Here is a 144,179-nt window from a genome sequence, read left to right on the forward strand (position 1 = left end):
TTCCATTATAAATTATCTGGTCAATGGCACACTCCCCACGAAAAGGTTGGAGTCTAGAAAACTCCAAATGAAGGCAGCATGCTACTACATATGGAACGACATTCTCATACGAAGATCCTACACTAGTCCACATCTCTGCTGCCTAGCGCCTCCTGACAACCTAAAGGTCCTAAGTTCAATCCATGAAAATGTATGTAGAAATCACTCCAAAGGCCGATCTTTAGCATAAAAGGCTCTTAAAGCAAGCTACTTCTGGCCTACTATGCATCAAGACATAAAGAATTTAGTACAAAAGTATGACCACTGCCAACACTACAAACTGATACCAGCACTGCCTGTCAGCAAACTACACCCACAGACGAGTCCTTGGCCATTAATGCGGTGGGTGATTGACTTGGTGGGGCCAATGTCGTTGTTAATGGGGACAAAGGCATAATGATCGTGGCAACCGATTACTTCACCAAATGGATAAAAGCAAAGCCCATGACAATAACGACTCAGACAAACATAGAACACTTCATATGGAGGAACATCATTTGCCAATTTGGCATCCCTTAATCCATCGTTAACAGCCTGTAATTCGTAGGCAAAGATTTCGTGAAGTTCTTCCAAAAATATGGCATCAAGCAGCACACGTTCATGCCAATGTATTCTTAAGGTAATGGGCAGGCCGAAGCATCCAACAAGAAGATTCTCGATTGCCTCAAGAAATCCCCTTCCGACAAGAAGGGAAAGTAGCCAGACGAACTCCCCGGATGTCTATGGGTGTGTCGCATAACTAAACGACGAGTAACCAGTGAGACTCTTTTTTCTTTAGCATTTGGTTCTGAAGCAATCATTCTTCCTACTGTCATCGTGCCAAGTGTTAGCACTTTACTACCAACCATCGAGCAAAATGAAAATGAGATGGCCACAAATCTAGATCTAGCAGAGAAGAAACACGAGAATGTCATCACCCACATCGCAGCCTACCAGCAGCAGCTCCTCTCTAGCTACAACAAAGAGCCAAGATCTGGCAATTCCAACCCGATGATCTAGTCCTAAGAAAAGCCTTCATCACTGCCCGAAGAGATGGCTCCAAAAAGATGGATCCCATTTGGGAAGGTTCGTACAAGGTCAATAAAGTAGGCAGCAAAGGTAGCTACACCCTCGCCACCATAAACGACAAAGAGATCGAAAAATGGTCGAACAAATCTAAAGAAGTACCATGCTTGACCTCTTACTACATCAAAGCCTAAAGACTTAAGCAGCTCAACAAACACCACCTCGCGAGCCAATGATTATCCAGTTGTTATGTAGTTTCTACTTTAAAGCTAAGTTTTCGTTCGTTTCACTCATTTTTCAATGAGGAATTCAAAAGTAATTTACAACTTAGCTTGACTACATGCTTACAACAACTGATCACTTCTGCACTTCAAAAGAAGATCACGGCCTTCTTAGGGACTCAGCGCAAGAACTGCGCCCCCTAGGGACCAACCATACTCTCCAGTATAAGAGGGTAAACCAATTCCCCAACATTCACATAGGTCTGCTCTCCATTGCAGGAGGATAAATTTTGCACTCCGAATATCCAAACGTGGATGAGTCGAGCTGCCCTGGTATAATTAGGTGTATGATGGCTTGCACCCAAATTCCTAGAAGTAGCCACAACGGTCTTTTTCAAGGCTTAGTTAACGGAAGAATTTTGGGTCTCTTGGCCTAATCCGTGGGGATTTGGGCCTCAGAGACGGATGAGGCACATTATGTAGTATGCCCTATGGCCGGTTGACCTAGAACCCTAAAGCCGCTACTGAGTGCACTAAGGTAGCCTACGATTTTCAGAAAACTGCCTACGGCTTGCCCTTCGAGCAGTGAGCCGTGCTAAACTTATACAACCACATATTTTTGTAAGAGGTTAGACAAGTTAACGCACATATACGAGGCTTATTCACTGCCGACATGCTACGCAACCAAAAAGCTTCACCTCTGCCAAAGCGCAGGATGATCACTTAAGATCTATATTGATTCCTAAAGTGTTATGATACTTGCTATGCAACCCACGAAATTGGTTACATAAAATCAAGTAGTTCTCTCAAACCTTTGCTTACAAAATTCTATACAACTGCGTACTTTTGAAACTAGAGGTTGGCGAATTTCATATCCCAAAAATCTTTGGTACATTGTGATGCAAGCCACACAGTTTAAATGATTGAAGAAAGCCAAGGTTAACAGCCAAGTGGTCACGCTGACTTGTCTACTTCTATAAGTAAGGCGTCCGGCTGCCAACGTAATGGCTAACAACTTTGCAAAGTTCTACACCAACACTCACGGTTGCATAGGCTATGCGAGTTTGTCTACTTATAGAAAAGTAGCATGCCCGCCGTTGGTTTAAAAGCCAAAGGTTGGGCATGAACAAAAGAAGTAAAGATGAAGAAAAATAGAGGAAGTAAGTTTATTAAATTTTCTAGGCTAGAAAATTTGATAAACAACTAGCAAAGGCCTAAAGAGTTCAAGCAAAGCAAAAAAGCAAAAAGGAAAACAAAGAAAATCCTAAAGGCTACCTAGAAGACTACTCTGCTTCAACTTAGACATCCCACAACTACTCGGTTGCCACACCTTCAGTAGCGGCACCATCAGGGGCTTCACCCCCGGTTGTTCTAGCCTAGGCACCAACTTCTCCTACTACTTCACCAATGGAAGCCTCGAAAGTAAAAGCAAACAAGTCTTCCGGAGAAATAGAGAAGCTATCACCCTTTAACTACTCGTTTTCCTTAAGTAGACCAACACGGATGCGCTGCAACTCATCCAATTCCTTTTTTAGAATTTCGTTGATCTTCAGTGCATCTTGGAGTTCCAACATTTAGGATTCAAGCCTATCAATAACTTTCTTGAAATGGATCACTTGATTATAAGTAGCAATTAGCTATTCATCCTTCACGTAAGCAGCGGAATAAAGCTCAGAGATGGCACGCTCAAGATCTTGAATCTGAGGTATGTAACATCCAATCTCCTTCTCTACACTTTCATACTTAACTTGGATTGCGTCAAGCCTAGTCTTCAAATCAACGATCTCTTGGCGAGCAGTCTTAAGCTGCAGAGAAATGGGGGTAGAGATGTTAGACCCATTCAAAGTCACGAACACAGACTCCAACCTCTTGACCTTCTAGACTAAAGAATAAGCTCCAGCTGCCATAGTCTTTCCCACCCTCTTGGCAACCTTGGTATTCTCTTGGTCAATGAACATGGACTCGGCAGCTAGAATTGCCAGTTTCTGCATCATAGCAAGCAGAGCAGTCCTTCTATACTCCGTCGTATGCTTTGCAAAGGAACTTAGGCAGATAGCCCCTTTAACGCCATCAACAAGCTTGGCACATACATCCATGTCTTCAAGCAGATCTTGCTTCAAGAGCTCACAAATCTCAGCAGCCTTCCCAGAAACAGGCTTGGTAGATTTCTCACAACTGCCCATGCGAGCAATCTCCTCTTTCTCAGCAAGGGAATCAGTCTCAACAGCGAGGGGAGTGGTTTTTGGCATCACTCTAGCAGCAGAGTTCACCTTATGCTTATTTGGAGTACAACAGACACTAAGGGACATTTGGTGGATTGGTTAACAAGACTTACTAGTGATTTATCAAGAGAAAATTTTGATTTGTTACTTGTACTTATTTGGAGCATTTGCAAAGAACGGAACTTGTTTTTATGGAAGAGAAGGACGCTTGAAACGTTGGAGTTGGTTTGCATAGCATAAAGTTGGTTACAGGAATTCTAGCAATGGCATGGGAAGAACCAAACAGGTAGCAGCAATGAGCCAAAAAAATAGAAGAAACTGGAATTAAACTGGGTAAAATGTAACTTTGATGCGGCCTATGATGAACAACATAAGGTAGGTGACGTTGGGGTGGTGATTCGAAATGAGAATGGGGAGTTTATAGCAGCAATGGTGTCACATCACACTGCCATTCGCTCCCTGTTGCTTGCTGACATGATGGCAATAAGGGACGCGACTCTGTTTGTCAAGGAGTGGCAATTCCCCAGCTTTGGATCTTGAAGGTGATGCAATGCTTGTGATGGCATGACTAAAAAAATGAAGGAAGTGATGACACCTCACATTTTGGAAACATTATAAATGATGCGCGTTCAATTGTTCATTCATTGCCAAGTGGAAGGTTGAATTTAGTGGAAGGATGACAAACAAGGTGGCACACATGCTAGCATGTATGAGCTTGAGTTATGGTAACACTGTGGCTTGGTTTGAGGAACCCCTTGATGTAATTCTTGATCTTCTCTTTTTACCTTCGACCGGGTTGAAAACCTTGGCAAGATTTTTATCGAGGCCCTCTATTTGCACTCTATCCTCATTGATGTACGTATCCATTTGTTATTAATGAATATCGTACCTTTTCAAAAAAAAAATTGGGCTTATTATGTTACATCTCAACCATTAAAGGTGTACAAATCTAATTGTCTAAGACTTGTGATTTTTTTATGGTGCCATAGATCCGCCCCCTATAAATACATATACACAAAACATATATTTTTTTTTATCAAAATATATACACAACATATTGGATAATATAATTATTTTTAATCCTCCAAATTATGGGTTTTATTTAAAATCTCATTAATATAAACAATTATAAATACAAACTTCAATTTTTAATTTAGAAATATAATAACCTTCGTAAAGATACATTATTACATTAATGTCGGGGACTTCGATAAAAAATTGAAAATCAACAAGATTTCAGTCAAAGAATATTGATAACTAGGGAACACATCCAAAGTCTCCCTAAATAATATTTCCATTATGTATTTATGTAATAAGTTATAGTTTTTATTGGTCTCATTTTAGAGAAACATGGATCCACAATACTTGGCGCTCAAGGAATCTTATTTAAGAAATACAACAAACATTAAGAATGAACAAGTCAATGTATAATATTTTTTAACTACAACTTATTAAGTAATAACCACCCTAAAGTTATACTATTAATTTGATCCTAATTGTACAACTTTAAAAGGGTTTTAATATATACATATATAATCATGAATTTTTTTCAACGAAGTGTAAATAATTATCATACATTATACATTATTGCAGCCCCCTTAATTTAGGCATGTACTTAACTTTCATTCAAAGAAGTTCTGTTTTCCCATCAAAGAAGACAATGGGTTTTAATATATACATATATAATCATGAAATTTTTTCAACAAAGTGTAAATAATTATCACTACATTATACATAGGCACGTACCTAACTTTCATTCAAAGAAGTTAGGTTTTCCCAACAAAGAAGACAATAGGTTTTATTATATACATATATAAGCATGAAATGTTTTCAACAAAGTGTAAATAATTATCACTGGTAGCCCCCATAGTTTAGGCACGTAGCTAACTTTCATTCAAAGAAGTTCGGTTTTCCCATCAAAGAAGTCAATATGTAGACCGTAGCAGAATAAAGTAAAAAGAAGTTTGCAAGTTGCATTTTTGTCTAATTTCATCATACGGTTAACCCTACATTTCATCTAAAGCACACATTCGACCAATTGATGGAATTAGTTACCCATTTTTTTCTGGTTTTTTTTTTTTTCTTGTTTTTCCTTCATCTAGCTAATTTTTCTTGAATAAAAAAGCGTACGCTTCAAACTCAAAACAAAACCATAATCGCAAGTTGCATCTTTTCTCTAATTTGATCATACGGTTAACCCTATATTTCATTAATCACCTGCTAAAGCACAGCTGACAATTGATGGAATTTTGTTACTCGTTTTTCTTGTTTTTTCCTCATCTACCTAATTTTTCTTGAATAAAAAAGCATACGCATCAAACTCAGAACAAAACCATAATTATGGATAACATATATTCAAGGAACCTTGCCAAGAAAAATTTATGATTTAATCTATCCAATGTAGATATCGAAAATGTGGCATGTTGGTCGACATTCAAAGGGTGATGTATCATAAGTGAAAGTGATTAGCAAAAAGTACGAATAAATTAAAACCAAAGTCTAAGGTTAAATTAAACTAAGAGTGCGCAGTGTGGAAATGTATTCTTAGTATTATGCATGCAGGGTCAGAGCATAGTTAAAAGTGTAGCAGAATTACAGAATATTCTCACCCTGGATAGGATGGGTATTTATACAAATAACGGGAAATAACCTCCTACATTATCGGAAGTCGATGCCAGCAAGTGTCAGAAATCGTCATCTCCACTAGAGTACATCCACTAAGTCCTAGAGGGGTGCAAAACAGAAAATGTGAATGGCAAAAATAAAAGTTTTGTAAAATCTATTGTTTTTTGGGATAGCCTCTCATCGTAAAATCTCGTATTGTTTCCAAAATCATACTATGTAGTAAGTATGGAATCCAGGATACCAAAATAAACCACAATAATCTCAAGGATACAGGTACAGTGCAAATATCTCAACAATATAATATGTTATGCTCACCTAAACTATGCAAGCACATGAGTCATGCATAAAGAAGCTACATGTCGTAGGATCGTAGACCCATTGTTTGTCCTCTAAAGTTTTTGAGATAAGTATCTCCTATATGAGAAATCACTATAATAATCATTAATAATCAACAAATGAGGAAAAGACTCGAAAATTCCCTTGCTTGCTCATTTCGTTCGGGAGTTAAAGGTGTTTGAAATAGGACTCACGTGTTGCCATGCCCCGATACGAGCCGACACGCTCCACCACGCACCAACATGTGCCGCCACACGTAGACACCAGCACGCATGTGAGGGAGACCGAACGAAATATTTGGAAACCATCAAGGAACATTAGGAATATTCAGGTAATGGAATATTCAGGTAATTGACCAAAAAAAAATTAGGAATATTCAGGTAATGGAATATACCTTCAGTTTAACGCAATATGTTGAAGTCAATAGGAATATTATATCATTTGACAGAATATTTCGTCTTTCTCCTCTAACCGGTCACTAGAGTTGTCGTGTGCGGCCGTCATTCTGCTGAAACTTCATCGGGTTCTGGGGTTTTCCCTTGATTTCATCACAGAGTAAAAACAAGATATTTCTCAGCCACTTTTTACATACAATATGTCAAAACGAAGCTTTGAAGAGTAGGAAGTTGGGAGTTCAAAAGGTGGCCGGAGATGACTTGAAAGTCATGACCGTATATGGAATTCTTGGATTTCGTCAATTATGATGCAGATTCGAGCATGCTTAATTTTGAAGCTAATGATGATGGTGAGTAGATTTTTGGAGGTGCTCTCGCTTGACTCAACAAATTTAGGCCAAAAAATCATCAGTAAATCTTGCAACTCGCCCAAAAATGAAATCGTTATATTTTGTTCAAAAATCATTATTCTAAAGCTAATCGTCACATGAAAATGATCCAAAGGTTACTTGAGGTCGAAATAAGCCAAATGAGACCACCCTCATGGTCTACCGTCACCTACAACGTCAGAAACTTGCTAGAGAGGACGTACGTGAACTGGCTTCATGGCTTCTCGGGTTTGACTGTGAATTCGGGGAAATGGACGCTAGGGATATGTTTATGGCAAGTTGAAGATCACAATGGTGGTGGTTTGGTAGTGTGGGTTTGAAGAGATCCAAAAACAATAGTGGTATTACCGCCGCCTCACTGTGATTGCAGAATGAGAAGAAGAGAAAGGTTGGAGGCAAAGAGAAAGAAGGAAAAAAAGAGGGAGAAAAGTTTCTCTTAAGGTGTGTGTAGGACAAGTTCCCTTCAAGGTAAAAATGCTTTTAAAAGGTAAAAACCTTGATCATAAAACGTTGAATTCATTCACACAGTTTTCTCAAGATTCCTGTCTGGCAATACCCAAGTGTGGTACCATGATTTTTCAGGGTCGGAGTAAGGCTGATTCGAAAGCAATTACCTCATAAGTCCGGTCATGGACTCACTAGCTCCAAGTGAAGTTGCGTCTGACGGGGTAACAATACCACCATCACCCTATTCTAGGGCAATAAGCAGAGCCCTAGCAACTCCGCTGGATGACCATACTTGTTCCACAAGACACGCGATTAAATCCAAATATGGACACAATTAAATCCTTTAAGTCTTAGAATTCCTACAATCTAGAAATTAGCATACACCGCAAGTAATCATAATTCCGAAGGTGGTCCAATACCTATTATAAGATATCCTCTAAGATTCTCTCAGTTTAGAATAAGGATTCTATCCTGAAATGGTTTCTTCCCCACGGTATAAATCCACATGTCTATGGTTCATTTCTGGTAACGTAATCTAAACAATTGAATTTTCTTGCCCACTGCTTGAGTCTAAAATAGTTCACTAACTTGCTGTTGGAGAGCCTTTGGTGCGCACAGCCCCCTAGGTGCTAGACTTGTTTATGGTTGTTTATTGTTTTGCAGATAGTCGGGTGTGAATATTTCTGCCAGACTTGTCGGTGCGCGAATTTGGTTCCCAAATTGGTGCTTTCATTGAGAGTGAACTCCTATTCTTCTTGACCAAATCACTTTACTCTATGGAAACTCTCCCACGATAGTCACCCTACGGTCAAGCCACAAACCCAAATAATGAGGATGCCTCTTCCATGGATCAAGTCTGGAATGGTGTGCTAAAGATATATGTGTCATTGAAATATCTTTGAAAAAATTTACGATCCAGAGAGCTGACAAGACTTTCCAAGCTAGACAAAAGGTTGAAAAATATCAAAGATGTGGTCACTTGTTTTAAAAATCCATCTATCCAGGCACCCCCAAGGACCACCGGTCAAAGTTCAAGCATACTAACCCAAAAACTCGTCTTCAAGGGCATGGGTAAAATGATGGGCATCCTCAATAGGGTCAATTTTAGAAGAACTACTATCCAAACCTTTGATGAGACTCCACTCTACATTTTCTATAGGAATAATGCAACTTATGGTACAAGAAAAACCGTCAACATTTGATGACCTTCCATGTCATGGACTGCCCATCTCCTTATAACACTATCCTTGGTCGAGAATGGCTATATAACATAGGAAAAATTCCCTCGGCCAACTGCCTTTGCCCCACTATCCAGCCATAGTGATAAGCAATAGAAGATCGAATGCTACGAAAACTGAAGGTTTGATGATGGGAGGAAGAGCCCCTGCCAACGAAAGACAAGCCTGTAACAGACCTCTTTAAGTGGACTAAGTAAAACATCATCCGAACTATATGCGGTTTGATTCCTTTCCCAGGATATGTAGGTTGCCCATTCCAGACTCAATCATAACGCCGCCATCTGGGCAAAGATAAATCCATGGAGAACTATCTTCCAGCACCCTACCATAGGCTCATCGTTAAAAGTAATCCCTAATGTAATTTTTACATTATATCAGTTTTTTTCTTAGAACTACACCAGTGATTTGATTTTCCTCAGGATATGTAGGCAATCATTCCCAGATTCAATCACACCCTGTTGTCAACCAATCCTATTCTCGCCATAAATAAAGAGATTTTATTTGTCATGATTTCAATGATTGTTACTTTTTTCCTTTTTTTTTCGATGATGCAGGGAATACCCACACAGTTCAAGCAAGGCATATACTTTGAAAACTTCACACGAATGCAAGTCTAAAATTCAAAGCAACACTATCAGAAGAGTCTCTCTTAGCCCATTCTGTGTTAAACGGTTAGTACTTTGGCAAACTCAAACTTAATAAGTGCAGTTACGACTGGCGAGATACTGGCACATGGCACCCTAACCTGGAAGTTCAATGCTTCATTCGGCCTTTGGAAAGTATTTATAGCAAAGTTGTAGGTTATAACATTCAAACCTAAGCTTTACGTCATTCAAGGGAATAATCGAAAGGGCGATCCGGAAATCATCCGAAGGTGGTTCTTGACGTTGAGTACAACTACATCTATCTTGCATCAACATACTAAGTTAAGTATGCTTTGCAACATCACATGTTTGCAGGTCTGAAGGGGGTATCCAAACTAGGCAATCCCCATGAGGAATTTTATTTGAATGGAGCTTCGGTATGCATAAATGATTTGGCTAAACTTGTCAAGGTAGTCCGATTGAAAACGCTCATGTCCGACGACCAAGTCTCCAAAGAACTTAAGTTTAAGCTTCACTGGAGATGGACACGTAATTCAGGCAAGGATATACCCCTCTCCCTGGCACCACATTGCAGGCATTAATGTCCTTAGCCCAAGAACTGGGGCACGACATAGAACAATTGGCCTATTTTTACAAGTTGCCTTTAATTACGATTCGAAATTCTTGATCTGGTAAATGCGCTTCAATAAGTGAAGAGCACAAGTTTTCTAATGGGTTTGATGTTTAAATCCTGGTACTGGAGTAATGTGATACTCCGGATATCGATGAGAATAATGCTAAGTTGGCCTTAAATTATTTGTGTAAAACTGGATATATATATATATATATATATATAAACAATCGTACATGTAGCTAGTCAATAATCAAATAAATGAAACATTTTTATAATGCCTCCATTGGAAATTCATGGCTCTACCGCTGTGAACGACTTATTTTCATTATATATCCATAATCAAAACTGTTTAATCTTTCAATCTTTATTAAAAAAAATATTTAAATCAATTATCATTTTTCAAATTGGTGGTTTCTTCAATTTAACAAAGATTTTCCACAAAAGGACCAAAACGATTGACAAAAGACAATCTCAAGGACCACTTCTATTGTTTTCTAAACGAGTATGTAAATCTCGAGAACCATTTTGACTAAAAAGTGTAAATAAATTGTTCTTTTTAGTTACAAGTCTCTCATATCACTTGCTTTGAAATCCCTCTGCGAAAAATAAAATATCAACCTTTTTTGTTTGATTGGTCGGTTCGCTTGTCAACAACCAAAGTAGGGATAACACATGGTAACGGTATCTAACGCGCATACCTTCGGCCTTGCAATCTGCAGACCACGGGCAATGGTGGGTTTTCAGACAAAGTAAATGGAGAAAAAATGGTGACTTCCAACTACTAACTCCCCCATTTATATATGACGGCCATAACGCATGCCTACCAGTACTATTGTATAAAAAGATAACAACATACATGAAACAAGTTTTAACACGATAATTATACATCATCAATGCATTATTAAATTGAAACACTATATAGCGGTAAACTTATTCTATGAAAGTCCCTCTCCTTACCGGATATAATTGGATAGTGATTTATGCACCCTCCTTATGACTTTTTAAGCTCACTCTTTTTTAGCCGAAAGATTAAATAAATAAAAGAGTTAAAGCTACATAATTTATAAATAAGAGTAAAAACCTAAAAGAAATCACATAGCTCACTTCCAATTGTAAATAAAGCCTTATTTTTAGCTATCCCCGGTACACAAAATCACACTTTACTTGTACACTCTGTTATGTCCCATTTCATCAACTGGATTGAAGGAGAGTACATAATTTATGAATGCTAGCAACTTCGTCGTTTTGACCCTCTTGTATAACTTTCTCATTTCTCGCCCTCATCTTTCACATCACACAATGATCCAATTTTCTAAATCACCTTGTGGAACTTTTTCTTTTTCTTTTTTTTTTTTGGGACAACAAAATCACCTTGTGGAACTTAACTCGGCAAAAAACACTAAATCCGAAATCGTTGTCACCCAACAATTATCCAACAGATTTCAGTTAAACTGAAATTATGACAACCTTAAACAAAAAGCATATAATATTGGAAGTGAATAAGAAATTGCCAAAGAAGAGCATATAATATATAGAAGTGACATTAGAGGAGAGATTAATTAACCTACACAATTACCACTCAACACACAAAAACCGTACAATAAAAAGGACTAAATACACGTTAAACTTGAACAAAAATAATCCTTACTCGATATTCAAGCTTCACCACCGGCCAGCTTCAGTTCGTCTTTCCTTTCACTGCTAAAGTCGACTTTTAATAATAAGCCGACATCAACAAATCTTTGTAGGGAGATGGAAATTGCAGCATGTTTGAGACACAGTACAACCTCAAAGATACTACTCATAGAAGGGAAACTGGGCTCAAAACCTCAGATGCAGGTCGTTTTGCCTTACAGCATTCCATCTTGATTGTCCTAGCGCATTACTCAGCCACAACCATTTACAGAAGTTATCATCTCCACAGAAAGCCGGCAAATGAAGGCATCCTGCAAACAGTACCTAGGCAGGAGAAATATTTATACGGGAAGGAGATGGTGACCTCTCTTTTCTTTTACCTGTCACAAATGTGGTTTTATCACGGTGACTGGCAACAGGCTCCGATGTGCATGATCTTAGTAACTCATGGTGTTGGCAAATAACACCGTTCTGAGAAGATGCCAAATTCTGTGAGACTTCACCACAAGCTTTCGATACACTTGGCCGTGTAATACAGAGCCAGGTTCTTGCAGGCTCCTGACAGCTTTCATCTGCTATGGGCACATGCCATGATCCATTTTCGGATTCCTAAAACACATTTAAGGGGTCAGCTAATCACCAACACAGACTAAGAATTATGCACCAATCAGCCATGCTCTTTCTTCAAACATTTAAGGCAATCATCCACTCATGGAGATTATCATCATTTTATAGCGCAACTGAGATTTAATTTGAGACCATTTAAACCAAATGTTAAGCACTCAAAGTGGCCCAGAATAAAATGGCAAATCAAAACCGAGTTTACTGATTAAGGTGACAATTGAGGGGCAACTTATGGGTCGTAATCTATCTATAGCAAAGTTCAACAATGGTTTAAAAGGCGAAGACGAAGCCAAGGCATTTAATGGATAGCATTGCCTAGGCGATAGCCTCAAGGCGTATCGCCTCATGGTACCTAAAATTATTAGAATACTTAATATCTGTGTATATATATGTGCGCGCGCACGTGTGTGTAGTACAATACTTTGTAAAACAATTAAGCAAGCATGCCAAGCAATCAAATATTTAACAATAATTATTATTTCTCCAATTCACATAATACATTCATAATAACCTAATAGAATCTAAGTTAGAAACATAAAACTAGCATGATTTTTATAAAAACCCTGCCCAAAACAACGTCGTTTTGGGTTTGGGTTGTTTTTAAACAAAAAATTCGAACGCCCAGGTCGCCTAGGCGGCTGAGGCGATAGCCTAGGCGTTTAGGCTAGTCTATAGCTCACTACCACTTGGCAGAAGCGTTTTCTTCATAGCCCCACCCCAAAAACTGCCTAGGGGTTAGTCTTAAAGCTAGTTTTTTGAAACCCAACTTAATTCTGTTTAAACCAAGGTGCCAATTCATTAACATGCTGAAAGCTATATCCCTACTATCCAACTGCTGTTGAATAGATTACGACTAACTTTTACACACAAAAAAAAACTATTGCCCTCAAGCTTGAGCATAAGAGATGGTCATTGCATCAGCATGAGAGAGACTATAAACCTAGAAATGTGAAAATTAGAAGCCACATATTTAATGCAAGGTGAGCATCTTTATGTATGCAAGAAAAGCAGTAGCTGAAGGAATCACTCAAAATTGTACGGCATACTTTAGATTTTAGGTTTTGCCCGTACAAGTGTTTTTATCCTGATTGATTTATCTTAAATTTACAATCAATAAAATCTGGTGTATTTCATTACTCATTTATTTCCATAATCCTCAGTTTATTTTCCATTAATTTCCTATCTGAACAAGTATGGCAGTCCTATTTGGACCCCAAATTTCCAACAAAGCAATTTTCTGAAAGGGAAAATTTTAAAACGTCATATGAACTTATACGCCTTTTTTTAATTTGTCATATAAACTAAAATTTTAAGAGATTTGTCATATCAACTTTCCAAAATCATTAATTGGTCATCTCACCCTAACTCCATTAAGCTTTACATCCAAAAGAAGTTTTGTGCAAGACTTGGTTTCAAGGTTATTTCGAACTTTCTAACTCACCACAACCCTTCAAGATTATTTCGGACATTTCATCTCGCTTTTTTTAAGAACAGAATGGACAACGTTGAATTCTTAAAGCTTAGTTAAACTCCATGTTAGTGAGCCTAATGTACATTTTTAGGAGTTCACCATAAGTTTCTGAAACGAACATGACATTTTTTTTACTAGGCAAAATTTTTGGGTTCGTACCAAAGAAAAGTAGAGAACTTGTGAAATGAAGGTCAAATGATCGAAACCAATTTATTCCTTCACCTCCTAGTGTAAATATATCCTTGTATAAAATTTAAAAAAATAAAAAATAAATAAAAAAAAAACCTTATGAAAATGAGGTCAAAAGTTCAAAATAACCCTAAAGCAAGGCACGTGACTTATTTTGGATGGAAGACTTAACTTTGTTAGTGTGAGATGACAAATTGATTCTTTCGAACAATTTATATGACAAATCGCTTAAAATTATAGTTCATATGACAAAATGAAAAAGGTGCAAGTTCAAAAGAAATTTCAAAAAATAAAATTAAAAAAGTAAAAAAAAAAATCCCTTTTTAAAACTTTATAGTGCAATTTCCCCATCAAAACCTTTGAACAAAATTGAAATAAATAATAAGAGTAAACTACAGAATTGGTCCCTGAACTTTCATTAGAGTTTAGATTTTGTCCTTGATTAAAAATTCGTTAGTTTTCATCCTTGAATTAGAAGTCCGTTAATTTTCGTACTTGAATTTGACAAAATGTGGAGAATTGCTCCTTCCATCCTAGCTCTGTTAGATTTTCAGTTCTGGTACTTATGTGGCACCAAGACTTGAAATAAAAAATTAGTTTTATTAGAAAAATGGTATTAGAAAATTTTAAAAATATTTAAAAAGCTTCAAAATAAAATCATACACAGACCTCTATCTTAAACCACCCCCCCCCCAAAAAAAAAATTAAAAAAAAAAAAAAAAAAAAAAACCCTCTCTCCCCTTCCCTCCCACCAAATTCATGCGACCTCTCTCTGTCTCTCCCTAAAGGTATCTGGGGACCTGGGGTGGTTGTGGGTAAAACTTGGTTAATTTTCGTTTTCACTTTTCAGAATTTCTATAATAAAAAATATTATATTTTGACAGAAACTTTAACCAAAGGACCAATGCTCTACCTTAAACAAAATTAGGGACTAAAATAAACAGATTTTTAGTTCAGGGACCATAGTGAGATTTCAGGGACCAATTCTATAGTTTACTCACTGTTGCACAAGGACCAACATCACCACCTCTGGGTTTCTGCAACTTCTCTAGAAACCAGCAAAGGTGCCCTGCATCCTTTTTTTTTTTTTCTCAATTATTTGTGTTTGACAAAATATAAGATTTGGAACAAAATAAAACTAATGAAGGTTACCATTGTATTTTCAGTAACCAAAAGAACATTTTACAAATTAAGAGCTTCAAATAAAGCCATTCAATAAAAAATAGCCTATTAGCATAAACAATTAAGAAGTGTACTATACCAGATAAATCAGATAGACAAAGAAACCAAGATAGTCACAGTAAGGACAGCCTATCGGAAGTAACCAAAATGGGAAATTCAAAACGGTACCTGGATGACTGAAGAATATGGGGGCGGCATCTTAAGTTTCACATTGCCTTTGACAAAAGTGTATCGAACCTGAAACACAAGATGCAAGAGAACTTTTGGCATTAAAGATTCAATGAGTGAATAGATCAGTTTTACATTTTAAGCAAACCAAAAACCAATCAACTAGATTTGACAAACCATCTAACATAGCAAAAAACAAAGGGTAGTGGTATCCACACACCCATTTTTACTTCTCATACACCCAACTCAATTTTCGGCCGTCAGATCGAATGATTTGAAGAACAAGGGTGTGTGGGAGGTAAAAATGGGTATGTGAATATCAGTTTCCAAAACCAAATATGCAGAAACATCAGTTGGATTGATTACGTTTGACTTTATGCGCTTTTCTACATAAAGTTTAATACGCTTTTCTCTATGTTACATCAAGAAACAACAAATGCAATGTAATGACAGTGATTTTGCTTGTAAATCGTTAGAGGCTGATGGTAATGTAAAATTTGGGGAGCAGAAAACTCTTGACTTTGTGTTTGTCTTTGATTTATGCAAATCAAAGCGTGTGGCAGCTACACTGGCTAGAGAAGGAAACGGAAAGGAAGAAACATCTCAGCATACATGCAAGAATATAACTACTAATAACTGTAGCTCACCTATAAATTAGAAGAACCTGTCTCAAATGTGCTTGGAAAATATAGATATAAAAGCAGTGAGAAACAGATGATTGTGCACAGATAGGAATAGCAATCGAATCGTATCATTCTATGTTCCTATCGAGTATTAGTGATCCTGATCCCAATTATGACTCGTTCAATGAATCGTGTCAGATGACTTTGGCAGTACCTTTACACGGTATCGATAAGGCCAAAAACAACAGGCATTACAATACACATAGTTTGATATCATGCCAAACTATAAGGATTCTTCCATACCTGTTCTAAATAAGTAACTAAATAGAAAATATCTAATGATTTGTAGATGAGATTGTGCAAGAGAATGAGATAAAACATGAAAAGCCAATAAAGTTTGAGAGCATATGCAATAACATTTAGAAAGAAGTTGAGGTTGTCCTAGTACACGTACTTGGTGTCTCTCTTTCCACTTGAGAAAGAAGCTGCTTCCTAGGAGTTCAAAAATGTGATCTCGCATTTCATCGTTCGTAACAAGCAAGCATTTGAGTTTCACAGCAGCATAGAGCCAATACCTGATCCATAGCATAAAAGTCGTGATGTTTAAAATGATGAACACAACCACTATAGAAGAGAATGTGGCCACATAAATTTTTTTTTTTTTTTTTCTTTTTTTTTTTTGAGTGAGCACTGCAGAAGATTGCACTGTATGAGGAAACAATATATTTCTTCAACATAAATGCAGGAAACTGGTAATAACATTCAGTGAGTAGTGGATTGCAGGCTTATACCAATCATCATTGGAACCACTCGGTGTGGCATAAAGAATGCCTTTACCCATCCACTCCTCGACCAATTTTCTGTGGCAAGGATTTTCCACAAGTCCCCGGAAACGTCTATTATGCATGACAACAAGTGGCCATTTCCCTCCACTCCTATTGTACAATTCTTTTACAACAACGTCGAGCTGCTCTATTATAGAACATAAACATAGTGTCATGATTACATGTGCCTAAGGGGGCTACGAAACAACAGGAGACATAAGCAAAAGGAGAGAAACCATCATTTTGAGATGTACAACCTGAGTAAGACTGAATCCACCATCTGCGAAATTCTGCTGGTAAAGCCCAATATTAGCTCCATCCACTATAGCTTCATACTCAGCATGCTTGTCCAGCCAATCCTTCATTAAATTATTTGAGGGAATATGAATTAAATATGTTCACAAAGTAATTTTGCCCCGGAAAATTGAACACATAAAGTACATGGCTCAACAACTCTAATTCGACTCATAAATTTTTGGTTTCTGTCATTCCAAGACAAAACAGACATGGACAGATTAAACCAAGACAACCAAAAATGAAAGATCGCCACCCCAAAGATTATGCAGCAGCATATCCATGGAATCAGAGGTTTTGATTGTTCATTCCTTCTAATAGTTAGATATGCAATCAAAAGTTAAGCAAATGCATTTCAAAGCTCGTATTGTTATTCAAGCATCTTCATAATCCAGTAACGAAGTAAATGAACTCATGCTTTACACAACTTAACCCCAATATGACGGGAATATATGAAAAGATAAAGCTCTTTAATTTATGATTGTACTCATCAAAAAGACATAAATGCCTTGCATGATCATTGTATATATTTACAGGTGTATTAAATCTATGACTCTACCTCTAATAAGGAGTCAACCTAACAGACTCAAACTGTAAAGCATCTCAGTTCCTGCAAGTTCTATCATTAAAATCTCAACCCACAAAAGCCGAATCAAGAAAGCCCTTATACAAATAATGTGGGAAACCGGCATCAAACAATAACATTTTCATCAATGTCTAATGAATTTTAAACTCTGCTCTCAATTCCTCAAATTTGAATCCATGGAATCTATGACCTCATTACAAACAGCACCACCAACAATTAAACATCTGCATACACAATTATTAAAGTTCTAAATGAGACATTGAAAATTAAACAAATAGAAAGATTTTGGCTCACCTGGAACTCACTGAAATTCAACTTAACCTCCCTTTCCATTGCCAAAGCAGCAACCGACTGCGCAAACCTCTCGGTCGCCCCGCAATCAATGTCAACACAAACCAAACGCTCACCACAAGAGCTACATTGACTGCTGCTCAAATCCACAGTGGTTCTCCTAACATCCCAACCGCCCTTCCCAATCCACCCCTGCCCGTGCCACCCTCCTCCATTCCCCAAAACCAACTCTTTAACCCGACTCGAATCCCAATTCGCCTCACCCACCTCACAAGCCGCGCCGCCACAAAACCAATCCTCAATGTTCTTCACCGTTGATTCATTAACACACCTCCCGACATTCCTCAGCTTATGCAAGTACCCATAAACCCTCTCCCCATTTCCTGTCTCCGCGCTCACCTTCAATAACGCCGCAATCTCCGGCTCCTCCAGGCTCACCCCCACCATACCCATATGCTCCTCCACCTCATACGCCTTCTCCGCCTCCGATTTCTCGCAAAAGCAAAACAATGCTGGGTCATAACTCCGCAACTTCGGAAATATGTTATACTTCTCCATACCCTTCACCAGCCCAAACGCGTAATCCCCGTCGCCCTTGGCCGCAGCGAGCCTGGCCACGGCGGTGATGGTGGCCTCATTCGGAAGTATCCCGATGGACAACATGTGATCGAACATGCGGAAGCCATTTTCGGAAGCCAACTGCTTGAGAGAGGAGTCGGAGACGGAGTTTGAGCAGAGGTAGAGGAGGGTGTTGAAGTGGTGGTGGTTGAAGCGAGTGTTCTGAGAAAGGGCGGATTCGTAGAGGGAGATAGCGGCGGGGAGGTCTTTGTGCTTGGAGCAGAGAGTGAGGGAGGAGTGGAATTGGGTTTCTGGAGTTTGCTTCTTCCTGATCTTCTTCGGGGTCCCCATGGGCATGGGCATGGAGGAGTAGGGTTTTGGGGAAGACAAAAACCGGCGGTTTATGGTTCGGAATGTTATTTAAGTATGGGCTGGGCATAGAAAGAGCAAATAAGAACGTTGGACTTATGTGAAGAAGCTTGCTTTTTTTTTTTTTTTTTTTTTAACAAATGATATTATCTACCATAACCGATAGGCGGTGGCCTTAACCTCATAATTTCCTAATAATAATGTAGTCCAAATTTTCTTTTGACGAAAATCCAACCTAAAACCTCTCACTTACAAGTGAAAAAGAATATCCTATAATATAGTACTAAATGGTAAGAGCTTGCTTTTAAATGCTCAATTATAACTTGCTTTTTTGTATTTTTCTTTATTTGAAATATAAATTGATTTAAAATTGTGTTTAATTAAAATAATTTGAAAAAAAATCAAACTAAGTTTGTAGCAACTGCTTCTACGTGGGTTTGTTCTACTACTAGTTTGAATTTTAATTCAAACATACTATTTTACCATTTTGCATCTTTTAATTAAATTGTTTTCTTCAAGGATGAAATGTAAAGAGGGGCATTTTAGAGGTAATCACCAAATTAGGGTGTCAGCTTTATATATAGGGATTATGCGCGATAATTCTACAATAATTGAGTTTTTTAAGGGGGGTTATGTGAGAACTTTTAACACAGGTCGTCTAATTCGAGAGAGAGAGAGACAGACAGACAGACAAAGTATGAGACAGGAGCGGAGATGGCTAGTGATGGCGGTGGACATCGCTAGATAATGTAGTCCGCATTGTCTTCCGCCATCTTCTCCTTAATCACAAACCCACAAAATTACACTAACTCACTACTCCAAAGCCCAAAAGTTCAGTGATCTAGAATTTTTGTATCCAAATTCCACTGGAAATTGGTGCATTTTTCTTGTTGAAAAATAGAACGAAATGGAAAGAAAAAAAAAAGGTAGAGCCGTTCATATTTATGTTTTTTTTTTTTTTAGTGCATCAATATTTTTACACTAAGGAGAAGGAGGATTCGGTTAAGCCACACAATGGGCAGCTTAATTTGGTATCGAATTCGTCATCCACGAGATTCGAACTTAAGACCTCTCACTTCCAAGCAATTTGAATGCCATATTAACAATATCTAAACAAATATTAATGATAGGGAAATTTTATTTGAACCCATGTAACCTCTTTCTACACCCAACTTACTCTCTAAACTCATATTACTTTTAATCAAACTATTAATATCACTTTAAACCCAAATTTACTTCCTAAATTACTCTCATAAACCCACTTTAATATCTAAATTTATCTTTACACCCATTTAGAAAATAAAAACCTGAAATCAATATTCTAGAACTCGTTCAAGGTGTAAAGAGAGTAATATCTCTTACCTATTTGTCTCATACGTAATCTTTGCTGCATATTTGCCACTCTAATATACAAAGGCAAGGACCAAGTGGGTACTGGAAATGGTGCAGTACTCGTCACTCTGATATAAAATTAAGTTGAGTTTAAATAATTGTGTCATCTCGGTGCTAATGTTTGATCCTTGCTCCTACATTTGTCAAGTTCAAGCTTAATTAATTAGAGTTAGGTATAAATTATATTCAATGGTTAAGTTATATAAAATAGACAACATGCAGTTTAGAAATCATAAAAATAGCTTGTTGTGTGTCAATGTTTTAGTCAATTTTCTCATCTTACTTGCCCAGAAGATTAACTGCTTTCACAGAAACAAGTAGAAGGCTTTGGATAATATAAGCCAAGAAAATTACGTCTCTAGTGTAGGCTATAAATTGAACATTTATTGTTACGGACTTAAACTTAGATTTAGTTTTTGGGCAAGTGTAATAGAAAATGTGTTAATTTTGTTTCTAAATCCTAAAAAATTTGAAATCAAATGAAAAGAAACTTGCATAAATCAATTCATACTTTAGTTGGAGGATTCAAAACTTAGATTTAGTTTTTGGGCATAAATCAATTCATACTTTAGTTGGAGGATTCAAAACTTCAAAATCATCATCCATTGGTCAAGAAGAGCATATTTTTCTCTATGAGAGCGTTTTAAGGGTTTAGCTAGAATGAATGTATGATAAATATAGCGTGATAGTAAGTTTTGATGTGATTGTAGAGTTTGATTATTGAGTGGGTTTATTAATAAAATTTAATTTTATTGTTAATTTCATCTTGTATTTGATGGTAATTATGCAATAGGGTAGATGACACACCCTAACCCGAAGACTAGGACGTGCTGGCCGTCACGTGAGTGTGACGTAACCATAACGCAAGCGGAAACGATTTAATAATAAAATACGAGTCAACGAAAACCACTAATTGCAGTTATTTACAACCGAGCATTCTATGTGCATAAGAGTGTACTAAACACACATAAACAGAGCATAAGCATCTAGGTGCAGTCAAGTAGGAACATAACTAATTTACAACACCCTCGGGTGAATCCTACATTTATTTAGTCTGTCAGAACGCCGAAGCAGTCTCGTAGGCCACCAACGCCTCAACTATCAACTAGAACCTGGAGGGGCGAAAAACAGAAAACGTGAGTGGGCGAAAATAAAGCTTTTCCAAAACATTTCATAAATCCACATTTATAACCCCTTTTTGGAAAACCTGTATACTTTCCCAGAAAAATAGTATATAGCATATATATCTCAACTGTCTCAATCATCAAACTTATAACAGATTCAATAAAGAATGTACCATGCCAATTTCAACAGTGTAGTATGAATGCATTAACATAATATAATCAGGTAAAAGAAATAATCAATCGGAGGCCCTCTAATAGCCCTGAACGATTGAACCTAGAGCTCAACATCTATCAATCTCACTCTCTGCCGGAGTCACTCCGCGTGACCTGTCCGGCCTTCTGCACATAAGTCGGAACCACCTAATGTAGTCTGAACGACTCATGGTAATATTCGCTCTAGTGCTTCTCTCATCAATCATCTGTATACAATAACCTAAGGTCACCCACCAGTCATAATCTCACTAACACTCTACGACTGGCCCGTCGTACCCACTCCGCGTGGACTGTACGACCAGCATCTACTTGGATCCAAGGCGAGCGTGCGATGCGGTGAATACTATAAGCACTAAACCATGGTGCAGGATATGAGCTCAATATATCATCATCCTCAACATAACAGTAATTAAATACTTACCTGTGCGTCCACAGCACCATCATACATATATGCATCATACGACAGTTCATAATATCCATAACATTCTATGCATGGCAATCACATCATATTTCATTTCATTTCAATATATTTTTCATTTAAATTTGATTTCTGGGGAAATCGAGTATATAGGTATATATATATAGAAAGCAATGCCCACTCACTGGTATGTCGCCGGGTCGTAACCCCCTTGACGCCCCTGGATGTGCTCGTCCTCGTTATAAGTTCCACCTAGAAGTGAAATAACTTAAAACAATCATTTAACGCACAATTAACGCACCTAAACCAAACTAGGTAATAAATTCTTCATACGATGCTCAAATTGGGTATATGAATATACCACAGTGACCTACACAACCTCAGGATCATCCCCATATTTTTAAAATAATTTTTGGAGTCCTCACGCGCCCCCACGCGCCTGACGTGGCACGGACCTACGCGCGGCCCACGCGCAGCCACGTGCCAGGCACACTGACGGCACAGTGAACGGCGTTAGGGAATATTCCGTTAAATCCTAGCATTTTCCGTTAAATATCCAACGGTAACGGTAACGGCGTTGGCATATTCCGTCAGTTTTGACGGAATATTCCCTGTCTTCTCCGGCGAGTCGCCGGTCGCCGGCGACTGTTCGCCGGTTTCTGGAAAATTTTCAAATCCACTATTCTCCTTCGTTTTTCAACCAATTTCTTCGCATTTTATACCAAAATGAAGCATTTAACATGTACTAACACGTTGGAAGGGTTTTAAGGCCTAAAAACAACAAGATCAAACCTTTCAAAATTCTTCAATTTCGGCCAAACTCGAACCCGACGATCCCGACGTCCATTTTGTTCAAACGAGGCACTCCGAGCCTCCTTGGAACTTCCTAAGACTCGTGGTGATCTTTGTTTAACCTAAAACACAACCAAAATTAAGTTCGTGAACAGTGCCATTACACGGGGTGTTTTAAAACTAGGGTTCTCGAAATAGAACTTACCTAAAACTGGTATTCCCGTGCTCGTGAGGTCCTAAGGAGTGTCGTGGTGATCTTAGATCGGACGTTGGTGTAGGATTGTGATTGTTCTTGGTGTTTGTCCGAGAGCTTGAGAGAGTTCGAGAGTAAGAGAGAGAGAGTGATACTGAAATGAAGAAAGAGAGAGAGAGTGAAGGGAGATGAGAGAGAGACATCCCACGGGTTTTGGGGAGGGATTTAGGGGGTAGGACCCCACCCTAAGTCCAAACACAAATTAAATTAACACATACTAATATAATTCTAACCCTAGTTTAGGATCTTAGTGTAAAACAAATACCAAATTTACGCACCTTAATCCCGTTTAAGGGCGTTTTAGTAATTTCACGTCCTCGGTATTTAGTAACTCTGGGACGGGCTGTGACAATCTCCCCTCCTTATAGAATTTCGTCCCCGAAATTCCAATCACTAACCAGAACATCAAAAGTCATAGAATAACCTCGGATACATATCTCTCATCCGATCTTCTGTCTCCCAAGTAGCTTCTTCAGCTGAATGGTTTCTCCACAATACTTTCACCAAGCTCACGGTCTTATTCCTCAAGGTCTTATCTTTCCAATCCAGTATAGTCACTGGTTCCTCATCGTACGTCAAGTCCGGATTAATTTCCAATGGTTGAGGAGGAATCACATGTGAAGGATCTGACACATAATGCCGAAGCATCGAGACATGGAACACATTATGTACCTTAGACAACTCTGGAGGTAGCTCCAACCTGTAAGCAACTTCACCAATCCTCTCAGTGATCTCATAAGGTCCAATGTACCTGGGACTTAGCTTTCCTTTCTTTCCAAAGCGAACTACACCTCTCCAAGGCGATAATTTCAGAAAAACATAGTCGCCCACATTATACATTCTGTCCGTGGTATGTCGATCCGCTAGGCTCTTTTGTCTATCCTGGGCCACTTTCAGGTTAGATTTAATTACCTGAATATTCTGAGTAGTCTCATCCACAATCTCTGGCCCTTCAAGTATTCTTTCACCAACCTCTGACCAACATAATGGCGTACGGCAAGCTTTACCATAAAGTGCTTCAAATGGAGACATTCCAATACTCGAATGAAAACTATTATTATAGGCAAACTCCATCAAATCCAAACGATCATGCCAAGAATCACCAAATTGCATCACAGAGGATCTCAACATATCCTCGAGTGTCTGAATAGTTCTCTCTGACTGACCATCTGTCTGTGGATGATAAGCTGTACTGTAAAGCAATCTAGTACCCAAAGCTTCTTGAAAAGCTATCCAAAACTTAGAAGTAAATCTTGGATCTCGATCAGAAATAATATTCACTGGGACACCATGATACTTTACAACCTTCGATATGAATAACTGAGCCAACTTATTTAAAGAGTACTTCTCCCTTACTGGAATAAAATGTGCTGATTTGGTAAGTCGATCTACAACCACCCAAATGCCATCAAAACCATTTTGTGTACGTGGCAACTTATACACAAAATCCATCGTTATATTCTCCCATTTCCACTGGGGAACGGGAAGTGGTTGCAATCTCCCAAACGGCTTCTTTCTTTCAGCCTTAACCTGCTGGCAGACAATACACCTACTCACATACTCCGCAATCTCTCTCTTCATACCCGGCCAATAGTAGAATGGTCGAATGGTATGATACATTTTAGTTCCTCCTGGGTGCATAGCATAAGCCGAACAATGTGCTTCATCCAAGATTTCTTTCTTCAGTTCCTCATTATTAGGCACATACATCCTGTTCTCTTGCATAAGCATACCATCTGATCCTCGGATCTTGAGATCTTTCTTCTTCCCTTCATTTCTTAAATTGATCAATTCTTGAATTTCTTCATCCAACGATTGAGCTGCAAGCACCCGATCAATTAAAATTGGCTTGACTTGAAAATTGGCAAGAAAAGCTTCACTTTGCTCTTCCCATTCTAATTCTACTCCAGTAGATCTCAACTCTGCCAGAAGAGGAACACGACTGGTATACAAAGCATTAAGTCGCCCTTGAGGCTTCCTACTCAGAGCATCAGCTACCACATTTGCACGACCCGGATGGTACTCAATCGTGCAATCATAATCACTTAACAATTCCAACCATCTTCTCTGACGAAGATTAAGATCATGCTGAGTGAAAAGGTACTGAAGGCTTTTATGATCGGTAAAGATCTTACATTTCTCGCCATAGAGATAGTGTCTCCAAATCTTCAAAGCAAACACAATAGCTGCCAACTCAAGATCGTGAGTCGGATAGTTTCTTTCATGAGTCTTCAACTGCCTAGAAGCATAGGCAATCACTCTACTATGCTGCATCAAAACACAACCCAAACCATTCAAAGAAGCATCACTATAGATCTCGAAGTTACCATTATCATCAGGAAGTACTAACACAGGTGCATGAGTAAGGCAATACTTCAACTGCTGGAAACTTTGCTCACAACTTTCATCCCACTCAAACTTAACATCCTTCCTGGTTAACTTCGTTAATGGCAAAGCAATCATAGAAAAGTCTTGAACAAACCGTCTATAATAACCTGCCAAACCAAGAAAACTCCGCACCTCAGTGACCGTTCGAGGTTGTTCCCAATTTTCCACTGCTGCTATCTTTTGAGGATCCACTTGAATTCCCTGAGCTGATACCACATGTCCCAAAAATGCCACTTGATCCAGCCAAAATTCACATTTACTAAATTTGGCATATAATCGGTGTTCCCTCAATTTCCTTAACACCAAGTTAAGATGTCGAATATGGTCTGATTTCGACTTAGAATATACCAGGATGTCATCAATAAAAACAATAACAAACTTGTCAAGATATTCCTGGAATACTTCATTCATCAATCTCATGAAAGCTGCAGGAGCGTTCGTTAATCCAAATGGCATCACCAAAAACTCATAATGCCCATAACGAGTCCTGAAAGCTGTTTTATGAACATCCTCATCTTTAATCTTTAATTGATAATACCCAGACCTCAAATCGATCTTAGAAAACACACAGGCACCTTTGAGCTGATCAAACAAATCATCTATACGAGGCAAGGGATAACGGTTTTTAATCGTCACCCGATTCAATTGCCTGTAATCAATGCACAATCTCAAAGTTCCATCTTTCTTTCTTACAAACAACACTGGAGCTCCCCAAGGTGAAGAACTAGGCTGAATGAAACCTTTATCAATTAACTCTTGCAATTGAATTTTCAACTCTCTTAATTCCGCTGGTGCCATTCTATAAGGAGCCAAAGAGATAGGGTTCGTACCTGGAAGCAAATCAATCGAAAATTCCACATCTCTATCTGGAGGCAACCCAGGTAAATCATCTGGAAATACATCAGGATAGTGTCTGACTACTCCGACTTCCTCCACACTACCGGAATCAACATCATTCAAAACCACATGTGCCAAGTATCCCTGACAACCCTTGGATAACAATTTCTTCGCCCTTATGGCGGAAATAACACCATGCCTCACCCCACTTCTTTCACCCACAAAAGTAACCTCAGGTAGTCCAGGACGAAGAAAAGTAACTGATTTCCCGTAACAATCTATATGGGCGCGATTATAATGCAACCAATCCGCCCCTAAAATCACATCAAAATCCACGATGTCTAATGGGATAAGATTAGCAGGCATAATGACATTATCTACCATCACTGGACACCCAGAGTAAAAACTATCAACATAACATTTATCCCCTCTAGGCATAGCAAACTCTAAATCAAACCCTAGAGGTGAAGGATGAGGTTGCGTTATTTGAGCAAATGTATGAGAAATCACAGAGTGTGTAGCACCACAATCAATCAAGACTTTAGCAAAATGACCAAGAACATTCAACGTACCCATAATCAAGTCTGGATGGTTCTGAGCATCTTGTAGCGATATGTGGTTAACACGTCCCTGAGCTGGCTGTCGTCCTCCACGACCTCTGCCACTCTGGTTACCTCGTCCCTGATGAGTACGTCCTTGACCTGTCTGGGCAGGCGGCCTAAACGACCCTGTACTACTAGCAGCAACTCCGCTCTGTTGGGGCTGGCCCCCCTGATACCACTGAGATCCGCTAGCTGGCATAGACGGATATGAAGTATAACCTCCCTGATCCTGAGAATATCCACTCTGAAAATAAGGATCCTGGGAATAGTGATACTGTCCCGGAGCATAAGGAGCAGCATCACCCTGATAGTGATAAGCACCACCACGACCACCCTGGCCATAACTGCCTGAATTAAAGTTCTGTTGAGTCGGTGCTGATGTTGGCATAACAGGCTGCTGGGGCCTCTGCTGATTCTGGGGACAATACATAGCTCTATGTCCTGTCTGACCACATGTAAAGCATGCACCACTGCTTCTCCTACATTCCCCATGATGTCGGAAATTACAACGGCGACATAACGGAGGACCCGAACTACCAGTACCACCAAAGCCTCTCTGACCAGAAAATCTAGGTCCATTACCAAACCTACCACCTCCTCTCCTCGGACCTGTGGCACTAAATCCACCACTGGAAGAACTCGAACTCATTCCACTTTTCTTGAAATTCTGCGTCTGACGAGGTCCTGGAATGGAAACACCTTTACCTTTCTCATTTTTCTTCTGACCATTACCCTTATCCTCTTCATCCTCACTGTCCGGAAGATTATCAGAGTCTTCCATCCTGACCAGAATCTCAAAATACTCATGATAATCGGCACAGGGAAGTGCATTGGCAAACGTTCTGTACTTCTTCTTAGATCCTAGCTTGAAACGACGAAGCATTTCTGCTTGATTACCCGCTAAATCAGAATCATAACGGGATAAATCAGTAAACTTTCTGTAGTACTCATGTGCAGACATATTCCTCTGCTTCAGACTGGTGAATTCCTGTTTCTTGCGATCTATATATTCCGGAGGAACAAATCTCTTCATAAAATTTTCCTTAAATACCTCCCATTCGGCTGCCCTTTCAGGTGCCATGTGCCTCGACTGATTTATCCACCACGCAGCTGGCTCACGGCCCAAAAACCAGGTGGTGGTCTCCACCCATCTATTAGCTGGCAGGTTTCCCTGACTTTGCATCACTTGAAAGGTCTGCTCAATTCGATCCAACCACTTTTCTGCCCCTTCATAACCTTCATTTCCCTCAAAAGTTTCCAGTTTCAGATTATACATCGTCTCTACGGGCGTTCTCTGAGGAGGACGGATATTAGCCTGAAAAGCTTGAGCCATTGCTGCCCCTAACTGAGTTATATCGGGGAAATTAGGCTCAGCAGCACGGCGAGGATCTCTACGAGGCGGCATAATTCTGACAGAAAACATAACAAAATCAATAGAAGAACTCATTAGTTATACAGGACTGCAACCTATGCTCTGATACCAAACTGACACACCCTAACCCGAAGACTAGGACGTGCTGGCCGTCACGTGAGTGTGACGTAACCATAACGCAAGCGGAAACGATTTAATAATAAAATACGAGTCAACGAAAACCACTAATTGCAGTTATTTACAACCGAGCATTCTATGTGCATAAGAGTGTACTAAACACACATAAACAGAGCATAAGCATCTAGGTGCAGTCAAGTAGGAACATAACTAATTTACAACACCCTCGGGTGAATCCTACATTTATTTAGTCTGTCAGAACGCCGAAGCAGTCTCGTAGGCCACCAACGCCTCAACTATCAACTAGAACCTGGAGGGGCGAAAAACAGAAAACGTGAGTGGGCGAAAATAAAGCTTTTCCAAAACATTTCATAAATCCACATTTATAACCCCTTTTTGGAAAACCTGTATACTTTCCCAGAAAAATAGTATATAGCATATATATCTCAACTGTCTCAATCATCAAACTTATAACAGATTCAATAAAGAATGTACCATGCCAATTTCAACAGTGTAGTATGAATGCATTAACATAATATAATCAGGTAAAAGAAATAATCAATCGGAGGCCCTCTAATAGCCCTGAACGATTGAACCTAGAGCTCAACATCTATCAATCTCACTCTCTGCCGGAGTCACTCCGCGTGACCTGTCCGGCCTTCTGCACATAAGTCGGAACCACCTAATGTAGTCTGAACGACTCATGGTAATATTCGCTCTAGTGCTTCTCTCATCAATCATCTGTATACAATAACCTAAGGTCACCCACCAGTCATAATCTCACTAACACTCTACGACTGGCCCGTCGTACCCACTCCGCGTGGACTGTACGACCAGCATCTACTTGGATCCAAGGCGAGCGTGCGATGCGGTGAATACTATAAGCACTAAACCATGGTGCAGGATATGAGCTCAATATATCATCATCCTCAACATAACAGTAATTAAATACTTACCTGTGCGTCCACAGCACCATCATACATATATGCATCATACGACAGTTCATAATATCCATAACATTCTATGCATGGCAATCACATCATATTTCATTTCATTTCAATATATTTTTCATTTAAATTTGATTTCTGGGGAAATCGAGTATATAGGTATATATATATAGAAAGCAATGCCCACTCACTGGTATGTCGCCGGGTCGTAACCCCCTTGACGCCCCTGGATGTGCTCGTCCTCGTTATAAGTTCCACCTAGAAGTGAAATAACTTAAAACAATCATTTAACGCACAATTAACGCACCTAAACCAAACTAGGTAATAAATTCTTCATACGATGCTCAAATTGGGTATATGAATATACCACAGTGACCTACACAACCTCAGGATCATCCCCATATTTTTAAAATAATTTTTGGAGTCCTCACGCGCCCCCACGCGCCTGACGTGGCACGGACCTACGCGCGGCCCACGCGCAGCCACGTGCCAGGCACACTGACGGCACAGTGAACGGCGTTAGGGAATATTCCGTTAAATCCTAGCATTTTCCGTTAAATATCCAACGGTAACGGTAACGGCGTTGGCATATTCCGTCAGTTTTGACGGAATATTCCCTGTCTTCTCCGGCGAGTCGCCGGTCGCCGGCGACTGTTCGCCGGTTTCTGGAAAATTTTCAAATCCACTATTCTCCTTCGTTTTTCAACCAATTTCTTCGCATTTTATACCAAAATGAAGCATTTAACATGTACTAACACGTTGGAAGGGTTTTAAGGCCTAAAAACAACAAGATCAAACCTTTCAAAATTCTTCAATTTCGGCCAAACTCGAACCCGACGATCCCGACGTCCATTTTGTTCAAACGAGGCACTCCGAGCCTCCTTGGAACTTCCTAAGACTCGTGGTGATCTTTGTTTAACCTAAAACACAACCAAAATTAAGTTCGTGAACAGTGCCATTACACGGGGTGTTTTAAAACTAGGGTTCTCGAAATAGAACTTACCTAAAACTGGTATTCCCGTGCTCGTGAGGTCCTAAGGAGTGTCGTGGTGATCTTAGATCGGACGTTGGTGTAGGATTGTGATTGTTCTTGGTGTTTGTCCGAGAGCTTGAGAGAGTTCGAGAGTAAGAGAGAGAGAGTGATACTGAAATGAAGAAAGAGAGAGAGAGTGAAGGGAGATGAGAGAGAGACATCCCACGGGTTTTGGGGAGGGATTTAGGGGGTAGGACCCCACCCTAAGTCCAAACACAAATTAAATTAACACATACTAATATAATTCTAACCCTAGTTTAGGATCTTAGTGTAAAACAAATACCAAATTTACGCACCTTAATCCCGTTTAAGGGCGTTTTAGTAATTTCACGTCCTCGGTATTTAGTAACTCTGGGACGGGCTGTGACAATCTCCCCTCCTTATAGAATTTCGTCCCCGAAATTCCAATCACTAACCAGAACATCAAAAGTCATAGAATAACCTCGGATACATATCTCTCATCCGATCTTCTGTCTCCCAAGTAGCTTCTTCAGCTGAATGGTTTCTCCACAATACTTTCACCAAGCTCACGGTCTTATTCCTCAAGGTCTTATCTTTCCAATCCAGTATAGTCACTGGTTCCTCATCGTACGTCAAGTCCGGATTAATTTCCAATGGTTGAGGAGGAATCACATGTGAAGGATCTGACACATAATGCCGAAGCATCGAGACATGGAACACATTATGTACCTTAGACAACTCTGGAGGTAGCTCCAACCTGTAAGCAACTTCACCAATCCTCTCAGTGATCTCATAAGGTCCAATGTACCTGGGACTTAGCTTTCCTTTCTTTCCAAAGCGAACTACACCTCTCCAAGGCGATAATTTCAGAAAAACATAGTCGCCCACATTATACATTCTGTCCGTGGTATGTCGATCCGCTAGGCTCTTTTGTCTATCCTGGGCCACTTTCAGGTTAGATTTAATTACCTGAATATTCTGAGTAGTCTCATCCACAATCTCTGGCCCTTCAAGTATTCTTTCACCAACCTCTGACCAACATAATGGCGTACGGCAAGCTTTACCATAAAGTGCTTCAAATGGAGACATTCCAATACTCGAATGAAAACTATTATTATAGGCAAACTCCATCAAATCCAAACGATCATGCCAAGAATCACCAAATTGCATCACAGAGGATCTCAACATATCCTCGAGTGTCTGAATAGTTCTCTCTGACTGACCATCTGTCTGTGGATGATAAGCTGTACTGTAAAGCAATCTAGTACCCAAAGCTTCTTGAAAAGCTATCCAAAACTTAGAAGTAAATCTTGGATCTCGATCAGAAATAATATTCACTGGGACACCATGATACTTTACAACCTTCGATATGAATAACTGAGCCAACTTATTTAAAGAGTACTTCTCCCTTACTGGAATAAAATGTGCTGATTTGGTAAGTCGATCTACAACCACCCAAATGCCATCAAAACCATTTTGTGTACGTGGCAACTTATACACAAAATCCATCGTTATATTCTCCCATTTCCACTGGGGAACGGGAAGTGGTTGCAATCTCCCAAACGGCTTCTTTCTTTCAGCCTTAACCTGCTGGCAGACAATACACCTACTCACATACTCCGCAATCTCTCTCTTCATACCCGGCCAATAGTAGAATGGTCGAATGGTATGATACATTTTAGTTCCTCCTGGGTGCATAGCATAAGCCGAACAATGTGCTTCATCCAAGATTTCTTTCTTCAGTTCCTCATTATTAGGCACATACATCCTGTTCTCTTGCATAAGCATACCATCTGATCCTCGGATCTTGAGATCTTTCTTCTTCCCTTCATTTCTTAAATTGATCAATTCTTGAATTTCTTCATCCAACGATTGAGCTGCAAGCACCCGATCAATTAAAATTGGCTTGACTTGAAAATTGGCAAGAAAAGCTTCACTTTGCTCTTCCCATTCTAATTCTACTCCAGTAGATCTCAACTCTGCCAGAAGAGGAACACGACTGGTATACAAAGCATTAAGTCGCCCTTGAGGCTTCCTACTCAGAGCATCAGCTACCACATTTGCACGACCCGGATGGTACTCAATCGTGCAATCATAATCACTTAACAATTCCAACCATCTTCTCTGACGAAGATTAAGATCATGCTGAGTGAAAAGGTACTGAAGGCTTTTATGATCGGTAAAGATCTTACATTTCTCGCCATAGAGATAGTGTCTCCAAATCTTCAAAGCAAACACAATAGCTGCCAACTCAAGATCGTGAGTCGGATAGTTTCTTTCATGAGTCTTCAACTGCCTAGAAGCATAGGCAATCACTCTACTATGCTGCATCAAAACACAACCCAAACCATTCAAAGAAGCATCACTATAGATCTCGAAGTTACCATTATCATCAGGAAGTACTAACACAGGTGCATGAGTAAGGCAATACTTCAACTGCTGGAAACTTTGCTCACAACTTTCATCCCACTCAAACTTAACATCCTTCCTGGTTAACTTCGTTAATGGCAAAGCAATCATAGAAAAGTCTTGAACAAACCGTCTATAATAACCTGCCAAACCAAGAAAACTCCGCACCTCAGTGACCGTTCGAGGTTGTTCCCAATTTTCCACTGCTGCTATCTTTTGAGGATCCACTTGAATTCCCTGAGCTGATACCACATGTCCCAAAAATGCCACTTGATCCAGCCAAAATTCACATTTACTAAATTTGGCATATAATCGGTGTTCCCTCAATTTCCTTAACACCAAGTTAAGATGTCGAATATGGTCTGATTTCGACTTAGAATATACCAGGATGTCATCAATAAAAACAATAACAAACTTGTCAAGATATTCCTGGAATACTTCATTCATCAATCTCATGAAAGCTGCAGGAGCGTTCGTTAATCCAAATGGCATCACCAAAAACTCATAATGCCCATAACGAGTCCTGAAAGCTGTTTTATGAACATCCTCATCTTTAATCTTTAATTGATAATACCCAGACCTCAAATCGATCTTAGAAAACACACAGGCACCTTTGAGCTGATCAAACAAATCATCTATACGAGGCAAGGGATAACGGTTTTTAATCGTCACCCGATTCAATTGCCTGTAATCAATGCACAATCTCAAAGTTCCATCTTTCTTTCTTACAAACAACACTGGAGCTCCCCAAGGTGAAGAACTAGGCTGAATGAAACCTTTATCAATTAACTCTTGCAATTGAATTTTCAACTCTCTTAATTCCGCTGGTGCCATTCTATAAGGAGCCAAAGAGATAGGGTTCGTACCTGGAAGCAAATCAATCGAAAATTCCACATCTCTATCTGGAGGCAACCCAGGTAAATCATCTGGAAATACATCAGGATAGTGTCTGACTACTCCGACTTCCTCCACACTACCGGAATCAACATCATTCAAAACCACATGTGCCAAGTATCCCTGACAACCCTTGGATAACAATTTCTTCGCCCTTATGGCGGAAATAACACCATGCCTCACCCCACTTCTTTCACCCACAAAAGTAACCTCAGGTAGTCCAGGACGAAGAAAAGTAACTGATTTCCCGTAACAATCTATATGGGCGCGATTATAATGCAACCAATCCGCCCCTAAAATCACATCAAAATCCACGATGTCTAATGGGATAAGATTAGCAGGCATAATGACATTATCTACCATCACTGGACACCCAGAGTAAAAACTATCAACATAACATTTATCCCCTCTAGGCATAGCAAACTCTAAATCAAACCCTAGAGGTGAAGGATGAGGTTGCGTTATTTGAGCAAATGTATGAGAAATCACAGAGTGTGTAGCACCACAATCAATCAAGACTTTAGCAAAATGACCAAGAACATTCAACGTACCCATAATCAAGTCTGGATGGTTCTGAGCATCTTGTAGCGATATGTGGTTAACACGTCCCTGAGCTGGCTGTCGTCCTCCACGACCTCTGCCACTCTGGTTACCTCGTCCCTGATGAGTACGTCCTTGACCTGTCTGGGCAGGCGGCCTAAACGACCCTGTACTACTAGCAGCAACTCCGCTCTGTTGGGGCTGGCCCCCCTGATACCACTGAGATCCGCTAGCTGGCATAGACGGATATGAAGTATAACCTCCCTGATCCTGAGAATATCCACTCTGAAAATAAGGATCCTGGGAATAGTGATACTGTCCCGGAGCATAAGGAGCAGCATCACCCTGATAGTGATAAGCACCACCACGACCACCCTGGCCATAACTGCCTGAATTAAAGTTCTGTTGAGTCGGTGCTGATGTTGGCATAACAGGCTGCTGGGGCCTCTGCTGATTCTGGGGACAATACATAGCTCTATGTCCTGTCTGACCACATGTAAAGCATGCACCACTGCTTCTCCTACATTCCCCATGATGTCGGAAATTACAACGGCGACATAACGGAGGACCCGAACTACCAGTACCACCAAAGCCTCTCTGACCAGAAAATCTAGGTCCATTACCAAACCTACCACCTCCTCTCCTCGGACCTGTGGCACTAAATCCACCACTGGAAGAACTCGAACTCATTCCACTTTTCTTGAAATTCTGCGTCTGACGAGGTCCTGGAATGGAAACACCTTTACCTTTCTCATTTTTCTTCTGACCATTACCCTTATCCTCTTCATCCTCACTGTCCGGAAGATTATCAGAGTCTTCCATCCTGACCAGAATCTCAAAATACTCATGATAATCGGCACAGGGAAGTGCATTGGCAAACGTTCTGTACTTCTTCTTAGATCCTAGCTTGAAACGACGAAGCATTTCTGCTTGATTACCCGCTAAATCAGAATCATAACGGGATAAATCAGTAAACTTTCTGTAGTACTCATGTGCAGACATATTCCTCTGCTTCAGACTGGTGAATTCCTGTTTCTTGCGATCTATATATTCCGGAGGAACAAATCTCTTCATAAAATTTTCCTTAAATACCTCCCATTCGGCTGCCCTTTCAGGTGCCATGTGCCTCGACTGATTTATCCACCACGCAGCTGGCTCACGGCCCAAAAACCAGGTGGTGGTCTCCACCCATCTATTAGCTGGCAGGTTTCCCTGACTTTGCATCACTTGAAAGGTCTGCTCAATTCGATCCAACCACTTTTCTGCCCCTTCATAACCTTCATTTCCCTCAAAAGTTTCCAGTTTCAGATTATACATCGTCTCTACGGGCGTTCTCTGAGGAGGACGGATATTAGCCTGAAAAGCTTGAGCCATTGCTGCCCCTAACTGAGTTATATCGGGGAAATTAGGCTCAGCAGCACGGCGAGGATCTCTACGAGGCGGCATAATTCTGACAGAAAACATAACAAAATCAATAGAAGAACTCATTAGTTATACAGGACTGCAACCTATGCTCTGATACCAAACTGACACACCCTAACCCGAAGACTAGGACGTGCTGGCCGTCACGTGAGTGTGACGTAACCATAACGCAAGCGGAAACGATTTAATAATAAAATACGAGTCAACGAAAACCACTAATTGCAGTTATTTACAACCGAGCATTCTATGTGCATAAGAGTGTACTAAACACACATAAACAGAGCATAAGCATCTAGGTGCAGTCAAGTAGGAACATAACTAATTTACAACACCCTCGGGTGAATCCTACATTTATTTAGTCTGTCAGAACGCCGAAGCAGTCTCGTAGGCCACCAACGCCTCAACTATCAACTAGAACCTGGAGGGGCGAAAAACAGAAAACGTGAGTGGGCGAAAATAAAGCTTTTCCAAAACATTTCATAAATCCACATTTATAACCCCTTTTTGGAAAACCTGTATACTTTCCCAGAAAAATAGTATATAGCATATATATCTCAACTGTCTCAATCATCAAACTTATAACAGATTCAATAAAGAATGTACCATGCCAATTTCAACAGTGTAGTATGAATGCATTAACATAATATAATCAGGTAAAAGAAATAATCAATCGGAGGCCCTCTAATAGCCCTGAACGATTGAACCTAGAGCTCAACATCTATCAATCTCACTCTCTGCCGGAGTCACTCCGCGTGACCTGTCCGGCCTTCTGCACATAAGTCGGAACCACCTAATGTAGTCTGAACGACTCATGGTAATATTCGCTCTAGTGCTTCTCTCATCAATCATCTGTATACAATAACCTAAGGTCACCCACCAGTCATAATCTCACTAACACTCTACGACTGGCCCGTCGTACCCACTCCGCGTGGACTGTACGACCAGCATCTACTTGGATCCAAGGCGAGCGTGCGATGCGGTGAATACTATAAGCACTAAACCATGGTGCAGGATATGAGCTCAATATATCATCATCCTCAACATAACAGTAATTAAATACTTACCTGTGCGTCCACAGCACCATCATACATATATGCATCATACGACAGTTCATAATATCCATAACATTCTATGCATGGCAATCACATCATATTTCATTTCATTTCAATATATTTTTCATTTAAATTTGATTTCTGGGGAAATCGAGTATATAGGTATATATATATAGAAAGCAATGCCCACTCACTGGTATGTCGCCGGGTCGTAACCCCCTTGACGCCCCTGGATGTGCTCGTCCTCGTTATAAGTTCCACCTAGAAGTGAAATAACTTAAAACAATCATTTAACGCACAATTAACGCACCTAAACCAAACTAGGTAATAAATTCTTCATACGATGCTCAAATTGGGTATATGAATATACCACAGTGACCTACACAACCTCAGGATCATCCCCATATTTTTAAAATAATTTTTGGAGTCCTCACGCGCCCCCACGCGCCTGACGTGGCACGGACCTACGCGCGGCCCACGCGCAGCCACGTGCCAGGCACACTGACGGCACAGTGAACGGCGTTAGGGAATATTCCGTTAAATCCTAGCATTTTCCGTTAAATATCCAACGGTAACGGTAACGGCGTTGGCATATTCCGTCAGTTTTGACGGAATATTCCCTGTCTTCTCCGGCGAGTCGCCGGTCGCCGGCGACTGTTCGCCGGTTTCTGGAAAATTTTCAAATCCACTATTCTCCTTCGTTTTTCAACCAATTTCTTCGCATTTTATACCAAAATGAAGCATTTAACATGTACTAACACGTTGGAAGGGTTTTAAGGCCTAAAAACAACAAGATCAAACCTTTCAAAATTCTTCAATTTCGGCCAAACTCGAACCCGACGATCCCGACGTCCATTTTGTTCAAACGAGGCACTCCGAGCCTCCTTGGAACTTCCTAAGACTCGTGGTGATCTTTGTTTAACCTAAAACACAACCAAAATTAAGTTCGTGAACAGTGCCATTACACGGGGTGTTTTAAAACTAGGGTTCTCGAAATAGAACTTACCTAAAACTGGTATTCCCGTGCTCGTGAGGTCCTAAGGAGTGTCGTGGTGATCTTAGATCGGACGTTGGTGTAGGATTGTGATTGTTCTTGGTGTTTGTCCGAGAGCTTGAGAGAGTTCGAGAGTAAGAGAGAGAGAGTGATACTGAAATGAAGAAAGAGAGAGAGAGTGAAGGGAGATGAGAGAGAGACATCCCACGGGTTTTGGGGAGGGATTTAGGGGGTAGGACCCCACCCTAAGTCCAAACACAAATTAAATTAACACATACTAATATAATTCTAACCCTAGTTTAGGATCTTAGTGTAAAACAAATACCAAATTTACGCACCTTAATCCCGTTTAAGGGCGTTTTAGTAATTTCACGTCCTCGGTATTTAGTAACTCTGGGACGGGCTGTGACAGTAGAAAAGATAATTCACATTTAAAATTTAAGTTGGGTATATAAATAGGTTATATGGGTTTAAATAAAATTTTCTTTAATGATATTGATATTGTTAATATGGCATTCAAATCGCTGTGTATATCATAAATATTTGTTTAGATAATGTTAATATGGCATTCAAATTGCTCTGTTTATTGTAGTAGGTCATTTTCGACATGCTCATATTCATCCGATTTTAATCAATTGATACCAAAAACCCCGCAAAATGTAAATAGAAGCTCCCTTACATGAAAAAGGAATGCATTTTTTCTACACTTAGTGCATTTACATTTTTATTATCGTTTTCGTTCATCGATTTTGTCTTTACAGATCTTGGCACAGTCCCTCGCTTATCTCAATGTCCTATGTGGGTTTGTTCCAGTTTGAATTATAATTCAAACATACTATTTTACCTATTTGCCCCTTTTAATTAAATTGTTTTCTTCAGGGATGAAATGTAAAGAGAGGCATATTAGTGGTATTCATCAAAATAGGGTGTTCGCTTTATATATATAAATTATGCACGATAATTCTACAATGATTGAGTTTCTTAAGGGGTTATGTGCGAACTTTCAACATAGACCGTCTAGAAAGAAAGAGAGAGAGAGAGCACGAAGATGTCTAGCGAGGGTGGTGGACATTGCTGGAGAATACAGTCCGCATTCTCCTTCGCCATCTTCTCCTTATTCACAAACCCACAAAATTACCCATACTCACTACTCCAAAGCCCAAAAGCTCAGTAATCTAGAATTTTTGTATTCAAATTGAAGTTTCATGTAGATAATATCGTTTATTAAATTAGAGCGAAAACGCCAGGTAGAAAGCCCACTCATTATAGAAGCTCCCTTACATGAAAAAATAATGCATTTTTTTACACTTAGTGCATTTACATTTTTATTTCGTCCATTGTTTTTTGTGTTTGCGGGTCTTGGCACAGTTACTCACTTGTATTTTTTTAGTTTACTTTCATTTATTGTCAATAAATTTGGTGGAGGAGGGATGGACAAGGAGTTTCCGAGTGTCGCACACCTCTCTTGCCGAAAGGGCTAATTTTACCTAATCTTTCTTCATTTGAAAAGAAAAAAAAAATTACATTTCAAACTAGTTTTTTTATAAGAAAATAGAAAAAAAAAATATAGTTTGGATTGAAAACTGTCTGGCAATATAGCACCTCAATCAAATTTCAATCCACAATTTCCTAATTATGAGCATCATACTTTTTTTTTTGTCTATGAGCATCATACTTGCACGAGAGCTCTTTTTGAGGTCCGACATTCTCGTCAGTTCAGAATTTTAGGGTAGTAGAGTATCAGATACTCATTATTCCTCTTGCAAGTACTCATTATCTCTTATTCTGATGTTGATTGGGCTGGTTGTCTAGATACTTGGTGCTCAACTACTTGTTATCTTGTTTATTTGAGTTCTAATCTCATCTTCTGGTACTCCAAAAAGTAGCCTACTATTTCCCACTCCAATGCTGAATTTGAATATCTACCTTGATCATGCGTGTGCTGAAGCCACTTAGGTTTGCTTTCTTCTTCGTGAGCTTGGGCTTCGATTTCCTTCTTCTATTTTATTACATATTGTGATAGTTTGAGTATCACCTATCTTGCTGGTAATGAAGTCCATTATGCTTGCATACTTCACATCGAACTCGATTATGACTTTGTTCATGAAAAGGTTGCTATTGGTAGGCCTTACGTTTGTTATATTCCCTCTACTGACCAACCCGTTGATATTATCACTAAGGCCCTTCATCATCCTCATCATGGATTCCTTTGTTCCAAACTTGTCCGATCAGGCTCGTCCAATTTGCGAGATGTTAGATTATCCATAATTACTCTGTAATCATCTCCCTAATTGTAGCTTGTATTATAAAAATGTAATTACAATTGTAATTAGTGTAGGATTCCCACGTACATGGGTTAATATAGGCCTATATATTGTAATAGTTTTCATACATTACAAAGGGTCATAATTCTATACTATATTAGAAAGAGAAACAATTTTTGCACACCTTTATTTTTACGTTTGAAAACCCTTTTCCAATTATTAGATTGAAAATTAAAAAAACAAAAGCGAGAATCAAGGGAACGTGCAAATGTAAAAATGGTGCGTAGTTTGGATAAAAAAAAAAAAAAGTTTTAACGAAAAGTTTCCGGTACTGTTCACTTTAACGAAAAACCATATTTTTACACTAAAAGGTCAATCATGGTACTATTCACCTTACCTTTTATATTGTCCTTATTATTATAACTCAAAGTTTTCAAATCATTTTCATTAGTTTTTCTAAAAAAAAATGGTGCGTAGAATCATTCTACTATTAATAATATACTTACTTGGACCGAAAAAAAAAAGTGATATACTTACTATTTAGTTGTATCATTATTTGTACTATCTCTCTAATAGATGTAGGATTCACCCATGCATATAGATCTTATCTCTATTAGAAAAATTGTACAAATGATGGTACAAATAGATGGTAAAAATAATATTTTGAAAATAAAAATATAATTGCTGGAATATGCTTTCCTCAATAACGTACATACAATTCCAAACAACTTTGACCCAGTTATATCCCATTCTATCCCACACGCAGGTTTCTAAGACAATCTGCAAAGCACCAGCTATATCTCATGCAGTGGTCAGGTCGAATATGATAACCCGTAACAACAATTACGTACACAAAAACAGCATTCAGTTCACAACGTTAACCAGAAAACGAATATCTATCTATTATCTATCTATTATATATAAAGAGAATGGAAAAGGTGAATAATGATTTGGTGTCATCATGTTTCAACAAAAATATTTGGATAAAAATACCCCAAAAATAAAAAACTGCAAAGACATCCCAAAATAATGCATCAAATAAGGCAGGAGCATTTTCATCATTTTAATAGTATTTTTTTTAATAATTTACTTTTTTATGCTTTTTTTTAATTGTACCTCACAATAGACTAGTAATAATGTGATTCAATTTCTGTATTTTTAAACACGTTCAAAACATCTTAAGAGATGTGTAATGCCGATTATAAAAAAAGTTTTTCACACGTGGATAACAATGTGATTAAATATGTTGTCAAATGATTGTTTGTTTTTTTTTTAACAAATGATATTATCTATACTAAGGGGGAGGGGGTAGGCTTAGCCTCACAATTGGCTAGCAATAATGTGATTCAATCAGTTATTTATTAAATATTATTTTCTCTATTTTTAAACATGTTCAAAACATCTTAAGAGTCGCGTAATGCCAGTTATAAAAAAAAAGATCTTTCGCACACAGATAATAATGTGATTAAATTAATTGTCAAATGGTTTTTTTTTAATAAATGATATTATCTATACTAAGGGGGAAGGGGGTGGGTTTAGCCTCATAATAGGCTAGCAATTGGTTTATGTGAATTCAGCTGTTTTAATTGGTTTATGAGAGGTTTTTTCTAGTATGATATAAAATTATTCATTTACTTCAAATATTTGACTTTGCTTTTGTCAATTTACGCATATAAATACATTTAAAACATGTAAGTCGCGAGTAACACGTTGTAATTCAAAAACTGTCTTCTGCACGTGCGTAAGTGTGTGCATGAAGGCTAGTATATAAGAAAACTACTTCGTTGGCATAATTTTATTTTATTTTTATAAAAGCGATGTTGAAGAATGAGGTTTTGAACTCGATACCTAATCTAAAGAATATAATTAATCTTGCAATGGGAACAAATAACTCCTTAATTAGTATTAAACAAAAGTGATTACAAATGTGTTGAAAATCATGGATCAGGATCCTCTCCTAAACAGATGAAAAGGATCCTCCTGATCAGGCCCATCGGGCCGTTCAATTTTTATCCAACGACTATAATTATTATAATTTTTAGAGGGACCCTCTGTTTGTAGCCGTTGGATAAAAGTTGAACGGCCCGATGGACCTAGTCAGGAGGATCCTCTCCATCTGCTCAGGAGAGGATCCTGATCCGAAAATCATTATCCCTTTTTTTCCTCACGTACGCGTTGAACCAGCCACTCACGTATTTGATGATACGATTGTTGACAACAAGTTGATTTTGGGTGTCGGCATTTTGGGTGCAAACCTCTCGAACTAGCTTTAGTTTGATTAGCTGTCCAGGATGTGATAATCGATTTGGAGATAAGTTCACTTTCATGTGTTCAAAGTACCTATCTGGATGATGACGTGGTTCATGATCTGTGTGGGAATAATTCATTATTATATATTAATATGGTTTAACGAATCTGGATGATGATGTGGTTCATGATCTATGTGGGAATGATTCATTGGATTATATATAATATAGTTGAACCTATTCTGGATGATGACGTGGTTCATGATGTGTGTGGGAATGATTCATTTGCTTATAGTCTTCCTTCGGTTTCACATGAAGGAAAACGAAGTTCAAAAAAGATACATGATAAATAAATAAGTACATTCTTATCAATCTCATGTGCAATTCAAATACAGAGAAGTTAATGTATGGTGGAATAGAATGAAAATCAAGCAAAAGTCATCAATTTAGTAGCGAGAAATTTTTGAATACTTAAAATTTTATGTTTGATTTGGGCCCGACTTTTACAAAGATAATGACATCACGAGTCCATCTTTAACCTTACTATGACATATGGAGTTTTTCTGGTCTAATTCTATCGTTTACATTCCCTTATCGCCATTCTAAATTTTCTTGACACTCTTGATTTTTTTTTTTGTTGAATTTTTTTCATATTCAAACTTTCTAGGCCTAAGAGGCATTATATAAACCACCTTTACAATGTTAGAGTTTGTTATCTTTCTGTTGACTCTAAAAACAAGGCATTATATAAAAGCAAGCCGGGTAATTAAGAGTTAACTACGTCATTCTTGTGAATGTGGTCGTACCAACTCGTGACCGACCTATGAGTAGAATAGATGTGGTGGTGATAGTGTCGAATGTGCTGTTGACTTTTACACTTGAGCGACTACGGCTGAGGCGGAAACACCTCTCGACCTAGGATTCTAGAACCTAAAGACAAGGTTGCTTAATTCACTACGAAGTTCAAGCTCTTCTGCACGGGGGTTTGGTAGCTTCGATTATATTCGTGAGAAGTATAAGTGCGCCGAATCGGTATCAAGCTACACAAGCAAATATACGCAAGGGAAATGAGTGTATTTATGGTGAACATGGTTCAGCCGCCTGAATGTCGAACTATGAAGTGCATGTGGAGTACCCGATCATAGAACACCTCACTTCGTTAGGGGGCTAATGAAGTGACCTCTTTAGGTGAAAAGAATTGAAAATTCTTCATCGGCCGAAAATTGGATAGATAACCAACCAACCAGAAGTAGTGTTATTAACTTAAACTGAAGATGCTCCTAAATCTCTTGATTCTACCGCTACAATGCTACTAATCCAAACTAAAGATGTCATAGGTTGTCAACTAGTGTTGTACTTATCCAACTGAAAATTTATTGAATATTATAATATTTAATTTCAAAATATTGAATGGAAAAATTAATCTAGTGAAGTGTAGTGTCTGATGGAAACAATTGCATTATATTACTTATGTTTGGGATGTGTAATTTGGTGAGTGGTGTAGGTTATGCAAAGTTACATCTTTTCACCAAACAACACAATGTGGGTTCTATATAAACCGCACAAATTATGTTGCATATAATATAGAGAATCTTTCCTACGTGTGCCAGAGAAATAGGGTTTCCTTATTATGTTTCTCTCATTCTTCGTTTGTCAAATTTTGAGTCGTGTCTTGAGTGACAGATTATATAAATTCCGTCAAAGTCCGAAGATTGCGGTACTGCTTCAACTTCGGATTATAGATTGTTGAAGCATGGGAGACGGACGCCTACCGAACTACAAACACAAGAGTAGAGGTGAAATGCTGTCTTTAGGACATTACATTTATGCAAGCCTTAATCTTCAAGTTTGTCAGTTTTTCTTACTTTCTCTCTAAGGTTTAGCGTTATACTAATCTTGTACATAATCTATCACCCCCTTCAACATGAAGTTGCATTATGTGTGTTCAACACACAATGAAGCAAAAGTATTTGCGTGATCAAAATGCAAAATCAAAATTGAGTAACTGACGTGATAAATAATATATATGTATACGTTTTTCACTTCATTAAAAGCGTTTTTATCACAAATGGTTTCTGAGATTGATCAAACTCATCATTTTGGTACTTCACTTTCAAAATCAATCAATGTCGTCCCTGACATTCACTACAAGACATCAATTTGGTCCTTCCGTTAAGATTTCATCAACTATTCTACTAATTTGTATGTGGGACCCACAAATCCAATGAAATGGTGACACTTGGATTACACAAAATAACGGTTTTTTTCTCAAATGGTCCCTGACATTGATCCAACTTCTCATTTTGGTTCTTGAGTTTCAAGATTCGATAAGTTTGGTCCTTGACTTTCAGTACCGCACGTCAATTTAATCCTTCTGTTAAAATTTCATAATATTTTTTGTCCCACTAATCCAATCATATGGCGCCATGTGGATTAACTACAAGAAAATATTTTTTTGAAGATTTAAAACTAAAAGTAAAATAAGAAACTAAAAACCAAAACTAAAAGAAAATAAATCATCCTCTTGTTCATCAGGGTATGCTAAAAAGGAGTTTTTTTTTTATAGTTAATGCACGTGGAGCCATATGATTGGATTAGTGTGACCACATTAGCACACAAACGAAAAATATTAATGAAATTTTAAACGGAATGACTAAATTGATGTGCGGTAGTGAAAGTCAGGGACCAAATTTATCAATTTTTGAAACTTAGGGACCAAAATAAGGAGTCGGATCAATGTCAGGTAACATTCGTGATAAAACCTCATATTTTGTGTAATCCATGTGTAACTATTTCATTGGATTTGTGGGTCCCACATACAAACTAACAGAATAGTTGACAGAATCTTAAAGGAAGAACCAAATTGATGTTAGGTAGTGAATGTCAGGGACGACATTGATTGATGAGACACTTTGGATGTGATCCCTAGCTATCAATATTCTTTGATTGAAACTTTGTTAGTTTTTAGTTTTTGATTGAGGTCCCTGACATTAATGTAATAATGTAAGTTACTATATTTTTTTAATTAAAAATTAAAAATTGAAATTTGTAATTGTTTATATTAATGAGATTTTAAATAAAACCCATAATTTATGGGATTAAAATAATAAAATATAAATTATACTCTCTATTATATTGTGTGTGTGTGTGTGTGTGTGTGTATACATATATGTATGGGTACATTACCAAAATTAACAAAAAAAGTTATTGTACCAAAACATGGATACATTTTCAAATCAACGAAAAAGAATGTACCCATATAAGTTTAAACATGGATTAAAAAATTTGAATGGATTTTATATTAAAAAAAGGGTACATTTTACATATAACAAATTGATATATTTGAGAATGGGTACATTTAAGATTAAAAAAATTGAAAAATTATATGAATGGGTACATTTAAGATTAAAAAATTGAGAATCTTTTTATATATAAAAAAAACTAATAGGTACAAACTTAATTTAATTTAATTTTTTATTATTTTGGAAATGTTTGAATTGAAAATTAATTAGAAGTTTAATAGAGGTGTGAGTATTAAACCCTAAATTAATTACTAATAGTTATATTAAAAAATTATATAATAAACATGTAAATTCATTATCACATTAATGCTAAGGACTTGAATCAAAATTTGAGAACTAATAAGGTCTTAGTTAATGAACAGTAAAAACTAGGGACCGAATATTAATTTTTCCTTGATTGATTTTGAAAATGAGAGACCAAAATGATAAGTTTGATCAATTTAAGGGACCATTCGTAATAAAAACCCTAATTAAAATACAAAAAAAAAAAGAAAAGAAGAAGTTTTTCAATTGTGCAGCAATAATTGGTTACCTAGGGTTTGAATGGGCATTATCCTTTCTCATCAAACTTCTGCAATCCCGTGAAGATATCATTCTTCCTTAAATCTAATATGACAAGAAGTTACATCATGAGCTGCTAAGGCAATATAGGCATTGCTTGCTGCTTGCACATTCACATTTGTGGCTTACTTTGTATTTGGAAAGTCCATTACGAAATTTGATCGCATCTTCCAAGTTATTATAAGACACCGCGTCGACAACTTTATTTAAAGTGACGGTCTTAAAATCGTAATTTTTAAGTTCTTAGCGGAAAGTAATACAACATTTGTCGATGAAATAAAGAAAGGAAAACAAAAGAAAAAAGAAGAGCAAAAATAGAAAAACTAATTTTAAAACCGATCAATCCAAGTGTGTGTTGTGCAGACTTCATTTTTAAACAATTTTATTACGGCCATGCTTGAACCATTCTTAATTAGGACATGTGTCATTTGTATTGGCAATGTGTTTGTAGCATCAACAGAACGTGGTCCTCTCAAATGTGCTCTACAATTCCATGGCGTTTTAAGACATGAAGTAAATGTGCGCTCATATGCATGGACTTTCACATTTAAAACGTGGATAACATGTCTTAAGGCAAAACTATCAAACGACGTCGACAAAAATGACTGCGGGCCTGCGGCTTCCTCACGTACCTTATATCATGAAAGTAACATGACGCGGCAAGCTATCATATGATTTCTTTGTGTAGTTAGTCAATTTCATCGATTGTATGTAGCATACAAACATGTCAATATCTGTCTCTATCAGATTTTTTTTTTGTCAAAAGGCAAACTTTATTAAATTCTAATAGGAATATTTACATCTTCAGCAAAAATATTAAATAAAAATTCCAGACCAATAGCATCCCAACGGAAGGCATCTCCAAGTGAGGCAACGTATGAGGCAACAGTGTGAAAGAGTACAAACACTTGGACCTCTACACTCATTCACATCCAAACATCACTCTAAATTGCTCTCAAAAAAATAAAAATACTCTACATCTATCTGCCTCTCTAGCCCTTTAGCTAGTGGAAACAAGGGCAAGAGACATGACCGGCAGATATAGACTTGAATGGCTGGTTGTTCTCATGCGGATTAATAAGGAAAAGAAGAAGCCAACAAGCATAAGTTTACACTATGTATAAGACCAGCTACATACATAGGCAAGAAACAAAAGTAAACACACCTCACTTAGACCATCTCCAATCCTGACCTAAAATCTAAAAATATTTAGCCCAGAAAATTTAAGTTTTAGCCCAGAAACAGTTTTTCTACTCCAATCCTTTTAGCCTAAAATTTTAGCCCCAGATTATCAAAAAATGAATTAAGGCTATTTTTTTTAAATTAACTTTTTAAAAAAAAAAATTATATAGACTATCCTAAATTAATTTTATGAACATTTTAACCTAAAAATATTTAAATTTTGATAAATTTTGAAAAATCACTAAATCAATACATGAAAATCATGATAAACCACATAAACTTAAAAATATTTAAATTTCGATAAATTTTGAAAAATCACTAAATCAATACATGAAAATCATGATAAACCACATAAACTTAAAAAAAAAAAAATTATTCTAGCTGTTGGAAAAAAATATTTAAATTCCGATAAATTTTAAGATTATTCTTGCCATTGGATTTAAATTTGGACCGTTAGATCTTTTTTTTTTACCGTTATATTTGATTATATTCGATTTAAGCCGTTGGATTCAATACAACAACAACAACAACAACAAAGCCTTTTCCCACTAAGTGGGGTCGGCTATATGAATCCTAGAACGCCATTGCGCTCGGTTTTGTGTCATGTCCTCCGTTAGATCCAAGTACTCATGTCTTTTCTTAGGGTCTCTTCCAAAGTTTTCCTAGGTCTTCCTCTACCCCTTCGGCCCTGAACCTCTGTCCCGTAGTCACATTTTCTTTGCACATGTCCAAACCACCGGAACCGATTTTCTCTCATATTTCCTTCAATTTTGGCTACTCCTACTTTACCTCGGATATCCTCATTCCCAATCTCATCCTTTCTCGTGTGCCCATACATCCCACGAAGCATCCTCATCTCCGCTACACCCATTTTGTGTACGTGTTGATGCTTCACCACCCAACATTCTGTGCCATACAACATCGCTGGCCTTATTGCCGTCCTATAAAATTTTCCCTTGAGCTTCAGTGGCCTACGACGGTCACACAACACGCCGGATGCACTCTTACACTTCATCCATCCAGCTTGTATTCTATGGTTGAGATCTCCATCTAATTCTCCGTTCTCTTGCAAGATAGATCCTAGGTAGCGAAAACGGTCACTTTTTGTGATCTTCGCTAGATTGCTCCGGTCATTAGTGTGGATAAGTATATAAATGGATAGAGATAGGGAAGCAAACACAAGATGTACGTGGTTCACCCAGATTGGCTACGTCCACGGAATAGAGGAGTTCTCATTAATTGTGAAGGGTTTACACAAGTACATAGGTTTAAGCTCTCATTTAGTGAGTACAAGTGAATGATTTAGTACAAATGACATTAGAAAATATTGTGGGAGAATGATCTCGTAACCACGAAACTTCTAAGTACCGGAGTGTGGTATCGTCTTGACTTGCCTTATTTGTTTCATAGGTAGATGTGGCATCTTCTCTGGAAGTACTCTTCCTCCATCCAGGGGTGGTATCTGTAACTGGTGGAGATGCACAAGGTAATGTATCAATTTCACTTGAAGCTTACTTGTAGTTTCAGGCTTGGTTAAGCGCGATACAAACCATGTAGTAGGAGTCCCCCAAGTCGTCGAGCTAGGGGATCTGCTGAAAGAGGTGACAGACAAGGTAAACAATCAGAGCTTCGGCTGATTGTTCACCTTCTCCCTATCTTGCAGGCAGCATGAAGGATAAAGAGAAGAAAAATGAGAAGAGATGATATGGGATACTTTAGCTTTTGAAGAAGTAACTTTCCACAGGCTTATTCTTGAACTGGGCTGGAGGGTTTTCTGGTTTCCTCCAGAGTATAAGGCCGACTGAAGAATTTGAGGGTCAAAACAAGTCCATCAAATCTAGAGTACGTTCGACCTTGCTGATATGGGATACTTTTGCTTTTGACAGAGTAGTGGATGTATCGGCACGTGTGCTGTTACGCTTGTCTCCACATGCTTCCTTGTATCCTTCTCACTTGCCCTATCTGTTCCTCAGGCAGATGCGGTATCTTCCCTGGAAGCATAAGATGTTGAAGATGAGTACTCGAGAGCAATGCCAGGTAAGTAATCAGGTAAGGGGTTCCAGGCAGTCAGTTCCTGGCTGGAAGCTTGATTCCAAGTGCTGACTGATTGCTCTCTTTCTCCTTGTCTTGCAGGTAAGAACAAGGCCAAAGGAAAAGACAGGGAAAAAGCATGATATGGGATACTCTTGCTTTTAACCCTGATGATATGAGATATTCTTGCTCTAGTATAGCTTGTTTACATAGGTATTATCGGGGGGAAAGAAAGCTGAATATTTCGAAAGGCTTCGTTGAGAGTGCCCTCTCAGATAAAAGGAAGGGTTGAGCATTTTTGCAGGTCTGCCTGTCCGTTGGGGATGGAGGTCGACATATATAGGAGTCTTCCTAACATCAAGTAATAATGTTATTCCTTTACCCTGCTTGGTCATAGCACGGTAGTGGGAGCTGCCAGCTTCACATGTTTTAACTCTGTCAGAGCACTTTGAAAAAGTGGTCTGTGATATCTGGAAAGCTGATGTTGCGTGTGAAGATTACAGACAAGCTTTATCCAATGAGATCCAGCTCTTAAAGTTGGGAAAGTGGTGCCTCTTCGGTTTTCGAACAAGCAATCCTGTCGGGGATCTGGCTCTCGAGATTCGGAGAACGATGCCTCTTCGATTTTTGAGAAAGCAATCCTGCTGGGGGTCTGGCTCTCGAGATTCGGATAGCGGTGTCTCTTCGATTTTTGAGAAAGTAATCATGTTGGGAGTCTGGCTCTCGAGATTCGGAGGGCGGTGCCTCTTCAATTTTGGAGCAAGCAATCTTGTTGGGAGTGTTTTCTCAAATGTGAGTAAAGGTTGGGCATGTTTGCTAGTCTACCTTGCCACGAAGCACAGAGGTTGACACACAGGGACTTTCCAATTATCCAGCAGTGGTACTGTTCCTTTACCTTCTCTTTGATTTTTGAGAAAGTAATCATGTTGGGAGTCTGGCTCTCGAGATTTGGAGGGCGGTGCCACTTCGATTTTGGAGCAAGCAATCTTGTTGGGAGTGTTTTCTCGAATGTGAGTAAAGGTTGGGCATGTTTGCTAGTCTACCTTGCCACGAAGCACAGAGGTTGACACATCGGGACTTTCCAATTATCCAGCAGTGGTATTGTTCCTTTACCCTTGTGGGTAATAATATGGTAGCTAGACCTTCAAAATTTATATGTCTAAACTTTGTTAGTGTTGTTTCTTTGCTATTCTTTTACCCTTCTTGGTCAGAGCGATGTAGTGGGAGCTGCAAGCTTCACGTGTCTCAACTTTGTCAGAGAACTTTGGCAAAGTTATCTGTGGTACCCATGAGCTACTGTTGCGTGTGGGAAATGGGTGATTGAACAGTACGATTCATGTGCTTTCTACTTCGCCAGAAATCTTCGACAGAATGCCTATAATTTCCGCAAAGTTGAGTGTGCGTGTGACAGGTGCTGACAAGGCTGGAAAAGTAGGTGCCTCTTCGATTTCTGAGATCGGCCCTCGTGGTCTCTGAGCAGCCCAGCTTTTGAGAAAGCAAGCCTCTTCGATTTCTGAGATTGGCCTTCGTGGTCTTTGAGCAGCCCAGCTTTTGAGAAAGCAAACACCTCTTCGATTTCTGAGATCGACCCTCGTGGTCTCTGAGCAACCCAGCTTTTGAGAAAGCAAACGCCTCTTTGATTTCTGAGCAGGCGCCTCTTCGATTTCTGAAGCTTCGTCGAGTGCAGATTTTTATACGGGCTGACATTAAGTTTCAAAGCACACTTGAATATCCACCAGTAGAAGCTCCATTCTTGCACTTCTAAGATCTTGATTTGTCCGACCTCTTCTCTCTTCAACACCTTTGAAAGTGTCTAGCCCCTCCGACCGTCGTTTTGACTTGAACCTTGTTGAAGAGGCAGCCCCGCCTTCTCCAGACAACATATGGCGCCCATCCTTCGTCTCCCATACTGGTCCTCTTACCGTTGGGGATTCCGTGATGAAGAATGATATGACCGCTGCGGTAGTGGCCAGGAACCTTCTCACTCCCAAAGATAACAGACTACTTTCCAAACGGTCTGATGAGTTGGCTGTTAAGGATTCTCTGGCTCTCAGTGTTCAGTGTGCAGGTTATGTGTCTAATATGGCCCAACGCCTATTTGCTCGAACCCGCCAAGTTGAATCATTGGCGGCTGAAGTGATGAGTCTCAAACAGGAGATTAGAGGGCTCAAGCATGAGAATAAACAGTTGCACCGGCTCGCACATGACTATGCTACAAACATGAAGAGGAAGCTTGACCAGATGAAGGAATCTGATGGTCAGGTTTTACTTGATCATCAAAGATTTGTGGGTTTGTTCCAAAGGCATTTATTGCCTTCGTCTTCTGGGGCTGTACCGTGTAATGAAGCTCCAAATGATCAACCTCTGATGCCTCCTCCTTCTAGGGTTCTGTCCAGTACTGAGGCACCGACTGATCCCCCTCCGGTGCCTTCTCTTTCTGGGGCTCTACCGACTGCTGAGACTTCTCCTAAGCAACCTTTGTGAAGGCTCCCTCTTGTTTGTTTATTTTGACTCAAGTATATGTACATATTTGTAACTTATCGGGGGTATCAATAAATAAGCTTTCCTTCATTTCAACGTATTGTGTTAAATACACCAAAGCCTTCTTCGCTAAGTTCTTGAATTTTCTTTTGTTGAAGCTTGTATGTTGAAGCTTTGTGAGTGGAGCATGTAGGTTGAGGTAGTGTTCCCTTAATTTCCTGAGTGAGGAAAACTTCTCGGTTGGAGACTTGGAAAATCCAAGTCACTGAGTGGGATCGGCTATATGAATCTTAGAACGCCATTCTGTTCTGTCCTGTGTCATGTTCTCTATTAGATCCAAGTACTCTAAGTCTTTTCTTAGGGTCTCTTCCAAAGTTTTCCTAGGTCTTCCTCTACCCCTTCGGCCCTGAACCTTTGTCCCATAGTCGCATCTTCTCGGTTGGATTCAATAAATATATAAATATATAAATATAAAACAAAAAATAAATTGAATGTGGACCGTTGGATTAACCAACGGTCCAATTACCACCACCACCCGATGAAGAAAAGTAGCCGTTGGCTACAAGACAAGACCCACTTTTCACTCTCATCCGTGGATCCCAGCAGCTTTTGTGGGCCAAATTTGTGGCCTATATTTACCTTCATTTTAAGTTTTAGGTTTTAGGTTTGGTTTAGGTTTTGGGTTGGAGTGGATTTGGGGGGGGGAAGGGGAAAATTTAGGTTATAAGCCACCATTGGAGATGGTCTTACTGCATGCCAACAATAGAGAGGAGTTAAAGGACCCACCTTGATATATGTATTATGTAGGGTGCGGCCGAGATCTCGAATCCATCTCATACTGGGTTTGCTACTTACTAGCCAAAAACTAGGGTTTCAAGTCATAAAGCCTTTACGGTTGGATTGAGTTCGATGAATTCGACCGACCTTTTTGGATCAAGATAAGCAAATTAATATACTACAGCCAAGTACCAAAAAGACGAAAAAAGCACCCAAAGAACTTATACGTATTTTAAGAGTATTTCGTTAATTAGTTTATAAAGAAAAAAACACTATAATTTCTAGTTGCTATTGGTCATTTCTTTTTGTAGTCAGTGTACGTGTATCCGTAGAGTCAGCAACCAATTGAGTGAAGAAAGAAGGATATGCACCTACGAAGCCGGCTTGTAAGGGAAAGGTGTCCAAAATCTTCCATGGCAAAAGAGGCGCAAAGAAATCCTCCACGACAGCTTTCGACATGAAATGAACCATGCTCATTACAACTATGGTCGCATACCACTTCTCCAACTTCACAAAATTATCCGTGAACTACTTGAAGAAGGGGATTAGTATGTCATCAATGTATAGTGGGGTACTATTGAGCCGCGGTCAAGAAGGTTGGAAAATGGTATATGTATTGGTTGTTCCGCAAGATACGGAAATCTAATTTAGTAAGGAATCAACAAATTTCCAATAAACCACGAGCAGATGCAATTATGCATAATCATGAGAAATTTTTTATTGTGAGCGGAACATGAGTGGTATACCACGTGTTTTTATATAAGTGGTGAAATATTTTATTTTTCAAGTTATTAACTTTTTAACACACATATCTTACAATTTGTATAATGACACATGGTGTATCACCTGTGCTCCTGTCACATTGAAAAACTCTCCACAATGACAAATACATTTTCACCCACTGTCGCGAAAGAAGACTGTGCTTGACAGCAAGGTAGTTTTCTAAAGCATCTCATGAGAAAATTTCTAATTTTATTGGGGAACATCCACAGTCCTGTCCTTATTAGTGTGGCTGTCATGGCTCCTTCCCATTCTCCTTCAATTAAGAAATTTTTATCAAGTTCTTTAACCAACTAATACCTCAATTTTATCTTAACGTGAGGATCTACTTAAAAGCAATCACAATGGGTACGTGAAGCTGCGCCCGCCCAAGATCTTCTGAGGACCTTATGCAAGACTTATCTCTATCTCCAATTTGAGATACTCTCAACTCTAATTAATTAGTAAATTCATGTATTGTAAAAAGATTTCCGTTTTCTTTAAATACCTTAATTTTTGTAAATTTCTAATTGATTCGTTAAAGTACACTTTTTTTTTTAAAATTAAACAAATTGTAGGTATTATACACATACTTATATTCTTTTTACATTTTATACATATATTTTTCATACATGTTTAATAATACATATAATTTTGCAAGTAGCCATTTACCACCGTAGTAGAAAGGTGTTAAGCTAGCCCTTGCATGACGGCGTGGTTGCAAACCCTGTTGGTGGCTAATCCAACATCTAATATAACAAAATCTATCATTTAACAAAAAAAAAAAAATAATAATAATAGTACATATAAATTTCACATATTATACACATATTTTTCATACATTTTTAACATTACATATAAAATTCACGTATTATACAACGAGTTTTTTTAACCTAAACCCTAATGGGAAAATATTTCAAAGTATTTTGATAAGAAATTTGATGAACAATACACACAAATATCTTTGACATACTATACTCGTCTAGTGTTTGTTAACTATGTTATGGTACCACATATGTTAGAATGTGACTCTTCAATGCAAAAAATCTCTAATAATATATAGGATTAAATACTGAAAATCCCTCAAATCTTTTAGTGTAATTCTAAATTGGTCTCTACATTTTTCAACATTCCAAACAATTACCTAATCTATTGAAAATGTCATATTCTTAAGCCCCAATTAAATTTCTGTTAAATTAACTAGGGCTTACTTTGTTTCCAACATCAATGGAAGGTCATGGAAGCGTAGCCTCCTCCTTTTAGGCCATCACCTCCAAACCCAATGCACAACCACAGACTCCACCCTACAACTCAAGCCACCAACATCAAGAAGAATATCATGGAGGTTGTTGAAAATGGTATGTGTGGAACCATCATTTTCCAGAGCTGGAGTAAAGCGAATCAAATCACGCATACCTTAGAAGTTTGGTTATAGACTTGAAAGCCTCTGGTGCGGAGCTGGATAAATGTAACAGCGACGCCACCTTCATCATGTTTCAGAATTAGTGAGCAAAGTTTGATGACTTCGTTGAGATTGACCATGCTTGTTCCACAATATATGGACACCTAATCCAATAAGGAATCAACATATTTCCTATAATCTTAGAGTTCTTACAATCTAAGCATTGGCGTGTGGCACAAGTAATCACACTCCTAAGAGGATGCACTCTAGGATTCTCTCGGTTTAATAAGGATTCTACATAAATACACCATTATAAGGTTCATCTCTAGTAATGCAATTCTTGCATACTTATTCTCTTGACCACTGCTTGAGTCTTATATTGCTTGCTAACTTGACCATCAGAGAGACTTTAACCATCACACCCTTCCCTCTCTTCCCTCACCAGTCTTTGGCTTGCTTGTTTGTTCTTTTATAGGTTACTTGGATTTGTGCATCTCCACCTCGTACGGCTACAGTGCCACTTTCAGGTGCGACATCACTCTAGAAAACAATTACACTCCTATCATGGGTCGAATTTGGGAAAGTTTACTGCAATCTATGCTTTTGTCGATAAGCTTAAAAAAGATACACGAATATGGGAGAAGACAAAACTTGTTAACCTCGACATGAGAGTAAAGGCCCTATAAGATATTGTCTTTAGTTTTGAGGAGCCGCAAGTCGAGGCAATGCCTATTCAGACCCCAACATGACTTGCTGATCTGAATTCACGCACGAAGTGCCAACGCCCCACTCCTAAAATATTGTGCAAGAAGTCTAGAAAAACTCAAGGACCCTCTAAGGGTTAGAGTCCAATAGAAAGTCATGTGCTTAACATTAACTGTATTTATAAGGCACACGAGTATATGGGTAAAACCAGAAAGGAAAAAAAAGGCCACATGCAAAAAGTCGAGGATAATGGCTACCATTAAGAAGCCCATTTCTATTGACTTTGACATCCTAATGTTCTCAGATAAGGATTTGGAAGATGTCTACTCCTTTCACGACGATGTCTTAGTCATCAAAGTTTAGATCTCCAATGCATAGTCAGTTTCGCCCTGGTGGAAAATGGGTTTTGGGCCAATATCCTCTTCAAGGACTCTACCAAAAGGATGATAATCTTGCACAACATCTACAAGGATAAGACCTTTTATGCAATAGGGCCTTAATCTTGTCGGACCTCTGAAAAAAGCTCAAGGAAATAAAGAGTACTTGATAATAGCTATGGTTTACTTCTCCAAGTGGATTGAAGCAGATGACTTATCCAGGATCATATGGCAGCAGTAAAGTTTTTCGTCTTGAAGAACATAATTTATCGTTTTGGTATCCTCCATATCATACTTGCATATAATGGACTACAATTTACCAACTTTCAAAGTCACGAAATAGTACTTAGTGCTTGGCATTCATCATCTCATATCCATTCCTCGTTACTCGCAAGGCAATGGGCACGCAGAAGCTTCAAAGAAAACCATCTTATAATGCTTGAAGAAGAGGCTAGAGAAGAAAAGTAAGTGACCACAAAATTGCCTAAAGTTTTATGGGCAACAAGGGTGTTAAGCCTCGAAACCTTCAATGGGAAACTTGGTCTTGAGGGAAGTCTTCAAAAACACGAAAGTGTTAGGAGAGGGCAAGCTCAAAGCAAATTGGGAAGGGCCCTACAAAGTCGTCAGAGTATGAGGCAAAAGAACCTATAATCTGGAGCATATGGATGGAACTCATATCACCAAAAGATGGAATATCACCAAGCTTAGGTGATATTATGCTTAAACCTCGTAGCTTGCCTGAATAGTCCTTGGAAAACTCATCTCCTTATTGCCTCACCATGGGCTACTCGTTAAAGATGATCCTCAATGATAATTTTACATTGTATCATCTTTTATGAACTTCACCAGTGTATTGATTCTCCTTTCCAGAGATGTGTAAGTAGTCATTTTTGGATTCAATCATGCATATTTGTCAACACATATGCTCTTCAATAGAAAGAATTCTCAAAAGTTACTTGTATCTGCTACATGTCTGTCCATTCTTTTCTTTTTGTGATACACGAAATAAGTCTCGAAATAACAAACACTTTTGAAACTTAGCATACTTGCAAGTCTAAAAATTCAAAGTGATAGGCAAGAGGAGTCTCCTTTAGCCTACTCCGTAGTGTTTAGTTAGCAGTTTAGGAGGATTAAGCCATATTAAACGCGGTTATGATAGGTGGCTTATGGGCTCGGGGATTTGGCCCCATGTCCTGGAAACCCAATGCACCATCTGATGTCCGAAAGTTTATGCAACCGAAGTGTTGTGGGTCATAACATTCAAACTTGGGCTTTATACCATTTGAGGGAATGATCAAAAGGGCAATTTAGGAATCATCTGAGGGGTGACTCTAAGTCTCGACCTCGAGTACGATCACTTGATCCCAGATTAGACATACTAAGTCAAGTAAGTTCTGCAACACCATGTGTTTAAATAGGTCCAACAGGTTGCAAACTTTAAAGTCCTTTGATTTGGAATGGGGCAAAGTAACGAACAAACAATGCACCCCTTGAAGAAAGAAAGACACATCAAAGTCCATTTTCCGAAGAATGTTTCAGACAAAACTTTTTCACTTTCTCATCCTTAATTCGACCAATGTAATGTGGCAAGTATAGAGTAATAGGTTTTCCATGGGCCTAGACCTGGTGTCAGAGTAAGGTGGTACTTCAATTATTACAGTGGAAATTCTTACAAGCACCAAGTTTAAGAGGTAATATTTTTCCGAAGTTACAAGCACCTAGGGGGCTTCAAACTTTGTCTCGGGCCTACAAACTTGTTAGTATTTTACACTGTTACTTATTACTCCAAAGTTAGATAACTTTTGAATGATTTGTCAAATTAAAATACTATTCCGTGATTAGGAAGTAAATGATGGAAATTTCTAAGCACTTTCTTCTAAAATGATTTGACACACCTCGACCCCAATAACATAAGTTACCAAGCTGTGATGTGATGGCCATCACTAAATTGACCATATGACCCCATCGGAAGATGACGTCACAAGCCAACTTAATAATGAAGCCATTCTAAGATAGATTATGATGTGAGGTAATTTGAACGAAAGTGTTCATTAATTATTAAAATAATAGTTGCTACAAATTTTCCTAATCAACCTCCCCATTTAGGAACACAGGCATAGGGATAAGATCCCATTATTATCACATCACATTAGAGCAGCTAGAAGTTTCACACACTAGTAAACACATACAAGTGCAGTGCTATGTATAATCGAAAGTATGATCATGCAATTATTACAAAACAGAATAAACTGTAGTAAAGGAATCATCACTCAAAGACCTAAGGATGAATGCTTCACTGCCATGCCCACTCGTTACCTCCGTGAGGGGATCAAGTTTATCTAGTTAAAATCATTCGAATCTAATAACCCCCGTTTTGAAAATCACATATATAGTGAAAACTACTTACATATAATATACTACCATAATAGTATAGCGTTTATATCACAACGCTCATCATATCAAAGAAAGTAAAATCAATCACAGAATCAAAGTAAATCATATGTATATCAAGTAGGTGGAGTGGCATCTAACTGATCAATGACTAGTGTCTACTAGCATTTCTAGCATCTACTAGAATAATAACTACCTGCAAATAAACCTATGATCGTGGCTAGCTATATGATATGTATAATGACCATGTGATGAAAATAAATCACCAATAGCCTCAAGATATCACTTAAGTTTAACTAGATATAAGTCTCCTCAAAGACAGTGACAATTTCACATGCATCAACATGTATATAATAATAGTTTTAGAAATTTTAGTTTCGATGGGATCTACTCACAAGTAAGTAGAGCGCCCTTCCTCAATAGGCTTTATTGCCTAACTCATTTCTAGTCTTTAAATCGCCAGTGAAGTAATTGTAAAGCTAACATAAGATTTAAAGTGAAATCTATGTATAATCGTCTAAAATTACTATTTAGACATTGAATTTGCACAAACAGAAGGCGCCGTGTGATTTAGAACACTGAAAAACCTAAGGATAGGTCTCGGGTCCTACATTCGCCGTCGTGCTCCGGCTACGCACTGCTGCGGTGTTGTCATGTGCCATCATGTGCTGGGAAAGTGTCTCCAGTGAACACACCGCCATGGTTTAGCGAATAGACATCGCACTTGCCGTCGCCGGTGAAAAGTGTCAGTCCTCGGCCATAATTAACTAAGGAAACTGAATATACCTATTCCATCAGTAGAGTCTGTTATCTCTAATGGAACCGTTGACGCCTTCGTCAAAACTAATGACCTCCGCCGTTCGTCGGTGCTGGAATCTGCAGAAAACCCAGATCATGGCTAAGCATAGTTCTAGGTACAAAATCGACAAGTTTCAACCTAAAACATGTAAAATTTATCTCAGATGATTAGGAATTCACCTAAAACTGGTTTAGGAGAAGGAGAGGTCAAATCCATCTCGGATTCGACTTTTTTTGCTCAAAAAATGTCGTTGGAAACTGTAGGAAAAAAGGAAGCATTCATGCTTTAAAGCAGAGGTTCCCAACATGAAGTTCATTTTAAAAACCTCACAATTAACTTCAGGAACTCACCCAGATGCATTGCAGCAAGTTTTGAGAAGAAATGGACCTTAAACTTGCCGAAGTTCATCCTCTTTCTCTTGAATTCAACAGAAATTGCTCGAATTCGCTGTCGGTGGTAGATTTGCATGCTGAGATGATTTACAAAGGTTAAAACCCTCAAATTTAAGATGAAACCAACATAAATTTATCCCTAATTAAGATAGAAACCTAGAAATTCTAAAGACAACAAAGAACTTCACCTGAGCTTAAGGTTAGAGCTCGGAGCTCTTGGATTTCAATGGAATTGCACCTCATGGTGCACTGATGGTGCATGCAAGACCATCACCAGTCCCATTAATCTCGAAAATGTAGGTTCGGGGTTTGATTTGTGAAGAACTTTAGGTGGTAGTGAGGTTTGAGACTCTCGGGCTTGAGAGAGAGCTTGAGAGCTCAAGAGTTAGAGAGAGAGAGAAGAGGGGTTGATCCCATTTAAATATTTTCAGTAAAATTACCAAATTACCCCTTTAATTCTAATATGAGAGAGAGGGGTTGATCCCACTTAAATATTTTAAATGAAATTACCAAATTACCCCTTTGATTCTAATATTACAATTTAACCCTCGAGACTTCAATTTGAATTTCATTTTCAACGTTATATTCACGTACATGAATATGATTAGGAAAACCCAAGAAAGTACAAGAAAATAGATTTCGAGTCGAGTCTCGAAAATTAATTAAGACACCCATTCAAGGAAAAAATAGTCATTTCATAAGTTTGAGGAATATAATACAATATTTTAAGGAATGAAATGTAACATGATTAACAACTTGAGTAAAGTAACAATTCTCATAAACATGTGAGCATATGTTTATTATCATAAGTCCCGTGAACAGGGTAAAAGGAGTACAAATTTTTTGAGGGAGACTAACCCTCACCCCTAGCACACAAATTTTCCTAATGATATTGCAGGATTGACTCGACCAGGGTCATCAACTCTGATGAGGTTCAATTTGTCGTCAGGCCGATTGAAGGGCTCCAATGAAGAATAACCCAGTGAAGGATTTTAACACTTCCCTCAAGTTGAACATGTATGCTAAGACTGCGAAGAGAATGTTGCCAATCGTTATGGAGCAAATTATAGAGCCTAGTAAATCTGTTGAAGAAAGCAACATTAGCTGTTGGAAGGTTATGGATCATCCCTATTTTGCTTGATTTTACTTGGTAAAGAAGACTATAGATATGGAAAGTTTCTTGATTACATATCCTAATCGTCAAAGGCTCAAAGTGGAAATAAGGTTTCAAGGCACAAGCATGAAAGAAATAAAAGGGTTCATGGTGAAACTAAGAACTCTTAAGAAAGGGCTTTGACAGAAAAGCAAAGCCAAGGCTAAACTATGTAAAGAGAAGCTACCAAAAGATCATCACTGTCAAATTTGAAGAGACTTGCCTAGGTATTCGTGTGTTCAAAGGCCGAAGTGGATCTGTAATGCAAATGGCTGCCCCTTTGTTAAATGTGCACAAGCAACATGACATCCTTCATCATTGCTACCTAAAATCTACGATTCTTGAGGTTGTATGTCTAAATTCGAAGCGTCAAAAGTCCACAAGATTCGAGGCTAAGATGCCTTGCGGCATAAGAATTAAAACGGTACGTCTTTCAACTTACTCCTAAAAACATGGTTCCTGGATAATTATCCATCCTCAAGGGGAACAAGTCATTTCAGTTACATAGTTAGGATCAATTGTAAGACCATGATTTTTCAGGGCCAAAGTAAGACAATTAGAATATGCATACCTTAGAAGTTCGGTCATAGACTCGACAACCTCTAATGTGGAGCTAGATAAATGGAGCAGTGATGCCATCATCATCCTGTTTTGGAATCGGTGGGTGAAGTTTGATGACTTCACTAAGATTAACCGTACTTGTTCTGCAAAGATATGGAAACCAAAATTCAGTAAGGAATCAGTAGGTTTCCTATAGTCTTTGAGTTCTTACAATCTAAAGATTGGAGTGCAATGCAATATCTACTTCTTAAATATCCTCTGGGATTTTCCCGATTTAATAAGGATTTTGCTATCCTAAAAGGTCATCTCCTCGACTGGTATAAATACACGTTCTAGGGGTCATGTCTGGTAACACAATTCTCTCATACTTATTCTCTACTTGAGTATTATATTGCTTACTAACTTGACCGTTGGAGAACATTTAACTGGCACACCCCCCAGGTCTTTCACTTGTTTATGTTTGTAGGTTACTTGGATTTATGCATCTCCACCTTATACGACGATGCACGAATTTGGTTCCAACAATATGGATTGTCCTGATACAGCCACCACCTTCTTCACCGCCCACAAAAAAAGAACTGGAAACTTTACTAGCCAAAAATGGGTGAATGAGGAAATCACATGAGTAGAAACAAGCTCCTTGAAACCCTATCTGAATTCTTTACCCTCTTCTTTGTTAGAAGATTTCCTTAACTTCATTTTTATCTTCATTTTTACCCTTTTCTGAAGTTATTTTTATTATAATGTTAGTGTACAAGTCAGCAAACAAGCAGGATCCATTGCTGCTACATGTGCCGGAAAAATTAACGGGACTTAAGGGATGTGATAGTTCCAATAGGTTGGGTATTTGTTTGGAATGTTTAAAAATGTTAAAACTAATTTAGAATGACACTAAAAGGTTGGAGAGTTTTAGGTACTTAATCCTAATCTGTATATTACTCGTTTGATAAAAAATAAAAAAATTCTATATTTTACTTAACTTTCGTTCTTAGTTCATTACCATACATACTCAACGTGGATTTTGTTAACTTTTTAGTCAAAATGATTTTAAAATTGGCATAATTCCTCACTTTGGTCCATGACAATGAAAACTAGAAAAGGTTCCTGAGTTTGTCTACCATAAATCATTTTGGTCATTCTGTGGAGACTTGTCAATATCTTCGTTAAGAGGAGGGATTGATTTGACAAAATTACTCTTACGCAGTGATCACTTGACAATTTAAAGAGGATATTGACATATTTTTCACAGAATGACTTTATGGTGGGCAAACTTAGAGATCACTTCTATTGATTTTCATTCTTAGGGACTAAAGTGAAAAGTTATATCAATCTCAAAGACAATTTTAACTTAAAAAATCGATTTTGTTTCTAGGTACGTCATTGGATTAATTTCCTTGACCTTAAGGTACTAGAGAATATGCTAGAGATTGCGACATATTACTACGTTGATTTTCTTTGTTGGTTGTGAAGACCTTTTGAATGTTGAGTACTCGCTATGAATTCAAAGTCGTTTTAGTAGGTTGGGTTGTCGAAGTCTACTGCAAATTGTTTTAAAAAATGTCCACATTCGTCACCCGTAACTCAAGGCTAGAACGGCTTCTAGGCTAGGACATATTAAATGAATAAAATAAAATATAGAAATATAAGTAATAGGTGAAAAAGTTTAGAGGTTTTGGTTATATTGGCATGCATAATTATAAACTAAAAAGGAGGATGGAGCTTTAGCGATTTCATGAGACACTTTAAATATTGTAAAAATTATATCATAAGCACATAATTAATTGTTGAAAACATATGGTCATAACTCAAATTTTGCTACCGTTTTTGGTTTGTCATTTCATGCAGAAATCTTCCTATTTATAGAGAATGACTTTCCGGATTAGTTAAGCAACCGTTCAAATAGGCATGCATCTCTTGGCTCAACCCCTCTTAATCAAAAGGTATCTTTTCATTTAAATCACACTAATCCATGAAATAATACAGTGTTTTGATAAACCTAACTTTGTTTAAGAGAGCATATACACGAAATCCAAATGCATTGAAGTATACAAGTCACCTCGTTTCCCTTCAAAACTTTTCAAATTTAAACTGTATGACAGCACCACCGACTGGTTGCCGGTGAGGGCCGACCGGTCATCGGTCGTCAGCAAATATGCTCTTTATGCAACCTGCATTGTGCATCACGACCGATCATCCCTTTTATTTTTAAAAGGGGAAGTGTTATTGGCACTTCAAAAATCTCATTATACACTCCTCACAAATGTATTTTTCTTTCTAATTAGAGAAAGCTTGAAGTGTAGAATGAGAATTTTGGAGAACAAATAACAATTCCCTTTAAAAATATCTAACAATCGTTTTATAAAAAAAAATTAAAAAAAAATCTAACACTCAGGACTTAAGAGAGCAAGAACATTATTTTCTTGCACTTAGATTAGTCCATGCCGTATAGATTCTTGCACTTAGATTAGTTCACGCCGTATAGAATCTTGCCTTCTTAAGAAACTCTGACACACCCCGACCTGAATAAGGGCATGCTGGCCGTCACGTGAGGGTGACGTAGTCGTGTGCACAGTGCAGAAGCAATAAAGATAATAGAGAATACGAATAAATGAAAACCAACTCATAAGAGTACTAGTTAAGACAAGTGCTAGAATATGTGTAAGTAGCCTAAGTTCAGTCCAGAAAACAAGTACTAATGAAACGACACCCAAAGATGCCCTACATTTGTGATAGTCTGTCAGAACCTCCAATCAATCCTCGTGAGCTACTAACGAACAAGCTTATCTAAAACCTGGAGGGGTGCAAAACAGAAAGTGTGAGTGGGCAAAAACAAAGCTTTTACAAAACCATTTTATTTATCAAATGCTCTAACCCCTCGCCGTAAAACATGTACAACTTTCCCAAAAATGGAATATATATATATATATATATATATATATATTCAAATCATGCTTCACATATCCATATTCATAAGTATGCCATGCCAAAATATAAAACAGAATAAGTAACTCAGGTGAAAATAAATTCATGGATAAATAACATATTAGCTGGAATCCCTGCAGAGGTCTGTATGGCTGAATTCATAGCTCATTAGTCAATCTAGCCGGATTCACCACAAGTGACCTATACGGCACTACACTGCACGTGCGTTGGAACCACTGCAAAGGTTTGTATGACAAGAATGGGTGTAATATAGTTATGCTTAATGCTATGCTCTCATGATAGCTGTGCGATAAATCGCTAGTCACCCACGAGTTGGAACCACCTATGATGGTCTGTACGACAAGACCGTGCACCTAAATTGGATCCAATGTGAGCATATGGTGCGGGAGCTGACATTATAAATAGGCAGTACTATATCTCTAGCTAAATCACAATCACCCAGGGTGCAAGTTTATGAGCTCTCAATCACGTGTCACATTATCAATATCTCATATAACAAAACAATACTCACCTGGTACTTACCTGAGCGTCCACAACACCAATTCATTATGCATCATATACTAATTCATATGCTAAATATAAATTTATATGCATGGCATTTCATAGCATACTTTCATTTAAATGCATTTTCTAGGAAAAATATCAAGTATATAAATATATAATGAAAACCAAAAGCCCACTCACTGATATGTTGAAGGGTCATAGCCCCCGAGCCACCCTTGACTACGCTCGTCCTTGGGATAGGTCTCACCTATGTGCGAAATAACTGAATAAACGTTATTTAAAGCACATAAACAAAACTAGTTAATAACTTCTCATCATTGCTCAAATGAGATGTTTGAATATACCAACGTGATCTACACAACCTCACGAACATCCCCATATTTTTAGAAAAAATTTCCGACGTCTCACGCAGCCGCCACGCACCGACAAGTGCACGGCAACACGCGTGGCCACGCGTAGGGAATCCTAACGGAATCCCTAACTTTCGTTAGGAATATTCCGTTAAAACCTTAACAGACGTTAATAGCGTTACCTTTTTCTGTTAGAATATTCTGTTAGATTTGACGGAATATACTTATTCGTCTTCCTCAGCTCACCGGAGTCCAGCGCCGATGACCTCTGCGTTGCCGGTTTCGGAAAATAATAAAACCTTCATTTCTCACTCAAATTTCCACCAAATTTCATGAAACTTGAACCAAATTGAAGCTTAGGATGAATAGAACACAACCATACCTGTTTTGGGACCTAAAATCCACAGAAATTTGCCAGAGGACCTTCGATAATCCGGTCAAACTTCAAATGCATCGATGTCGACTTCCCGACGTCCAAATTATGTCATTTTTCTTCTTCGAGCTTCGTGGAGAGGTCCCTAAGCTTCCTATAAGCTTGAAATCCTCTAAAAATCATGCATTTATGACTACATGAACAATACCTCAAAACTGGGACCTTGGGTTCTAGGGTTTTCTAAGCTTTCCCTTCCTATAAATGGTACGAATGGACTCAGGAGCCTACAATGAACTCAAAGGTCATATTCTCCTTGTCGATTCATGCCTAAATGGAATGGTTCGAGAATTGTCCGTACGCTTGTATGGACGATGCAGAAAATCAAGAGAGAGAGAGGAGAAAGAGTGTACACAAGGAAAAGGATAGGTATGTGTGTGCGCTCCTAGTTGGTTACTATCCCACAAAACAAAGTAACAAGCCTAAGTCTTTTTCCAAGAACTTAGGAAATATTAGAATTGTCCAACTTAAGTACATAATACACACAACACACTTTAACGTCCAAGGGTAAAGTAGTAACTTCCACGTTCGAGACCAATTAATATTACAACATTTCGGAACGGGCTGTGACAAACTCAAAGGCTTTCTACATGACAAATATGGATAGAATAATGATTGCAAGATTTTCCATATTTGACAATGATAAGGCGATTGGCAATGTTTAAAGAATAAATGGTTAAAATATAAGTTCACCGTGAAAACTAGACCTGGTATCTTCTTACACGAATCGTCTATGTGGATGCAAATTTCCTCTTTATTCTCCTTTGACGAAAATGCACCTGCAAAATACCTACGATTTCGGCCAAGAGGCTGACGAGCACAAGATGATTGGGGAGAGCTTTGATCGAAGAATCTCCGATGCGAAAGTTAGAATTTTAGAGAGAAAGTCTTTAGGGGATTTTTGGGATAGATTGAACTTGCATTTTGGTGTCAAGATGGAACTATATTAGGGGTGTGGCCGACCCTATTTGGAGAAATAGGGATTGGCCACTTATGGTGGTATTTTGAATATAACTACAAGATATTATGTCAAATAATATCATGCAATTAATCAATTAATTTGGTAATTAATCCCAATTTGAAAAGAATAATTAGGAGTTACCTTGTGGGTGAGGATTTGATGAGGAGTGATGAGAGAGTTTTGAATAAGTACCATTTTTTTTTATCATTTTGACCTTGATTGAGCCGTTATTGTCCGTTGCATGTGCGTGGGAATCCCAGTGTGCCTTAAGGGTAATTTTGTCTTTTTACCCAAAAGTCCACGTGTCGCCTCCATAATTTTCTTGATTATTTTTGGCTCCACAAATGCCCCCACACTTGTTAGGCTGCTCGCAGGAAAGGGCAGCAGGTGTAGAGATCTTCTCTTTTTTAAGGAAACATAGGGTTGTTTCCTATTATGATGTAGATTCCATCTTTAATTGGAAATTAGATCCTTATAAGAAAGGGAAATAAATTACTAAAGTCTATTTAAGTCTACCTTAAGTAGATGGTTAAATCAACTTTAAAGAGCAATTTATTCTACCCTACAAGAGAGAGAAAGCTAGAGGATATTTGTTCCCCCTCCCTTAGCAATCTTCTACACTTGCCCGTGCAACATACCGTCTTTCTATGCTTTCTTCGTCTTCACGCTTCACCAAGGTAAGAAAAAATTAATTTTTCCTTGTCATTGTAATTTTTTTTGGAACCTCGGGCTTGAAATTTGGCTCGACGAGGGTCGAGAAGGTGTGAAAAATGGCTTGGAGAGGCCACGACAATGTTGTCGTGGATAGCATGGTACGGTGGTGGCTCGGCTTGAGTCGAGGGCTAGCGGCGCGTGGCTGGCTTAGGCCTGGATGCTGGGGCACTGGACTAAACCTGCCATGGGCCAGGTTGGTGATAGACTAAGCCGAGGAGGCATGGGTCTCATTTCTTTATTTTTATTTTTATTTTTTTACTAGGCTTGGGCCAATGTATGAAAAGAGAGAAAGAGGGAGGCGCGGGGGCACCAGCCTCCTTTCCATTTGGATTGGGCTATAAGACCTTTGGGCCGAGAGTGAGAAGGTCCAGGTCATGGGGCTTGGCATGGCTTGCTTGGCTCTTGCGATCTTGGGCTATGGTTTGGTCCTTGGGCCATGAGGCCTGGCCCGCCATTTTTTTTTTGTGCAGTCGTCAACGATTCTTCCTTGGGTCTTTGTAGAATTTCTTCAAACATGTCTTCTTCAAGCCACAAGGGTGATGATGGAATGCCGTCGTTGTATCGTCAAGGTAGGTCTTTGAGTAAGCTGAGTTACTTCAAGGCTGCTCACTTTAAAATTAGCTCTAATGACTCATTTATAGACTTTCTTAAGGCATATAGGCACGTTATTCTGTCAGAGGTGCATGTGAAGCGTGTCAAGGAAGGTAACAGTTGTGACCATGTAATGGGGCTCGGAGAGCGATCAAGTTTCACCTCTATTACTTCGTGTTAGGATTTAGTTTTCCCATGCCGCATTTCTTCCAAGAAGTGTTTTACTCCATGAAGTATGCCCCCGCTCAATGTTCTCCAAATGCGGTCCGTGTGTTGGTGAGGTTCCTCAATCTAAGCTAATTCTTCAACTTGGAGTTGACAGTCAATGAATTGTGGTACTTCTTTGACAAACCACATCGAAGGAGTTTGGCAGCTGCAATCCTGTCATAGGCTCTTCGATTATTCGAGCAAAAGAGAACACGATTGGGCCAATGAGACTTTGGAGATAAATGGAGAGTGGGAGTTTGATTCTTCCCCTGAGCTGCGTGATCCGATGATTTTCATCACTGATAAGTAGACTGCATAATCTCTAGGCCGCTTTGTACTTTTGCTGAGCTGCTATCTGATTTATTTATTGCCTTTCTCTGTCTATGTAGATTTGAAATTCAGCTCAACTCTCAAGACTTCTCCAAATATGAAGAAAGTGCATGTTGCTTTAGGTATCCCTTCTAAGTACCGTGAATGACTTTGGCTGCTTAGTCCTCTTCGTCAGGAGAAATGTAAGCTGCCCCTAAGAAATGAGATAAAGTGGATCAAGGCAGAGGCATTGGCTCATCTGATTGTTGTCGTAGAGCCTGCTGTGAATGAAGGTGGAAAGAAGAGATTTTCCCCACCTACTTAAGAGATGCCGGCTGAGAAAATGCCAAAGACTTCATCTGCTGCTCGTGAGGGTCCGCCTGTTGCAGATAGGCTTGTGATTGATTTGACTTTTTCCATAGGGAAGAAAGATGGGGTTGCTAGATCTGAGCCGGTGATGTCGGCCATGCCAAGGTGGCTAATACGATTGCTGATAGGATTGCTCAGCGTAAGGGTTTTGTCATGCCTTCAGTGTAGATATTTATGCCAAGACGTCCGCCAGGAGCAAAGTTTGGTTCTCCTTTAGAGAGGCTTGCCACTATGTAGAGTAATAAGGTGTACTATACTGCTAAAGTGGTGCCAAAGCCCACTCCCTTGCTGTTGAGACTGATTCGCCTGTTGAGAAAGAGGAGACTGCTCATATGGACAGTTGTGAAAAATCCTCCAAGCCTATTTTTAGGGAGACTGCTGAGATTTGTGCGCTCTTGAAACCATATCTGCTTAAAGATATGGACAAGTGTGCCAAGCTTATTGATGGTTTTTAAGGTGGTTATTTGCCCAAGTTCCTTTGTGAAGCATATGACCGAATACAGAATGATTGCTCTGCTTGCTATGATGCAGAAAACAACAATTTTAGTAGCTAAGTCTATATTCCTTGACCAATATGATACTAAGGTTGCCAAGGAGGTGGTAAAGACTATGGTAGTTGAAGCTTATTCTTCTACCGAGAAGATCAAGAGGTTGGAATCTGAGCTCGTCTCTTTGAAAGGGTCTAATATCTCTACCCCTACTTCTTTGTAGCTTGAGACTGCTTGCCAAGAGATCATTGATTTGAAGACTAGGCTTAACATAATCCAAGTTAAGTATGAAAGTGCAGAGAAGGAGATTGGATGTTACATACCTCAGATTCAAGATCTTGAGCGTGTCATTTCTGAGCTTCGTTCCGCTACTTACGTAAAGAAAGAAGAGCTAATTACTGCTTATAATTAAGTGATTCACTTCAAGAAGATCGTCGATAGGCTTGAACCCCAAGTCTTAGAATTCCAAGGTGCACTGAAGATCAACGAAAGTTTGAAGAAAGAAGAAGATGAGCTGTAGCGCGTCCGTGTTGGTCTGCTCGAAGAGAACGAGCAGCTGAAGGGTGAAAAGGCTGGTCTCAAGGCTTCACTTGTTCAGAATCAGGCTAATTTTTACAAGTTGGGTTACATAGATCATCTATTTGGTTGGCCGTGTAACTTTGAGTTTGCTGGGAAAGACTTCGAGACCTTCTCTATTTCTTTGAAATACTTGCTTGCCTTTACTTTTGAGGCTTCCATTGGTGAAGTAGTTGGAGAAGTTGGTGCCCAGGCTGGGGCAGCCAAGGTTGAAGCGCCTGATGATGCCGCTGTTGAGAGCATCGCTGCTGCTGAAGGTGTGGAGACCGAGTAATTGTGGGATGTCCAAGTTGCTGAAGAGTGGTCTTCTATGTAGCCTTTAGGATTTTCTTTGTTTTCCTTGTTGTTTTCTGCTTTGCTTGAACTCTTTCAACCTTTGCTAGTTGTTTATCAATTTTGCTAGAAAATTTAATAAACTTACTTCCTTCTTTTTTCTTCATCTTCGCTTCTTTTGTTCATGCCCAACCTTTGACCTTTAGACAAACCACATGCATGCTACATTTCAATAAGCAGACAGGCCCATGTAGCTTATACAGCCATAGGTGTTAGTGTATAACTTTTGCAAAGTTATTAACCATAGGTTCAGTACCCGGACTCCTTACTTACAGAAGTAGATGAGTCCATGTGACCACTTGGCTATTAACCTTGGCTTTCTTTAATCCTTTGACCTGTGTGGCTTGCATCACAATATACTAAAGATTTTTGGGTCATGAAATTTGCTAACCTTTCACATCATAAGTACGTAGTTGTACAGGATTTCGTAAGCAAAGGTCCAAGAGAACTCATTGATTATATGTAACCCATACCGTGTAGGTTGTGTAGCAAGTATCACAACACTTTAGGAATTAGTGTAGATCTTAAATGATCATTATGCGCTTTGGCAGAGGTGAAGCTTATCGACTGTGTAGTTTATCAACAATGGATAAAGCTTCGTATATACGTGCTAACGTGTTTAACCTTTCACAAAAATGTGCAGTTGTATAAGTTTAGCGCAACTTACTACTCAATGGGTAAGCCGTATGTAGTCTTCTGGAAACTGTAGGCTACCTTAGTGCACTCGATAACAACTTTAGAGTTCCAGGGTAGTCGTCCATAGGTGTACTGCATAATGTGCCTCCTCCATCTTTGAGACTCAGTTCCTCACGGATTAGGCCAAGATACCCAAAATCCTTCAGTTAGCTAAGCCTTGAAAAATACCATTGTGGCCACTTCTAGGAATCCCGGTGCAAGCCATCGTTCACCTAGTTATACTAAGCAGCCTGACTCATCCATGTTTGGATATTCGAAGTGTAAAGTTTATCCTCCATCATTGGAGAGAAAACCCATGTGGGTGTCAGGGAATTGGTTTACCCTCTCTCACTGGAGAGCACGGTTGGTCCTCAGAGGGTGCAATTCCTGCGATAAGTCCCTAAAAAGGGTGCGGTCTTCTTTTGAAGTGCACGAGTGATTAGTTGTTGTAAGCATGCGGCCGAACCAAGTTGTAAATTACTTCTGAATTCCTCATTGAAAAACAAGTGAAATGAATGAAAACTTAATTGTAAGGTAGGACTTGCATAACAACTGATAGTCCTCGACTTGGGAGGTGGTGCCTGTCGAGCTACTTGAGTCTTTGGGCATTGATGTAAAGGGAGGTCACGCATGGTACTTCATCAGATTGTAGACGTTCCATTGCTTTTCGATCTCTTTGTTGTTCATGGTGGCAATTGTGTAACTACCCTTTTCTCCTACTCTGCTAATCTTGTACGGACATTCCCAGATGAGATCTATCTTTTTAGAGCCTTCTTTGTGAGCAGTGATGAAGGTTTTTCTTATGACTAAATCTCCGGGCTGGAACTTCCAGATCTTGGCTCTTTTGTTGTAGCTAGAGAGGAGCTGCTACTAGTAAGTTGTGATGTGGGTGATGATCTTCTTGCGTTTTTCCTCTACCAGATCTAGATTTGTGGCCATTTCCCTTCTATTATGCTTGATGCTTAGCAGTAGAGTGCTAATACTTGGCACAATGACATTGGGAGGAATGATTGCTTCTGGACTAAATACCAAGGAGATAGGAGTTTCACTGTCGTTTAGTTGTGCGATACGCCCATAGACATATAGGAAGTTCATCTGGCCATTTTCCCTTCTTGTCGGAGAAGGACTTCTTGAGGCAGTCGAGAATCATCTTGTTGGATGCTTCGGCCTGCCCATTGCCTTAGAGATACCTCGGAGTGGACAAGTACTGCTTGGTGCCATATTTTTGGAAGAACTTTGCCAAATCTTTGCATATGAATTGCAGGCCGTTGTCCATGACGGTGGATTGAGGGATGCCAAATCGGAAAATGATGTTCCTCTATATGAAACGCCTTATGTAGTAGCCTGCGTCTTGATGCATAATAGGCCAGTAGTAGCCTGCGCTAAGAGTCTTATGTGCTAAGGATCGGCTTTCGGAGTGATTTCCACAAACGCCTTCATGGATTGAGCTCAAAACCTTTAGGTCGTCAGGAGGCATTAGGCAACGGAGATGTGGTCCAGTGTAGGATCTTCAAACGAGAATGCCATTCCACTTGTAGTAGCGTTCTGCCTTTGTTTGGAATTTTCCAGACTCAAATCTTTCCGTGGGGAATGTGTCATTGACTAGGTAGTCTATAATAAAATTTTGCCAGTTTAGAGTTGTACTAACCTGTGACACCTCGACTGTTGGCCTCGTCTCTATGCTTGGCTTGTTTATATACTCTACTGAAATATAGCGTTTCAGTTGGTGGTCCAGGGCGGAGCGTAGGCCGGCTAAAGCGTCCTCGTATATGTTGTCTGTCTGTGGAATTTGAGTGAGGGTGTAAGTCTAAAACACCTAAAGTTACTTTCGTACCTTCCTTAGTAGTTTGGCTGGTGATTAACTGGGAATCAGAATGGATCACAAGTTTTTTCACCACCAAGTCTTTTTCCATTCAGAGGCTTGCTAGTAGGACATCGTACTTTGCTTCGTTGTTGGATGCTTTAAAGCCTAGAGTGATGGGTAACAAAGACCACGCCTGCTCCTGAGCCCTTGTAGTTGGATGCATCGTCAACATACAAATGCCAGAAGTCTCCATCAGGTGGAACAAGCGCGGCTAAGGCGTGCTTGGTTACCTCTGTGGTATCGTTGGGTCACTCTATTGCGTCGCCTAGGCTAGGTGTGAATTCTGCTATGAAGTTCGCCAAGGCTTGGGCCTTTATCGCCGTGCAGGGTCAAAAAACTAAGCCGTATTGGCCAAGTTCCAACTCACATTTCATTACTCATTAAGAAGCGTCTAGACCATGTCGGATTGATCGTAGAGGATACTGAGTCATGACGATGACTGTATGAGCTTGAAAATATGGTCTAAAGATACCGGTAGTTGGGCCCTCATCTTTTCTCGTATGAGTTCAGAGCTCACTGCTACTTCCTAAATTGCCAAGTAAATGTATAAGTCATCCGCTCATTCCGGCTTGGATAGTAAAGGAGATGATGTGAGATACTTCTTCAGGTTTTGGAAAGCTCTTTCGCACTCATCATCCAATTTATCTCATTGTGCCCTTTTGATAACCTTGAAAAAAGGCTTGCATCAATCGATAGACCACGAGAGAAAACGGTTGAGCACGATTGCTCATCTAGTTAAGCTTTGGATCTCCTTAAAGGAAGTTAGAGATTTCATCTCTAGGATTACTCGGATTTGCTTGGGATGTGCTTCGATTCCTCGTTGGATTACTAAGTACCCTAAGAATTTGCTTGAAGATACTCCAAATGTGCACTTGGCGGGATTGAGCTTCATCTTGTACTTTTTAGGATATCGAAAGTTTCTGCCAAGTTGCCAATGTGGTCTGATCACTGGTTGCCATTCACGATGATGTCGTCAACGTAAACCTCCATGGTTACTCTAATTTGTTTCTTGAACATCATGTTTACCAATCATTGGTAAGTGGCTCCGACGTTCTTGAGGCCAACAGGTATGACCTTATAACAGTAAATGCCTCACTTGATTAAGAATGTGGTTTTCTCCTTTTCGGGCTTGTGCATGGCTATTTGGTTATAGCTGGAGTATGCGTCGAAGAAATTGAGCAGCTGGTTCCCAGAAGTTGAATCTACTAGTAGATCGATTCGGGGAATTGGATAAGGATCTTTCAGGCATGATTTGTTAAGGTTGGTGTAGTATATGCAAACCTTCCATTTGCCTTTCTCTTTCTTCATTACTACCATGACATTGGCAAGCTATGATGAGTGTGCTACATTTTCTATTAATCTGGCCTCCAATAGCTTATCGATTTTCGCTTCGATGATCACTACTCGACATGCAGCTTGTGGCAAGCTATCTTAGGGTCGATGTCGAGCATGTCGGAAGGTGACTATGAGAAGACGTCACCATTTTTCTTAAGGAAAACCGTGAATTCCTTCTTTTCCTTTGGGCTTAGAGGTGAGCTGATTATAACAATCTTCTCCAGTTGCTGGGTATCAAGAATGATGTGTTTGACGTCATTTTCAGGTTTCCATCCTATTTCGTCTACTGGCGTAGTGATTTGGACACCATCTTCTTAATCTGTCTGTTGTGATTGCTATTTGGTACCTTCGTCGTCCCTTTGGACCTCGATAGCCTCTACGAGGGTAAAAGTCTTCTTTTTTTACTCCTTCAGTACTTGCACAATGCATTGTCGTTATACGGCTTGGTCAGATTTGATTTCTCCAACTCCTCATCCCAGGATGCAGAATTGGAATTTTTGGTACTTGACGGAGGTTATGGTGTCCAGCTTTATCAGCCAAGGTCGCCCTAGAATCCCATTGTAGGGAGACTAGTCGCTTACTATCGTGAACGTCTGCTTTGAGATAACTAACGGCGTTCTCACATCAAGTGTGATGTTGCTGATGGCAGTCGAGGTGTGTCCGTTAAATCCGGTAAGTACCTCCACTCACCGTATGATTATGCTTTCCAAGCCTATCTTCTGAATTACTGAGAGCTGAAGTAGGTTGACCGCACTTCCATTGTCAACCATTATTTTGTCGACTATGGCATGGGCTAGTTGGACAAATACTACTAGTGCGTCGTCGTCTGGGAAATCGACGCATTCGATATCCTGTTTGGTGAAGCCAACGATGGGTCCAGGTTGGGTGTTGACTGCCTGGACTTGTCAAACTAGTAAAACCTGCTGGATCTTCTTCTTCTTAGAATTGTTCGTGGCATCTAAGTGTTCGGATTCGACGAAGATGCCATTAATTCAAATCATCTTAGTAGGCGGTTCTTCATCAATGTATGCATTCCTTTTAGGCTGCATACCTGGCTTATCCAAGTATGTGTTGACCTTTCCTTCTTTCACAAGCTTTTGTAGGTAGTTCTTCCAAGTGTAGTAGTCATCAGTTGTGTGACCGGGACCTCGGAGTAATGCGCAGTACTTGGTGTGGTTGAACTTGGAAATATCACCCTTTGATTATGTCGATAGCTTGAACCATGGTTCGCTCTTGATGTCGCTGAAGATTTGGTAGATCAGGATAGAGAACTTAGAATAGTTCTTGGCTGTTAGGCCATTTTTAGTCACGGGTTGGCCCATACGCTTGGCCTTTTGCCTGATTTTGTTGTTATATTATTTATTGTCCCCCTTCTTTTAAGCTACTGCCGATTCTTTTCGAGGCTATTCGGGCACCAAGTTTGCTCGCCGAGCCTCGTCCCAAAGTGCATGCTTCTCTGCCAAGGCAAAAGAGTTTACCAAAGTCAAATCTTCTTTTATGCTCAATTCTCCAAACAACGGGTGGTCTGCTGGGAGTCTTTTTTAGAAGGTTGCACTAGCTATCGAGTCGTTGTATTCAACTATCTTTGCCTTCTCTGCTTTAAACCTCTTCACATAGTCGCAAAGCTACTCTTTTGGATTCTTCTTCACATTGAACAAGTTGTCGGATTTCCTTTTTATCGAGCAGTAGGAAGAATACTCTTTTGTGAAAACCAAAGAAGCTCATCGAAACTCTAGATCCAGTGTGGTGGCAGGGTGTGGAACCAATGTTATGCCTCATCTTGTAAAATGGTGGCGAATATCTTACACATAGAGCATCGTTGTTCCGATAAAGTACCATTGTGCTTCGATAGTGTTTCAAGTACCTCTCCAAGTCTCCATCTCATTTGAAGGATGTTAAATGTGGCATACTAAACTTGCGTGAAGGCTCTGCCTGCTTGATCTCATCCGTGAAAGGTGACCTACTAATGTTGGTCATGTTCCATCGTAACACCTCATTAATGACCTCGTTGCATTGGAAGTCGTGCAATCGCTTGGTCAAAAACCTTTCTACTTCTTCCTAAATTTTCTTTTGTTTGGGGTAGTGGAGCTCTTGGCTACCCCTGGTCTTGACCTACTGGTCTAGGCTACTCTTTTATGTGTTCGGCTTGTCTATACTGCGGTTGCGGTGCATATGGTACGTTCTTAGTAGGCGAGCGAGTTTCTCGCGGGATGCCTGTTGAACTTGAGCCAAATTGAGTGACTACTTCTCTCCATCCTTCGAGCTGCCTACTCCAATGTGAGGTGAATGATGCTCCTTGCGAGCCTAACTGCGAATGAACACTTCACCTGGAAAGTTGCTCATGTTAATTATCGAAGTGTGTGAAGGATAAATTTAGTCCTAGCTAAGAACAAGTATGAACATTTGAATACTCATGCAAGCTATTAACACTTTAAAGTAGGCATGCATTCAAAAACAATTCATAAAACCCATGACTTTCAAAGCCTAGTATATGGTGAACCAAAATAAACTCTTTAACAATATTAAAGAGAAGTAAAGATTAAGTGATTCTTTACCCTTGAAGCTCATCCTTGTTTACACAAGGGATTCACCCAAGTGGAGGGCCTTCAAGTCACCTCCAAGCTCCTTGAATCCTCCTTGTGTTTTCCTCCCTTTAGTGCTCCTTTGATGATTTGAGGAAAAAGGATTTGTTCTCCAAAACACCAAAAGCTTGATGTCTCTAAGTCTCTTCACCAAGGTTGTATATTGTGAAGATGATATGGATGACTAAGGAAAGAAGAGATTGCTAGATGTCCCTCCCCTTAGTGGCCGGCCTCCTTAGAAGAAAATGGAGAAAATGTTTCACCCAATTTCAACAAGAAGAACCCTAATTAGAAAATAGCTATAAAGTTGCTTTTATAACCTTTTCTTTGGTGAGTGGCAAACTTGTAATTAAGCAAACTTTGTCATTGGGCTAATTTGCCCATTTTGTTTTAGTTGTCATGCAACTTAAACATAATAGGCCTTGTGGACCAAAACGCTTTTGGGCCCCGAAACCCAAAACCAACATATAAGCCCAATACGAACCTTTCGTATAATTAATTAACTAATTAATTAATCTTGACCATTCTTCAATTAAACCATTTAATTGCTTATCCATTTCATTTGATTTCTTCACATACATCCTTACTCGGTGTACGATCCATTAGGTTCCAATTAGCGAGGCAGTGGGCGATGTTACTCTTAACGATCGATTGTGAATTGAAACCACATTTCAATTCTCCCTTTTGTTGATTAGTGTTTGCTAACCATTAGGGCTTCCACAAACCATGAGTGACGCCTAGCAGCATATCATGGTTACCCAAGCTAAGTAGAATTGGTTGGAGAACCTATCCAGTTACAACTACAATGCAATACGGTCCTTCTCTAATACAATACTCTTAATCACATTGTTTAAGTGATAGTTTGTTTCATGTCTACTATCCAATGTGATACTTTCCTATATGATTCCCTTGAATATGATTTGGAACAAACTTCCTAAGTCATATTCATTTGCTTTGGCCAAAGACTTTAGAATCATATCTTAGAGTATTCTCCCTCCACCATGGAAGGTTAGAGATCCCTTGTTGTGCATTCATATGCCTACATGACTAGATAGCTTGACCCCAACAATGCCGTGGACACTCCAAAGGAATGCCGTTGACAGGATCAAAGATCAAGGACCTAACCATTAGACACCGATGATGCCTCAGGTCAAAGGACTACTTTGCATATTGCAACTTTAGAGTTCATACATGACATGTATGTTCGAACTCTCTTTTGATCGTAGTTCAGTGTACTCGATTACTCTTTCGAGCACCTATGTGTTTGTCTTAGTGTCCAACACCAAATGACTTGAGACTAGTCATACTCACGCTTGAGTCAACACAACACATACTAACCTTAGCGGATTGTCAATGCCCAATTGGCAATCCTATGGCTAGGAACATTTTAGGAATGAACATAAGAGAAAGGTCTCGATAATCTAACTTACTTAGATCACTTTGCTCTTAGAACAAATACATTCCTTGGATTCTCTTATTGCTTAAACACATGATACAATAAATAGCAATTAACAATAAGATTTGCCCTTCATTAAACATATAAAAGTTTAATACATTTAAGTATTCCAAAAAGCTATTACATCAAATGAGTGGCTTTGTGGGCATACTTCCAACAATCTCCCACTTGCACTCAAAGCCACCTTCCCATGTATCTAATACCCATCTTTTCCATATGACGGTCAAGCTGGATCTGAGACATTGGCTTTGTCAGTGGATCTGCTACGTTATCGGCTGAAGTAACTTTGAGGATGTTGATTTTCCCCTCGACAGCATATCTTCTAATGATATTAAAGCGTCTGTCAATATGCTTGTTCTTTTGATGTGCCCTGGGTTCCTTGGCTTGAGCTATCGCCCCACTATTATCACAGTACAAAGTTACTGGTGATGTAATGGTTGGAACCACCCCAAGTTCAATGATGAACTTCTTCATCCAGAACGCTTCTTTGCCGACTTCAGCTGCAGCGACATATTCAGCCTCTGTCGTGGAATCAGCAATTACACTTTGCTTCTTGCTTTTCCAACTGACAGCCCCACCATTCAGAGTGAATACATATCCGGAGTTGGAACTTCTATCATCGACGTCAGATTGGAAATCTGCGTCTGTATAGCCTTCCACTCGCAACTCTGATGCTCCTCCATACACGAGGAACATGTCCTTAGTTCTTCTTAAGTACTTAAGGACCGTCTTGACAGCTCCCCAGTGTTCTGATCCTGGGTCGACTAGTAATGCTCACAGCATATGCAATATCTGGCCTTGTGCATATCATGGCATACATGAGACTTCCTATGGCTGAAGCATAAGGAATACAACTCATTTGTCGTATCTCTTCAGGAGTTTTAGGTTCCATGGATTTAGAAAGGTGAATTCCATGTCCAACAGGAAGAAAACCTTTCTTAGATTGTTCCATCTGGAACCTACTTAGCACCTTATCAATGTACATAGATTGGGATAATCCAATTAATTTTCTGGATCTATCACGATAGAGCTTTATCCCAAGTACATAAGATGCATCTCCCAAATCTTTCATGTGGAAGGTTTTGGACAACCACACTTTTACAGAAGAAAGTACTGCAGTGTCATTCCCGAATAGTAATATGTCATCTACATATAACACTAGGAATACAACTGCATCCCCAACGACCTTTTGATAAACATAATTGTCGTCTTCGTTTTGAGTAAAACCAAACGTTTTGATCTCATTGTCGAAACGAATGTTCCAGCTCCTGGAGGCTTGCTTAAGTCCATAAATGGACCTTTGAAGCTTGCATACCTTAGTCTTTTCAGACTTGGACACGAAACCCTCGGGTTGAGTCATATAGAGCTCTTCCTCTAGGTAGCCGTTCAGAAAGGCCGTCTTCACGTCCATTTGCCATATCTCATAATCATGGTACGCAGCTATCGCAAGCAAAATCCGAATGGACTTAATCATGGCTACAGGAGAGAAGGTTTCTTCATAGTCAATCCCTTCTCTTTGCTTGTAACCCTTGGCTACTAGTCTAGCCTTATAAGTCTCCACGTTCCCATCAACGCCTATCTTCCTCTTGAAGACCCATTTGTTTCCAACAGGTACAATACCTTTTGGAGGGTCTACAAGAGTCCAGACCTGATTTTGATACATGGAATCCATCTCGGATTTCATGGCCTCTTGCCATCTCTTTGAATCAATGTCGGACATTGCTTCAGTGTAGTCTCTAGGGTCCTCCTTTGTTTCATTGTCACCTAGAAGGTACAATTCATCAAAGTCATTGTCTAAGCCATACCTCTTAGGTGGCTTACTAACCCTTTCAGATCTACGTGGACCTAGGGGTTCAGGAACAGGGTTGTCAACTTGTCGAGTGCTTGTTTGTGGTTCATCATTAATCTCATTAATTTCTTTCAATTCTATCTTGCTAGTTCCTTTAAGAACGAATTCATCTTCCATGAATATAGCAGTTCTGGCGACAAAGACTTTCTGGTTGTCAGGGTGATAGAATTCGTATCCATAAGTCTGTTTAGGATACCCCACAAAATAACATTTAACGGATCTCGCTTCAAGCTTTCCAGCATCTTGTTTCTTAACATATGCTGGACAACCCCAAATCTTAAGATGTTTAAGACTTGGCTTCTTCCCATACCATATCTCATATGGTGTTTGTGGAACAGATTTAGAGGGCACTGCATTTAGCAAATAAGCTGCTGTGTGTAGTGCATATCCCCAGAATGATATTGGTAGATCAGCGGAACTCATCATAGAACGAACCATGTTCATTAAGGTTCGGTTTCTCCTCTCAGAAACTCCGTTATGTTGAGGAGTTCCTGGTGGAGTCCATTGTGATACAATTCCACACTCTTTGAGATAATCTAGGAACTCGTTACTCAGATATTCACCGCCTCGATCCGATCTTAGGGTCTTTATCTGTTTCCCAATTTGCTTCTCAACTTCATTCTTGAATTCTTTGAACCTTTCAAAGGATTCTGACTTGTACTTCATAAGATACACATAGCCAAACCGAGAGTGATCGTCGGTGAATGTGATATAGTAGGAGAAGCCTCCTCTCGACGTAGTAGACATAGGTCCACAAACGTCAGTGTGGATTAACCCTAGAATTTCAGTGGCACGCTCTCCTTTTCCAGTAAATGGAGATTTGGTCATCTTCCCTTTTAAGCAACATTCACAAGTACCCATCCGGTCATTACCTAATGGGCGGATATATCCGTCTTTCGACATCTTGCGAATCTTATCAAGGTTCACATGTCCAAGTTTAAGATGCCACATCTTTTCTTGGTTAACTTCTTCTCTAGCCCTTTTGGGTTTTGAGGTATTCCCGCTTTCAATACAGTGCGTCCCACTATTCGTCTCTAGGTGAAAAAGTCCCTCTATCATATTACCATGAGAGATAATACGACCGTTCAAGTATAAAGTGCAACTCATTTTGTCAAACAATACTGAGTGCCCATCTCGTAAAAGCTTAGAGATAGAAATCAAATTCTTTATACATGAAGGAAAATATAAACAATTTTTAAGTTCCAGGACTTCCCCAGAGGGTAGGTTAAGCATGTAGGTGCCTATTGCTTTTGCAGAGATTTTAGTGCCGTTCCCAACTCGCACAACCATCTCCCCATTGCGCAGTGACCTGCTCCCTGCTAGTCCCTGCAACGTATTGCAGATATGTTGACTAGCGCCTGAATCAAATATCCAGGAATTGGAGCTCACTGTAAAAGCACTCTCTATGACAGAAATAGTCTCTTCAAAAGTTCGTGTCATAAGGCTCGCAATGCGCACCCTGTATTTCTTTTTCCAACGTTCATCCTTTTCACAATGAAAGCATGTTCCTTTGGATTTCTTTGCCTTCTTCTTATGCAACCTTTTCCTTATGTTTGCATTCTCACTCCCACTGTCCATTTTGAAACCTTTTTCAAATCTACAGCACATGTCAATCATCTCTTTCAAAGAATGATCGAATCTATTCACTTTATAGTTTACAATAAACTTAGTGAAATCATCCGAGAGAGATGCAAGGAAAAAGTCTTGGGCCATTTTCCCATCGATGGAAGTTCCTAAACTTTTAAGATCTTTAAATATCTTTTCCATCTTTTGTCCATGTTTATGGACCGATGCCCCCTTTGCCATCTTGGCATTCATTAGACTACAAACATTTGAGAATCGTACATTACTAGTCTCAATGTCATGCATCTTATGCAAACTTTCAACCATGGCACAAGAAGTGTCCATGTGCTTATGTAGCTTCATAAGCTCCTCACTAAGTGAAGTAAGGATTAAGCATTTGGCTTGTAAGTCATCCTCATAGTATCTAACATAATTTTGACACTCCTCCTTTGAAGCTAGTTTCATAGGAGGTACATGAGGAGGGGATTGCTTAAGCACATACAATATGTCTTTCACCTTTGAGACATTCTCAATATGGCGATACCAAGCAAGGAAACGTTGGCCCTTAAGGCCACTTTTGTCAAGTATAATGGTGGGTATAATTTTAGGCATGTCGTTCACTACATAACATAACAGAAATCGTATTAGATTGTTTGTTTAAAACTATTTGATTGGGTCTTTGAATCAAATAGTACCACCCACTATTTTTGGCAAATTCCACATCCCTCAATAGAATTCGAGAGTTATATTGAACTCTTAGCGGGTTATGGGAGACTCACCATTACCAAGCCCACCTCAGAATTATATCATGTTGGTTAGCAAAAATAATGATGAAAGAATAACGCATTATTCATTTACAACTCTTGTAATTACCCATCTTGTTTGGCCTCTAGAGAATGATTACCTCATAATTATATCATGTTGGCACCATTGCACTTAGTTAAGTCATTCCCACCATGCTTAGTTTATGTAGAGGTTCAAGCACAACCTCAGAATTATATCATGTTGGTCATACTCGTTGTCTACACTCACCTCATCATATGTTTATGGGTTCCTCCTGGATGTAAGCACATACTTTGTACTTCCCCATTATAGGGTGAAGCCGGTGCATGAGTCACAAACGATTGGATCCCACCACGGTGGAAGGCCTACGAAGAGATGTTCAAAGCATCTCTCGCTTATCAACTTAATATTCGTTTTGAGGGAGTAGTTTTGGGCTACATCAAAACATTTTAATCATATTAAAAGAACTTGGGCCTATCACAACTATTGGTCCAAGTCAATATGAATTAGTAGCATATAATACTCCCACTGTTTCGTTGAAACAAGCGAGACTATATGGAACTACTAACGAATGCATTGCATCCTCATATGGACTATATAGTCATATTAGGTTTTAGGATGATTATGAACCGATTTATTTGATCCAACACGAGCCTTGTGTTGGACCTTGGGTTTAAGGTAGATAGTTGTTGATTTTAGTTACGCGTTTAATCTAATTAAACCGTTATTTCCTATTGGGCGTTGGACCCAACTATTCCATTTTGCATACATATAAACAAAAAGGAATACATGAAATAATAATAAGGGCTTATGCCCTTTTACAACATAAATCAAATGATGGACTTATGTCCATTTACAACAAATTGAATTAATCAAATTACATTCAAATCTACACTACCAAACCCAAACATTCATAATGTAAAGCGGCCAATCACATAGCTCAATTATCGTGGCCTTTGGTTCATAATCACCCTTTTCTTAATCAATCACATTAACTAAGAAAACAACTTTAAACAATTGGTTTTTGGATCCATATAATTGATTTAAATGGAACTAAATAGAATGAAAATCCAATTCTCATTAAAGAGACAAAACAATTTTTGTTCTCATTTTATTTGGGCCAAAAGGAAACTATGACCACAACATTTGGGCCACAATGCAAATACAAAAACTTTTGGGGTCACTTTGAAAAAAAAACACGAAAGTCCACAACTTCATGTAATTTCAACTAGAACCCAAAATTTTATTAATGTAAAAACATCATTAAAGGATCAAAACAATTCGTCCTTTAGCGTTTTAGGGCCTTAACGTAAAAACGTAAACTTTTGGGCCAAAGTGCAAATACACAAAAGTATCAAAACTTTATGTAATTGCATAAAAGACCCCAAAAGTACCCCCACTAGGGGGTGGCCGGTTTTTAGAGGTGTGAATGAGTGTGAAAGGGTTTTATGCAAGTTGTGAATGCATGTGCAAAATGCAAGTGGATTTTGGTGGGTGAGTTATTGGTGAAATTGATGGTTTGTAAGAAAAATAAAGTTTATGACAAAACATTAAAACCATTTCATCACATCTCACCAATAACCATCAACCATCAAAACATTAACCAAAACTTTATGAAAAACATAAAACTTTTGAATCAAAACTTCAAACCTTTTTGTTCTTGGCAAGAACTTCAAGAACATTTGAAGAACACCATGAAAACTCATAATAGCCCCATGGATGTTTTCATTCACCAAAACTCAAATTTTCACCTCTCAAAAGAGGGCTAATATCCTAGGGTACTTAGGGGTTCCAAAAGTCACCTTAAAACCATTTTAACAAGACAAACATGAACCCAAAAAATCACCCTAAGGATTTGGCCGAATTTCCCAAAACTCATGGCACCAAATTTTAGTTCCAATATTCATGCTTAAATGAAATACATCTACAACATTTGAGATGCTAAATTTTCTAGCAAAATTTATATATTCAAAAGCAAGAACAAAGCTTGTAACATTTACAACATTTAAATCACAAAATATGAACATCACAAAACCCAAAAGGATTCACCATACACTAGGCATAGGCTCTGATACCACTTGAAGGATAAATTTAGTCCTAGCTAAGAACAAGTATGAACATTTGAATACTCATGCAAGCTATTAACACTTTAAAGTAGGCATGCATTCAAAAACAATTCATAAAACCCATGACTTTCAAAGCCTAGTATATGGTGAACCAAAATAAACTCTTTAACAATATTAAAGAGAAGTAAAGATTAAGTGATTCTTTACCCTTGAAGCTCATCCTTGTTTACACAAGGGATTCACCCAAGTGGAGGGCCTTCAAGTCACCTCCAAGCTCCTTGAATCCTCCTTGTGTTTTCCTCCCTTTAGTGCCCCTTTGATGATTTGAGGAAAAATGATTTGTTCTCCAAAACACCAAAAGCTTGATGTCTCTAAGTCTCTTCACCAAGGTTGTATATTGTGAAGATGATATGGATGACTAAGGAAAGAAGAGATTGCTAGATGTCCCTCCCCTTAGTGGCCGGCCTCCTTAGAAGAAAATGGAGAAAATGTTTCACCCAATTTCAACAAGAAGAACCCTAATTAGAAAATAGCTATAAAGTTGCTTTTATAACCTTTTCTTTGGTGAGTGGCAAACTTGTAATTAAGCAAACTTTGCCCATCCACCTTAATGGCCGGCCATCCTTTGTCATTGGGCTAATTTGCCCATTTTGTTTTAGTTGTCATGCAACTTAAACATAATGGGCCTTGTGGACCAAAACGCTTTTGGGCCCCGAAACCCAAAACCAACATATAAGCCCAATACGAACCTTTCGTATAATTAATTAACTAATTAATTAATCTTGACCATTCTTCAATTAAACCATTTAATTGCTTATCCATTTCATTTGATTTCTTCACATACATCCTTACTCGGTGTACAATCCATTAGGTTCCAATTAGCGAGGCAGTGGGCGATGTTACTCTTAACGATCGATTGTGAATTGAAACCACATTTCAATTCTCCCTTTTGTTGATTAGTGTTTACTAACCATTAGGGCTTCCACAAACCATGAGTGACGCCTAGCAACATATCATGGTTACCCAAGCTAAGTAGAATTGGTTGGAGAACCTATCCAGTTACAACTACAATGCAATACGGTCATTCTCTAATACAATACTCTTAATCACATTGTTTAAGTGATAGCTTGTTTCATGTCTACTATCCAATGTGATACTTTCCTATATGATTCCCTTGAATATGATTTGGAACAAACTTCCTAAGTCATATTCATTTGCTTTGGCCAAAGACTTTAGAATTATATCTTAGAGTATTCTCCCTCCACCATGGAAGGTTAGAGATCCCTTGTTGTGCATTCATATGCCTACATGACTAGATAGCTTGACCCCAACAATGCCGTGGACACTCCAAAGGAATGCCGTTGATAGGATCAAAGATCAAGGATCTAACCATTAGACACCGATGATGCCTCAGGTCAAATGACTACTTTGCATATTGCAACTTTAGAGTTCATACATGACATGTATGTTCGAACTCTCTTTTGATCGTAGTTCAGTGTACTCGATTACTCTTTCGAGCACCTATGTGTTTGTCTTAGTGTCCAACACCAAATGACTTGAGACTAGTCATACTCACGCTTGAGTCAACACAACACATACTAACCTTAGCGGATTGTCAATGCCCAATTGGCAATCCTATGGCTAGGAACATTTTAGGAATGAACATAAGAGAAAGGTCTCGATAATCTAACTTACTTAGATCACTTTGCTCTTAGAACAAATACATTCCTTGGATTCTCTTATTGCTTAAACACATTATACAATAAATAGCGATTAACAATAAGATTTGCCCTTCATTAAACATATAAAAGTTTAATACATTTAAGTATTCCAAAAAGCTATTACATCAAATGAGTGGCTTTGTGGGCATACTTCCAACAGTGTGGCCCCAACCATGAGCATATGCTCGTCCGTGGCCTTAACCAAGAGTGCACGTTCCTCGGCTCACTAAGACGAAAGTATATGTTATTTCAAGGGCCCAGTTAGAAGTGTACATTACCAAAATGCTCAGTTCGTGACTAGCCGAGTGGCTGCTTGCCGAGATAATACTAAAGAAGTTCGTCACCTACCCTTATCCTACTTCAGGACGCCTCGTCTGGGGCACATTGCATCTCGGTGTGCTACAAAAGCTGATTCACCAAGGTCGTTTGCTGTCCGAGGGTGCTTGTCAACTTTATGACTTGTCGAGACAAGTGTGGTTCACCATTTGGGTTGGAAGAGCTTGGACGGAATGCATCTCCTTAAGTAGTGAAAGTGTAATGAACTTCGACCACGAGGTTTGATTTAGGATATTTTAAATTTGTCTAAAAAATGGGGTGAAAATATCCTCGATTCAATCGTCGGCCCATAAATCTTGAACCAATCTTTGACCTGTTTGGATTGCTTAGAGTGCCATGGAAGTAGGCTAGATCTCAAAATGGGCTGCATAAGAGTGTCGAGTCGCCGAAGCGGGTCACGCCCTAGGGTGGGTTGCCTGTGTGTGATGCGCGTGGGCACTAGGCATGGGCTCGGCTCGGTTGCACGCTAGGCTCATGCTGGCCTTGGGCATGAATTGAGCTTAGGCCTACGTTGTTGGGGCAGCAACTTGGGTTGCTCTCGGTACCTGGGCTTGCTGCTCACTGTGAATCGTGGGCTTGACAAAGGTTACCACGATGGTTGTAGTCGTGGTGGCTACCATGGTGGCTGCCACGGTGGTCCCCAGGAGGGGTGGTGTTGCTCCACTCGTCGTCGTGTTGAGCCTCGTGGATCATCGTGGTAGGGCTATATATAGGGGTGTGGCCAGCCTTATTTGGAGAAATAGGGAATCGGCCACTTATGGTGGTATTTTGAATATAATTGCAAGATATGATGTCAAATAATATCTTGCAATTTATCAATTAATTTGGTAGTTAATCCCAATTTGAAAAGAATAATTGGGAGTTACTTTGTGACACACCCCGTCCCGAAGGAGGGCATGCTGGCCGTCACGTGAGAGTGACGTAACCATTTGCACAGTACGGAAGCTTTAAGATACAATTTAAGTTGATACACCCGAAGGTGAGTCCTAATTTTGTCCAATCTGTCAGAACACCGTCGAATTCCTCGTAGTCACCACACCTTTGTGATTCCTGAACCTGGAGGGGCGTAAAACCAAAATTGAGTGGGTCAGTAAAACAATTCTTTTCCAAATCCAAACATTTCTCAAAACGTTGTAACCCCTCTCCGTAAAACCTGTATACTTTCCCAGAAATGTAAAATATAAATATACATATATATTCTCAAAACTTCATTTTTACTATCTCAACATTATCTCTTTATCAATCATGCCATGCCATGTCATCTCAACATTTCTCATATTAATTATGCCATGCCACATCATCTCAACAGTAATAAGGTATGAATGCATCAACATAATCATATCAGGTGCAAGAAAGTAATCAACCGTAGGCCCTCTAATAGCCCTATACGGTTGAACCTAGAGCTCAAAATCTATCATTATCACTCTACCGGAGTCACCTCTGTGACCCGTCCGGCCTTCTGCACACAAATTACGCTCTAGTGCTTCTCATAAATCATCTGTGCACATAATCTAAGGTCACCCACCAGTCGGAATCTCACTAACACTCTCGCGACTGGTCTGTCGTACCCACTCCGCGTGGACTGTACGACTAGCATCTACTTGGATCCAAGGCGAGCGTGCGATGCGGTGAATACTATAAGCACTAAACCATGGTGCAGGATTTGAGCTCAATATATATCATCATCATCATAACAGTAATTAAATACTCATCTGTGCGTCCACCGCACCATTTCATACATATGCATCATAAATCAATTCTTACCTGTGCGTCCACCGCACCAATTCATACATATGCATCATATATTAATTCATGCATGGCATTTCAACTCACATTTCTATATACTTTTCATATCAATTCTATGCATGGTATTTCACTTCCCGTTTTTCCACATAACTCATATGCATTTCATTTTAAACATAATTTCATGCATTTTCAATTTCTGGGAGAACGTTAAGTATATATATATATATACGGAAAACAAAACTGCCCACTCACCTGGAGTTCGCCCTACAACTCCCTAGCACAATACGCCAAGGCGTCATGACGATCGGCGCCTAAAACAATAATCAATTCCAACCTCAGAATTCATATCGATAGAATATATAACTTATATAAAATACGTCACTACGTAGATTGATCCGGAAGATCCACCCCTCAGATTTTAAATCCATAACTTCCAGAGGTCCACATTATACCTCTAGGACAACATCCTAAAATTTCATTACCATCCAACGGTCGGATCTCCGTCAATTTCCAAAACTAAGTGACGGTTAACATTTTATATTATGGACTTACAATTCCAATTCCGGAAGATCCGTAACTCGGATTCCCAATCCGTAAGTTCCAATAATCCTCAAATATTACGTATTACAACGTATCAAAGTTTGGTGACGATCCAACGGTCGGATCATCAATTCACATTTTCACCTAAATGTGAAAACTATAAAACGTTATTTGAACACCTAACCAACAATCTTCAATAACTTTCTCATACGGTGTTCAATTTAGGTATATGAATATACCACAGTGATCTACTCGACGTCACGGACGTCGACATATTTTTAAAATAATTTTATTTTTATTTTTTATTTTTACTGTAGCACCTTCTTCTTCCTTGGGTCGCCGGACTGGTTTTTCCGGCGGCCGTTTTCTGGGCAGTTTTTCAAATTGCCATAACTTTGTCATTTCTCAACGAAATCAAGTGATTCAAAAACAAAAGTTGTAGCCCTTGAAGAGACAAAGAGAATGGTACCTTTCCCAACACCTAGTTCGCCGTAGTTTGGCCGGAAACTGCCTCGAAAGCCTCGGAGGTCGCCGGAAACTGGGTATTTTTCAAATGAGTATAACTTCTTCAATACTCAACGAAATTGAGTGAAACAAAAAGGAAAGTTGTAGTACTTGACGAGACGAAGAGATTGATACCTACCTCGACGCTTAACTCGCCGGGGATTCGCCGGAAAATGCCTCGAAAGCTCCGGCCAAACTTTGAACTTATCGATCTCCGTGTTCTTACGTCCAAAAACTTCCAACGAAGCACTCCGAGCTTCCTTGGAACCTCACTAAGCTCACTGTGAGCTTGGATTGTCCTAAAACAAAGTCAATTCGAAGATCATGAACAGTGCACTTTCACGGGGAGTTTAGAATCTAGGTTTTCCGAAGTAAAACTTACCTGAAATTGGTGTCTACGTGATCGTGGAGTCTCCAGGAGTTCGATGGTGGTCTTAACTCCGTCGTTGGTGGAAGTTTAAGGTTGTTTTGTGGTTGGTTTGTTCGAACGGAGAAGAAGAGTGACAGAGAGAGAGAGATTCGTGAGGGAGGAGAGAGAGAGACAGTATGCAGAAAATAGGGAGAGGATTGAGGGGTGTGGGGATCCCACGTGTCCAACTCAATCCAAATTGTTAAATTTTCGCCCCTTAGTCCCGTTTAAGGGCATTTTCGTCTTTTCATGTCCTCGGAATTAAAATTCCGGGACGGGCTGTGACACTTTGTGGGTGAAGATTTGATGAGGAGTGATGAAAGAGTTTTGAATAAGTACCATTTTTATCACCTTTGACCTTGATTGAGCCGTTATTGTCCGTTGCATGCACATGAGAATCCCGGTGTGCCTCAAGGGTAATTTTGTCTTTTTAACCCAAAAGTCTACGTGTCGCCTTCATAATTTTCTTGATTATTTTTGGCTCCACGGTTTACACTACATGAAAACGACATAAAAATAAAGGATTTCTGGTCAACACGATAACTAATCGGATTGTTATCGGGTCACCCATAAAGAATTCGCTAATAACAGGGTTTTAATGAGTTTACACACAGGTAACCCGTTTAAACTCATTAAGAAAATAGTTAGTTTGATAATTTTAAACTTCTAAAAAACCTTACTAATTACTACAATAATCATAGCACTTAATATTACACAACTGAAATTAAAAATTTCCAAAACACATTAAAAATAAAAAACAGTTTTAAAGTACCAAGCACATTAAAAAATTCATAATAATTCATAACTAGTGTGAAAATTGAAGAAAAATACCCAAACACTCGTGATCACATTGTTTATGCTTTGACGATGAGTACATCGTCGTTTGAATTTTTAAAACCCTACAAACCCCCATGAATAGTGTTTTTAAGGGAAGTTCAAAATAAATAAAAATTCATAACGATTAATGTACAAGTTGAAAAATGTGAAAGAGTATATAAACACTTGCGATAACATCATCTACGCTTAGACAATGGTTACATCATTGTTTAGATACTTAAAATCCTCAAAATACTCATGAATAGTTTTTTATTTGAGTGAAAAACTAATAATAGTTTATAATAATTAATATAGAAGTGTGAAAAATGTATAATAAAAAAAATATAAAATCGCTCATATTGACAAGCTTACAACTTTCGTGAAAGGCTCAACTCAAAATCCGACACCATTATCCATAAACCCTAGATTTATATTTAACCGTCGATTGTCATTAATGCTCTATTTGTCTCACCGCATTTCGTTTTCCAAACCTTCTTTATGGAAAACATGATCTTTCAATAGATACAAAAAAATGAAGAGTTTGGATCATTGATATCACGTTCCGATGTTTAAGCTTTGAGTCTTATTGACAAGGTTCTGACTTTTGAGAAAGGCTCCACAATCTTGAAAAATAAGCTCCCTTTATACTGCATATCCTTGAACATCTGATATTTTGTAGTAATGTACTAATGTTTTGTCATTAGGCTCTTATTTTGTTGTTATAATACTTGAACGACAAATGTGTTTTTATATTTTGAAGTAATATTTATGTGACAATGTGTCATGTATATTTTTTTTTTAAATTCAAGTACAATATTCATTTCATAAAGGGAACATGTATAATCAGAGGAAAAGGTGCTAACAATGGGCCTCGATAAAAACCTTTTGGAGATTCCGACCCTATCGAAGGGAAAAAGAGTGTCCCACACCAACAAACCTAATAAATAATACTATCCTCTAAAATAAGGTCGGAAATTACATTAGGAGGTTCCTCAAACCAAGAATTTGGATGATCCAAAATTAAACTAAGTCTAGCTAAATGATGAGCCACCGTATTAGCATATCTCCGAACAAGGGTAGCTTTCCAATGTTGGAAAGGTTGTAGAAGCAATCGTGTGTCTTCCATCAAATGACCAAATGGCCCAAGATTAGTAGCCATATTATTTTGGATTGCAGCTATCACCAATACAACATCTCCTTCCAATATTACATTTGCCGACTACCATTGATGTGCAAATAAAGCAGCTTCACGAGCAGTAGTAGCCTCTACAAGCATAAGCAAGGTAATTCTTTCCAATGTCAATGTCGTGGCTGCAACAAAACCCCCAGCCGCATTCTAGATAAGCACCTTAATGCCTCCCACCGCCTCATGTTCATCCCACACACTATCAAAGTTACATTTAATCCATCCGTCCTCCGGCTTCCTCTATTTCTGCACATTGTCGGCCTTGTTCTTCGGTGGCACCTCATTCCACTTCTTAAATTCCAATAGCCAAGTGTGAGATTGAAGTTGGATTTCCTGTGATGGCAACATCGAGCCCTTCCAAAGAAGGTTATTACAAGCTTTTCCAAATATTCCAAAGTAGAACAAACACCAAATCAAAACTTTCCCTTGATAGAGAGGAAGCTAAACGAGCCAACCAGTCTTGTAACCTATCATCGCTGTTCTGCATAGTTTGCAATCTTAAGGGGCTAGAGAACCATGTCATCATAGCTCGAGGGCAATGCAATAAGGCTTGCTCAATCGTTTCACGTTCATTGTCATAGAAGAGACAACAATCATCCGTAAGCACCTTTCTTGTCTTTAAATTGTCTCTAGACCGCAATGCATTCAAACAACCCCGTCAAATACAAATTTTTACTTTACCTGGTACCTAAGTACACCATAAAGCCTTCCAAAAAAATTTGATCTTCGCTGTTATCGGCGATGAAAAAGGTTCATCACCACAAATTTCACTACAAGTCCGATCATTGAAATATGCATTCTTCGTTGTAAAATTTTGTTTAGGTTCTTTAATCCATATCAATTCATTAGGAGGATTAAAAAGACTCTAAGGAATGCTCAATATAAGGTTGGCCTCTTCTTCAAAGAACATATGATTGACCAAATGCATATTCCAACGAACACAATCTGACTCAACCATAAAAGACCTCACAATAAGGCTAGGATGTTCTCTTATAAATATAGGACTAAGCACCTTTGCATAATTATCTCGCGGCAACCAGTTATCAGTCCAAATTTTAATATTCAAACCATCTCCCACCTTCTATCGAGCTCCACGCTGATCAACACTCTAGTTGCCACCATACTTTTCCAACAATAGGAAGAATTTGGCTTAACCGTAGCTTGTAGAAATTCAGTTGTAGGAAAATAATGACCCTTAAATACTTGGGCAACAAGAGAGTATGGTTGATGGATAATGCGCCACCCTTGGTTAACAAGTAAAGTTAGGTTAAAGGCATACAAATCTTTAAAACCTAACCCGCCCTCACTTTTAGGCTTACACATCTTACGCCAACTCACCCAATGGATATGGCGTTCACCAATTTCTTTACCCCACCAAAACCGTGCAACCATTTGATTTAACTCATCAGAGAATGTCTTCGGAAGCAAAAAGGTCTGCATTGTATAGAGGGACTGTTTGGGCCACAATTTTAATTAAAATTTCTTTTCCAGCACTACTAAGGAGACACCCATGCCATCATTTTAGTTTTTATTAAAGCCAATCTTTGATATATGCAAACGTAGTCTTCTTGGATTTACCAACGAAAACCAGCAACCCAAGATAACGGTAATGGTAATCCACCCGTGTCATACCAAGGCAATCGACAAGAAATTGAGCATATATTTCAGTCACATTCTCACTAAACGCCACATAGCTTTTGGAAAGATTAATCGCTTGCCCCAAAGCTAATTCATAAGTTCTCAACAGTTCCTTCAGTTCACAACATTCCTGCAAAGTACTTCTGGAAAAAATAAAGTTATCATCTAGTACTGTGAAGACTAGATGATGTATACTAGGTGCACCATTACAGATCTGTATCCCTTATATCTGTCCTTAAGCCTCCCACACATCCAATAAAGCTGAAAAGCCTTATGTACAAATCACAAACAAGAACGGGGACATCGGGTCTCCTTGCCAAATACCCTTTTTAGGTTGTACGAAGCCCACAGGTACCCCCATTGAGCTTGAATGAATAAGAAACTGCAGTGACACACATCATAATCTAATTAATCCATTCCTCGGTGAAACCCAATCTTCTCATCATTTGTTCTAAGAAACTCCATTCGATGCGATCGTAAGCTTATTGAGGTCCAATTTCAGTGCCATCACACCATTCCATCCACTATTCTTCTTTTTCATATAGTGAGCAATTTCCTATGCAACCAAGCAATTGTAGTGAAATCCTGCAAATGAAGCAAAAGCAGATCTCATAGAAAGTACATAATGGAAATGTGCAACCACATGTAAGTATCATGTAGAGCAATGCCTAGCCTAGAATTTGCCAAGACTAGTCCATTGAGTCCTCCTAAATTAATCTTCCGGCAATAAAAGCACTTTGATAAGGAGAAATGATGTCCGATAAAATAAGCTTTAATCTATTCGTAAGCACTTTAAAACATATTTTGTATATCACATTACACAAACTAATTGTCCGAATATGAGTCATGGAAGTTGTGTCTACTTTCTTGGGTATAAGAGTGACATGCGTAAAATTAACTTTCTGAAGCATATTTCCGAACGAAAGAAGATAGCATACCCCTTCACAAATATCATGGCCAATAGTTTCCCAATGTTTATAATAAAATCCAAAAGTCATTCTGTCCGATATGGGCGCCTTGGTAAGGTGCATTTGGAAAATAGCATACTTAGGGGGGTGTATTCAATTGAGATTTTAAGGGATTTTAATTCTTTTAATGAATCTAGGGGTATTCAATCAGGATTTTAAGGGATTCTCTGAAATTCTAGGTGTATTCAATTAGAATTTTAAAATAGTTTATTAAAATCCTTAGAAATCCAGGTGTATTCAATTAAGATTTTAAAGAAGTTTATAACATTCCAGGTGTATTCAATTAGAAATTGATTTTAAAGAATTTGAGAAAGTTGAGGAATTAGAGGGAATTGGAGAGATTTCATAGTGTATTTTAAGTATCCACAAATCTCACATCTTCCCATGAGATTTCGAGGGAATTGAATCAAAATTTTATATGGAATCTCTACAAATCAATTAAACTCCATAAAAATCCATGGATTTATAAATCCATTAAAATCTCTCACATTCTCAATTGAATACACCCCTCTTAATTTCTTCATCAGAAAACGGCAACAAAAGGTTCTGGTTCACCTCTGTCGTGACCTTAGATGCAATCGCGTTTAGAATTTCAGTAGTTTTAGTTGCACTCGAGGAGTCAAATAATGTTGTAAAATACTTCACAAATATTGATTCCATTCCAACCCTGCTTTCATGTCACCGTCCTGCTCCATTAAATAATCCATGAAACCCATTCCGTCTTTGTCTTCTAGTTCTTTCTGATAAAAATACCTGGTATTTTGCTCCCCAAGACGCAGCCAATTCTCTTTAGATCGTTGACGCCGTAATGCTTCTTCTTATGCAAGCAGTAGTGAATGGTTTACCAAATAAAGATTGTAACTTATCTTCCGTTGTCACTATTTCACTAGGAATTGAACGTTCAGTGCTCTTCACCCATTTTAATAGATGAACCATCATAGCCTTGATCTTCTCTGTTACTTGATACATAGGGGAACCAATGCAATTTGTAGACCATCTAGCTTGTACTGCTGTTTCACAGCCATCTAGAAATGACCAGCCCTTTTTTATAATGAAAACTCTTCTTAAATCTTACTCTCTTCTTGATTTTCCACTCCAGCAAATTCTAAATATGATCTGAAGACGTAGGCTTTATGTGGACAACCTTGAAACCCGGAAACAGGTTAATCCATTTTTGTGTGGTAAGTGCTCTATCTAAGCGAACCTTAATAGCACCGCCCCTCATCATTACCCAACCTATTGCCATCAAAATCCATGTTTTGTAGTTCACAACTCAAAATTACATTATGAAACCTTCCATTTGCTACTCACTTCACACATCACCACCTCCTTATTCGATGGCTTGTAAAACTTCATTAAAGTCCCCCATACAACACCATGGTAATGTCGAATTTACTTTGAGACGTTGAAGCAACTCCCAAGATTTGTATCGTTTAGATTCAAGTGGAAAGTCATAAAAGAAAGTAGGTCTCTAGTGAATAGCATCTCCCACCCCACCCACCTCAAAATCAATATGATTCGAAGAATAAAATTGAAGGGAAAACTGGGCTTCCTCTTTCTACATAGCACACAGACCACTAAAACGACCTGAACTCGATACTTTAAACACACAATCAAATTGTAACTATGATTTTAGCTTCTCCATATGCTCTTTGGAGTTTTTTGTTTCACATAGAAAAATCACCATGGGATCTTTATAAAGAACGAGTCTCTTAAGTGCTCAAATTGCATAGAGGTTCCCTAGCCCTCGGCAATTCCAACTAATAGAACTCATTGCATTTGGCGGGGTTGAACCTCGCAGCCACCGCTGTTGCAAAATTCATTGATCATTTTCTCTAACCATACGTTTCCCCAATTCATGAGGGACAAAAAGGCCATGGTTCTGCCTCTTGCTTCCCATATTACATCTCGAACGCCGTTTAAAGTTTTTACTAGCTAAATATCCATGTCCAAAAATGAATGGATCTAGATTGAAATGATCAGATCTCACCGAAAGTGTATTCTCAACCTGATGATTATAAATTTCCTTCCTTAAGTCCCTACCAACATCACCTCTTGAAAGCCAAAGACTGTCATCCTGAGGTGGAATACCTTGCTCAATATTGACCTCTTGTCTTGCATTCAACTTTGGAATCTCATTACCAAACAAAAGCAAAGGCTGACGTAGACTCGATAATGGCTGCCATGACAATTGGTTAAGATCCCTCCAAACCTCTTACGAAGTCGACAGCAATTGGTGCCTCATATGGCAAGATTGCAATAGAATTAGTCGCCAACTTATCTTCCATAACTGCTTCATTAAGATCAGGAATAAGGTTCTGTGAATGCATATGCTTGTTCAAACCTATACCAACATCAGCCATACCACCATTTCTCGACTCTTGTACTTTGGAATATGGTCTTTCCTTATTCCCCCCACCAAACTCGTCCTCAACCCCCACATCTTCCTCTATAACTTCATCCATGTCATACATGATTAGCGCTTTCATAGACCAACCACCATTAGGTCCCAGCCCAAACTGTTTACCGACGAGATTTCTATTGTCCTTCCTTAACACATCATCCTGAAACCACCTCCCATATGGTTTGGCATAGTCATCATCCTGTGTTCCTTGATACTTCAAACACTGATCCTCCACATAATCCATCATGCCATACAGGAAGCAAGTGAGTGCCCATTTTTTGTATCAAATATCAACATTCAATGTCCGACCTTCCAACTGCAGTGCCACATAGCGCCTCAGAGGCTTTCCTATATCCAGTTGAACCCTAATCCTGAGAATGCTTCCAAATTGTTCTTCTTTTCTACTTTGATCAGTGAGAACATAATCCCCTAAATGGTTACCCAAAAACTTTCCAATCTGCCATGTCATGTAACAAAACGGTAAACCTTTAACTTGAATCCATAATTCCTAATGAACCAGTGGAACCCTAGTTTGACTGGTCATGTTTTTTGCCTCTTCAATAACCAAAAGGAACTGTTTATTAAAAAGCCATCCCCCATCCCGCGCAAGATGGTAGTTTGCTCATATGTTGAGTTGAATCCGAAAGCAAAATGTTCGTCTTCAAGATCAAATATAAGAACACTCGCTTTAAGGTGCCATTATTCCTCATTTGTCGCTTAAAGCTCTCTTTGTTTACTGGTTTAAAGGAAAGAACTTTGCCCCACCAGAAACAGCTTTGAAGATTTTAGAGACTTGACATTATGTTTGTCAACCACGATGACTTTCTGTTCCTCCTCTGTAATACCAAACTGTCCCAAGAACTTTGAGACTATTTCTTCTATTGTCGTCAGTCCTTTTGTAAACCAAAACCAACCCCACATGCACACTTTGAAACACATTGTTGAAAATTTTAGGACTCTCCCCTACACCATTAGACAACGAGAACTCACCTAGCCCCCATGCCTGCCTTCTCGTCGAGAAGAGCAGCTAAATCACCGAAAACCTAGATTTTCTTATCTTTGTTGCCATCGCTCTCCAAGGGTTTGTGAAAAAACCTAGAAGGCCTCATTTTCCCCACCCTGCCTATTAATTGTGTTATGTATTTAGTATTAAGTTTTTCATTTAATTCTTTATTGGTTTAAAATATGTTTTCTTTATTGGTTTGTGAAAAAACCCTAAATTGTTTTTTAATTTAACATAACAAAAATACATGTTCCTAACGAATTAAATTATCACAACCAAAACCCCCTTAGATTATTTAATTTGATCACAAATTAACTGATGCATTTGTTAAAAAAAATAAAATTAAATAAAATTAAAAATAACGAAAATGTTCTTAAATTACTTTATCCTTATTCCCAATCTCTGTATTTTAAATTAGGTTTTTTAATAATAAAAAATAATTTAAATCATAGAATAAAAAAGTAGATTACTTGGTGGTGAGGGCATTTCTTTTCAATCTATTATGTCCCATGTTCAAATCCTCTTCACCCTTTAGTGTAGATTAGGATACTATTATTATTGTAATAAAAATGATAATTTGAATAGAGTTGTGTTATTAATGTGCTATGATTGCCATTAGAATTTTAGTCTAGTGTATTTCTTCTTCACTTCTAAGTGAGAGGTTTCAAATATGAGTCCATTATTGATGAGTTCGATACCTAATTTTATGATTATGTGACTTAACCTAAATCTACATCAGATGTCGTTACATTAAAAAGATATTTAAGGAATAAGCTTCTCTATTTTGTTATTCATTAACATGATGACCCTTCTGTTTATACCCATATAAAATGAAAAATTTGTATATTCGCGTAGAGTAATGTAAGGAGGACACCACATATTTATATCACATTGGTATACCATCCCATGTTGCAGTATGTGATGCATGTAACATCTAATGAGATAAATTTATTAATTGACGTAATATGTGTGCGACCGTGATTTTCTACGGCCGAAGTAAGACAGATTAGAGTACACTTACCTTAAAAATTCAGTCATGGACTCAACAACCTCCATAATGGAACTGGCTAAACGAATCAATGATGCCACCATCATCTTGTTCTGGAATCAATGGTGAAGTCCGTCTACTTTACTGAGATAGACCATGTTCCACAAGATTCAAGGACCTAATCTAGTAAGGAATCAGCAGGTTTCATATAGTATAATCTCAGAGTGTTTCTAATCTAAGGATTGGTGTATGCCAGAAAAAATCACACTCCTAAAAAGATGCAATATCTACTTCCCATATATCATCATGGATTCTCCCGATTTAATATGGATTCACTATCCTAAAGGTCATCTTCTTGACTAGTATAAATACACCCTTCTAGGGTTCATTTATGGTAACACAATCTCTACACACTTATTCTCTTACCAACTACTAGGACCTAGGGTCATAATATTTCTTACTAACTTAACAGTCGGAGAGCCTTTGATCGGCACAGCCTCCCTCCCCCGGCTTACTCACAGTTTTATGTTCTTTTACACGTAAACGGATTTGAGCATCTATGTTACTCACGGTGCTTCGCGAATTTGGTTCCAACAATTGGTGTTGTTGTTAAGAGTTGAACTCAAGAACATCTCAACCAGATCATTCTACTGCTTCTATGACTGTGATGGCAACCACACGATGTAATTATGCCAATGAAGATTCCCTACCTATAGACAGAATTTGGGAGAGAACTACAGATTTATGGGACTGTTGACAAACAACAAAGGCATTCGCAAAATAGAGAACACGCAAGGTTCTCTAAACTCAAATGGTGCGTGAAAGCCCTAAAGGAGGCCATCTCTAACTTTATAAGATCTTATGCAGAGGCAACTCCAATCTACACCCAGCAAGAACCACTGATCTAAACTCAAAAGCAAGATGCCAACGCTGTACTCCTAAGGCTTCGCGAAAGAAACCCTGGAAAACTCTATACTCAGCACCAACTACATTTATAGAGAACAAGAATACTTAGGAAAGACCTGCAAAGAAAAAAAAATAACATGCAAGAAGCTGCAGATGATGGCGACTATTAACAAACCACTCCTAATCGACTCCAATATCTTCATGTTCTCTTATTGAGATTTGGAAAATGTACATTCACCCCACGATGACACCCTCATCATCAAGGTCTAAATCTCTAATTCCATGGATAACCATATTTTGGTGCATAAAAGGTTCGACGTCAAAATTCTTTTCAAGGACGTAGTGGAGAGGATAAGGGATCTGGACAACATTAAGAAGAGTACGAGTACTTCTATCCATGACCAACGTACTAAGCTAAGTATGCTTTGAGACACCATATGTTAAACAGATCTGAAGAAGGCATCCAGACAAGGAAATCCTCATGAGAAGTTTTATTCCAACGGGGTTCTGATACACGAAAATGCCTTGGCCAAGTTATCTAAAAGTAGTCTAATTAGGAATGCTCAAATTTCATGTATAAGGTTTGACAAAACAATTCCAAAAGTGTTTCCGACCCACATCTAGATGACTAAATGCTTAACAAACTTTCATTTAAGATTCATTGAGGATGGATTAGTAATCCGAACTAAGAAGGAAATTGCTTCTTCAATTACACATTGCAACATCTAAAATAATCAGACTTGGAATGGGGCAAGATGAATGAGCAAAACAACACATTGAAGAAGAAACGTTTAATCAAAGCTAAACTCTGGAGGTTATTCCAGGTAAGATTTCTAATTTTTATCCTAAGTCTGACAAATATGTTATAAGTATAGAGTAAAGGATTTTCCATAGGCATTAGACCGAGTGTCAAAGTAAGGCGATGCTCCAATAGTCACAATGGGAATCCTTATGAATGCCAAGTTTAGGATGTAATGTTTTTCTGAATCAATGTTACATAGAGGGCTTGTGATCTCTGTTTGGGCTTATAAGCTTGCTTATGTTCTATTCTATTGTTGATCACTTCAAAGTTGGATTATTTTAAAGGCATTTGTTGGATTGCCAGATTATTGTATAATTTGGAGTAAAGGGTTAAATGAATATTTTTTTTCAAACAGGGTAAATGACAAATGAAACTGCAAGTGTTTATAACACATAAAATACATGTTTATTATTAAAGTCCCATGAACAGGGCAAAAAAAGTACAAGTATATTTGGGGGGGGGGGGGGACAACCAATCAACCCTAGCATGCAAACTTTATTATGAAGACTATGAAGCAAATTTGATGAGATTTAGTGATCGCCATAAGACTCTCGTGAGAAAAGGCAAAGAAGGCTCCAATGAAGAAAAACCATCCAAGAATCTCAATGCCTTCTTGAAGTTGAACCTATATGCAAAGACTGCGATGAGGATGTCGCATATGGGGGGCGAGGGATGCATGTTATAGCACCTGTTGCATAAAGCAATGGTGGCTATTATAAGATTATTATTTATCTTTGTCTTATCTAAATTTGCTTGAAAAAAAAAACAGATATTCTTAATGTGGGTTTCTTGGTTGAAAATCCTAATCATTGAAGGCTCAAGGAGAAAACTGAGTTTAAAAGGTAAGGTATGATGCGAACGAGGAGGTTCCATGGCACAAATGATAGAATGAGGATGTTTTGACAAATGTAGCTGCAATGGAGTTATTTAAAGGTAAGGTACCAGGAGATCTAACCATAAAACCTGAAAAGTTTCGACCTAGAGATTCGTGTGTTTGAAGAATGAAGATTGTTCAGTTATATGGAGAGTTGCTCCTTGTATAATGTGCACAAGAAACATGACGACTTTCATCATTGTTGTCTCTCCTTACAATATTCGAGATCACACAGATGAATCTGTAATGTCAAAAGATTTACAAGAAACAAAGTTAAGATGCCACGAGTCTAAAATAAAAAAAAAAGGCACGTACTATGACTTACTCTGTAAGGCATGGTCTCTATGTAACTACATATCCTCAAGGGGAACAAATCATTTATTATAGCAAAGGCAATTGTGGGACTATGATTTTCTATGGCTGAAGCAAGACGATCGGAGAATGCCTACCTCCAAGGTCCACTCATGGACTCAATAGCCTTCATAGCGAAGCTGACTAAACAAATTCAGAATCAATGGGCGAAGTTCATTAGCTTCGTTGAGATGGACCATTCTTATTCAATAAGATTCAGGAACCTAATCCAGCAATAAATCAACAGGTTTCTTATAATCTTATAGTCCTTACAATCTTGGAGTCCTTACAATCTAAGGATTGGCGTGCATCGCAAGTAATCATACTTCTTAGAGGATGCACTATCTACTTCCTATATATCCTCATGGATTCTCTTGGTTTAATAGATTCTACTATCCGAAAAGGTCATTTCCTCGGCTAGTGTACACATTTCTATAACTCATCTCTAGTAACAAAATCTCTGCACACTTATTCTTTTGCCCACTACTTGAGTCTTAATATTGCTTACTAACTTGACCGTCGAAGCCTTTGATTGGCACACCCCCTGGGTCTTAAGCTTACTCATAGTTGTTTGTTCTTTTATAGATAAACGAATTCGAGCATCTCTGTCACTCATGGTAGTGCACAAATTTGATTCCAACAATATGTATATTTAACTTACCACATCAATATTACATTAAGGGTAAATCACATTTTATCCCCTTATGTTTGGGTGCAATTGTAACCTCATATAACATCTTTAAAACATTTTAATCTCATACACAAACATATATTTAATTACAATTTCATACATCTGTTAGTCAAGCCATCAATTTGACCGTTAAGTAATGATGTAGTAACTATGGGTCCCACCTTTTGCTGATATGGCATTCAATAATATGCCACGAACAAAATAAAAAATAAATTTCAAAATAAATGTTAATCTCATAATAGTGGGCCCCACCCCTACCCCTATACTCATCTTCAACCTTCTCATCTTTCAACACCACCCCCTGTCACACCTCCATATCCTTCTCTACCGTTGAGCCATCACCAAGCCACCCAACCCTCTTGATCGTCTCAGAGGAAAATGGAATCCAAGTTGGGAGAGTGACTCCAAAAACCAATTACATCCATGTGCGTGCACTTTAATGCAAAAAATGAACAAAACATAATCCTAAACTTTTTGAGCTCATATGTTGTTTTTGATCTCCAATACGTTCAATTTCACCACAAAACAAGCCAACTGTTCCACCACGGACAATTCGGACAAACATTAAATACTCAAGCATAACAAACATTCAAAAACAACAAATGGGTGTTCATAATTTCAATTAGGAACACCAAAAAACAAAGAAAATAATGAATTAAATTCAGAAAAAGTTTGTACTCACGTATCCTTGATCTTGAACCAAGTCTCAGCCCATTGCTTATGAGTAGCACCCAAATCCCCCTTGCAAGAACACCCCAAGTCAATTGTTGAACCCCAAATTGGCTTGTTTGTATCCCACTCCCCCACCACCTACACCAAGGTCTGCTCCAATTCCCTTCCTCTTTTTTTACGTTTCTTAAATTCCCAATCGATTTTAGTTTTTTTTTTTAATTTTAATATTTATTGCAATTAGGTAGATACATAGAGTAGCAGAAAACCCAATAAGTTTATCGGATTTTGCTATTTGGATAAATTTTTAAGAAGAAAAGAGGATCTAAAATGTAAAGTTTGGATCTTTGTGTCCTTCTCGGTCTTCTCCTCACCTTTGCCTTCTTCGACATCTTCTTGCTCTTCTCCTTGCTATTATTTGGCTTCACATTCATGGTCTTGTCTATCTTAGAGCTTGTCTGGGTCATGTTTTTCATCTTCGTAGTTGGCAACGGACGGCGGAAATGAATTGGGAAATTGTGTGTCTCCTTGAACATTATTGTCTTCCGCGTAAGCCATGAGGTCGTGGACGAGTCAAACTCTATTTTCCTGCGAGTCAACCAAGAGGGTTGGGAGGGTTGATGACAACTCGGCGACGGTAGGGAGGAGATGGTGGTGTGGTTGCGGCTGGGGTTGGGGTTGGGGTTAGGGGAGAGGTTAACGGAAAAGAATGGTTGAAGATGAGTATAGTGGTAGGGGGTAGGGCCACTATTCTTGGATTAACATTTTGTTTGTCCTATGTGGTGGAAAAGGGATCCTCTCCGGATTCCTTCCGCCTAATCCACCAAGTCCGGGGATCCGGACTGTTGAAATTTGATCCAATGGATATAAATGGGGGCCCACTTTAAAAGTTATAATAACTTTGGCAGTTTGATCAAATTTCAACGGCCCGGATCCCCGAACTTAGTGGATTAAGAGGAAGGGATCCGAAGAGAATCTCTTTCCCTATGTGGCATATTGATTGCCACATCAATAAAAGAGTGGGACCCACAATTGCCACACCATCACTTAACAGTCAAATTGACGGTTTGACTAACATATGTATGGAATTGCAATTAAGTATAAGTTTGTATATGAGATTGAAATATTTTAAAAATGTTGTCTGAAGTTGCAATTGCATTTAAACCTGAAGAGATAAAATGTAATTTACTTGACATTAAAATATAGAACAAAAATATAATCTCTAAGTTCATAAAAAAAATAAATAAATAAAAAAGAGTAAATTACACAAAACTACCTCAACTATGAGTCGAACCGCAATGTCATACATCATGTTTTAAAAATTACAATGTCATACCTCCGTCAATTTTTCTGTCAATTTCTCTTTTAAATTGTAAGATCCCACATCGCCCATAGAAAAGGAGGTGATGTGCCTTATCTGTACATGCACACCTCCCTATATTAAGACGCGTTTTGGGTGTAAGCCCAAGAACAAATCCATGAGAGCATGGCCCAAAGCAAACAATATCTTACTATGTGAACTGAGATGTGACATAAATGTTGATGTGGCTTGAGAAGGAGCCCATTCCCTAATCCAACTAGATTAAAAAAATTTAAAAATTATTTAAACATTTTTATAAATTTAAAAAAGTGGGACCCACCCTTACAAACTCATCCCCCTCACCTTCTTCCCCAACCTACTCGTCCCCCCACCTCCCTCCTTCACCACCAAAACCATAACCACTCCCCCACCGCCGCCGTCCTCCCCTCCTTCATCTCCGCCACCAAGTTATCATCAACCCACCCAAGTTAAATTATTAAAAAGAGGCACCTCCTTCTTCTCAAGCAAGCAGCTGCACACGTCAATTCCGTCAAGGACCTTCGTGAGCACCACCCCAAAAACCGTCACTTGCAATCTGAAACCGTTTGTAGGATTTGGGTATTTCAAGGACCTTCTCGAGGCTTGTGGAAGGTGAGGACGGGCAGAGGAAGAATATAAAATTCAACGATGGCAAGAAGAGGCAGAATTCGAGTTGGGATCCCGGACTCGAAAAACTAATTCCGTTTAAGAAAATCTAGGCAAAAATCCACATTTGAAAATCCCCAAATTGAAATGCATATTATTGCAATCAATGGTAAATCCCATTTAACCAAAACCATTTGTTTTTTTCAAAATCAGAAACCAATTTCAAAGCTATCCTTTTGAAAGTAGAGAACTTTGGGAATTGAGATGCCTATAAAAAGGCCCATGTTGCGGTGGAGCGGCACCTATTCCAAGGTTGCTAGAGAAGAGAAGGAGCGCCATTGGGAGGGAGGTGGAGATGGGATCTGGTTTTGGAGTGAAGGGAGGAAGGGTGGGGGGAGACGGGTGGGATAGGAAGAAGGTGAGGGTTTGTAGAGGTGAGTCTCACATTTTTTATAAAAATATTTAAATAATTGTATTTTTTATTTTTTTAATATTTAATTAATTTTGTAATCTAGTTGAATTAAGAAATGAGTTCCGCATCAAGCCACGTTAACATTTAACAGAAAAATTGACGGATGTATAACATTATAACAAATTCATAAGATGAGGTATGATATTATAATTTTTAAAACATAAAATATAAGATTATGGTTCGATCTATAATTAAAGTAATTTTGTATAATTTATCTAAAAACTACCGAGTAAACCTCGTGCCAAGGTTTTAGTCATAAAGTCGCCATCAGACACAAAAGCCGACATCATGTCGACGCAAAGACAGCGCTGTGTGAAGCCCTGTAAGTCGTAACGCATGCACTGCCGAGAAACGAATAAGAAATTTACAACCACGTGGGCTATTAAACGAGTGACCATGACCATGACGTCCAAGTCTCGAGCCCCACCTGTTTAATTTGCGCACGCGTTTCTCATGCCGTTTTTCCCTCTTGTGCGCGCCTGTCATTTTGTCAAAACACATAACCCAATATTTAATCAATCCACCTCTACAAGTGCTACTTTAATCTGCCCTGCCCAATCAAATATTTCAATATATGAACACCCCCCTCCCTAGCTTCCTTCCTTATTCATTTCCTCTCTACCCCTCCCTCTCTCTCTCTCTCTCTCTCTCTCTCTCTCTCTCTCAAAATATGACTACTTTGGAGTCCTTGTGCAGCACCTTCTCCCTCGTCTTCTTCTCCTTCACATCCCTGTTTTCATTGTTTTCGTTGCTGATATTCATCATTAGGCTTCGGCCGTGGTGCAACTGCCACGTCTGTCGAAGCTTTCTGACCTCGAGCTGGTTAGGAAGCTTCGACAATCTCTGCGACTGGTACACTCACCTTCTCAGAAAGTCGCCCACCGGAACCATCCAGGTACACGTCCTCGGCAACATCATCACCGCCAATCCAGAAAACGTCGAGCACATAATCAAAACCAACTTCCATAACTACCCAAAAGGCAAGCTATTCACCACCATCCTCGGCGATCTTTTGGGCCGCGGAATCTTCAACGTCGACGGTGATGCGTGGCGGTTCCAGCGTAAGATGGCGAGTTTGGAGCTAGGCAGCGTCTCCGTCCGCTCCTACGCGCACGAGATCGTGAGTACTGAAATCCAATCCAGACTAATTCCCCTATTTGCCTCGGTTGCCGGTAGCGAAGGCGAAAACGGCGTCTTTGACTTGCAGGACCTCTTTCGACGGTTTTCTTTCGACAACATCTGCAAATTCTCTTTCGGATTGGACCCAGAATGTCTCCAGCTGTCCCTTCCGATATCCGACTTCGCGGTCGCCTTTGATTTGGCGTCAAAGCTCTCCGCGGAGCGGGCAATGACGTCTTCGCCGATCGTGTGGAAGATAAAGAGATTTTTCAACCTGGGGTCGGAGAGGCAGCTGAAGGAGGCCGTTAACATGGTGGACAACTTGGCGAAGACCATGATCGAACAGCGTCGTGAAATGGGTACTTTTTTGACGCAGAAGGACCTTCTCTCTCGATTCATGGCCAACATTGACGACGATCAGTACCTCAGAGACATTGTTGTGAGCTTTCTGTTGGCGGGCCGTGACACCATCTCTTCCGGGTTGACCAGCTTGTTTTATTTACTGGCGAAGCACCCGGAAGTGAAGCGGGAGATCCGGGAGGAATTGGATCACGTTATGGGTCCGACCAGAGAGGGGCTTGCGACTGCGAGCTTTGATCAAATGCGGGAATTACACTACTTGCATGCGGTGCTTTATGAGACAATGAGGTTGTACCCGCCAGTACAATTCGATTCCAAGTTTTGTCAGGAGGATGATGTATTACCCGATGGTACTTTTGTACGGCGCGGGACTAGAGTTACGTACCATCAGTACGCAATGGGCCGGATGGAGAGCATTTGGGGTTCCGATTGTCTCGATTTCAAGCCCGATAGGTGGATGAAGAAGGGGGTTTTTTCTCCCGAGAGCCCATACAAGTATCCAATTTTTCAGGGCGGGGAGAGGGTTTGTTTGGGGAAGGAATTAGCGCTGATGGAAATGAAATGTGTCGCGGTCGCACTTGTTAGGAGGTTTGATATTCAGGTTCTGGATCCTGAACGGAGACCGCAGTTTGTCCCCGGCCTCACTGCCACCGTGAGGGGCGGCCTGCCGATTCGGATTAAAGAAAGGGAAGGCTGATGAGCAGATAAACATTTGGAAGACTTTAGATGCCGTCTTTAGCTATGAATATTCTTTGACTGAAACCTTGTTGGTTTTTAATTTTTGGGTAAAGTACAAAAAACTACCTCAACTATTGGTATCACAACACTTTCATACCTTATCTTTTAAAATTGACAATGTCATACCTTATCTTTAGAATTTAGTCCAATGTTATACCTTCCGTTACTTGGCCGTTTGCTTTTCAGTTAAATGATAATATTGGCACAAATTCGTAAGATGAGGTATGACATTGTCAATTTTAAAAGATGAGGTATGAAAGTGTCGTGATACCAATAGTTGAGGTAGTTTTTTGTATTTTACCCTTAATTTTTTATTGAAATTCTTGAAATTAATATGATAGTTTATTTTTATTTACTAATTTTTTTAATTAAAAAATAAAATTTATAGTTGTTTATATTAATAAAATTTTAAATAAAAAATTATAATTTGTGGGATTAAAAATATTAAAATATAAATATACTATTGTGTGTGTGTATATATATATAAACATGGGTACATTCTTCAAAATCACAAAAAAAAAAAAAGGTATTAGGCTTAATAACATTAGTAAATTTCTTCGATTAAACTTAACATGGATACATTCTCAAAAAAGAATGTACTCATATACGTTTAAAAATGGATTAGAAGAAAATTTAATAGATTCTATATATATAAAAAAAGGGTACATTTTATATATAACAAATTGGTATATTTAAGAATAAGTAAAATTTAAGATTAAAAATCTGAAAAAAAAAATTACATGAATGGGTACATCTAAGATTACAAAATTGAAAACATTAAAAAAAAAAAAAGCTAACGGGTACAAACTTATTCTAATTGTTTTATTTATTTTAGAAATGTTTTGAATTGAAAATTAGTTAGGAGTTTAATAAAGGTGTGAGTATTAAAATTCTAAATCAATTATTTTATTTTTTAAAATTATGTAACTGACATGTAAATTCATTATTACATTAAAGTTAGGGACTTGAATCAAAATTTGAAAACTAATAAGGTTTCAGTCAATGAACATTAGTAACTAAGGACCGGATACTAATTTTTCCTAAGCATTTGGTGGTTTCATGCATGCATAAATACGTACTATAGGTCTCTATAGTTTGCCTTTCAGCTGATGGGGAAGGTTAGAAGTGGTTGGCACTTGGGAGTAGAAGAAATGCTAACTTATTAGACTAACCCATAGCCATATGGTTGGATTCATGAGAAGAAGTCAAAAAATTGGTGTATATGCGGTTTAATAGGTCAAAAGGAAAAGGGGTTAATTTGTGCTTCAAATCGTCATGGTTCTCCATCACTGGGTCACTTTATCTTAATGTAAATTAGGCAAAATATCATTAGGTACTAGATATAGAGTATAATGGTACGAGGAACATGCATGAACTATATAAGTGTATGCAGGGGCTAGCTATAGTATCCTAGCCTACCAATGTATTTCCATCTATATATATAAACATTAGTCCAGTGTGTCTTTGTATATAAATGCTGTATGCAGTATACAGTTTTTCTTCGATATATGTAACCTTGGCCTATACAATGTAACCGTGGAGTACAGACTTGTACTGTACTATTACCATTTATATGTAGGATTAGGATCCAGAGTTATGCTTTTGACACACATTTTTACACATATTTTTGTAGGTTTTATTCTGTAATGTATTTCAACGATCAAACCATCTATCTTTTGTCTTACCTCAAAGATTATATCTACCAAAAATCACCAAACTCGAAACCATATGACCGTTGGATTAAATTTAGTGTTTCTTTGTAGAACTGTATTCGTCTATTTTATTCATTAAAAATAAATGTCTTAATGTGTTTGGATTTATATAATTTTTTGCAAAGAAGATCTATAAATGATGTACTAAACTGTAAATGGTTTGGATCGCTGAAATACATTACAAAGTGAGACCTACAAAATGGATGTCAAATATGTGTCAAAACCGCGTCCCAAAATCCTAAACGATATATATATTATAATTATATTGATGAATATTTGGTGATCCATATGTCTACCGATTTGAGTAATAGTAACAATATGGTATATAACAATTTTGGTTGTAGAACCTTGAAGCTTAAAATATGTTAATAGTTGTTAACTTGGTTCCATTTGTAAACAGTCTTGTAGCTCCATTGATTGAAAGGAAAACCTCTCAGCTGCTATCAATGCAACGAGAGCCATTCTTCATAGTACTACAAATTTTTGTGATCATTTTATATCACAGTTATTGACTCATTATAGAAATAAAATAAAAAGGCCACAAAATCTTGTCTGACAAACAAAATTTCGTCAATTGTTAGGGCACAGCTAGACACCATTTAAAATTTACTCAAAACATTTGCGCAACAGAAGAGAGTCGTAGGGCAAGGTGAAATTCGTCAGGCAATGTTTTGGCCCCAATAGGGAAAAAATGGTGCATATCCGTTGGCTAGATTAACTTTGCTCGATGGCCTAGTTCATCAGCCCAAGTGTTCTTGTCGTTGGGCAAAGGCCACAATAATGTGTAAAAAAAACCATCGATAAAACCTTTGCTTAGTTGCCTGACGAAATGGTTCGTCAGGCAGACCCATATCACCAAATAGGTTTGTACCTTCTTTTTTCTCTTCTTTTCTTCCTAGTTTGAAGATATATAGCAGTGATGACTCAAGCAATGAAAGCGATATTGAAAAAGATAATAAGGAAGCAAATGAGTATACCGACAATGATTGAGAGTTCACTGATGTAATATTATTATGTACTAAACAAAACATTATGTTAATTTTATCTAAGTTCAAATGCCCATTTATATTACTGTTTTAAAAAAATAACTGAAGCCTTGCCCGACGGGATCCAAAAGATTCGTCGGGTAAAGGAGTCTTGCTTGACGGAATCTTAAACAATTCCGTCGGTTAAGTCTTAAGGATTTAGGTTTAGGGTACATATTCGTAAAGCAAACTGTCCAGAATCTGTTGGGAAAGTGTTTTGGCAAATTTTACATATTCAATTCTGTTGAGGCTTTTTACAGTCGGGGAAATTAGTTTCCACAATCCAACCATCAATATAGTTGGTATATAATACGAGATTGTATATGTTAAAAATTACCAAAAACAAACATTCGGAGATTAGGGTAACAGAATGAAATCCTTCTACAGTTAGAAATGAAAAATCAATATTTAACAGTTATTTTAGTTTCAATTTTAATGATTTTTTGCAACTACACTCCTCGACCCTAGAAGAATATCATGAATGGATGCGATCATGAATTAAAAATATTTACAATACTGATTACCACAAAATATACATTACACTTAATAGTATTAACCATAGTCATTAGTGATGACATGGTTACTTAGTAATGAAGAATATAGTTAGTTGAAATGTGTTGGTAGGTTGTCATAAGGATAAGATTGGTTAGTATAGTTAGAAGGGTATTATTGTAATTAGGTTATATGGCTATATAAGGGATTGTATAGCTATCATTTCCTTAAGTTCATTTGTATACATTTTCTCTAATCAATCAATACAATCTCTTTTGTTGCTCTTTACCAATTCTTTCTCTTCCTATGTACCAATCTTCATCTTTTACAATGTAGTTAATATGGTATCAGAGCCACCAAGGCTCACGCCATGGATCTTGGTGGTTGATTTCTCTTCTATCTTTCTTCGTTGCTTTCTTTCATTTCCGCGTATTCATAGTTCTTATTTTTTTTGTTTGGTCTCTGGATTTTTTTTTTCCTTTATTACCTTCTCTGGCTGCTCAATGGTCCTTTTATTCTGGGTTTTCTTGAATCTGTTGTGAAAAGATCCAAGCATTTCCATGGAGAACAGGAATCAAGAACCTCAATTTTTCATCTGGGTTTCACCGCAAATTTTGATTGGGGCTTCGAGCTTGGACAAATTGGGCTGCTGAAGAAAGATTTCCCCGGCTTGGCCAATCGGACCTCCGTGAGCCGCCTGATTATGTCGTCGAGCCTGGCAGTGTCCATCGCTCCCTGCTCCTGCGATGTCATTCGATTGGGTTCTCAGATCCTCCCTCGAACGACTCGGATTTATGGGTTGATTTTTTTTTTGTGAAGTTGTTGCTGACTCGCAGGAATTCCAAGTTCAATCTTTTGGCTTTTGGGTGTTTGCAGACCACCACCAATGAAATATATGTCACTTATGCACTCCAGGTGTTTGACGAAATTCCCAGTTCAAAAGTTACTATGAAGGCTGCATACCCGGTTCATCAGAACTTGGTCAAACGGAGCAAACGCAGTTAGTATCGTCTAGAACTTGAAGAAAGAACCATGAAATTGCAGTTCAAGAAACGACGCCATGACGGAGCACCCTTTGGATCTCAGCACAGTAGAAGAGAGTCTTGATTTGATTAATCCGTCTTACAGTTCGTACATTGTCACCAAAACGCGTTGCGTCACCGCCTCGATTTCTTTATTGCGTGATTTCTTTCTTCTGGTGTTGTCCGATCCTGATTCTTCCGCTGTTATTGCCTCCGAGGGTTGTCGCAGAGGTGCGAAGTTGGAACGATGGAGTGGCAGTCTTCGTGAATTGCTGTTGGATGTCTCCGAAATCAGAGTGTTGGATTCTTCTGGGTTGCTCAGTGTCTTCGTGATTGTTTCAGGTGTTATTCTTTCTGCATCAAACATCGTGTGGGAGTTTCTACGATTCTGATGATTTGGTGACGACTTTCGCTGGTTTGGGTGCTGCTTGAAGATTGCGTGTTTGGTGATCTGAAACGGCGCTGTATGGTTGTTTGGAGATTTGGTGGTGCAATTTTGGTAAATCAGGTGAATTCGTTTACTGGTTTTGTTTGTTGCTTATTTCTTGAAGTTGTGGTCTTTGATGTACTTTCAAGGTTTAATTGAAGTGAAGCTGTGGTCTTGATGTGTTGATCTCTGCAAGTATTAGTTTTTCTTGTCAATTTAAAGCAGAAAGTGTCATTCTTTCTATGAATCTTGGAGTTTCATTCTCCTAAATTGCAGTATGATTTGGAGTTTCATTCTCCTCAGTTGCAGTATGATTTGTGTTCATGGAGTGTCAGTCTCCTAAGTTGCAGTATGTTTTGTGTTCATGGAGTGTCAGTCTCCTTATTTGGTATTTTTAGTAGAAGTGTGAGATTTGTGTTGTGCTTTGGAGTGTCATTCTCCTTGGCTGATTTGGTTTCTTGGAGTGTCATTCTCCTTGGTAGATTTAGTTTCTTGGAGTGTCATTCTCCGTGGTAGTTTAGTTTCTTGGGAGTGTCATTCTCCTTGGTAGATTTAGTTTCTTGGCAGTGTCAACTATGGCTTCTCAGTTCACAGTCGAAAATTTGTTGGGTATGTTCAGACCAAGACCACGAAGCACAGCTCTTTCTCCCGCAACCATCATGTACTTTGGAACATTCTGTGCCATCACAGAACCACCACCAATAAATGAGAAATAGCCAACATGGCAGAATTGATGAACGACAACAGCCCCTGCAGTCATTTTTGTCTTGCAGTTCCAGATCAGTTTCAGTGTTCTAGCTCGTTCAACCTTCACTTGGCTACACCAAGTTCAGTTTGAGGGGGGAGTATTAACCATAGTCATTAGTGATGACATGGTTACTTAGTAATGAAGAATATAGTTAGTTGAAATGTGTTGGTAGGTTGTCATAAGGATAAGATTGGTTAGTATAGTTAGAAGGGTATTATTGTAATTAGGTTATATGGCTATATAAGGGATTGTATAGCTATCATTTCCTTAAGTTCATTTGTATACATTTTCTCTAATCAATCAATACAATCTCTTTTGTTGCTCTTTACCAATTCTTTCTCTTCCTCTGTACCAATCTTCATCTTTTACAATGTAGTTAATAAATAGAACTGTAGAAAAACTCTTTAGTGTTGGTTGAGTAAATTGCATTGTGGGGATACGCACTCTACGAAAATAATTTTCACAATCGAACCGTTAAACTTGTTTGAATATAGTATGTGATAGGATGCTGACTAGGATGATGTGTCAGCACTATCAAATTGGTTAATTGGTTAGTTGGTTATAGTAAAAGATAAGGTTGTTAGTCAGTTTCTTAGTAGCTAAGTTGGTCTAGTTTCTATATAACAAAATTGTAAGAAGATAGAAGGTTGTTGAATATATTGTGGTATTACATTGTGTTTGTACCATACTTAAGGCCTCCGTATTTAGACCTCGTATAAATACTCGAAGGACTTAAATGTAATTATGTAATAAAGGAAAGGGTAAATATGTAATAAGTGAGGTGCCCTTATTTTATAAAAGGACTCCTCGCCCTCACAATTAGGGGAGGCCAATTCCTAGGCCATCAGAGGCCTCACTCTCTCCCTCAGAGGCTCTGAATCTCTCTCCCTCACTCCCCTCACTTCTCAGAGAAATACAACAATCAGTGTGGACGTAGCTCAAACCTTGAGGTGAACCATGATACATCTTGTGTTATTTACTATTACTTGCAGATTCACGGTCGGATTTACGTTGTTCCAAGACCCCTCCGGTTTTGTACATCAACACATTGTATCAATACATCGAGCAACACGTGAAGTTGGGGTCTTATCAGTATGAGACTGCGTAGTAGGGATAGAGACAAAAGGTTGGACGATTACAAACTTAGCATCATGATTAACAACTATATCACCGTTGATTTGGTGATTTTTTCCAAAGCTGCTAATTGAGGGTTAAAACCCACATTGAATATAGTTGATATCAAATTCGATGATCGTTTAAGGGTTGCGATTTTTTTTTCAAAGTTAGGAGATTTTTTAATTTTTAAGCTTTGCTAGACGAAAATCATGTATTTTGTAGGGCAAGTAGACAAAGTTCGTCGGGTGATAGGAGCATATTTATGCGACTTAGTTGGCTTGTTCTTGTGCATTTATGTCGTGTTTCCTTAGTTATTTTAATGTTTAAAGTCATTTTCGTGTGTTTTCAGATTTTATGGACAAAGTAGGCAAGAAGATGCATTTTGGATCAAAATGGGGGTTGGAATGGATAGCAAATGCATGGGCCAAAGTGGATGGACGAATTTGAGAACTAAAGAGGCCAAGAATATGAAGAATTATGGTCCAAAAAATGAAGAAAACAGCCCAAAAATCTGTCACCCCAACTTGCATTCCTTGCCATGCAAACCACATAGAATTCCCTTTGGATTCCCATGCCATGCTTGATCACTCTTGTCCCCTACATAATTTCTGATTTCATGCTTCAATTCATTTAATTATTACACTCAATTGCTTGATACCTCTTGTTCCCTTCACTCATTAGATTTTAGACAACATTTACATCCATTACATGCACCAATTGATGCTCCATCATTCACATTTGGAATCCAATGCCATGTGCAACACATGTTGTTGCACCTTTGACCCATTTGTTGACACATTTCACCTCCCTTTCCATCTCTATGCAATGTACACAATCATTCATGCTCCCTAGCTACAACACCACTCCATTTTACCCTTCACACTTTGCATCATTACTTCATTTTCACCCTTGGACCATTGCACACCACACACACAAATTGCCATGCATTTCATCCTTAACCTAACCTGATTTTCTAAGGTTTTTGGGGCCTATAAATACATGTTTACACCCCTTGGCCAAAGGACAATCCCCCACATTCATCATTTTATCACAACAATTCGTCCATACACACCCTAGGAAGCAAAACACCCCAAAAACACCATTCTAGTGCCTAGAAAACATAACAGCCACTCCACCTTCTTCCACCCTCTTTGCCTAGTTCTCCACCACCCTCCAACCATCAAACACTCCTCCACACTCACCCTAAACCTTTCCATACCATTCCCCATCCATTCTACATCATAAAACTACCCAAAATCTGTCCATAACCCAATATGCCGCAAGCAAGGGAAATGAGGAATCTTGGATGCACTTGCTAACAAGTTGGAGCATTTTAGGTGTTTTCTTTCCTTTGATTTTAATGTCTAATTTTATGTATCTTTGCTTTGTGAGTATGAGGAACTAAACCCCTCTTAGTTAGGGGGTGATTCGAAACTATGTTCATACTTGCAATATGATTTGATTACATCCAGTTGTGATTCATAAGTTGTGAATTCAATTTACTTATCCGTTCATATAAAAACTAATTTGTGTATGTTGGTTAAGAGTGCACGCTTAATTTTCATGCATGAATTTGACGCTAGAATATAAGGGAGTTTCACCTAATCGTTATAAACTTATATTCACAAGTAGTGAAGGTTGCTAGTCACAATCACGTTAAGTAAACTCTTGGCATAAGTTTCATGCAAATCATAGTAACGAGTGCCTCGTCAATGCTTATGTTTTTCATAGAACTTAATGATTCTTGCTTGTATCTCTATTATGCAATTCATGTAGGGAACTTTTAGGGAATGTTTTGGGTTGTCGTATGCAATCATCCAACCTAATAACTTGTGGAAAAAACTGAGGGTTAATTAGTGCAATTCACGGTTAATTTGGGGCGTTGAGTATTCATAGCTTATCAAAAAGCAACTGGAAATCGTTTTGTATGCAAGTGTGACATATGTGGAGAAGAACCTCCTAGCTAATCTTCCATCCATAAGTTTCATTCAAATTCATTTTACAATCTGTTTTGATTCACTTAAATTTGTCTAAGAATTTGTTTACTTTGTTCTTGTCTTAATTTAATTATTTTCGTCGAAAATCAACCCCATCTTATTTCTTTGAGTCATATTAATTAGAACTTGTCTTAGATTATGTTTTTAAGTGTTTTAGTTCATTAGAAAACCAAAATTTGTCCAAGTTTGTGTGAGAGTCCCAAAATTGCCCAGATTGTGTTTTTAAGGTAGTTTTGAGTGTTTAGGGGCTGTTTTGAGTCTTTTGGTTTGTTTTAGTGTTTTAAAGTATAGTTTTGCATTCTTTGAGTCTAGTTAGTGTTTTAAACTTTGTTTTTACGTTTTCAAGTCAATTTCCAAGTGATTTAGCAATCCCTCCTAATCCCCGGCCTAGAACGATCCCTACTTACATACTTTACTACAATTGATAAAAAGAGGGTTTAATTTGTGTGTTAACTTATTTTACGCATCAAATTTTGGCGCCGTTGCCGGGGATTAGCAACTTTGCTAATCTCTTGGATTGTTTTCTTTCGAATTATTGTATTTTGTTTAAGTTTCTGTTTAAGTTGCTGATTTGTTTTGTTTTCTTTGTTTTTAGGTACTAGTTTATGACCCGTAGCTCATAACCTGTTCGTGAGCATATCTCCGACTTTGACGGTGATTTTGAGAGGACTTTGAGAAGGAAAAAGAAATTGCAAGAGTCTAATCCTCCTAGTCCCGAGCCTGAATTAGAAGAGCAAGAAGTTGAGGTTGAAGAGAAGCCCACGGCACAAGTGGGTGGAGAAGAGCAAGGTATAGCCATGGACAACCGTACGCTCAAGGAGCTTGCTGCCTCGGGTTTGGATAATGCCGCACCATTGTGTATCCAATATCCCATGGCTGCTCAAGGTAAAACTGAAGAGTTCGAGTTAAAGTCAAGTTTGCTCCACCACATTCCAAAGTTCCATGGGCTGTCCATGGAGGATCCGAACAAACATTTGAAAGAATTTGAAGTGGTGTGCTCAAGTATGACTCCGGTTACCGTTGACGGAAGTATTTTAAAGATGAAGGCTTTTCCATTCTATTTAATGGACAAAGCCAAGGATTGGTTATACGAGTTGGCTCCCGGTACAGTTACATCTTGGGAGAGTATGAAGAGGGCGTTTCTGGAGAAGTTTTTCCCAACTTCTTGCATCATTCTTCTTCGTAAAAAAATAAGTGGAATTCAACAAGATGAAGGTGAGTCTTTTCCTACATATTATGAGCGATTTAAATCACTTGTTGCTTCTTGTCCACAGCATCAGATGAAGGAGGAGTTGCTTTTGCAATACTTCTACGAAGGGCTTCTACCACTTGAACGTCAAATGCTCGATGCTTCGGCGGGTGGAGCATTGGTGGACAAAACGCCCATGGCTGCAAAAATCTTGATTGCTAATAGAGCATTAAACGCTCAACAATACGAAGGTGTAGGCCAAAGAGGACCCCCACGGCAACAAGTGCATGAGGTAAGTTCCGCATCCAATATTCAATCTCAGTTAGCTAATCTTACTTCTATTATTTCACAGATGGCCGAGGGAATGAAGATTCAAGGACCCATGGTGTGTGGCGTATGTTCTATCCAAGGACATGCTTCCGAAAAGTGTCCTCAACTCATCGAGAATGGTGGATGGGAGAGTGCTAATGCCATTGGGTTTCAAAGCCAAAATCAGCCAAGACATGATCCATACTCCAACACGTATAATCCGGGGTGGAGAGACCATCCAAACTTCAAATGGAGAGAGCCACAACAAGCCCAACCACAAGGAGGCTTTAGGCAACAACCCCCGGGCTTCTACAACAACCCATACGCACCCCCTCAAGTCCAACCACAATCGGCCCCAAATAATTCAGGTAATGCTTTGGATAATGATACACTTGTTAAGTTACTAACCACTTTGACTAATGGGCAGGAAAATCAAAACAAAAGAGTGGACCAACTAGATAAACAAATGGGGCAGATTGCCGACGTTGTTGGGCAGATTAGAGACCAAGGAAGGCTTCCTAGTTCTACCATTCCAAACCCGAAGGGAGGCTTTGAAAATGCAAAGGCCATACTCTTGAGAAGTGGAAAAGAGATTGGGGCAGGTTCTTCATCAAAAACAGGTCACAAAGAGGATGAAAAACTTCAATTTTAGGAGGAGGAAGCATGCCCACCCACGGCAAAGGTGGACACGCCTATGCCGCAAGTGTCCATGGCCCCTAAACCTTCAAATCTGTCCAATAAGGGTAAGAATGTGTTAAATTCAATTCCTACTAATGTTTTTCCTTTGAATGTCCCCTTTCCTAGCAGATTTTTGCAATCAAAGAACAAAGAGGAGGAAAAAGATGTTCTAGAGACGTTTAGAAAGGTGCAAGTCAACATTCCCCTCCTTGATGCCATAAAGCAAATCCGGAAGTATGCCAAGTGTTTAAAGAAGCTTTGTACAACAAAGAAACGTGTCCGGGAGAAAGAGGTGGTACATGTAAGTGAGAATGTCTCTGCCATCTTGCAACATAAACTACCCCCCAAATGCAAAGATCCGGGAAGTTTTACAATTCCGTGTGTCATTGGTAATACCCGTTTCAAATCTGCCATGCTTGATTTAGGTGCTTCTATAAATGTTATGCCATATTCCATTTATGCATCTATGAACTTAGGAGCATTGAAAAATGATGGTGTAATCATACAATTGGCCGATAGATCTAACGCTTATCCAAAGGGAGTTTTGGAAGACGTTTTAGTGCAAGTTGATCATTTAATCTTCCCAGCGGATTTCTATGTTCTCGAAATGGATGAATCAGACCATGCCCCTTCATTGCCCATCCTCCTTGGAAGGCCATTCATGAAAACGGCTCAAACGAAGATTGATGTGGCCAAAGGATTAGTAACTATGGCATTTGGTGGTGACATGATTAGTTTTAAAATTTCTGAATCCATTGAGACTCCTAATGTTGTTCATTCTTGTTGTGCCATTGATAAAATAGAAAATATAGGATCGGACCATTCAGCACTAGGCACAAAGGATGCATCAAGAACCATGCAAGACGAGGGAATTGGAGTGGCGCACAAGGACCATACGGCCACTGCTCTCAAAATGCTCAAATTGGCCGAACGCACCATAGGGAAGAATGTTCACATTGCTGCCACTTCATCACAACACATAGGTAAGCCACCTAATCCAAATCCAATTTCCATTAAAGTTGATAGGTGGTTCCCTTCTTTGGTGCAGGTACCCAAGCAAATCCCCAATGGTGGGTGTATGAACATGAACCTTAGGCAACACAACGCACCCATCAACAAACATCACTATCCATTTCCGTTCAAGGATGTAATCTATGAGAACTTTGTTGAGCATGTTGTGGAGGACATTCCCTTGCATGCCGTGGGCTCCAGTGGGGAGTAATTGTGTTCATCGTCCGGCTGGAAGACATTAAAGCAAGCGCTTTAAGGGAGGCAACCCATTTATTCTGCTTGATTGTCAATTTTATTACTTGTTTAATTATTTTTTGTTGTGATTTTCTATTTTGAAACATTAACAAATATGCAAAGGATTTTAACATTAAACTTCGTGGAAATGAACAGCAAACTGGGAAATAAAGAAACATAGCATAATACAAGAGGGAGCCTTCACAAAGGCTGCTTGGGAGAGGTCGCAGTAGTCGGCGGAGTTGCAGTAGTCGGCGGAGTCTCAGCAGTCGGTGGGGCCACGGAAGGAAGAGGTATCGGAGGTTGATCAGTTGGAGCTTCACTACGCGGTGCCGCCCCAGAAGACGAAGGCAGATGCGGTTGGAACAAACCCACAAACCTCCGGTGATCAAGTAAAATCTGACCATCATTTTCCTGCAGCTGGTCAATTTTCCTCTTCATGTTTGTGGCATAATTGTGTGCAAGCTTGTGCAATTGTTTATTTTCATGCTTGAGTCCTCTAATCTCCTCTTTGAGACTCTGTATTTCAGCCACCAACGATTCAACGTGACGGGTTCGAGCAAATAGGCGTTGGGCCATGTTGGACACAGAACCCGCACACTGCATGCTAAGAGCCAGAGACTCCTTAACCGCCAATTCATCAGACCGTCTAGCGAGCAGTCTGTTATCTCTGGGGGTGACAAGGTTCCGGGCCACCACCGCAGCGGTCATGTCATTTTTCATCACCGAATCCCCAACGGTAAGAGGACCAGTAGGGGATATGAAGGACGGACGCCATATGTTGTCTGGAGAAGGAGGGGCTGCTCCTTCACTAAGGTTCAAGTCAAAATGACGGTCGGAAGGGCCAGACATTTTTCAGAGGTGTTAAAGAAAGAGGAGATCGGACAAGTCAAGATCGTAAAAGTGCAAAACGGGAGTTTTTACAGGCAGAAATTCAAGAGTGCTTTGAACGTCCTGCATACCTCTATAAAAATCAGCATGCGATGGGATTTCAGAGATCGAAGAGGTGAGCTCAAAAATCGAAGAAGCCATTCGGAGATTGAAGAGGCGCCAGCTTTCTCAAAAGTTGGGCTTGCTCACAAACCACCAATTCCAGATGATGAAGAGCGTCAACTGTCTCAGCCTCGTCAGCACCCATCACATGCAACTCAGCTTTGCGAAAATCACGGGCAGTCTGTCGAAACACCGATTCCAACCATCTGTCTCTCTCAGCCTCGTCAGCACTTGTCACATGCAATCTCTGCCCTCAACGAAGCTCAGAACTCGAAGCGTAAATTCCTGATATTAAAGAGACCTCTGCTTTATCGAGACGTGTCAGCATCTGTCAATTTGCACATCTGTGTTGCATAAATCACGCGCAATCTGTCGAATTTTTTTGGAGAAGCGGAATGCACGTGGAAACTACTGTTAAATTATCCCAGGCTTGCCGACACGAGTAATGGAACAATGCCTTCCCAGCCATTAAGAAAATTCTATAAATGTTGAACTTCAAAGTGAAGCAGTCTCACCCAACTTTCAGCCTCACTTAACCCTTCATCCTCTCTGAAATGGCTTTCCAACAAACCCTCTCAAGTCACTATGTATTTTTCATCCCCTAGGATACCCCTGCAAACAACCCATCCAGAGCACAAGTATTTCATATCATAAAGGTTGAGAGCACGAGTATCTCATATCATGCTTTCTCCCTGTCCTTTCTCCAGCCAGCACCTGCTCTCGAGTACTCATCATCTTATGCTTCCGCTTTGTCTCTCACGTATAAGGGAAGTGAAGATGATACCTCGAAGCATGTGGAGACAACGTGCTGATTCATCCTCAACTAGGGACAAGGAGAAAGAAAGCAAGAGGTGGGCACTTGGAAAGATTGAAGAAAGAAACAAACCAACACCTCTCCCTCGTGCCTGCCCGTCGTGCAGAAGAAACAAGCAGAGAAGAATGCAGCTTGCACAATCATCCCAGCGGAAGGAGTCTGAGATGAAGAACTAGAGAAGCTGCCACATCTGCTTGGAGAACAAATAAGGAATTGCAACATCGCCAAAGAGAAAAGGTTCGCCGTACAATTCCAATCCAGTTCAAGATCAAAGCTGTGGAAAGTCAACAAGATCAACTATCTCCAAAACCAGATTTGCGTTCTTAAACTCTACTCTGTCTGGTTTTTACTTTGCCATATTTGTCATGTTTATTTGTCGTTTATTATTTGCTTGTTTTTGGTGTGAGTATATGCTTGAAACATTGAGGACAATGTTTGATTTAAGTGTGGGGGGGTAACCATTGTTTTGCATGAAATTCGTAGAAATTTATCACCCATTACTTCTAGTGTTGTTCCTTGTTGTTTTAAGTATTTTTTTAAGCTGTTTTGGAGTGTTTCAGTGTGTTTTGACATAAAAATCCGAAAATTCATAAAAATTTGAAAAATTGTTTTTGAAAATCCAAAAAAGAGTTGTTTTTGTGCGCTTATTTGTGTCTTAGGGTACCTTCCAACACAATGATGAGGATTCGGTTTGTAATTGCATGAATGTTAAAGAGAGTTATAAACATGGATGAAAGTTTGATTTACTCTTTATTTATGCGTGGTTGTGGTTATAACTTATGAAATCACATGTAATCATAAAAGAAAAAAAAAATTAGTTTTTGTAACATGCTTGAAGGAAAGAACTCAAACTAACACTACAACCTTGTGAGACTTGAGCTTAAACGTTTATTTGGAGAGTTAAAATCTGTGCATTCTTGTTTTCTAAAGTCGTTGCATGATCTCATTATTCTTTGCTTGGTTATTACTTAGAAGGCGTTTCATCATTTAGTTCCAAATGCTAGAACTCATGCCTATTTCATTCAAAGCATGCTATTGATTTGCATAAAACATATTCAAGATGAAGTTGTGTAGTTACCACCACCAAAGCCAAACTGCCATGTATCCCATATCGTTATATGTTTAAGTTAACCCCATTGAGCCTTGATAGCCTACATTCTTTGTTAAACCACATTATCCTTACCTAGCCTAGTTTAGGACCATCCATACCCTTGTTCTTGAAGCATAGTAAAGCATGATTCAAATTGAATTTCTTTTTATTAATGTATGGCAGAAAACAAGTGTGGGGGAAGCGTGAGTTATTATGCTTGTTGAAAAGAAAAGAAAAGTTGAAAAAAATGCGAAAAAGAGTTTTAAAGTGCTGCTTGTTGAAGAAAGGGTCCAAAACATAGAATTCGGCCCTAAATATTGTTTGAATTTTCCCTTCGTGTCTAAAAGCTGATTTCTGCAATCTAAGTGAATTCTAAGTTTCAATTTCATTACTTTACTTGCTATTGCTTTAAGAACGATTGTTATCCTTATCCTTCATTTGTTAGCCATCACCCCAAGCCCCGTTACAACCCTTAACTTCATCTTGAGTGTCATGCGTTTCAATATGTGGAGTTTGAAATTGATATGAGCATATGGTGTCACTGGTTCTCGCATCTAAGTAGTAGCATTCCATTCATGAGATCATATCTAAACATGCTTATTAACTCCAGAAATTGCTTTCTTTGTGATACATATATGTGAGCGTTCGTTTTCATATCTACATCAATCTTCTCACATATAACTAGTATAGGGTGTGTAATTAGAAAATCTGAGTGAAAATTGAGTGAATATCTTGTAAGGAATTGAGTGATTTCTCTAAGGCATGTTACTACATCAAAAACATTATTTTAATCGATTAATTGTGAACAAGTAAGTGGTGACTATGATTAAGTACATGCTTAAGTGTGAAGATGACTCAAATCTGTGGGGATAATAATTTTTAACATGTCATGTGCATTGGAAATCCCTGAGGCAAATGTTGGAAGGTTTAGGTTGTGTTTTATTTACTTTGTTTCGTTTTATCTCTTTGTTTTGCTCGAGGACTAGCAAAAGCTAAGTGTGGGGGAATTTGATAGGAGCATATTTATGCGACTTAGTTGGCTTGTTCTTGTGCATTTATGTCGTGTTTCCTTAGTTATTTTAATGTTTAAAGTCATTTTCGTGTGTTTTCAGATTTTATGGACAAAGTAGGCAAGAAAATGCATTTTGGAGCATTTTGGAGCAAAATGGGGCTTGGAATGGATAGCAAATGCATGGGCCAAAGTGGATGGACGAATTTGAGAACTAAAGAGGCCAAGAATATGAAGAATTATGGTCCAAAAAATGAAGAAAACAGCCCAAAAATCTGTCACCCCAACTTGCATTCCTTGCCATGCAAACCACATAGAATTCCCTTTGGATTCCCATGCCATGCTTGATCACTCTTGTCCCCTACATAATTTCTGATTTCATGCTTCAATTCATTTAATTATTACACTCAATTGCTTGATACCTCTTGTTCCCTTCACTCATTAGATTTTAGACAACATTTACATCCATTACATGCACCAATTGATGCTCCATCATTCACATTTGGAATCCAATGCCATGTGCAACACATGTTGTTGCACCTTTGACCCATTTGTTGACACATTTCACCTCCATTTCCATCTCTATGCAATGTACACAATCATTCATGCTCCCTAGCTACAACACCACTCCATTTTACCCTTCACACTTTGCATCATTACTTCATTTTCACCCTTGGACCATTGCACACCACACACACAAATTGCCATGCATTTCATCCTTAACCTAACCTGATTTTCTAAGGTTTTTGGGGCCTATAAATGCATGTTTACACCCCTTGGCCAAAGGACAATCCCCCACATTCATCATTTTATCACAACAATTCGTCCATACACACCCTAGGAAGCAAAACACCCCAAAAACACCATTCTAGTGCCTAGAAAACATAACAGCCACTCCACCTTCTTCCACCCTCTTTGCCTAGTTCTCCACCACCCTCCAACCATCAAACACTCCTCCACACTCACCCTAAACCCTTCCATACCATTCCCCATCCATTCTACATCATAAAACTACCCAAAATCTGTCCATAACCCAATATGCCGCAAGCAAGGGAAAGGAGGAATCTTGGATGCACTTGCTAACAAGTTGGAGCATTTTAGGTGTTTTCTTTCCTTTGATTTTAATGTCTAATTTTATGTATCTTTGCTTTGTGAGTATGAGGAACTAAACCCCTCTTAGTTAGGGGGTGATTCGAAACTATATTCATACTTGCAATATGATTTGATTACATCCAGTTGTGATTCATAAGTTGTGAATTCAATTTACTTATCCGTTCATATAAAAACTAATTTGTGTATGTTGGTTAAGAGTGCACGCTTAATTTTCATGCATGAATTTGACGCTAGAATATAAGGGAGTTTCACCTAATCGTTATAAACTTATATTCACAAGTAGTGAAGGTTGCTAGTCACAATCACGTTAAGTAAACTCTTGGCATAAGTTTCATGCAAATCATAGTAACGAGTGCCTCGTCAATGCTTATGTTTTTCATAGAACTTAATGATTCTTGCTTGTATCTCTATTATGCAATTCATGTAGGGAACTTTTAGGGAATGTTTTGGGTTGTCGTATGCAATCATACAACCTAATAACTTGTGGAAAAAACTGAGGGTTAATTAGTGCAATTCACGGTTAATTTGGGGCGTTGAGTATTCATAGCTTATCGAAAAGCAACTGAAAATCGTTTTGTATGCAAGTGTGACATATGTGGAGAAGAACCTCCTAGCTAATCTTCCATCCATAAGTTTCATTCAAATTCATTTTACAATCTGTTTTGATTCACTTAAATTTGTCTAAGAATTTGTTTACTTTGTTCTTGTCTTAATTTAATTATTTTCGTCGAAAATCAACCCCATCTTATTTCTTTGAGTCATATTAATTAGAACTTGTCTTAGATTATGTTTTTAAGTGTTTTAGTTCATTAGAAAACCAAAATTTGTCCAAGTTTGTGTGAGAGTCCCAAAATTGCCCAGATTGTGTTTTTAAGGTAGTTTTGAGTGTTTAGGGGCTGTTTTGAGTCTTTTGGTTTGTTTTAGTGTTTTAAAGTATAGTTTTGCATTCTTTGAGTCTAGTTAGTGTTTTAAACTTTGTTTTTACGTTTTCAAGTCAGTTTCCAAGTGATTTAGCAATCCCTCCTAATCTCCGGCCTAGAACGATCCTTACTTACATACTTTACTACAATTGATAAAAAGAGGGTTTAATTTGTGTGTTAACTTATTTTACGCATCATCGGGCAACATACAATTTTCGTCGGGCAAGGCTTACATTTTTCCCCATATTTTTTTACCGAAAAATATTGAATTCCACACCAAATTTTGGATTTGGCCGACGAAGTTCTTGGGTTTTTGTCCAACGAACTGTATTTCCCACTAAATTTTGCACCAAAATTTTCAATTGGCATTTTCTTTTCTGAAATCCATACCCAACAGAACATTTCGTCAGGCAAACCTTGAAACAAACACGTGTTAAAAAATTAAGACCCTTGCCGATGAAATGGTTTGTCGGGCAAAGGCCTTATGTTCTTTATATCAGACCTAGAGCTCTCCATTTACAGCAACTTAGATTGTTTCATTCTGTCTCTCTTTCTCCAAAATTCCCTCACTAAAAACTTCACTCTCTCATTAGCTCTCACAAAGATATGACATTTATTGTCAATCATTTCGAAGTTGTGATTCTGAATTTGTGATTATGTTATGTGTTTGTGATTTATATTGTGAATTTGTAATTTATATTGTGAATGTGTAATTTTTATTGTGCCTTTGTGATTTGTATGTTTTAATTTTTACGAAAATTGGGTTGGAAAAAATTGGGGACATTGGTGAGGGTTTAAGGTTTGGGAGGTGGGGAGATAATGTGCGGGGTTAAAGAAAAGGGGGTACGGGCAGGATGGGGTGGGGTGGGTTGGGAATGAATGGGTTTGGGGGGAGGGTGAGACGGACTAATACGAACTTTTAGAAAATATTAATTATAATTTTAGATATATTATAAATTAGTAGGAAATATAATAATTTTTTTATATATTTAAATTTTTTTAGGAAATATAATAAATTTGTATGAAATATAAAAAATATTTAGAAAAGTTGGACGTTTTTAGAAATTGTTTACAATTTTTTCAATAAATGCCTAGATGGCACAATAACCACTGCATAAGTGATGACACAAGCTTCATAAGGGATGACACAAGAATGAGGGTTGAACACAACTGAGAACATATGTGTGTGCTCATAAGGGATGACGCAAGAATGAGGGTTGAACACAACTGAGAACATGTGTGTGCACTTCTAAGGTCATGCAATATTGAAGCACTCGATAGGAGCCTCATCCGGGATAGGTGCCCCGTGATTATGGATAGAAGCAAAAATATCTTCCCCGAAGTGAAGCAGGCGCTGATGGCATAGCTCTCAATAAATGTAATTTAATATTTTTCATATTTTTAATTATTCTAGATAATTAGTCAATTGCTTATGTATTTTTATACGTCCATCATCGAAAACTTCACGAAATTAAATCTCCTTATAATGAAAGGTTACTAGTTGCATCAAACCATTTTTCATAAAACTTCACACATTAATTCAGCATGCAATTACTTATAAGTAATATTAGCATGATTAGTAGTGATTTATTGAACTGTCTTTAAAACTTTAGTGGAACCAACTTTATGTTGCAATTTAGGTCTATTATATTTTAAGTAATATCAACATGAATTGTAATTTTTGTTGCAATTCATGGTATCATAGTAGGTTATTCTATGTGTGAAGTCCAGCGGCACACGTGTTCCACTTTCTCTAATTTGTGTTGTCTACGTATTAGGCTTGAAAATTTTGCCACACGTGATGGGCTGTGTTGAGAGTGAATCTCACATAAATAGGAGGAGAGATCTTACATGTACTTATAAATAATTAAGCTACTCCCCACATTGTCATTTTGTTTTATGATTGAACCTCAAAAAAAAAAAAAAAAAAAGGAGTTTAGAAGACCCTGCAGAAGTTACTGTTTCCAAATGCTCATATGCAATGGATAAGGTGGGCTACCGCCTACCACCGCCAACGGCCTACCGCCCCGTGATTTGCATTTTAAAAAATCAATTCCTTCGACAGGTATCATGCACGTTAATGGTATTATCTTGGACTTGATCATACGTTTCTCTTTCTTTTTGGTGGAGAACACATGATTTTTTTTAATAGTTGAAGTAAAGATGATCATATCCACACATATAAGCGGTTGGTGGATTCTTTGAATCTTACCAACTTTTCCCGTATAAGATTGATATCATAATTTATGATACAAGCCAAGTTCAATTTTGATCCTGCTAATTAAATTATATATTATATAATTATAAGCACCACATCAATTTTGATCCTGCTAATTGAATTATATATTATATAATTATAAGCACCACACATGCATTATTAGGCAAATCGGTGAGATTCTGTGATGAGCTTATGCGTTTGATCTTGACATTCAAACTGAAACTGATTATGGTAACTCATTTTTATTCTTCTGTTGATGCACAAAACTGGAGGTCTTAGAACAATAAATCCGACCGTAAATCTGCAAGTACTGTAAATAACACAAGATGTATCGTGGTTCACTCTAAGGTTTGGACTACGTCCACACTGATTATGTATTTCTCTATGAGGTGAGGGAGAGAGCCTCTGAATATGAGAGGGGATGTGAGAGGGGTGAGAAGGCTTAAGAAATGGCCTCCCCTAATTGTGAGGGTGAAGAGTCCTTTTATAGAATAAGGGCTCCTCATTTATTACATATTTGCCCCTTCCTTTATCACATAATTACATTTAAGTCCCCCAAGTATTTGTACGAGATCTAAATATGAGGCCCTAAATATGGTATAAACAGTAGTCCCCCAAGTCTTCAGTCAAGAGAGTCTTTTGGCTGGAGACTTGAAATTTAGTCGGCCGAAGTAACTAAATGTTGTCTTGAATTGATGTTTGATATGAGACGGTGCTCAATCTGAAATGAGGCTCAACTAGATGTAGCACATGTTGCGAGGCTACTCGGCTTGTGGCTTATGTTGCCTTGGTTAGCTAGACTTGTGGTGTTTGAAGGTGAGGGAGTCCCTTTTATAGAATAAGAGCTCGCTCCTCAATACATAAATGATGGGCTAGAGTTGATGCTCGCGGCGAAGCGGTTGCTCAGTAGGCGGCGATGCTCTCTAATGATGGTGAGGGAGTCCCTTTTACAGAATAAGGGCTCGCTCCTCAATACATGAATAATGTGCTAGAGTTGATGCTCTCTAATGATGGTGAGGGAGTCCCTTTTATAGAATAAGGGCTTGCTCCTCAATACATAAATATAGGCTAGAGTTGATGCTCTCTAATGGTGGTAAGGGAGTCCCTTTTATAAAATAAGGGCTCGCTCCTTAATACATGAATGATGGGCTAGAGTCCCCCAAGTATTTTTCATGATGCCCAGTTGAGGCCCAATATATGGTACATAACGTAGTCCCCCAAGTCTTCGGTCAATAAAGTCTGTTAGTTGGAGACTTCAAATTGAATCCATGCATGGGCCGAAGTGGCGGTTGTTCGGAGGCGGTATTTGTATACCCTGCACTGAAGCTTTGTAGGTAAAGCTTTGCAAGTGAAGCTTTGAAGCTGTAGCTCTGTAAATGAAGCTTTTGAAGCTAGAGCTTTTGTAAATTAAGCTTTTGAAGCTGATTGACATGAATGATGCTTATGAATGTTTATGTCGATTGATATGAGTGATGCTCATTGATGTTGACATGAGTGATGCTCATGAATGTTATGTATGATTGAATGAGTAATGCTCATAAATGTTTATGTATGATTGACATGAGTAATGCAAATGTATAATTTGAAGTATTGGGCGTACTTTTGATCACCTTGTTGGTGGTAATAGCGGCAGGTTGCCGAATAATTTTGGAGTACTGGGCGTACTTTGATCACCTGGTTGGTGGTAATAGCGGCAGGTTGCCGAATAACTTTGGAGTACTGGGCGTACTTTTGATCACCTAGTTGGTGGTAATAGCAGCTGGTTGCTGAATAATTTTTTGTAGTCTTGGACGTACTTTTGGTCACCTGTTTGGTGCTATTTTGGGCTTATGGGCCTTTGCCCTCCATATAACATTCCAGCCCATTTGTTTTGGTATTATTACCCTCTGATGGGGTTTATACAGATGTCTCCGAGAGATAAGAAAAATAAATTACATTATACATCTATCAAAAAAGTAAATCACATCATTCTGGTGGGGTGTTTATTCCTTACTTTTGCTTTTTGCTTTTGCTTTCTCTTTTGCCTTTTCTTTTCACTTTAACATCATGGTGTCGTCTGTGAAGAGTGGGAACATGCATGATGAAAGTTGGTACGCATCTTCTGCATTATCATCGTGCTAAGTTGATTCCCTTAATCGACTTGGAGCTCGGGGTTTTTTTCTTTTTGCTTTCTCTTTTGTTTCTATTTCTTGCATCTTCTTTTCTGTTTTTTTTTTTCTTTTACTTTTTGAAAAACTCTTCTGCTCCCGTCCACAGCTCATCGTCGCTCGTACTTCGAGAAGTAAAACGCGCACAGCGGCACCATATTGTTGTGCTTAATCTTCCCCAGAACCTCCATTGTCATCTCGAACTCTCTCTTCGTAATCACGATGTCCTTCAGCCGCTTCACCACCACCGTCGTCCCTTCCTCCAGCATCGCCTTGTACGACGTACCCACGCTTCCCTTCCCCAAAACCTCAGCCAACGCTCTCAACATGTCCCTCAAATCGAAGCCGTAAACCCCTCCGTTGAAGAACACAAGTTTGTTTCTCTCACCTTAGATCTGAAAAACCTGTCACTCATAGAACGAGATGGCCGTTAAATTCAAGCTGGAGCTCATCTTTTTCCCAGAGAGGAGGTGAATAACATATGGGGTGGCTCGAATCGCGACGACCCAAGCCCCGAACATGGCGACATGGCTCCGCAGCCACTTCAGAGCCTCAGCCTTGTCTGGCTTCTGCATAAACATGGGAAACATTTTTCTTTTTCCGATTCGGCTTTTCTTTCCTGCAAAGTGATATGACAAACGCAGCCTGATGCTTAAAAACCCTAAAACACCGACGATCAGGACATGAGCACTTCGCTTCATGACATCACAGACGGCGCCGCCATGGAATAAGAAATTCCAGAGGCTGCTTGGCATCCAGTCTCTTCGTGTTCCATTTTTCAACTTACCCAGAAGCCAAATCCTAGAGATTGGCGTGATGATTGAAAATTTCATCAGTGGGGTCTTTCATGGATTTGTGTTTTCACGAAGCTGGTGTACTCCAGCTGTAAAAGCAATGAAATGGGGCCTCTCAGCTTCAATCATCTTCCTCAAGAAGTGGAAGGTGTTGAGATCAGAACACCAGTCAAGCTTGGAGTCCAACACATCTCGGCAGCGAGTCAACCTTCCATTCCCGTAATGCATATCAGCCACTTGCAGGATTTTGAACGTTATGTAGGACCGGAAACGAAGGGGAAGATCTGGGCTAGTTTTTCTTACTCTAACAGGCCGATGGCCGATTAGTAAATTATGAGCTATTTGGGTGTGAAAAAAGTAGATGACTGAGCAGAGGAAAGACAAATACAGGACCGAGTGTTTCTAGTTTGCTGCCGAGGACAGCGATTCCACTGAAAAGTCAGCATCTGGTATTTCCAGTTTGTTGCCGAGGATGGCGATTCCATTGAATAGTCAACGTCTTTGGACAACATCGAGTGTGCGGGCTGTAGGATGGCGAGTTTTGTACGGCCGGACGGCGGCGGTTTGGGCCACTGAGGCTGCTGAGGTTTGCTTATGGTTGATTAAATGAGCTTAATCGGGGGATTAAGACAAGAGGTGGAGTAGTGGGATCTTTGAGAGAGAAAGTGATGAGAGAGACTTGGAGCTTTTCTGTTTCTGGGTTTTTGTGTGGATTTTGTAGATTCACGGAGGACAGTGATGAGGTCTCACAGTGGTGAGATGAAAAAATGAAAGAGAATCGACATAGGTTTTCGTGTCGTTTCCCACAGACGGCGCCAAATGTTGATGCAGAAAACTGGAAGTCTTGGAACAACGTAAATCCGACCGTGAATCTACAAGTAATGTAAATAACACAAGATGTATCGTGGTTCACTCCAAGGTTTGGGGTACGTCCACACTGATTATGTATTTCTCTGTGAGGTGAGGGAGAGAGCCTTTGAATATGAGAGGGGATGTGAGAGGGGTGAGAAGGCTTAAGAAATGGCCTCCCCTAATTGTGAGGGTGAAGAGTCCTTTTATAAAATAAGGGCTCCTCATTTATTACATATTTGCCCCTTCCTTTATCACATAATTACATTTAAGTCCCCCGAGTATTTGTACGAGATCTAAATACGAGGCCCTAAATATGATATAAACATCTTCAAACCGAGAGATTGATGAATCGGAATCCTAATGCATATATAGATACATATGTTCCAACAGGAGCTTTAGTTGATTTTTATAAACTTGTTCTATATTGCCAACCATGTGATGAAAAATAATATATGTGGTGTGGTTTAGGATCAAGGGACACATATTTGGACATGTTTTTTTGGGTTCCACTCCATAATGTATTTTAACGGTATAACCATTTAATTTTTATGTTTTCCTTTAAAAATATTTTCTACCAAAATCACTTAGTTCTGTGATCGTGGTGGTAATTAGGTGATGCGATCAACCCATGGGCATCGTACTCCCTATCCCAATTTATGGTTTGAGAGTTTGTTCTCACATGCTCTCCCTGTAACACGAAGTTTAACAGTTTTATTGATCTATGTAATCATATAGTTCGCGACGAGCTCGGACGAGTGCTTCAAGTGTAATCAATGCTTTGCGATTAGTCATGCTTTATTATAATATTTTTAGATCTAGTTTGCAAGGACCTTTTTTGGATCGAGTTCTTCATGATATATATTTGTAATGCCCTTTTATCAATGAATGAAATATTATCTTCTTCAGAAAAAAAAAAAAAAAAAAAAAAAAAGGATTAGATAAAGAAAACCGTTTGGATAGTAAATTTAAATTCTGAAGTGAGCCAAAACAGGTGATTAATATCGTATCAAATTACTAAGTTAACCAAACGAAAAGCGATTTTTGTATGACACATTGCAATACGCATGAACGAGAGAGACAAGTAGCTAAGTTAAACAAAATCTTTTAAAACTTAATTGGATACGGTTTATAAGGCTTTTTAGCTAAAATAGTTCTTGAGATTTGCATAACTCAGTACTTTGGTCCTTGAGATTTGAAATCAATGGAAGTGGTCTCTGAGATTGTCCACCATCAATCATTTTGGTCCTTAGGTGAAAAATTATGTTAAATAAGGATCAAAATAACAAAACTACCCTCAATTTAATAAACAATATGCCAAAATGATTTGACCAAAATAGAGGGTATTTTTGCCATTTTATCCTTATTTTATGGAGATTTTTTATGGAATGACCAAAATGATTGATTGTGGACAAACTTATTATGGACCAATTCTATTGATTTCAAATCTCATGGACCAAAATGAGGAGTTATGCAAATCTCAAAGATCATTTTGGCTAAAAAGCCTAGTTTATAATTGTTCGAGTTATAATAAGGACATCCCTACATCACCTATAAATAAAATGTGTCATTGCTAAATAATATCAGACAACATAATCAAATTGATTGATCTTCTTTTTTTACAATGTTAATTATATTTGGGATAAATCTAGATCAAGATCTTCACCCACCACATATATTAATATATTGTCATGTGTTTTATATGATTATAACTAAAGCATGGAATTGGTAAATATGATAATCCAAGGATAATTATCCAAAACCTTATAATTAACCATACTACTCAAATTGCATAACCAACATCAAGAACATGACTGGCGATTTCTATCTCGAAGGGTACAGATAAAGATACGAATCCATTTTAGTTCCGACTTTCGAAATGATTCAAAAGAAGAATCCTTCTTTTGTTATCTTGGGATGTATGTTTTTCTTTTCTTTATCACAATTTATGGATTGAGATCCTCTTCGAATTTCACACTATAGAGTGTGCGGACCAAGTAATTCGGATCATTCTATATATTGTCGTTGGAGAGAAAGAATGTGTGAAATAGGCCAATTAAAAGATTAGTGGGGACTGTCTAGTTTAAATTGAACAATTGAAATTACTCGATCCGTGGACTCGAAGTGTGAGATCCAGAAAGGATCTCAATCCCCAATTCATGACCCTAAAACCTAAACTCATCGATACTAGATAGACTTTCTTACACATTGTAGTATTTTAAATCTTTCATGCATTGTTATTTGTGAAAGATCGTCAAATCATAATTAGCACTTTTAGGTGTGTATTTGAAGCGACCAACATGGAGAAGAAGGTCACGGAGGTTGCTGAAATGGTATTGAAGACCATGATGCGGCAACAACCATCTTCACTGCCCACTTGATATTTCTCAATCTTCATTTTTGTTTTCTATTTTATTTGTGAGTTGTTTATTTATTTATTTGTTCATCTTTAAGTCTTTTTTTAAGGTATTTTTATTATTATTTTAGTATCCAAGTTAAAAAGTGAGACCTATTGTTACCACCTGTACATTTAACGGAAAAGTTAATTGGGGCTTAGTGAATGTGACATTTTAATATGTTTGGTCCTAATTTGAAATGCATAAAAATGTTGAGACTAATTTAGAATGAGACTAAAAAGTTGAGGATTTAGGGCCTTAATCCCTTTTTTAGGCGTATATCTAATTGTCTTTTTATTTAACCCATCGTAAACCCTAATGCCGCAGTTGGAGCTCACCAACTATAGATATTTAACAGGATTTCCCCTCGTGCTAACCTAATATATATTGCTAAATGAAGTATTGAAATCAAAGCCACATCGTATAGCATCTATATAATAATTAATCAATGTTCTCTCGTCCGAACTGCCATGTTGATCTGAACAATGGTACCGCCGGCGGCGGCCCGTCGGCATATATTAATTTGTGTTCTTGTCAGAGACGGCCTTGCTCTTATTTTGGCTAGAACATGAGTTTTGATCAACGAAAAAGTTACTTACTCAAGCCATCATATCATAGTAGTGATCCGCTATTAGATATGAGGTCCATGATATCCTTTTTAAACATTATTTCATACGTACTATTGATTGTAAAACTTGCTCAACATATCAGAGACGGCCTGCTGGTGTAGTGTTCTGCTGTGTTGTGATTTACTCTCTTTACTTAATATTATTTCTTACGACTGATCGAACTTTCTATTGGTTTCCAAATCATTATATGCTTTCTGCAAATTAGGGTTGATGGCATGTAGTTTTTCACTTAGTACTTTTTGTAAACGTGAGTCTTTAAAAATAAGTATGTAAATATATTGTAAATATTAGGAATCCTTTTTCAGGAATGATTATTTGTTGTGTCCTTTTTAATTATAGTTTCCTTATAGAATAAGGATTGTATTAGTATATATTTCAAGGAAGTAGTACAATGAAATTACCCCGTAAAAATTCTATTTGGCATCAAGAGCCGGTGTTACAGAAACCCTAGTTTTTTCACTGTGCTTGGTTGATTGTTTTTCTGCAAATCTTCTGCAGAAAACAATGGTGTCGTGTGTGTGGGTGTAATCTTGTTGGCGTGTGCAGCAGTGTGGGTAGTGCTTTGACTGGTTCCTGCACAATCTTGCCGTGTGTCTCTGGTATTGCTGCGTGCGTAGCAGTGTGGTAAACATCAATCCTACTGTTTTTTTTTCTCTTTTTTTTTACGGTAAAGCTTAATGGCATAAGAAGGAGGTAGTGGCGTGTTGAAGTTGGAAGGCAGTAACTCAACCAATAATCCAGTATTGAATCCCGTCATTATTCAAAGTAATGCGTCTGTTGTATCAAACACCGGGAAATTAAATGGATCAAATTATCCTCTTTGGTCCAAGGTTTTGGAGATGCACATCGCTGGATGCAGTAGGAAGGGCTTTGTGACTGGGAGTACCAAGGAGCCTGCTGAGGATAGTGCTGAATATATGACATGGGAGATAGGGAATGCAATAGTAAAAGGGTGGTTAATCAATTCCATGGAACCTGCAATCATGGGATTTTTTTATTCACCTGCGTACTGCTAAAGAAGTTTGGGAAGAGGTGGCTCGGACCTATTATGATGGTTCAGATATTTCTCAAATTTATGAATTGAAGGTTAAATCCTTCAGACTCCGTCAAGAGGGCCGGCCAGTTGGTGTGTATTATGCTGACCTCAAGTCCGTTTGGCAGGAGTTAGATTAAATGAGACCAATCAAGATGGAGTGTGCTGTGGATCTCAAGACCCTTCAAGAAGAGATTCAAATTGATCGTGTGTATGCTTTTTTGGTGGGTTTGGATGATATTTTTGATAAGGTTCGGAGTGATATTCTACGTACTCAACCCTTACCATCTGTTGAGGAAGTATTTTTGTTGTTCGGCGTGAAGCACAACGACATGCTACTATGATGGGTGGAAATAACAACCAAGGTGGGCCGCCGTCCATGGCCATGATATCTCGGCCAGCTGCTGTCCCTCGTCCTAATAATTCTTCTAATCACTTTTTAAATTCTCGTCCCTTCAATGGAGAAAATAAAGATGATTTGAAGTGCACTTTCTGTGGACAAACCCGCCATACTAAGGATACATGTTTTGCTAAGCATAGGGTGCCTGATTGGTTTCCAGAATTGAAGAAGAAATTGCGTGCAAATGAGCGTGGAAGTGCAGGAAACAATGGAGGTCGTGCCTCCCTAGCTACAGCCCCACCAACAGCAAAGGAGGCCGACACTCCTGGTAATGACCCGAGTCAAACCTTGCTGACTCTTTCTACCCATGGTGACTCGTCCTCTACCACAGGTACTGTAGGGCATGGTCTTTTGGCCGCTGATACTAAGCATCATACAGGTTGGATTCTGGACTCTGGTGCAACAGATCATATGACATATGATAAGAATATGTTTCAATGTATGGCAACATCTCACAGGGAATATATTGCCACCGCCAATGGTACCCGTGCTTCTGTTATTGGTGCTGGTACCGTGTATCTCACGGCCTCTCTCCCTTTACACCGATGTTTACTTGTTCCATCTTTATCACATCATTTACTTTCTATACCACAGGTTATTGAACAATTGGATTGTGTTATTCTAATGCATTCGTCCTTTTGTCTACTTCAGGATATTCAAACCAAGGAGATAATTGGGCGTGGCACTAAGAGAGAGGGGTTGTACTACGTGGATGATGTCGTTCATGGCAGAGCTCATGCAGTACGAATGTTCTGTGATAGTAATCTACAAGAAGTATGGTTATTGCATCGTCGATTAGGGCATGCATCTTTTAGCTATTTACGGCATATGGTGCCTAGTTTATTTAATGGAATAAATGAATCAGACTTACATTGTGAAGTATGTATTCTTGCTAAAAGCCATCGTGCTTCGTTTCCTCCTAGTATGAATAAAAGACCTTTTTCGTTTGATCTTGTGCATTCCGATGTTTGGGGGCCTTCTCCAGTTACTACTTCTTCGGGAATCCGGTGGTTTGTTACATTTGTTGATGATTGCACTCGTATGATATGGCTTTATGTGTTGAAAAATAAAAGTGACGTGAGTGCCATATTTCGATCCTTTGCTCAGCTAGTTCAGACACAATATTCTTCTGTTATCAAGGTTCTCCGTTATGATAATGGCGGAGAATACATTAATTCTGAGTTTTCGAGTTTTCTACGTGATCAAGGGATCCTTCATGAAACCACGTGTTCACATACTCCGCAACAAAATGGGGTTGCAGAGCGTAAAGATAGCCACATTTTGGAAACAGCCCGTGCCTTGCTCCTTGGGGCCTCCGTTCCTCCGCGTTTTTTGCCTGAAGCAGTTACCTATGTCGTGTATGTTATTAATCGTATGCCTTATCAGGTGGTTAGTTTTCAAATGCCTTTTCAAGTCCTCACACAACATGCTCCCGTGGTGTCACATAATACTCTCACTCCTCGAGTCTTTGGTTGTGTGGCTTATGTTCATATTCAGAAAATACATCGTAGTAAATTGGATATGTGTGCACTACGGTGTGTCTATCTGGGTTTCTCTTCTCACCAAAAGGGGTATCAATGTTACCATCCTGAAACCCGGCATATGTATGTAACCATGGATATGACCTTCTCTGAAACAGAATATTTCTACACTTCCATACCTTCCCCTTCAGATCACCAGGGGGAGAACACTGTTGGTAATCTGAGTTGGTTGGATCTAGGGGGAGATGTGATTATTGAACAGCATGTAAGACCTGGAATTGTTGGTGCCGAATGTACAGTGAGTACCGAGTGTGTTGACAACTCGGATGATGGTGGTGATTTGACCGAACCCATAAGAGAGCCTTGGCTAGCTGCTGTCGAGGAATGTTTTAGTGCTCAACAGTCCCTTGTCGAGCCCACTACGCTTGTTCTTGCTGAGTCCAGTGCGCCTTCTTTCTCTAGTCCCAACGTGCCACCAATACGTCTTCTCTGAATATTCCTGAGGTAAGTATTGTAAATGATTGTGTAACTGATCCAAGTAATAATGTGAGTACTTATAAATTGCCACCGAGACAAAATCGAGGTGTGCCTCCTGATAGGGTTTCTCCTGAAGGGAAGGTGAAGTATCCGATAGCCAATTATGTATCATGTAACAAGCTTGCGCCAGAACGTCAGACCTTGGTAAGCAATATGGAGTCTATTCAAGTACCAACTCAAGTGGAGGAAGCTCTAAAAGATCCAAAGTGGGCGAAAGCAATGGATGAGGAGATGTTGGCATTACAGAAAAATAATACTTAGGAGGTGATGATGCTACCCGCAGGAAAGAAGACCATGGGATGCCGATGGGTATTTACAGTTAAATATAAGGTTGATGGAACGGTCGACAGATACAAAGCAAGGTTGGTGGCTAAAGGGTATACTCAAACATATGGGGTGGATTATCAAGAGACTTTCTCCCCGATTGCCAAGATGAATACGGTACATGTTCTTATCTCTTTAGCTGCAAATATGGACTGGCCATTAAAACAGTTCGATGTGAAGAATGCGTTTCTCCATGGGAATTTGGAGGAAGAATTATATATGGATTTCCCTCCTGGATATAGCAATGGTGGGAATACTGGAGTATGTCGATTGCGTAAGTCACTTTATGGGCTTAAGCAATCGCCTCGTGCATGGTTTGATAGATTTACTCACGTGATGAGAAGGAACGAATATCGTCAGAGTCATTCTGATCATACGTTATTTGTAAAACGTAAACAAAATAGAGTAACAGCTTTGATTATCTATGTAGATGACATGATTATAACAGGAGATGATGTTGATGAGATGTCCAAGTTGCAAGGAAACCTTGCGGCCGAATTTGAAATGAAGGATTTAGGAGATTTGAAATATTTTCTAGGAGTTGAAGTTGCTCGCTCATCTAAAGGTATCTTTTTATCTCAACGTAAGTATGTGCTGGATTTATTAAAAGAGACTGGTATGTTGGGATGTAAGCCAGTAGAGACTCCTATTGTTGAGAATCATCATTTGGGTTTGAATCCAAGTCAGAAACCGGTTGACAAAGGTAGATATCAGAGGCTTGTAGGGAGACTTATTTATTTGGCTCCTGCTCGTCCTGATATTGCCTATGCTGTAAGTGTTGTGAGTCAGTTCATGCATTCGCCAAATGTGGATCATATGGCTACTGTTATGCATATCTTGGTATACTTGAAGTCGGCACCTGGAAAAGGAGTATTGTATGGGAAACACGGGCATTTGAGAATTGAAAGGTTTACTGATGTAGATTGGGCAGGTGATGTAACTGATAAACGGTCTACTTCTGGGTATTTTACCTTTGTTGGAGGGAATTTGGTGACATGGCGAAGTAAGAAATAGAAGGTGGTGTCACGATCTTCAGCTGAGGCCAAATATAGAGGAATGGCTCAAGGAATTTGTGAAATCCTTTGGCTACGAAAACTTCTTTTAAGACTTGGGTTGAAACCGGAGGAGACTATGAAGTTGTATTGTGACAACAAGTCCGCAAGAGATATAGCTGATAATCCAATCCAGCATGATAGAACGAAGCATGTGGAGGTGGATCGACATTTTATTAAAGAAAAGCTTGAAAAGACGATTGTATCAATACCGTTTGTGAAGTCAGAGGAGCAACTTGCAGATGTTCGTACTCATGCAGTGTGTGGTCGAAAGTTTGGTGACTCACTTGTCAAGTTGGGCATGTGTGATATCTATGCACCAACTTGAGGGGGAGTGTAAACGTGAGTCTTTAAAAATAAGTATGTAAATATATTGTAAATATTAGGAATCCTTTTTTAGGAAGGATTATTTGTTGTGTCCTTATTAATTATAGTTTCCTTATAGAACAAGGATTGTATTAGTATATATTTCAAGGAAGTAATACAATGAAATTACCCCGTAAAAATTCTATTCTTTTCACATGGAATTAAGAAAAAGAATAACAATGAAAGTAATTTTAAGGAATTAATAACAATGGAAGCTAAATTATAACTTTAATCTCTAAACAACCCAGTTATACTTCAAGTTTTACAACAGTTTCTTCATTTACAAAATAAGGATTTGCCAAGCGAGGTTTGACGTTATATTGTCAATTATGCCAACCTGAGACATCACATATTAAAAATAGAATTAATTTCACGATTAGGTAGTCATACTAAGATTTTGACAAAAGAACATTACTATATATTATATTAATGATATATGCATTAGTAAACAAATATAACTGATCAAAATGGGGTACCTTGCGTTGCAATTATTTGTCATATACATTGATGATCATCACCATAAAATCATATTAGTTAGAAGGCGTGAAACCGAACATAGATGTTGTTTTCACTTCGAACAGCAGAAATCAAATCAAGATTCTTATCAAGCACATAAAATATGAGTGCATTTGTGACAACCTAGGTCCTCGAAGGATCTATATAGACGTTTTTCGCCGACGTGGGGTGGTCCAGGACCACCCCGGTCCCTAATTGCTGTTCTAGATTGTTGGATTGCTAAATTGATTTTAGTATCTACAATAATGTCTCTGCAATCATGTTTACTAGTTCTGGTTGGATTATTAAATTGATTAATTTCAGTGTGCCATTGATGTGGGGTTTATTGTGAAAGCTATATGACTGTTTGATAATCATTTCGTTTTAAATTTTTTAGTTTTTATATTTTGAAAATTGAAACTAGTTACCAAAAAAAAATTTAGTTTTCAATTTAAAAAATAAAATAAAACATAAAAGTAAAAAATAAAAACAAAATGGTTATTAAATAGTCCCTAACCTTTCCTCTAAACATGTATGGCCGATTGTAATTTGTAATACTGTGGTAGTATCTAAAGAAAAAGAAGTACAACAAAGCCTAATGCTCTGCATTAATTTTGCAATTTGTTTTAGTAGGTAGTTAGGGTTACCGAAATCTAACATTTTTTTCTCTCACGTATTAATGTATGTCTCTTAATTATTTTTTGATTTACACGCCCTAGAAGTCACAAATAAACAGAAGTGTGCGAACAAAATTTTTTATAATTCACATTCATTTTGATATCTGATCAAACTTTTTTTGTGCTACTTGTTTAAAATTAAATAGGCGCAGCCTTATACTAAAAAACGAAAAAGAAAATACATGATACTCACTATCATTTCTTAAAATTTGAGAAAGGCTAATTAGTCTTTAGAAGCGGGGTTGAAGCTCGACATGAATAAAGCATATGACCAAGTTGATTGAAACTTTTTCGAGGAGATTATGCTGATTATGGTTTTTGACCAGAGATGGGTAAACTTGGAGATGCGGTGTGTTACCTCTATTGATTGCAAGCACTCGAGTTGTTGGTGTCAAAATCAGACAGAGCCCGACTTAGGTTAACACGTTATTTGCCCCATGTGTTGATTTCATTCTCAAGGCCATGAAATGGCTTGAGTGAGTGTGAGAGTGTGCGTGCCACTGTTGTAGATTGCCAACTGACAGTGATTATGTAGTGATGTAGAATTTGTGCTTAGATCTGACTCGTTAACCAAATCAATTGAGCAATGAATATGATGTTGGTACGATTAGGTTCTTTTTTATGCCTCTAAGACTGAGGACTTGAACATGTATGGTTTTTGACCAGAGATGGGTAAACTTGGTGATGCGGTGTGTTACCTCTATTGATTGCAGGCACTTGAGTTGTTGGTGTCAAAATCAGACAGAGCCCGACTTAGGTTAACACGTTATTTGCCCCATGTGTTGATTTCATTCTCAAGGCCATGAAATGGCTTGAGTGAGTGTGAGAGTGGGCGTGCCCCTGTTGTGGATTGCCGACTGACTGATTATGTAGTAATGTAGAATTTGTGCTTAGATCTGACTCGTTAACCAAATCAATTGAGCAATGAATATGATGTTGGTACGGTTAGGTTTTTTTTTATAGGAACTCAGAAGATTGAATTTGATGTAGAATTTGAGCAATGAATATGATGTAGAATTTGTAATCATAAAGATTGAATTTGACGAAGGTACTCAGCTTATAGGCCTCTACCTCTATTTATAGGAACTCAGAAGATCATCCTCAACCTTATTGCTGAGCTAAAGTGAGAGCAGATCGGTCATTTAATTGTGGCAATAATTGCATCTCGTGCTTTGTGGCATGTCTTTGCGTTTTTTTGGCATCTCGTGCTGGTCTGCCATGTCGGGTAACGCGTCCCTTGGTTATTTAAAGGGCCGTTATATTCCCAGTCCGATCGACTACATGGAGCATGCGCTTTCGGGAATAGATGAGCCCAAGATCTTGAAGGATTATCGCACACTAGGAAGGGGCCATCCCAATTTGAAGCGAGCTAGCCCGAATTGCGCTTCGTTGTTGGTGGGCCGATAGTCGTACGACTTAATTTTTATTTATGGTTCCAACCACGAGTTGGAAGTTCAAGCCTTGGAGAGGGATTCGGAAACGGGACCCAATTTCCCACTTTGTTAGTGAAGCTCTTTCCCACCTTGTCCAACATTGCCTTTACTTCTAAATTCATCAATGGTATTATAATCTGTAAGGAGGGCATAATGCTATCACATTCATTATCCACTGCACAAGGAGAAAGACTTGTAATCAACTGGTTAACCACTACCATGACGTATCGATCCAATGGCATTATTCAATCAGGATGCAAGGGTGACAGCCATCACATTTCATATAACTGGCTCTCCTCTACAGGAATGCATGCTATGAATCTTGTCAATAATTTCTTAAGCTATAGCATAAGCCATTCTTTTTTAATAGACGATAGCATGAGTAGTTAAATGTTAGATTAGAGAGCCAACAGGTTTCGAACTTAAGCTGAAATGTCTGTTTAACATAAGACGGCCATATTAGTTTCTAGGTGCATATTTCCAACATATCATGGAACAGAAAACTTGGGTGAAAATAATGATCCAGCAAATAATCTTGAAATATGGATCACAAATCTCATGATTAATTTCAATTAAGAACAATCCATGATTCCCCGAGACTTCAATAGATGAGCTACAAACAAATTCTGTTGCAATATTTGGACCTAGGCCGCAGCTTTAGAAATCAAATCAAGAGTGAAAACACAACCTCGTTCTCATTAAAATTACAAGAAATTAAGCATGATAAGCCTTGAAATATGGTAATAGGCATACATAAAACAACGAACAACCAAATAAATCATCGGAAACTATATAAACCATTTGACACCAAATTTCTACAAATCAGTTGAGAGTCATCATATAGCAGTATGGATAAATTGTTGATGAGATTGTGTGAGAGACTGACTAATAACACGACGTTCCTGGTCCAATTAGGAGATGTTTGCGTTTTTCAGAGATGTTGAGATTACCACACCTGCAGATGTCCGCATTACATGCTCCCCAAGTGAAGCAATACAAGAATTGTCGGTCTTCATATGAGGTTGCACCAATTCCCATATCTTTTTCTTCTGAATCTGCAAAAAGTGATAAAACGAGAACCATAAATACAAATCAAAGTATATGATGGATGAAGAAAAACTTGACCCAACAAGTGCCTCTGGCCTGAAGCATGTATATTTTGTGGTCTGAGATTCCATTTAACAGACAGCAAGAGACAAACAACCACACAACACTAGAAAGAAACTAAGAACGCCCAATCCATAAACACATGGCCGTTGTCTCAGAAGGTAGCCCTAGTAAGCCAGGACTTATCAAAACCCAAACAAGAGATAACGTGGGACGCTAAACCCAATTTTCTGTGCACATAGCCATTGTCTCACATCTGGTTTTCAGACATACCACAAGGTAAAAGGAACTTAACTCTGTTCCTTGCAGGAAACTGTAAGCACATGCACATTCATTTGAATAAAATTCTGAAATGCCAGAAATCCATCGTAGAAAAGTTCACTAATCCACCTTGTCACCAAAAGGTAACCAAAATCAACCTCCATAGTCCAAGGACAGAGTAATAAGAATGTTCGAAAGACTCTAGATACTCATTGCGGATAGGCCATCAAGTAGTCACAATTTTCTCCTGAAGATATTTTCTTGCACGAATGGAATTGGGGAAGGTTCTACATAGGAGTTGACAAACTTAAGGAAGGGTATGAACATTCCATATCAACCTTATGTCTAATTGATGTTAGGATTGCAGGGGTTATCTTATCTGTCCAGCCTGAGCTTAGACCTTGTGTTATCTTTCCATGTACTCAGACTTTTCCCGAGATATATACTCCTGAATAGGGCTCGACAACCAGGTTCAAGTTCCCCAAATAATGAGATCTGCCACCATTTGGACCAGGCATATTCAACACCCGAAGAACTTAGAAGTTTCCGATTGCATGAAAAAAATTATCTTGAATTCTGTACTCCTTATCAAATTTAATCTGGTTCACAATAAAATTCAGCATCCTATAAATTTCTCCTGTTCCAAATATCTCCACAAAACTAAAACCAGGGGACTTCTTCACCCCTCTCCTCTCCATGGCTTCTCTCAGACTTCTTGCATCATCCCAGTGTCTGGAAAATGCATAAACATTTGATAAACCAACATATCTACCATCATGATCTGGCTGTATCTCTATAAGCTTCTTTCCAACAATTTCTGCAAGATCTAATTCTCCATGGTTCATGCACCTGCTA

At 38.8% G+C, this 144,179-nt stretch overlaps 5 protein-coding genes and 1 long non-coding RNA gene across 9 annotated transcripts in view; 1 reads left to right on the forward strand and 5 right to left on the reverse strand.

Moving 5' to 3' along the window:
* Positions 1-11,642: 11,642 nt before the first annotated feature.
* Positions 11,643-19,013, reverse strand: LOC114819561 (proteinaceous RNase P 2-like). The gene is made up of 6 exons (XM_029088678.2): positions 18,026-19,013; positions 17,109-17,210; positions 16,819-16,994; positions 16,482-16,602; positions 15,405-15,473; positions 11,643-12,379 (listed from the first exon to the last, which is right to left on the reverse strand). Exons 1-6 carry the CDS (start codon positions 18,941-18,943, stop codon positions 12,095-12,097), a joined length of 1,671 nt encoding a protein of 556 aa, XP_028944511.1. The 5' UTR covers positions 18,944-19,013; the 3' UTR covers positions 11,643-12,094.
* Positions 19,014-21,218: 2,205 nt separating this feature from the next.
* On the reverse strand, positions 21,219-28,814 carry LOC139189292 (uncharacterized). The gene is made up of 4 exons (XM_070807949.1): positions 28,699-28,814; positions 26,939-28,377; positions 22,282-22,348; positions 21,219-21,453 (listed from the first exon to the last, which is right to left on the reverse strand). Exons 2-4 carry the CDS (start codon positions 28,371-28,373, stop codon positions 21,447-21,449), a joined length of 1,509 nt encoding a protein of 502 aa, XP_070664050.1. The 5' UTR covers positions 28,374-28,377; positions 28,699-28,814; the 3' UTR covers positions 21,219-21,446.
* Positions 28,533-89,477, reverse strand: LOC139189291 (uncharacterized). 4 transcript variants are annotated; one of them, XM_070807947.1, is made up of 7 exons: positions 37,722-37,861; positions 37,517-37,638; positions 36,910-36,976; positions 36,013-36,081; positions 34,253-35,691; positions 29,596-29,662; positions 28,533-28,767 (listed from the first exon to the last, which is right to left on the reverse strand). In XM_070807947.1, exons 5-7 carry the CDS (start codon positions 35,685-35,687, stop codon positions 28,761-28,763), a joined length of 1,509 nt encoding a protein of 502 aa, XP_070664048.1. In that variant the 5' UTR covers positions 35,688-35,691; positions 36,013-36,081; positions 36,910-36,976; positions 37,517-37,638; positions 37,722-37,861; the 3' UTR covers positions 28,533-28,760. The 4 variants fall into 4 exon arrangements, 2 of the variants coding, with proteins under 2 accessions (XP_070664048.1, XP_070664049.1); XM_070807948.1 differs by lacking the exons at positions 37,517-37,638; positions 37,722-37,861 and adding an exon at positions 37,086-37,149; XR_011573050.1 differs by lacking the exons at positions 28,533-28,767; positions 29,596-29,662; positions 34,253-35,691; ... (1 more) ...; positions 37,517-37,638; positions 37,722-37,861 and adding exons at positions 88,096-88,154; positions 88,853-88,921; positions 89,027-89,186; positions 89,270-89,477 and having other exon boundaries at positions 35,847-36,081.
* LOC139189134 (uncharacterized) lies at positions 58,656-59,752 on the reverse strand. The gene is made up of 3 exons (XR_011572689.1): positions 59,567-59,752; positions 59,166-59,455; positions 58,656-59,063 (listed from the first exon to the last, which is right to left on the reverse strand). It is a non-coding gene; the product is annotated as an uncharacterized lncRNA (long non-coding RNA).
* A 16,055-nt stretch (positions 89,478-105,532) lies between the features above and the next one.
* LOC103406087 (cytochrome P450 94C1-like) lies at positions 105,533-107,442 on the forward strand. The gene has a single exon (XM_008345104.4). The coding sequence runs from the start codon at positions 105,584-105,586 to the stop codon at positions 107,183-107,185; it is 1,602 nt and encodes a 533-aa protein (XP_008343326.1). The 5' UTR covers positions 105,533-105,583; the 3' UTR covers positions 107,186-107,442.
* A 35,138-nt stretch (positions 107,443-142,580) lies between these two features.
* LOC103440142 (uncharacterized) overlaps positions 142,581-144,179 on the reverse strand; it is a 3,984-nt gene continuing 2,385 nt past the window's right edge. Inside the window, exon 3 of the mRNA XM_008378832.4 lies at positions 142,581-143,011. Coding sequence (XP_008377054.1) covers positions 142,868-143,011 — 144 coding nt within the window. The 3' untranslated portion in view covers positions 142,581-142,867. The remainder of the gene's footprint in view (positions 143,012-144,179) is intronic.

This window comes from Malus domestica, chromosome 11 (genome assembly GCF_042453785.1).
Source record: "Malus domestica chromosome 11, GDT2T_hap1".
Taxonomy (NCBI): Eukaryota; Viridiplantae; Streptophyta; class Magnoliopsida; order Rosales; family Rosaceae; genus Malus; species Malus domestica.

Excerpts from the sequence above, each read along its gene's own strand:
- LOC114819561 (XM_029088678.2), bottom strand. The coding sequence starts at position 18,943 with ATGCCCATGCCCATGGGGACCCCGAAGAAGATCAGGAAGAAGCAAACT. Across the intron at positions 16,995-17,108 it reads GTGGATTCAGTCTTACTCAG|CTCGACGTTGTTGTAAAAGA; the intron begins GTTGTACATCTC and ends ATAATAGAGCAG. Across the intron at positions 15,474-16,481 it reads AGTGGAAAGAGAGACACCAA|GTTCGATACACTTTTGTCAA; the intron begins GTACGTGTACTA and ends CTTGTGTTTCAG.
- LOC139189292 (XM_070807949.1), bottom strand. The coding sequence starts at position 28,373 with ATGCCGCCTCGTAGAGATCCTCGCCGTGCTGCTGAGCCTAATTTCCCC. Across the intron at positions 22,349-26,938 it reads CCATCCAGACTTGATTATGG|GTGGAACTTATAACGAGGAC; the intron begins GTACGTTGAATG and ends TTTCACTTCTAG.
- LOC139189291 (XM_070807947.1), bottom strand. The coding sequence starts at position 35,687 with ATGCCGCCTCGTAGAGATCCTCGCCGTGCTGCTGAGCCTAATTTCCCC. Across the intron at positions 29,663-34,252 it reads CCATCCAGACTTGATTATGG|GTGGAACTTATAACGAGGAC; the intron begins GTACGTTGAATG and ends TTTCACTTCTAG.
- LOC103406087 (XM_008345104.4), top strand. The coding sequence starts at position 105,584 with ATGAACACCCCCCTCCCTAGCTTCCTTCCTTATTCATTTCCTCTCTAC.